Source organism: Colletotrichum truncatum, assembly GCF_014235925.2.
Source record: "Colletotrichum truncatum strain CMES1059 chromosome Unknown Contig_0002, whole genome shotgun sequence".
In the NCBI taxonomy this organism is placed as follows: Eukaryota; Fungi; Ascomycota; class Sordariomycetes; order Glomerellales; family Glomerellaceae; genus Colletotrichum; species Colletotrichum truncatum.
In genome coordinates this window covers 2,344,507-2,466,402 of record NW_027222399.1, presented here as the reverse complement: position 1 = coordinate 2,466,402, position 121,896 = coordinate 2,344,507, and the positions used below count along the sequence as shown (strand labels likewise).

The window sequence follows — 121,896 nt, the reverse complement described above, 5'->3', positions numbered from 1 at the left end:
GCAGAGCAAAAGAGATGGTTGAATGCACTTCGGTTTTTGGATAGCTCAGGAAATACTAGTAATCGAATGGCATAAGTACCATGTGCCTTGAGAGCATACAGAATCCACAGGCCCTTCGTGGGACAACAACACTATTGGTTAAATTAGTGTTTAAAGGCAGTGATGAACATCCCCCCTGCAGTTCTGATTGGAGGAGCAAGGATTGCTGCGGGCCTTTCAGAATGCGGTAAGGCGCTCAACGCACCTGAACAGGTCCCACAGTTACCGCCCTTCAACTCCCAACGCCTATCTAGTATTTCACATCACATCGTCTCGTGATCTGAGCAAGTCTTTGCTAATTTGAAATTTATAGCTTAGAGTCTTGTTATATGAAGGAAACCGGGCTTCGAGAGAGAAAATTGCTAAAGGTTCAGCTTTTTAAACTATCAAGAAACCACCCGAACACCTAGCTCAACCTACACCTCTTCGTGGCTTCTTCAACTACATACATCCAAACCAATTCAAGAACAGGTGTAATTACACACGAACAAAACTAATAATATGCAAAATAAAGGGAAGACTGGATATCATTCCGTCGGCGATGCTGTACCGGTTATAGTTGCGCCAGTGTCTCCCCCAGTTTCTTTGTGCAAAAAGTACCGAAATACTCATTCAGCGCATCCACAGTACCACTACCTTCCACCAGCTTGACAACCACTCCAACATATCCATCAGGACGCACAACAACAATACCGCCCTTCTCTTCGTCCAAACCCATCTTGGCATGTGCAGCAGCCTTCGCATCAAGGACACGGCGGTCCCATCTGTCATCTGCATACACGTGTTCACGATATCGTCCTAGCACCTCTGGAACGTCGCGGGAGATCTCAATGCTGCTCCTGTTGACCGCAAAAATGGTACAAATAGTAAAAAATAAGCTGTGGGGGTTGTGCTTTTCATGGTGTGAAACACTTTTCACGTCATCTCTGAGATATGCAGCGTAAAATGACCGCTTGCTGTTGAGATGGCTCGCGAAATCTCTGAGGGCCACTCTTGTGGCTGAAGGCTTCCCGGCAAAAACAAAGATGCGGAACGAGCCGTTCAGGGGAATCTCTTGCTCCAAGTGAACAACATTGGCATCGACAACCCTTGTTACGTCAGCATTAATGAAGAGTCGCCCTGTGCGAAGTTTTGTTCCTTCCGGGTGTATCAGAGGCGATTTAGCTGGGTGTGCCTCGGACCAATTCAAAGCATTGGCTTTGTACGCTACACCATAGCCGCTCGTAAATTCACACGACTCCTTGAACGTCCGAATGAACTCGTTTTCTAGGTCCTTCTCGGTGTTCTTTTCAGAAGCTGCCTCGACCTCGCTTGCGGCTGGTGGTCTTTTTGAAAATAGTGCGGCATATTTGTTGTCGAAGTTGAGCAGCGTCTCAGCGACGTCTCTACGCTCAGCCTCGTATGTTTCAAGGATGTCACGATGTGCGAAGCCAGCCTCTACAGCATGAATCTTCCAAGCTAAGTTTTGGGCGTCGAGAAACGCTGTGTTCATGCCCTGACCAGCTTTGGGCTATGTTTCGTAAGTGAGCGAGATATTCCCAAAGGAGTTTTTATGAATCGACTTACGCTGTGGGTGTGGCATGCGTCCCCTCCTAGGAACACGCGATGGTCCAAAGTATAACGATCCGAAATCCCTTGTCCAATAGGGTAGACTGAGTACCACTCCACTCTCTCCCATTCAATGCTGTATGGCTGAAGAATCCGCTTTGCAGATTCCTGAACTTCTTCTTCCGTTGCCGTCTTCCGGGGATTCCAATCGGGGTCTGTCGAAGACGCTATCTGGATGTACAAGCGGACCATATTATCCTCTCGCGGAATAACCATAATAGATCCATGCTTGCTGTGGATAGTGCATTTCATCTGATTTACGGTCAGTAAGTTCACCTCTTTATATTGTAGCTGTGTACTTGCCTTGATATCCGGGAAATCAGTCTTGACTACGCCGTCCATAACGCCCCACACATGGGAGATGGGGTCCTTGTGCTTGATGCCAATCTGCAGTTGATTCCTAATGAATGAACGAGCGCCTTCGCCACCGAAAAGATACTTGGCGCGCAAAGTCTCCTGGGCAGTTCCATCTACGTGCTCTAGGCAGACTTCTACAGGGTACTCGGGGTTCTCGGCTTCATCCGAGGTGAATCCGGTGATGGTCCAAGGACGTTGGATTTGGACACCGTTCTTATTGAGATCGGAGATGAAAACTCGCTCGATGTGGCCTTGATGCAAGAGAGTCGTAAAGGGGTACCTAGCATCAATGAAACTGGGGCAGCTAGCCCAGGTTCCGGTCCTGGCAATCCCGTTGCCGTCCTGGAGGGGGTCCCAAAATGCTACTTCGTAGACTCTGGCTGGCTTATGAGCCATAATGGCTGACTTAAGTCCCATGTTACGAAGCAAGTCCAACGACCGTGGCTGGATGCCGTCTGCTCTTCCGGTTGGCGTTGGCTCAGCTCGGTTATCAATGTGTTTGATCCTGTAACCCCATCTAGCCAGGCAGGTGGACAGCATGAGTCCCACAGGCCCAGCTCCGACAATGACTACAACCATGGTCAGTAAACTGGAGGTAAGGAGATATGGTAAAGATCTTACCAATGTCATAAACTGATGAGCCCGACTGGCGATCAGGTTGCGTCTCCATTTTGTGCTTCAAACAGTTATGGGCTCCAGTCACAGTCCAGGGATGGTCAGTGAATAGCGAAACACAGCGCAGAGAAGTTGTGGTGGCCTCGGAACTCTGACACTGCGCAAGTGGACAGGAACAATGTCAAAAGGCGTGACAGAGAAAAAAAACCATAGAGGTGGTTATGGGAGTAAGCTACTGAGCCAGACGCAGCAGGTTATATACGATAACCGACTAGCTGGCAAATTTCTAATTTGGTACACAGCTGGGATGTAATGGACAGCGGGGAGATCTGGAACCAGTGCGACTGATTCGAGGGGACGAGATACCTCGCTGTTGCTCGCCCGGCAAACACTATCGGTAAGCAGGACGGGGACGGCAAGACAGGCCGGGAACTCCAGTGCCCCACACTAAGGCAGTCCAGGTGCATATTTTGTGCTGTGTGAAGGACATGCCGTTCACTTGATCCGTAGATATGGATACTGTAGGGGCACGTCATGGGGAAAGAGGCGGGGTGGCTCTTTGGGGGTAATGAGATTTGCTGTGTCTCTGTTGCTTTGGCTTGGTGCTAATCCCTGCCCAAAGGCAGCACGAACGGGACTCGGGAAGTCGAGTCGGCAAGTCGGTCGTGGGGCCGTGCCTTTGTGATCAGGTACGTAGTACTTTTCTCTTCGTTCAAACAGTGAGAGGTGCCGTATTCATAGCCGGGGGAAGCAACTTTACAATTGGTCAGGATATAATAGTGGGTATCTTCGTGGAGTTCTTAGAAGTTGGAGAAGGGCAAGTGCGGGGAATGTGCTGCACCCCGAAATGATGAGAATTATTGTACATTATTGAGGACGGACACGAGTGATGGGTTTCCGGTCACTGACATTGGTAGGGGGCTGACTGGTCACCAGAAAGCCCAGCGTTCATGACATGGCTTGTCACCACTTACATAAGCAGTCAGTTTTTCCGATAGCACGTGACTGGTGTACCCAGGCTCTACAGGACAACCAATATTACGTAGTCTTCCGTAGTCATCAGGGGTTGTGGCGTCGCATTCCAAGAGGTGCGGATCAGCCACCACCCCCTTTGGCACAGTTTCCTCTTGCTACCCAGCCAGGCCATATGAGACGGAGCCGCACAGAAACCTGACAACAATTATCTCGGAATTTTCAACCTTCACCATGCACTAAGCCAGAGTAAAGCACACTCTCCCACGCATGCCGTCACTACCGCTTTACGCTGTGCTGGCCGACGCAAATCCCTTTTCAGGTTACTTACCCTCCAGTGGCACGCTTTTTTTTTTTGTCGTACCCTTATTGAGCCCAAGGTATCCTGGCGTGGCGCTAAGATTGTAGAATATTGTGCACTGGGCCTGGAAGGTCCCCAATAACGCTAGCCACCTCGCCTACACGGGATTTACCCGGCATGATGTCCACTCTGATCAGAAATACGAAGGCTAGCTGTCAGGACCGCACCGTCTGGCTTCCGGAGCACACGGGCCTTAGCAAAGACAGGTAGCTGTCCTCAAAGCGTCATATCTCTTATTCAAACGGCTGGTGCTCGGTCGTCGGCATGGTCATACAGAGTCCGAGTCCGTCAGGCAATCCATCTTTGTTCCAGTTTCCTCATTAGTCGAGTCTTGTTCTTTCTGACATATTGGGGTTTTTCCCGTGTTGGTTGGTTGGTTAAGTGACTGGCCCAGCCTAATCCCCAAGTTCTTTTATTCGATTCCTTCACGTCAGTCGAGGATCAGTGCTTCGGGGCATTTTACCGGAAACAAAGTGAGGCATGCCATCCAAACATGGAAAGAAACACTCAAGAAAGCCCCTGCTTCTTTGTGGAAGAACCTTCAATTCATCACATGTATTTCCAAGTAGCAAAGAGGAAGGCAGGTGGCTTGATGTGCCTTACCAACCAACAGGTAAGATATCGTCCTGTTTGGGCAACCTGAAGACAGAAGCGAGTCCCTCAAGGAAGTCCGCACCAGCTGTTTCTCCTTCGACACTTCCTCTCCTATGCCTTGTGACAAATTTATTCTGGCTCCCCTGATTGTCCTTTCTTTTCAGCATCTCCGGATTCATCATTGTTTATCCTTTTCCTCCACAGAAAGTGGAGGCATGGGAGCTGGCATCACTGAATACCAATCAAGTCTCTTTAATCTGGAGTATGACATCTTGTCTTGTTTCATTTCGTCGCCTAGATTTCCTTCTTGAAACATCTCCTTTTATTGCCAGGCCCTGCTCGTAAGACCCAACATACTTCCACGCAAGATGCGAAGCCGCCTAAGCCTCCATACTTGGGTTGAATCCACGCCAACTGTATTTGAACGCGGGCAAAATGACCGGCGACAAAACCTCACGTGCATGGCAAGTCTCCGTGTCCAAGACACGTTGTGTAGGAATGGTTATGATGAAGAAAGTAAGTTGGTTATCGCTTGTCCCGAGAAGGTTACAATTACAACAACTGAACGACTCCGCAGAGTGCCGCAACGTTCTTGTCAGATATTGTGCGCACATTCCCCGCAACTATCAATATTGTGACGGTGTCCAGCTAGTAAGTGCATGCCTTTTACTTTGGATCATGCCTACATATAGATATATGTTTGATGCCTTACGGCTGACATGCTCCTGTAGGTCTTCTTGATTCTGCGTGAGCATCTTGGAGACGAAAACCTAGATCTTGCTGGTGGTGTGCTCTATGAGTTAATCGAAATAGACTGTCACCATTCAGATGATCCAGGTGCCGAGTTTCAACGATGGAAACACGACCATCTCAATCGACATGTAAGTGAATAAGCCAGAAATATGCGAACTTAGGACTGACCGTTCTTGTCCAGTCCAATTTCGAATTACCTCATATACCTCACATGTCTACAATTACTACATCAGTGCGACCGACACTCAGTCTCATACAGTGGCGACAAAACCATACAAACCGTTATCCTACTAGATTATCGGATCACCATCTCACGCTTCGGACCAGCTCAAACGAACCAAGTTGTGTACGCAGTCGCAAAGCCTGGATGATCGATCATACTATGTACGTTTCTACACGTGAGGGTGGTACATGCGCTTTTCGCAGTCCAAACCCCAAAGAGATGCATGAAATGCAATGGGATATCGGAGTCGGCCAGGTAGGAAGATTCCTCAAGGAGGAAGTCGTTCCGATCGCATCGTCAGCTCAGAGTGCGGGTCCAAGTACTCATAACGACATTGTGGACACCAACGTGAGCCAATCCAGGGCTCTGAAGATTGGAAAATCAGGTGCTTTACGCATTTTCAGAAGGCCTGTCGCTCTGAAGACGCCTAGTTTCGAAAGACGGTCGTCAGCTACCAGACATTGTAGCTTATTTGCTGACACACTGGATCTCAACGCCATCCTATCAAGTCAGGACTCTGCCGATCACGAGCCTGTTCCACTACCCAACGGCTGCATATCACCGCACGCCATTTTTGCCAGGAAATTCTCTTTAATATCCGACAGTGTGCCCTTACCACCGTCATTATCTCACAAACTTATGCCCACGGCTGACATAAAAGCGAAGAAGTTGTTGATTGAAGCTGCAGAGAAAGGTCTCATGGGCCCATCCTAGGAGTTTCGTGGCCCATTCACACCTCAGCTTGGGTTCGATGGCGGTCTGGATTATCGCTACACTTTCTTAGACCCTTCCACTGCAACCATCCGTGCAAACAGCAGGCTGATCTCCCACGGACCTACGGGCACCCGCCATCAAGTCGATGTCGATCCCCGTACTTCAGCAAGAAGCCCGAAACTCCAAGTAAGTAGCGATTGGTTTGGCTTGAATACCCGTAAGCCAGCACACAGTTCACAAAACCTCAGTGTCCATGCTATATGTGCTGGTGTTGGAAGGCTTCCGAAAACTACGCACGCCTCGGCTAAGAGCGGAGAGCAGCGTCGTCTTCGGCCCAACAGCAACTGGTTTGGGCTTGATGGCTCTGCGGAAAATGAAAATGGCCTTAGACCATCTGAGGCGGATCGTGTGTGCTCCCAGAGTGTATTGCACAGCCAATGCGGGGTTGCCACTAAGGTCAGCGGATCGCAAGCGCCAACAAATTTACGGTCGAAATTTCATGCCACTAGGTCTCCTAGGCATGGTTTGAAGAAAAAGCAGGATTTCATCGGCAATTCCAGCGCTGGTAGCAAGCTTGGTGTTCCCAGCTGTCGATGGGCGGTTGCAAAGCATCCAAGGATACACCCTGCCAGCATCTTCGAATTCCAGACCCACAGGCTAAGGCTTGATCCATCGCTCGGCCTACTTCGCAGCCCAATTCAATCGACAAAAGCCGCTGACTCGGGCCAACTTCACTCTTGTAGCCCTCTAAGTGATGACGAAGTCCTGAAATCTGCTACTGAAGGCATGTTCGGGAAAGCCAGAGAGCTGACTATCACGAAGCAGAAGCCCACCCTTTGTGATATCAGGCGGCCGTCCTGGTCAAGCAAGATGGCTTCAAACGATCAGTCGGAAAAGATGCCTCACTCTCTTGTATCCTCTGGATCAAGGTCAACCTTGAAATCAGAGAGCAGAAAGTCAAGTATTTTCTCCCTACATCCTGAGTATCTTCCAAGGGGTCTGGGTGCTCACCATACAAAAATCTAGCGCGACATCAGCCATCATTTTCGGAATTTTACGCATATGTACCAAGCGACCATTCTGTGTCAGGTCTCATTCTTGATGGTCCAAAAGTAGGCGTCGATGGTGTTCCGAGGTCGCCGGCGTCATGCAACAATTTTCAAGAGCCGATGACACACGGCAGCCAAGCAAAAACTCAATCAAACGCCAGTTTGAAAGAGGCCATTGAGGCACATCTTCCCGGCAGATTTGTTCATACCAACTTGCAATCCGACGATCACCATTGTAGGTTCATATGGATTGATATAATTGCTATGGCTAAACAAAGCTAGACGACAGACCTACACAGACAGGTGGCGGTTCAGCACGTGTTGAGGAACAGTTAAGATGGGAGGATAGTGTTAGAATGCAACAACGTGACAAAGAAGTATTTGATGGTACGTATCAAGTGAAGAGAATAAGGAAGGTGCCTTGCTCCCCTTCCCTACCATTCACTCGCTCCTTCCGGAATAGGCGGACTTTGGCTCATTCACTCGCCCAAGGCCGAGGTGCTTTCCACAGAGCGCCGAGCCCTATAGAGATCCAAACAAGAGATCCTGTCAACCTTGACACTGTATTTCCACAGCGAGGTAAGTAAACAAATGCGCTCGCCAGCTAGGAAGCGAAAAGCGTGAAAGGGGGAGCAAACCGAATCACCCTTTCTTTACAGCATCCCATTTCGCATTGCAAGGCAGGCACTAAAAGCGATTTGTTTGTCTTAGACCCAACGTCTTATCAAGCGCGAGTCGACGCTTGGGTTTCAGAGCTACGAGCGAACCAATTCGAGGATCCTGAACTCGCCGGCCCATTTCCTCGGCCGTTAATACAGACACCGCTTTCCTCACCTGAACAGCTCAACCAAACCGAGGAGCCTAACTTCGGCCAAGCTTCATTTCGAATGAGAATCGCCAATTTCATCGAAACCGAAAAAGCTAATGAGCGCCCATCCGTGTCTTCTCTTACCAACCAGCAACGTGACGCGCGGGACATAAATACGACGGTCTCAACAGCGTCGTCTACCGATCTTCCTATAATGAGCCAAGGTTCGGAAAAGCAGGACGGGAAGTGCCTTGTGATGATGCCCTCTGCTATGCAGGGCACATTCATTCCCGTGTCGCCCAAGAAGCGCCGGCCACCGTCGCCTCTGAAACATAAACCTAACAAATCTGTTCAGATCAATCTGAATCTCACAGAAAACCAGGTAGAAAGACTTACAGACGTGTAAGCACGGACATACAAACGATAAGTTTAATCGAGCTAAAGTTGATAGGTTTGCTGTTCATGGCCAGTCGCCTTCCTGCCGAGACCTGGCCGACAGAACTATCAGAACTGGAGCACCCGCCCGAAACCACGACCCAGTCACTTCGCAGACTCATAGAAGCATCGATCAGCGGAGAATTCCTTCCTACGCTAATGAAAGCCGGATGGCCCGTCAGGTGGCCCAAAAGGGTCACGAAACAGATTCTACGACTTTCTCAGAGCTAATGCCCCGATCAACCAATAAAACACAGGACTCATCGAATATTGCAGAGCGTCGTAGGCAAGCCACACCAACCCCGGTTCACCTAGGGAATCATCAGCAGTACGGTGCCCTTGTCGAAAACGCCAGGGGCATGGCTTTCAATGCACCCATGACACCAAAGAACATTTCTCCAGCAGCTATGGATCAAGCAGACTGTTCCTCTTTGTATTCTCAAACCAACGACCATCCAAAAGCCTTGCAGATTCAGCAGAGCAACATGTCGCAACACATTAAGGATGTTTTGCAATCATATGGCGGCTGGAAGGACTCGGATGCCCCTACCTTGGCACCTGAAATGGCCGGTGCTGGAAGAAGCACTCAAGAGCAATCCCCATCGGAGAGCAGACTGGGTGTTCTCAAACAACCAACAACAGATGCGAGGCAAATGTATTCCCCACTTGGGCCTTACTTTGCATATTACGATCTACCTGCACAGAAGATCGCCGGTAAAACCCTCATTGGTGAGCAAGGATGGCTTGAAAGACCGAACAAAACCCCAGACAGCAAAAGGGACAATTCCCCAAAAAAACCCAGTCTCCTCGACAGCCTCAAGAAAATTGCCAAGGATATGGTGAGAAACTCCTGCATCATGTACTACCTCAGAAAGCAGCTAACACTCTGGTAACCAGACTGAGGGCAAGCCACACCGTAGAATGCGAGATATTGAGAGAGAAGGAAAGGTGCAAAGGATCACCATTTCTCTGGATCCTCGTGAACAGAGTCTTGTTTACTGCGAGCTCGAGTTTCATATCAGTAACGCACTTCACAACTACATCACCAATGAACTGAACCATGGCCGCCTTAACCCCGATAAACTCAAGAAGATCTCGGACGGGTGGAATCAGAAGGGCCGACCCAGGGTAGTTGGCTTCCGCTACGATCTTGAGACGCAACTTGATCTTGTCCGTCTACACATTGACGAATTTCATTTTTTCGGTCGCCGCCAAGGCAATCCATTGGAGATTGAAGGTCTCCTTCATGCTATGAAGGTTAACGCTCGGTCCATGCGTATTCGCACTTTCTGTCAGCCCGACTCCGTCATTGCCAAGCAGCTCGTGGATTCGCAGTCTCTCTGCAACACTATTGGGTGCTCCACGTCCGAGCAGATAGCAATTGCTGAGATAGCACAATTCTTCAAGGTGATTGTAGAAAGAGAGCAGGCTGTTCAGGATAAATCAGCCCGCGACGATACAACGAAGACTCTTGGCCAGGGAAGTCGGCAATGGAAACCGTCGAGGGACTTGAGCGAGCAGGATGATCCTTACGGCGGACTGCGTCTGATACCTGACGAATATGATATTAACACGGAAACGCTTCGGCACGGCAACTGAGAACTTATTATCATATGCGCGATCAGCGACGAAGCGGGTTTCCGTTACTGGGGAAAAGAAAGGAAGGGGCCCGGGGGGCGGCGCGAAAATTGAGTCGATTGATGCGACAGGAAGAGAAGCACGCAGAGGCGAATCATCTGGTCGATGGAATCCGTCATATAACACGGAAGAAGGTCAGTTAGAGCTCAGAGAGGCGTTTGTTCGGGTGAGCCAACATTTCTGGACCCCGGAAGCCATGAAGCAATGCCTCATTGAACGAGGTTGACTCTGATACGAGCTACTGAAGTATTAACGAAGCAGATATGTAAGTATGGGTTGAAAAGGAGTTATGGCTGCAAGACAAACGTTTTTACTATTATAAGTTTGAACATCGATTGATGCAACGATGTGAATGTGTAACGAATAACTAAGATACCAAGTGACAACGAGTAATTTGCGAGCACAGCCAAGAGAAGAAAGTTCCTGTAAAATTATAACAAAATGCTCCTGTCTGGTCGACTGATAATTCGAAGGGACTTTATTCATGAGTCTCTTAGTTGACAAACTCAGTCTCTCTGTATGGAGTTTATTCTTCTCTCTTCAACCTCCCTAAGCATCGTCTATTATCCAAGGCGTTATGCTGATAATTTACGTCTCCATCCTCAAAGCGACTACCACGGGAATTTCCTCTGCCATGATTGCGTTCGTGATATTTGCCGGTGTCGTAATGTGGCAGGTCGCTTTCCTTTCCCCACCGTCGCTCCCACGCTTCCTGCTGTGTTTTGTCTTGTTCACGGACAGCTTCAAGCCGCCTTTCTAAAACATTTGCTCCAAGTCCCCCAACAAGGGCACCCACAGCTGTGGATATTACACGCCTTTTCTCGGAGTCTCGCAGTGATATAGTTTGGTAGGTTCCGTTACTCATTTCTTTACGAGTGCGTGAGCGTACGGCCACATCTGAGACTTCGCGTGCAGCCAGGCCACCAACAACGGCGCCTAGTAGGCCGACACCAATGCCTGAGGACGATGGAGTAAAGGTGTGGTCAATGGCATGGCGCGTTTTCCCAAGAGGACTGCGGGAGCGTGAACGCGACCGTGATCGGGTGACAACAAAACCATGTTGAGGGATAGAGCGTGGACGGTTGCACAGCGGCGCTGACAGCCTCAGGGCGTTTGCGCCACGAACGGCTAGGGGTAAATCAGATTCGTCGTATTGGACGGCTGTAGTGGCGCTTCTATGGATTGCCTCTGAGATATAAGGCCTGTTGGTCGATATAGAATTACGAGAATAGGCTCGAAGGCCTCCGCCGCCGCCGTCGTCACTTGTATAATGGCTATGCGAAGGGGGTCTTGAACCTGGGTCGCCGCGCTGGGGTCTTGTCCCGTTGACGCAGTTATTTCGGGCTTCTCGCTCATAGTGCCCAGACATGTCTAAACTGGGGAGGATTTGAAGGAAGGCTGGTGAAAGGTGATGGAGTGGTTGGGAGACAATTGAAGTGAAGAGACTCCGTGATATGGTAGTCAAGCAAGCCGATCGACTGAGGACAGTGAGCTGATCTCATACGAGGCTTGGTGAAACCAATGAGGACGCGATGAAGAATATTTCCCTTCGGCAGATAAAATAGAGATAAGGAGTTGGAGGAGGGGAGCAGAGAGACAGCCAAGCAATTTGATACAGTGACAGAAGTTCTGGCCGTTTTTGCTGACGTAGGGCGGAACAAGCTTGCATTCTAGCCAAAATCTTGTGTTTATTGCTGCAAGATTCTTACCTGGAGCCTGACTCTGGGGCTCAGCTGGCTCAATGCCAGAATGAAGATTACAGAAAGACAAGCGTGCTAGAACGCCTGGACTGTAGTACTTCCCACTAATGGGTAGCATGAGAAATCGCCCAAAAGGCAATCTCAGTTCCACGCAAGTAAGACTTTAGGTGGCCTCGAGTTGATCTGAAGAAGCCTTATGGTTCAAAGGAGGCGAGTTGCCAGACGCACGGTGAGGTCACCATGGACAAAGCAGAGCTCGCTCGCGCTGCCTCGTCACATGCCTCGTATTTCAATACCCTGGAAGCCAAGTTACACACTCTTTATACCATCAAAAACGACGGAGGGAGAGGTATTTGAGGCACAGCCCTCAGATTGTCATTGCTTGGATTTTTCTGATTCGTAAGATTCGTGCGGGGTAACACCTTCCCACCAAACTGCAATTCTGCCAGCTCTAGGGACCTGCCCCTCACCAGAGAGGGCTGTACGACGGGAAAATGATGTACGGGATCGAGGCAATGGTTGGAAGCTCAAGAACAACGCAGTGCACATGGAATACCGTGTAAACTCATGCCAAGGAAAACTCATTTCGGGGCTAATTATCGTGTATGTAACGATACACTTGTTCTATAGTCGAAAGCCGACCGTTGGCAGTTCATCTGCTAGCGGTAGTGTAGGTAAGAGCAATAAGCACTAGCAAAGTGCACGATTGCAAGAATTTACATTTCCCAAGTTGAGCCTCATGAAGCCACGTTGTGCATTACTTGGTTGCTTGTCTGCACCTTGGGAGAACAAAATCCATAACCCGTACGGGAAGCATCTCAAACTGCGGCCCCTTCAATCGCTTCTGATTCCAAGAGCGTAGCTCAAGAAAAGATTTTGTCACTGGTCAACATCCGCATTGTCGGTGTGACACTGAAATTTAGTGTGCGGCGACAGATTCGTAGGCTTTTGACGAGCCATTTTGAACACATGGCCTTTCGATATATCTTAGCATAGAGAGGCGGTTACGACACTGACCTCTTCGTGCATATCTCATGTTTGTTTGGCTACGTTTTGAGCATACCCTGACGAACTGAAACGTCCAAAGCACATCCATGTTTTCCTTAGTTTCCCACTTCGTGTCCATCACCATTTTGAGGTCCCGTCCCGGCCCCACAGCGGGAACATAGAGCCGGGTCCGGCATTTGTGCCAGGGTCCACAACTTCACTACATCTTATCGTGTCTTTTAGCCCATCACAGACCACTCCATCGCCGTGACTTTGATCTTTACTGTCCAGCAAATAGACTACAGTGAACAGCACTGGCATGCCAAGTTCTGATAAGAACAGAAACTGGATGATGCTAGTCTACGTCTCAGTGCCTCGCCCATTCATGGATGAGGGTTGATAACTCTCTTATCTACGCCTTCAATTTTATTTTCAAATGCATCAAATTGAAAGTTAAATCAATCCGCATAGACCCATTCATGCATCGTTCTCTCAGTTATTCTGTGTCGTTAAAATGAGGCATAGTGAGTTTAATTAAGCAGTGTGAGCAACACTGACCTCAAAGGTTTAGAGTTTCTAGTACGATTATGGCAGATGCATCAGTCAAAACCAGTCATGGCATGCCTTGATGTCTTTCAGTAGAACCAAAGACTACTGTCTCCTACAAACTGGTGCTCAATCGCAATAATTCATCTGCCAGCCGTCGAATATAGAACTCTCTAGCATCCTGAGGAAGACTACTAAAGTTGTTACTGATGCGTGCAACGTCTTGACGTCCCCTTTCGTATGCAGCCAAGTCACGGTTGCCGTAGATATCTTTCCCTGCTGCATAACCTTTTTCTAGGTTGCGGAAGAAGATGTTAACGGCGACACTCATGTCCGACAAAGGGGCGGCAGTATGCATCCAGAGAGGTGGAAGGAAGAGAATATCGCCTGGTTGCAAAATAGCCTCGTGTCGTTGAATGTTTTGCAATGAGCCCGATTCGAGTGAAGCGAATACATCGATGCTAGAGCTGGATGCCCCTGGGGCGAACGCCAAATGAGACACATCTGACGGATGGAATAATATGAGCCGTTTCGATCCCCTAATCTGCACGTAGACATTGGCCATGACCTAAGTGGGAAATGAATGGTCAGTAAAAGTCGCTTCCTACACGAAACGAGAATAGGATAACGTACATCGTAATGCAACCACATGTTCACAGGGCCAGAGATGCGCAAGACAGAGCTGAAGGCGTTGTCATTAACGTAGCCGAGTTGGGAAGGCAAGACAAAATCTTCAGTCAATGATGGATAGTCATGCTTCAATTGGGTCGGGAGGTTTGACGGTTCATCTTTAGACAAGGCCCTTAGATATAGCCGCTTCCCCTCTTGAACCTCCTTGATGAAGTCGCCGAATCTTTTGGTGACATAACGAAAATTTTTGGTGTTAAAATCCATACTCTCCGTCAAAGATTCGTGTACTGAGATCTGATTCAAATTTCCATTAGTATCAAATGATATGAATGTGAAAAGGGAAAGGCTAAGTAAAAAGGAAAAAGAAGAACAGAAAAGATACTGAGGAAGGTAGATAATACGAACCTCTCGATCTGCGCCCACCCTGTCGACAAGATATTCAGGAGACCACGTGGATGTGCAAGGTCCAATCCCGGAGTCTTCAATGATGATAGGTTTGCCCATATCCAAGATCGAACGAAACTGCTCTTTGGATACCGCCTTAATACGCGGGACGAGCTCAGGTGCAATAGCTGCAGACTTTTCTGTTCTAGCTTCGGTATCGGTCGTTGCAATCTCAACCGTTTCCAAATACTTCACCGGTGCATTTTCAGGGTGTGAAATTCGTGCCACACACTGCCCGGATAATTGGTCTGCGTCGAGAGCGAAGCTGTAACTTCCTGGCGCCCAGCAGGTTCCCATTGAGAAGCAGGTAGCGCCTCCACCAACAATGGCAAATTCTCCGTCGTTGTGGGAAACAACAGAGGATCCGATTAGAAAGGGACGCACCACTTCAGAACCGACTCTGCCGTCGATCTTTGCCACGACCTCAAATTTGGCATGCGTCGCTTTAAGAACAAGAATATCATATGTTGCGGGCAATTGCACGTCTTTGACGACCCCACCAAGAAGGAGCGTGTAACCATTGGAATGTGTAACCGTAGAACCAAATCTAGACAGCAGATCTGTCTCGTATTGGTCAACCTGTTTGTTTACGCACTCGAACGATATCCAGGGCTGCTATTCCTGTTAGTATGTGCCCAAATATCAAGTCTTGTATCTTACCTCGGAATCAGCGATCTCCAATGTCCATGCGTACGTGCTGTTGTTTACGATTCCGTCTTCCAGTAAACCTCCAGCAAGAAGGCCTCTGAAGGGTGCAACTCTGCCATTTAGTGTACAAGTAAAGATGGCACCATAAAGCGAAGGTGGGGCAGATCGCACTTTGCATTTTGTCCAGCCTTTGGCAGGGTTGTAGAGGAAATAGTCCGCAGACGTCTGGAAGTGATTGAGTCGGCCTCCAGAGAGCAAAGCAAGTGACGAGTTTCCTAGACGAGTCACCGAATGCCTGAAAAGAGACACAGGAAGGTCATGTACGCGCTCCCAGGTATTGAAGGCCTTTCTGTACAACCAACAATCTTTAAAAGCTGTCGACGGAGATGCACGCCCTCCAACGAGTAGGACCCCGGCGCTTCCCAGATCTGTAAGTGTATGACAAACTCTTCCTGATGGTCCCTTGAGAGATGGGCTGACAAGTGGGCGCTGGCACTGATCAGATAACTGGTACAGATCCTCGGAACTGAGCCTTCCGTTTGGCCCTTGTCCTAAGCCATGTGAGATAAAAGTCCGTCCGTCGGGATTCTCCACATGCATGGCAGCGCCGAATCGTCGATGTCCCTTGCCGGACTTGTACTCGGAAAAGGTCATGGAAGTTTGGCACGGAGGAATATTGAACCCTTTGACATTCCGAGAGAGATGCCTGTCGCCCTCTTGGCTTAGGGTAGCTGCATGTATAACAAAGTAGTGGCTGGCAAAGAGGGCGAATTCTTCCCATTCGTCAAAGGGTTCAACGGCATCTAGAGCCTGTCTCTCGGCAGCTTTCATAAACAGGTCGTCGGCCCAAGTCTCCCAGAGAGTCCAACTCTCGACTTCGGTCCAGCCCAATGTCTTAAAGCGAGCTTCCTGGGTGGCCACACATGGGTAGCGATGGACGGATTTTAGCGGTGTGTTTAATTTGTTAAAGTGCTTGAGCATTGTGTTGGCGAATGGGTGATTAGGCCCATCTGGTAGAATCTGTTCCAACAAGCAAAATTCGGCTGAGTCCAATATCAGTAAAGAACCTTCAAGGGGGCTAGTAAACTAAGTTGATACCATTCTGGAGAGCACCTGCCCATTTGATGACACCATCGGCACCATCAGTGTCCATGTATGTGATAGACACCTCGGCCACAAAGAAGAACTCGGTATTGGATATATCGAATAATTCAGATAGGCATTTTTCGAGCGTCGAGAGTTGTCGGAGATCGCAGCCTATCTGGCAGTACTTTCGACTCCTGAGGACTAGAGGAGAGTCATCGTTAACCTCCCAAGTCCCCAGGATGCTTTGCAACTCCGGGGTCTCGAGAACGATGCGACGCTTTTTCTGAATGAGATCAGGGTAATCCACATCAATGAAAGCGACGTTACGGCATGCCCCCGGGTATCGCACTTCACACTGCCATGGCAAAACGTCGCTGGCAAGGACTGAATGAGCCATAATCGCCTAGGACTGGTTAGGGACAGAGTGAACTTACCTTCCACAGCCCAGATTGACAACAACTTTCTTCAGGTTTGAAGGCTTTTCGAGAAACCGGCGGACCAGAGTGTCAATGACCTTGAGTCGAAGATGATAGCCTCTGTTGATGAGAGGAGCCCTTCGCTGGAATTTCTTGACGAAAAATCGAAAGTAATGAGGCTCATCAGGGTAGTAAAGGCGTTCCTGAATGAATTAATGATATATTCCATGACACATCAGCAAGTTGACCAGAGACTGGTAAAAAAATACTTACAACGCTTCGTTTTGAGACGATGGAACTGCTGTTTGTCTATTGAGTAAGAGTTTCAGCCATGAAAAAAAAAAAAATTGACAGGTTTGAACAGGTTACAGGGTGGGCAGCTGTTGAGGGTTGACAAGATCACAGATCAGACTTACTGCCATGATGAGATCGTCCAGAGCCTGGGCCCTACGGGTGCTTTGAGTCGAAGGGGCCATTTTGGATGGTTAGCAGAGTGAGTTATGGGTTGACGATGTTGTGGGCGGGTAGACAGTATTATTAGTTTGCCGCGAATAATGTGTACTGGTGATTTTCCCCACTCGACGAAACCAAACGTAGTTTAATGTTAACTTAAGAAGCACACGGGCTGAAGGGGTCCTCTCCAAAGCCCTGATATGCAAGAGATTGTCTTCAAACGCTGAAACTGGGCAATACCATCTCTAGTTTTTTTTTTCTTTTTTTTTTTTTTTTAATATTTTGTAAACATAAATTTGACAATATACTTTGCTTGTGTATGATCTTATAAAGTCGATGTAGATATACTTCTCTTGCTGTTGTTATGGTCGATATTGTAAAGAGAAATCATGGCTTACAGTGAATTCATATTGTGTGTGCGTGAGTGAGTGTTGGTTGGGTACAGGCAGAGTTTTAGCTGTCTCTTATCAGATAAGGAGACACATCATGCTGGCGCATTTGGATCCGCCAGCACACACGCACACACACACAAGCTCGGTGGTCACTGAGGTGCACTTCCATTGGTCCTCTTGTGCGATCTCAAGCCAAACACAGCCACACGTGCCACGAACATTTGGGACCAGTTAGAGGGCTACCTGCGCTACCTTACCTTACCTCAGGACTAGAGAGTGCTGGGGCCATCCGACGGATTACATAGCTTCCCCGCTGCCCCCACTGGATTGGGATTGGGGGCCGCCCGAGTCCCACGCCTCCAATGTCCGGGCTGCTCCCACAAGCTTGAGATGCCCATTACACCTTGCTGTTACCGTCCTTACCTTACCTTACCTTCTACACCTTGCCCTACACCAACTTTACCTAACGATTATCTCCCCCGCCTTGCGCTTCAGATCGTATTGCGCCACACCATACTTCGTTATACTTGAGTTCAACTCCTCCAGCGATCATTGGGGGGCTTATTCGAGCTTCAGAAAGTCGATATCGTCCGACACCTACTCCGACCGACTTGGACGACTTCGCCCGGCCCCCAGCTGCCTGTCACCTCCAGCCGGACGAAAGAGAGCCTGTTCAGCGTCTTTTACTCACCCATCAACATAGCTTGCCCACCAGACTCGGCAGGTCGCCTCGCCTTTCCTCGCCACTATACTCTGATCTTTATCGTCGGCACCTTCCGATCCCCGAAAGAAGACATCTCTGTCAACTGTGTTGTTGGCCTGTACGCGACATTCTCGCGCCTGCCTCAGACTTTGACTGAGCCATAAAACCTCTCTCTTGGACTCAGTTGGTAGTGGCAGTGGGCCGAAACAAACAGTGGCAGATACCTCACGCCTGTTCAATACCACTCCTGAGCGCCTGGCCCTCCTTTAACGCCGGCGCTGCCCCGGCGATAGTGAACCTCTGTCGTTCATCACACCGAAGCGCAAACAGGTCTAAGCCTTGCTTGCACTATGGCTAACGCGTCTCTCAACTTTATTACCTTTAACCAAGACCATAGCTGTCTTGCTGTCGGTATGCCTCCCATGCAACTTGCGCTCCCAAACTTGTTGCCGCCTTAATTCTAGCAACAGCTTGTAGCTAACTGACCATTCGTCTGGTTGAACAGGTACTTCCAAAGGGTTTCGAATTTACCATACCGATCCATTTTCAAAGATCTTCAGCAGCGATGATGGCAATATTGCCATCATTGAGATGTTGTTCTCAACCTCTCTGGTTGCGTTGATACTCTCCCCACGACATCTGATAATACAGAATACGAAGGTAACCCATTCCTAGCTATTGATTGTGTGTGTGGTTGTGCTTCTCCTATACTGACCGTGACCAGAGATCTTCTGTCATCTGCGAACTTACCTTCCCTTCTGCCGTTCTTGCGGTGCGTCTGAACCGCAAGCGACTTGCGGTCGTACTTGAGTCAGAAATATACTTATACGACATTTCCAACATGAGTCTTCTCTTCACGATTCCTACCTCACCGAACCCAGGTGCTATATGCGCCTTATCGCCGTCCTCGGAGAACTGCTACATAGCATACCCGCTACCGAAGCCTCGTGAAGATACTGGAGACAAGAGACCAGCACATGCACCTCCCCTCTCAACTTACGTGGCTCCCACGTCAGGAGAGGTTCTGGTGTTTGATACCATCACGTTAAAGGCTGTTAACGTTATTGAAGCTCATCGGTCGCCACTGTGCAGCATCTCGCTTAACAGTGAGGGCACGCTATTAGCCACAGCCAGTGAGACCGGCACTATCATCCGTGTCTTTTCAGTCCCCGGAGGGCAAAAGCTGTATCAGTTCCGCCGAGGCACTTATCCCTCAACAATCTACAGCATGTCATTCAACCTTAGCTCCACATTGCTATGTGTGTCTTCAACCTCCGACACGGTTCATATTTTCCGTCTTGGTGCCCCTCCTCCAGGAAACAACTCTGCTTCTGCCGCCATGGAGTCTCCTGCTTCTCCAAGGCAGGATCGATGGTCTCGATCACGTAGTTACGATAGTGCCAATGAATCGCCTGTTGGTAGCGTGGCTGGCTCCCCAAGGAGCGACTTGGCCGAGCCCGCCGGACCAAGCAATGGCGGCAACACTCAGCAAGTGAGCAGACGGCAAAGTGGATCATTCAGTAGCATACTGCGGCGATCGTCACAGATAATGGGTCGCAGTGTGGCGGGTGTTGTTGGCTCTTATTTGCCCCAGACAGTGACAGAAATGTGGGAGCCGCTACGCGACTTTGCCTATATCAAGATCCCGAAATCATCAATTTCACCAACTGCATCAAATCGAAGTGGCAGCCACGTGAGCGGATCACAACTCCCCAACGGCCCTCTACGGAGCGTAGTGGCCATGAGCAGCAGTAGCCCGCAAGTGATGGTTGTTACCAGTGACGGAGGCTTCTATGTGTACAATATTGACATGGAGCATGGTGGAGAGGGCTACCTTGTCAAGCAGTTTTCGTAAGTCATCAGACCTTTTACCTCTCTGTCATGACAAATCACAAGGTTTAGTCAGTAAACTGACCTGTTTCTTTGGACAGTGTACTAGACGGCGATGACAAGCTAGATGCATCATCCTACGGAACATGATGCATCTTTCTTGATTTAAAATTCTGATCATGAGGGGCAAGCATGTTTGTGCGATGAAGTCGTCGCATTTTGCTTTTAACTTTTGTGGGGATGGAAGAAGAAAGCTGCATCCGGAGGCGTTTGGCTACCATTGTATCTTCTTCCTGGGGGCGACTAGGGGTTTACAGGACCTTGCAATCTTGACCTAAGACGAAACATACCCTTCCGGCTCGCGGGAGCTATTAATTTGAACCTAATCGTAACGAATGGATTGCATCATCCCAGAACCAAAAAATGCGCTTTGTCGACGAGTGATTTCAAGATAAGAGGCGTCCTGAACAACACGGACAGCAGAAGAGTAACGCGGCCATTGTTTTGTATTATCAGAGTAAGCTTTGCAACCTTAGACAGGCTAGCCGTCGTCAGCAGGTTGTTGGTTTCATCATTCATTGCCATCAGCCATGGCCTACCTTTCGTATCATCTTCAACGATCGTGTAACAGACCAAGCATCGAAAGACACCAGATAATCTGCATTCGACCAGAAGATCCATGCGCCTTTTCGTTCATAAGCCCAACATCCAACCAGATAAAATTGAAATCGAAAACCAAATGGGGAAAAAGGATAAAAAAAAAAAGCTACTAATAACGCCATTCCATTACCAAGAGTGCTGCGCGAGCTGTGTCCCATCATGACTGTATCCCCGTTGAGCCTTGCGACACGACAGATGCACCAATAGTCCCTGTCTTGCTGTCCTCATTCCTGTTAGAGACCAAGACCCAAAGAGGAGGAAGAAAAGGAAGGAAGAAAAGAAAAAGAAATAAAAGGAACGAGTGCCTGACGGTCGGCGCGGACAAATTATCGAGCGTATGGTCTGTTCATCAAGGCAATCTCTCTGGCAATCTCTCCCCATTCTAATTCCCGCTTGATACCTGCGGAGCCATGCTTCTTCGTCTGGTTTAACTCTTCCCACTTGAGGAGTTCGTAGGCGAAGCGCAGATGAGGTTGGATAATAACATTGAGTCTGCGAGCACGGACAAAGCAGTATGCTCGTGGAAAAGATAAATTTAAGGATCGCATCACTTCAGCAATGCAAATAGTGGCGCTGCGTGACACGCCGACTCGGCAGTGCACCAACGTGGCCGTTCCGTTGCGCCGGCCACGGTCTGGGGGTAACAGTCAGTAAGATTCCGCTGACACTCTTTTTACTGGCACAAACTCACCGATGAATTCAAGGCACTTCTCAAACTCATCTGTCAGAGGGTCGATGCCGTTATCTTGGACACCTTGAACAACGCATACGTTTTCCGTGCCCCATTCCTCCAGCTCGCCATCCCTCCACATCGACATCTCGCCTACGCTGAGGATCTGTCCAATTCCAAGGGCTCTCAACAGATCAGGATTGTTGGCGTGTCCGAGGTTTCCGAGGTACATGTAGTCCAGAACTCGGCTAGGAAAAGAGCCATCAAGGCCCGGTAGCCATGCGGGTTCTTTGATTAAGGCTGTGACTTCACGAAGGCCTTTGCCGGCATGCAAAGGCGACTCATGTAGTAGTCGAGCCTCAATACATGTCAGCAGGGCTACATCTGTTGGATATGCGAAAAAGTTGCGCTGCTTCACAGTATGCAAATGAAGCCAAGCATCGGCGATGCCCCGTCCTGTGCTGTAGCTGTAGTAGGCGATTCCGAGCATCGTAGACTCGGTGTACCCGTCCGCACAATGAATAAGCAGTTTCCTGGGGCGCAGGTTTACAGAGTCCTGCTCCAAATGTTCATCTATGTCTAAGTCACCGTCGATATCCAAGTTCGACTTGTCGAGGGTGGGCAGAGTGCCATGAGCCAGATGATAAATCCATTTGCAAGTTTCCAAGATTCCGTCAGCTTCGGCTTGTGACCATGTTGGCGGTAAGATGCTCCCAGATGACGGAAAGTCGATGTACGGCCGCTGGGTAGGCTCAATTCTAGACTCGGCCAGAGCACGCAGTGTTGCTGGGTTGAGGCGACCGACGTCACTGCACTCAATAAGCACATCGTACTGGTCTTCTTCTTCAGAGGTTGGATCTGGTGTTGGACCCAACCAAACATTATGAGATATTTCTGAAGCCTTGGTCATGTTATACATCTCTTTCCGTTCTTGATGAAAGAAGTCGAGGATATTGCCTGTAAGCTTGCCTTCAGAGTCGATAGCAACAATTTCCTTGTAGTTAATCTCGAACTCTTGGAAGGACGAGACACATAGGAACGTGTTGTATTCTGGGAGAGTATGACCCTGAGTCTCGTGTTTTTGCCGCCACCGTAATTGAGCTGTGGCAATATCAAGGCCGAGCCTTCGAACAACAGTATCATCCTCTCCATACACAATGATATCAGATATCATAGCCGCTTTCGCAGCCTGTATCTGAAAGTTTCTCACGCAGAAGCCATCACGTGGGTCGACGTCAAGAAACTCGGGTGACGCATTCAGTTGCATGAACTCATGGGGAGCAATGGCGCCTTTAAGGCGCGAAACCGTCACATCACCGTCCGCCTTGACGAGTGTGACTCCGCGAACGCATGTCGGCGTTTTCCTCAATGACCGGTGACGAGCGATGAAGAAAGCTTGCTGGATATGGTTGTGGGGGTGGAGCCCGTGGAACCAAGGGAAGACTTGATTCGGGTCCGGTAATGGCTGACGGGAAATATAGTCCACAGCAGCAGCCACGTTGGCGGGGCTGATATTGTAGCAAGTTAATGGACCGTGTTCATACCGTCCAAATTTGTCGGGAGGATAGAGAAATGATGACTGCTGGATTTGTTCATCATCTCGGGGAGGAGATGGCGGGGGTGTATTGGGCTCCTCTGCTGGAACTGGTCCCGGAGGACAGACTGGGAGATGTTTGTTTGGTACGGGAACTTGGGCAGTGCCGATAGGCTCCAACGAGATGGACGACACGGAGCCTACAGTCGACGATGGGCGATGAGGGGGAATTGGCCTCGGAAGTGCTATTGTGGCCATTTTCAAAGGAGGAGGCCTCGTCTGCGACCAACTAGAAGTCCCGATTGACGTACGGTGTGTTGGACAATGGAGTCAATGTCGGAATGAGGGTATTCGGCTAAGAAGGAAGAGTTGATACGAGTGTCGTTCTCGGCGGTCGGGGCTAATACTGGAAGCTGACGGTGCAACCGAGCCAATGTGAAGCGGCTTAGAAGTACAGAGACCGTCCTTGTTTAAGGCCTTCTACCGCGGTCGGTGCTTCCTAAAATACATGGGATGTTAGAAGTGAGGTTGGAATTGTGCGAAGATGAGAGTAAGGAACTATAGCAACAGCATATTGCAAGAGAGAAGGGTGTTGGCTACAGTAGTCTAAGGCCAGGTATGGAGTACGCACTTCAGAAGACTGAATCGGCGTGTTGGCTGGGGATAACGGATGATCCCTATTACACATGCCCAGGAGCAATAGCAGTAAGACCAGCCCGATCGGTGATAAGCGGCGGGGAAGGGGGGCTGCGTAGCTGAGTTATCTTGCAGCAACGATGATAACGTCGTGGTAGAGACGGTAAAGGTGGAGAATGTGGTAAATAAGAGGACGGCGACTCAAAAACACCTTAAGCGACTGATAACAGTACGACAGACGGCAACAAGTAAGGGTTGAAATGTAAGGGGACTGATGGAGAAGATTGTAAAAAGGGAGAGAAACGGGTATGATACAGATGAAAGGGTAGAAAAAGGTTCCGTTGAGAAACGCAGAACTGAGAATGCGAAGAGTCGAGAGGGGAGATGGACAGTGGTACTGCACGCGCACAGTACGATAGCTCGGTGCTAAGGTACAATCAATTCGACATGGATGCAAGGCGACCACCACCCCAAGATTGAGACTAGACCAAGCCTAAGCCTGCCTAGACGTGGAGAGGAGTGAGAAACACGGATAGGAAGGCAGGGGAGAGAGGAGGGAAAACAAGGGAGGGGGGCAGGGTGGGCGGCAATTTGGGCTGGAGCACGGCCATAGTACTGGTTGCAGTACAGTGTTGGTAGCATCTAGCCGTCTCTCATTGCAAGACCATGCGTACCGTATGGGACATTTGCTGTTAAGTTAATTTGTCGCCAGCAGGTAGACTAAATGGCACAGCACGCCACTGGAGACCTGGGGTTGCCCGTCTCTAGTGCCGATCTGGTCTGGGCCCCTTCATAGGTTTCCCAGCCCCTTCCAGCTAAGATGCTTTGGAAAGGAGCGTTTTTCTATGACCTACCCATACACTACTACGTAAGTGACCAGTAACGTAAACAACTGGCGTTGGCAATAACAATGAAGACGACCATACCGGGGGATTCGGGCATGCGCTTGAATGCACGCAATCCGATGCTTCTCAGAGCCAAGAGATTGCCTAAGACAGTTTGGCATTGGAACACAACAGGTCACCTCATCCCCGTCGGAGAGTATTGTGTGTGTGCGGCGCATTCATTTACAGTCTACTGCCTCTCGTGATCACCAGGATGAGGCAGGGCAGTACCAAGTGTCGCGAGATCAGCCAAGATAACGACACCATAGTGGACCAACACCAGCTAGGATAAGACAGAAGACCAGAGGGGAACCCTTGACCCAGGGGGCAAATTGGGCGGGCACCGGGGGAGACGGGGAGCAGCATGAAGGGGTGGTGTCACCTCGCTATCGAAGTGGAGACGAGGCGCTGGCGCTAGCGTACAGGTGATGCATCCAGTGACCTGTTGCGCGATTGGCCAGTTGGCTGGGTCACAACTGGGGTCTAGTGGCAGGAGTAAGGTAAAGGGAAGAATGAGATGATGTATGGGCAGAAACGACCAACATTCTGTTAGATACCAATAAGGAAAACCTTTGCCTTGTTGGCTAGCGATTATTAAACTGAGATGGGGGAGTATGGTATGTGATGGCATGTGTATGGCTCAGGAGGGGCTCCAAGTGGAATATCCTTACCTAAGCCCATCCCTGCTTCTCTGTTGGCCATGAAACAAGATGAGTGACAGCAAAGATTAGTGCGTGCATTTGCATCTGAGTCTGCAGCTTCGTCCGTGAACTGTGTGTCTGTCTCTGCTTATGCCTATCTCCTGCCGCCATTGAGGGGATGTCATTCACGGCGCAATGGCATAAAACAACAGACCTCTGTTAGGCCATGGGCAACCACCCATTCTACTAATACATTCATTCCGCCGCGTCGCCTAGAGCCTTTGCAATGAGTGTAGTTGCATTCTCAGCCCGGAATTCACCAGCAAGACTTAAGTTAGCTTCACTCTGCCCAGTCATTTGTCTAGTCGCCCATTTCAAAAGCGGGCCACCTGCCGTTGGGACATGATGTTATTGTCGGTGCACGCCTCGACTCCGCCAAGGTAAAATAAAGTGATTTGATGCCTGTCTCTTCTGCATTTTGCAATACAAATCTACCCTCAGCAATTACACAGTTTGGACTCTCCCGGCCGTCACTAGGGTCCAATCAGGGATCCTAGTTTATACATCTCGGTTCTTGATATTTTCCGACAGCATGCCCTCCAAGCCTACTAGGTCTTCCTCCCGATTGCCTAGGGCGGATATGCCATTTGCTAGCATGGGTGCATGTACAACGCCTTACGACAACTCCCTGTGAAAACCCCATCGACAACTATCTCTCATAGGCCGTTTCCACACCTGTCATTAACCTTCAATCGGCTCTGGGGTTCTGAGTTTCATCATTCGTTGTTCGCCAGCCATCACTAATTTGCTTAAAGTCGCAAAATGCACGCCCTGGATTGAATAGAATGCGTGAATTACTGATGTAACTAAGATTTCCAGCGATGAAAATTGTGTATCGCATATTCCCCAAGCTTTCCTACCGGCAAAATTGAGGGAATGAAGCGGTAACCAGGGTCGCACATGTCTTATTTCCCCTTCCCAAACGAGACACAGACAGGACGAGATGCTTTCTTCTTGCTGTGTTGCACGTATTACCCATATCCTTACTTCGAACATGTTCCATGCTCACCATTTCTCTTCGATAATTGAATGATAGCTACTGAGTAACGAATTGGAAGGAACCCAGGATATCGGACATCGTCACAGGACCTCTGTTGTAACAGTAGAGTAGTGCAAGAGAAACCAGCCCTATGACGACTGGCCTTGGACACCAGAACGTGGTAGCGGCGGGGGCGGGGTTATTACAGCACCTTAGTTTGCACCAATGACCCCACATGCTCCGGTTTAAACACTACTGGACAATATAGCACACACGTTAAGCAGCATTGTAAATAGTGGGGTAAAAGAAACTGGTGTCGGTCGCTACTGCAATACGATTAAATGGCTATACGTGAAAAGTTACTAAAGCATACTCAAATGTAAAAGAAAAGATATATAAGAGACTGAAATACCTGCTAATGATATCAGGTGTAGAATCATTGTTGAGATCGGACAACGACTTGTAGTTCAGCAGAAAGTCAGTCATTCACCCGACTGAGTGAAGACAATCCATAGCTTCCGGTGGGGAGTCTCCGCTTAACTCACTAACCAAGCTTCCCTTCACAACGACTGTGCCTCCTGTGGCTCATGCGTCGGAACAATTATACATGCTAGTAGGTCTTATCACAAAATGGCACCTAGTATACGTCATCGTTAGGAATGACAAGTGCTCAGTACCCATCCATCGGCCTCCCCCATGAAGCTGGCTTAGTGAGGCACATGCTTTTGACTTTCCCCTTACCTAAGGCATCTACGCCCAGGTTAACCCTCTGTCCCTTCCTCCTGCTTCCCTACGTCGCCACCTTTCACTTCTCTAGCTACCATAGCAAACGGAACCTGCAGTAGAACGCTAGTCTCTGCTGGGAAACTTATGGCAAGATGCTCAGCGTCGATGCCCTTCGTCCTTCACGTTAGACTTTTGCAACAAGTTGCCGAGTTTTCTTACGTTTCGAAGATTTCTCCTGCCTCCGTAACCTTTCCATATTTTGGCATCGGCTGTCAACCGAACCAACGTTCACGGATAGGTAACTACGTAATTGCGGCTTCAATTATTATTGCTGTCCTCCTACCATTTGACTGGGCTAACGTCGCATCTGTGCCTCGATAGCTTCTTATCCTATTCCCTCGACAACCGCCACACTTCCTTCTCTGACTTGGGTTCCCTACTGGCAACTGCCTTAACAATGCCAAATTTAACAACACCCTTGCGGCAAGTCGAAAGCCGCTCGTAATATTCGATTGGTCTCTTCGAGTGTGGTTTGAACGCTCACAAATTCCCCTTTTCACGGTCACTTAGGTGGACGACCTCTTATTACGCTGCGCTCGGAGATCGAGCCTTCCTGTGAAATCAGTACACCGAAACCTCAAGACAGGTTAAGAGTTCTCGAGATGTCTTCTCCACCGACGGTTCATACATATGGTTCCAAGTGTCGCCTGACACCGGTTGCACAGCCGCTTCCAGCCAGAACTTACGATGGCATTCCCCCTATCACAGCACAGTTCTTTTACTCCTCCGTCATACCCATAGATGACCCATTATCAACTGGTACCATAGCTGGCGCATCTGATACGCGAACCACCCGTGGCCAGACGCGACCCTTCTCGCTAGGCGACAACAATGCTCTTGAGAAAGCATGGCTCAGCTTCTTATCTGACGACGACAGCAAATCTCATGAGCAGCTCATACAGCAAGGTACTTTGAGTTCTCCCATCGAGAAAGCCAATGCGAACAAGCTGGCCCTGCTAGTGCGTCATCTAGCCGCAAAACATAGCCAGAAGCATGGAGGCATGCTTCAGCTATCCTCAGCGGAGGGGTACGCCTCAAGTAACCTTAACACTCCAATCGCAGTCTGTTGCCCCGACCTCTTCATAGATGTGTCTACTGAACTACAAAATACTTTCTGCGCTCTTGTCAGAAAGCACCAGCCTTTGTTAGGCCAGGATAATGTTGTGCAAGAGGTGATGATGGAAATGAGACGTCGGGGATCTGCTGATGCTACGTCTGAGGAGGTCCGACCAAGATCCGGTGAAAATACATCGATGCGCCCTCGAGCAGACTCAGCGCGCTCATGGCAAATGGGTATCGTTGGTTCTTTTAGCCCTCGCCGAGAAGCCGCTACCGAATTTAGTCAGCCCCATAAAGAGAGTGTACTCTCTGTTGTTGAGGCAAAGATGAGAGAAAGGTCTGATTCTCAACCCAGTGAGCAGACGTCACGGCCCTCAACCCCTGGCACTGGTATCTCTTTGCGACCACCCACTGTGGATGATGGTATTTCAGGAAAACCTTTTCTTAGAGCAGGAATCCGCCAACGGCCGCAGGACGGTTATACTACATCTTTCCCTCCAATTGATGTTCCAAGTATCAACAATGCAGAAGAGCATGGAGCGCGACGCCCGATCAAAGAGCAAGAGACTGTGGGGATTAGAACAAGAGCAAATACTATGCAAGCTGCCACTGCAAGTGACGCGAGCTACAGGAGAGAGGCCATCGATGTCGTCGTTGGCGTTTCCAGGTTGCATATGGTGTCCATTCCAGCTCTGCAGATGAAACCCATTTACTGGTCGCCTGTAAATGACATAGCTGTGGTGCTCCGTGCCACATGGTTCTACAGGTTTGTCCTGACCTGTAAAGCGAGCTTGTGATGCAGTATTCTAACGAGAGCATCAGGGATACAATGCTTCCGATCCCCCCATCAGTAGCGAATCAGCTAGAAGCTGGATACCGGGAGCTAAGACCGTATACCGAAACCTGGAGTGACGAGCTGCGTTGTGCAATCGATGTCGGCCCTCTCGGTGAGGAAAAAGTATCACATCGACTGTGGCCAGAAGACATGGCCCACTCCAGTGGCGGTGACAAGCAGATTATCTCTGATCCGCGAATCTCAACGGATCCCTTCTGTGCCGCGAGCTGTTTCTGTGGGGAGGCTGCTGCTGAAGGATCGGTCGACTCGACACCAAAGGTTGGGACAGCAACTCAGCACCGAAGCTATGCAAACTATCATGTCATATATAAAGATGCTTCTCGAGCCTTTCTATTGAAACCCAGCTTAAAGCCCTCCTCATATTACGGAAGGAGGCCAGTCGCGAAGATCATGAAAGGTATGAATATCGGTATCCCTGTTGTTCGCGGCTTCGATCGTCAAGCGTGGGAACATATACATGATAAAAAGAGTAGCCAGGCTACAGTGCATCAGCCTGCCTCATCTGCTAGCGATCCTCCGGAAGTCGTTAGACAGGGCGTTTGCGCAGCCTGTAAAGAGGAAAAGGAGCGAGGACAGGTTACCGATCTCGTTTTAGTTATTCATGGCATCGGGCAGAAGTTTGCCGAACGAGTTGAAAGTTTCCACTTTACGCACGCTATCACTGCGTTTCGTCGAGAAGTGAATTTGGAGTTGAGGAAACCCGAAGTCAAAGGAGTTTTGAGGGAGGACCAGAACGGAATCATGGTGCTCCCAATCAATTGGCGCCATACGCTATCGTTCGAAGATGGTGGGCCAATGACAGAAAATGACAAGGCTACACATGTGCCAGATGGTTTCAGCCTCAAAGACATTGAGCCCTCGAGTATCCCAGCAGTAAGGAGCATGATCTCGGATGTCATGTTTGACATCCCCTTCTACTTGTCTCATCACAAGAGGAAGATGATTGAGGCGCTCGTCACGGAGGCCAACCGGGTCTATCGACTTTGGTGTCGTAATAACCCCGGCTTTACTGAGAAGGGACGTGTTCACCTGATTGGACACTCATTAGGCAGTGCCATGGCCATCGAAATACTTTCTCGGCAACCCACACGCGTGCCGAGGTTGGATTTGTCGACGAGACTGCCGCAGGCCGGATTTTTCGAGTTTGACACCAACAATCTCTTCCTCGTTGGAAGTCCTGCCGGATTCTTCCTGCTTCTCGAAAGAGGCATGCTCGAACCTCGTCGAGGCAGGGTGAAACCCGGCGCTGATCCTGGCGAAATAAATTCGCCCGACGTAACGGGCGAGGTTGGTCGATTTGGCTGCGTTGCTGTAGACAACATTTATAACGTGCTTGCCAAAGAAGACCCCATCGCATACTTGCTCAATGGCACTATAGACCCAGTGTATGCAGCAAGTTTAAGAGTTGCTCATGTACCTTCCAGCGCCAGTTCCATCTTCAAATTTGTTGGAAACGCTGTGCGAAGTTTCATACCGGGGACCATCTCAACCTCAGCAGCCACTGCACCTACTTCCATGCCAAAACCCTCAGTCACGCGACTGCCTTCACAGCTTGAGTTGGAAGTACACGACTTTACGCGAGAGGAAATCGCCGAGAGGAAGGCATACTTGTTAAATGATAATGGCCAGATCGACTACTACTTGAAATCGAGCGGAGGCCCTCTAGAGATACAGTACCTCAACATGTTGGGCGCTCACACGTGCTACTGGACTAGCCAAGACTTTATTCGCATGTTGTGCATTGAAGTGGGGAGGAAGCCAGGGAGGAAAAATACGATTCCAGCTATGAGGGCCCAGAAGATGGCAAAAAGGGTAGTCGTAAGTGGGGATTTGTAATAGATGGGACAAGGCTATTCATTAATAGATGTTGGTGTAAGATTGTTTGCCTCATGAAGCCATGACTTGGTGAGGAAAAGATCGCTCTGTAGTCAGCAAGTATTTTATGCAACCAGAAGTCAGTTTCACATTAGATACATATTTAGTATACATAGGCACTCATTTATTTCGTCAGGCAGAGCCTGATGCTTCTTATTCACTGGCCCCCCTTCTTCCAACCAGACTTTTCCTGTTGGCTTGTTCCAATGAGATATCAAAAACCATCATCTAGCTCCATTAAGTCCTGGTCGAGATCATGGTCCATGCCATATTCGTCTCCCCCATCAACGCCGTAACCCTGCAAGTCATCGACTTTAGAATTTTCGAGCTGTTGGATTCTTTCCAAATCCATTTTCTCTTTGTGCTTCATCAGGTCCTCGTAGCTCCATGTGCTCACACCTTCTTGATCCTTAGCCCTGAACGGCTGCGCCATCTGTTTGAGGAAACGACGTGCGCTACTGACAGCCATGTCTGTACTAAGGTTTGTGTCGGCATCAAGCAGGCCCTGGTTGATCCACTTGGGCAGTTGCGCTCGCTTTTTCTGAAATCTGCGGTCAGCAAGCACCATAATTCCGTAATCGTCTTTGCCTCTCAGGACGCGACCCAGGCATTGGGCGGCGTGTCGCATGGCATCGAACGAGAGGAAATCGTTCTCTCGTATGCGATATGTCTCTCGAAGAAACTCCAGCCTTGCCTTAAGAATCCGAGATTCAGTATACTGGAATGGCACGCCTATACATAAGACAGTCCTGCCGTATTGATGATCAAAATCGATGCCCTCTGAAACCTTTCCCCGAGCGACGCAAAGGAGTACAGCGCCGCGACCGTTGCAGCAGGCCGTTCGATATGTTTCCAGCGCCAAGGAAGTTTCTTGTGCGTCAGGAGTCTCCACAAGAATGAGCTTGTACTTCCAGACCTCTTCGAGTATGTTCATTCCTTGCCACATGCTGATGATCGATTCCATGTAAAGGTACGACGGAAAGAAAACCACCATGCCATCAGGGGTTATTTTGGCGAATTCTGTGAGGAGTGTGCCGTAGTTGCGGACTACACTGGGCTCGTTTCTGACCTGAAAACTTGTTGATACGGAAGCTTGATCACTTCCACGAGTTACAATCATGGGTAAGAAGGATCTTCTTGCTAATGTCATGCTGTATGACTCCTGCACCACGGTCGAGAAACCGAGCATTTTAGGATACATTTCTAGGGGGGAAATGGTACCCGACGTAATGATGACAGAGCTGAATCTGTCAAAAACTGGTCGAATTGCGATAGCAGCATCGAGGCAAGTGAAGTGAATGACCGGGTTAGGCACCTCTGCCGTTTCCGACTCAAAGGGCTCCAGAATGAGGAGAAACCCTTTCTCATATGTTGCCACAAGGGTTGCAAAAGTGGCTACCTCTTGGAGAGGCTGGTAGTCTTCAATATTGGTAAGCTCAAGTGTTCTTACCAGAGACGTTAATCTTTCGGCGCAGAATCGTAGGGGTTTCTTCTCAATGAAAGTGTACTCTCTGAGATGCGCAAGGAAAGACGGAGGTGTCTCAGATATTGTGTGCCTGACTTTCATTCGCGTCTGGCAAATGGTTAACAATAAGAATTTGTGCCCCAACAAGTCCAACCAACCTTCAGGTACTCGATAAACCTCTTGAGAAAGGAAACGAAGTGCTCGGCTCTTCTGATATTGCCCGGTACGGCCTCCTTCAGCAAATCATCCGGCAAAGCTATGTAACGGTAAGCAGGTTATCCATTAAGAAAATGAAGCTGTAAATGCTGCCTACCTGGGTTTGCCATGAATGCATCCTCTTGTCTTGCTTCATCGGCATCCCGCAATCCCTCAACAAGTTTTTGATACTCATTCTGAAGCTGCTCCTGATCGGTATCTCTCATTTCCGCAATCTTCCGCTCCAGGTTCTGTGCACCCCTTGTTGCCTTTCGTAAAGAATCCTCCGTGATATCGGTGCTTAGTGACTCAATGCAGACATTGTCAATGTTGTGAGCTTCATCAAAGACGACGATGCAATCTTTTGACAATTCTTTCGAAACCCTTTCGGCGATCTTGGGATCAAGCAGATAGTGATAGGAGTAGATGATGACGTTGCAAAATTGCATCTGGCTCAACTTAGCTGTATGAACTAAAGGCACGTTTAGTTGTGGTGAGCTGTTACCATGCGTCTTGCAGTAAAATAAGGGCACTGTTTGTGTTGTTCGCCATAGCGCAAAAGGCCGTCAAAGGTCCAAACTCCATTAGGGATCAGATTGTGCGGCTCCAGAAGATCCAGGTTCTACGAAATTTGGTGATGAGACCAGGCAGCATTTGGTACATGGGGCACTTACATCATGGTAAACGCACACATCGACGTTCTCACCTCGGTCTTTCTTCTCTTTGATGAAACCTGCTGTGAGGCTTCGACAACGAGCATCGACGATGGCGCCGCTTTTTTCTTGCTTTACTGAAGGGTGAAGGCATAAGTTCTTTCGACTAGTCAACCCAAGACCTCTGAACTCTTCTTCCTCGCCGAGCTCTTGAGCTCTGTATTGCATAAGAGCCTTCAACTCTGCAAGGGCTTTCTCAATCTCCGACATAGTACCTAGAAAAAGTTAAATGAGATCCCATACTTTACTATTTTAGACAATGCAGACGTACGCGAGCAGTAGATCAATTTGCGATGTTCCGGGTTGTGCTGTTGATAGGCCACAATAAGAGACAGCAATGATACTGTTTTCCCTGTTCCTGAAGGCATCTCTAAGACACAATGCCCACCCGCATCCAAAGTTTCTATGAAATTTGAAATTAAGCGTCAGCACCGGATACTGTACATGGGAGGGTAATTGCGCGGGCTAACTTTTCAGATCACACATGTAGCTGCGGCCAACAGATGGTCAGTATTTTGCCAGTCCAAGTAGCCGCATACTGAGGACTCACGCATATTGCTCGGGGTATATCCTGGGATACGGGAAAAGAATGGGAAGATCACTAAGAACCAGGTGTAAGCTGTAGCAGAGAAAGATTGCAGACAAACGGCAGAAGCTTACTCGATGAAGAACTTCATTTTGAGATGAGAATGCGTGGCTAGAACTAGCTAGGCCACTGATGGAGTAGTTCAAGTGGATAAAAAGAGGTGCAAGGCGAGAGAAGAGTATAGTCGATTAGGTTGCAAGATGGAGGTACGGCCGAGGGGATTGCGGAAGCTGCAATCTTGAGTTACCGACTGTTTAGACGTGGTTGAGTAAGAGTTCCGTCGATAAACAAAGAAAAGAAATAGTGCGTAAACACTGCAAACTAATGGAGTGGACGTTTTGACGCAGGTGGGTGAGACAGGTGTATTTTTGTCCTCGCCAGTCTTGCTTGTGGCAACTCGCGATGATCCTGAACGCTGATGAGTCGTGCAGTGCCGTGCCTAAAACTCGGACTCCGTGACGTGAGGTAGCACAGGGGAGCCCAGTGAGTTCTACAGGTACCAAATGGTCGCGATATCACGTGATTTTCAAACTGTGGTATGAGTATCACGTGATTATTTCTAATACGGAAGGCGGTGAATTTCAACATCATTATGCTCTAGGCAGTTGTGGAACAATCTGAAGCTGACCAAAAGCGATTCCAAACTTGGTCCAGCCGTTGATTGAATTGTCTTGAGCTGCCATGCGGCTGGAGGTCAAAGAAAACTGACTAACTTTCTTCATTTCTTCTCACTTAACTAGTTTAATGCATTCGATTTTAAATATCCATTAATAGCACTTGTAGTTGCCTCTGCCAGCCTGGCTTCCCGTGGCCTGGGTCTATGGAAGTGGAAGGTTTGACTATCCCCAGACCATAAGTTAACAAATGCTTAAAAGCTTTGAAGCACCCCGGTTCTCAACAAGCCACAAGCTGTGAGATCGTATAGGGCAGATTTGCGGTTTCAGTATCCCTAAGGTGGACATTTGGATATGGTCATCACTGTTTTTCGTTTCATTGGGGGCATGCCGATTGGGTCAGAGATAGCAATGTCAAGGCGTTCACGACACAGATTTTTGTAAACATCTATCCATTGGCAATGCGCAGGGCCCAACATTTACCAGGAGACGTGGCACTTCGAGAGCTGATGACGAGCCGCGAATCAGAGCGATTTCACAATGAACACTTTGCGTCGTATACAAAGCTGTATGAGCATGCTGTTCATCTTACGAACGAGTTACAAAGCAACCAATACACCCATCCTCTCTTCCTCTGCGGCGGAGTATCTTGGTAACCCTGCGATTCTGATGCCCCTTTTGATTTTGTTCGTGTTGTAGGAGACAGTACAAGGATCGGATTTCGCCTGGGGCTGTAGCATGCCTATTGTGAGTAATCCTGGAAAGGTGCATTGAAAACGACTACAACAACCGAAGCCTAAAGGAGACTCAGACAGAGATCCCTTCGACTCATAAGAAGTGTAACAGGCGCGCTTAATGCGTAAACAGGAACAAGCACGTAAGGCTTCAGACTACTTCCGGGGTTCATGCCTGGCACAGGTCAACATGACCATGAGTCTACTGCAAAGGCTGCCTTTGATCCGACCAAGGCAAGTTTTCCAGCTGAAGACAGACCTCTATTAAAAAAAAAAAAAAAAAAAAAAAAAAAGGTCCGAGATAACTATCGCTCGCCTACATCGTCCATTGGATTGACGGCGCATGATTGGGCTTAGGACTTTACCACAGGGTATGCGAGGCACAAATCCGCTCGGGGGCAATTAGGAGCTGGTGACGGCAGACGCAGGCGAGGATTGGCTGATTGCGCTTCACTGCGCACCGCAGCGCAGTGATGAGCAAACAGGCGAGTGCTATCCGCAGACGAGTGCAGGCGCACTCTTGATCTAGTCATTCTCTAGTCAGCACTTAATCAGATGGTGTGAGTGCCTCTGGCATTAATTGGTGGTGGGTGAGCGCGCGCGCATACGGAAGTGGCCCAGAGCATATCCATGTCATCTGGGAAGGTGTGAAGGTATAAATAAATAGTATTAGTCTGCCTACGGAATGATCGAGTTCCGACTGAATGTGGACACCTTGGGTCGGACAGAATGCGAATACTAGGGACAACAAGGTGAAGCACAGTACTTTTAAACCAGACCAAAGTACCTTTTCTAACATCCACCATGGCGCAGGTTACGCCCGACTGCGCTTTCGCTTCGCAGTATCCTTGCACCGGCTTCCAGGGAGCCGAACCGAATACAGGGATACACATTGCCTGTCTTGCCTGTCTGTGTCCCACCTTGCAGTAGTGTACCGTCAGCGGTAACTAGAGCGTGACTAGACAGGCACTGAAGTCTTTTTCCTTTTTAGGAGAGGGGTGGCAGGCCATTGTGTATCACGGGGCCAGCCTTGACTGGACTTGAGCGCGTTCACAGGATTTAACCTACTCGCCTCTCCATGCTGTCTTAAAACAATGTAAGAGAAGGAGAGCAATGTGGGCAGCCAGCGGGCACTAGCAAAGCCATAATAAACGTCCTTGCCTCAGACGGGAGTCGTTGAAGGAATGAGAATTATGCATGTAACGTCTGATTCGGGTCTGGTCTGGCGGCATATACCTAGGCTCAAGTATGACGAACTGCTGCATAAGGACTGGTCGGGTTTGGCTCGCAGATATACGTACACGATTCAGCATTATTTCGGAGAAGGTGAAAGTTGCGGGCTGAAGGAGGAGGGGAAAGGTCAACGGCAGGTTGTTTTCCCTCCACTACCTGTGCAACTTTGCAGTAAGGGTCCTGACCCGGGTTCAGGGATGATCGCATGCCCCAACAACCCTCTGGTGCCTGGACCAAACCCGTAGCCACTTGCTGAGTGACATTTCGACTCTTGTCTTGGTTCTAAAGAAAGAGGCAGTCCAGACTCGCCGGGGAAACCGGTGCCAAACAATGAACAGGCACAACAGGGCAGGAAACAAAGTAGACCCATAACCTTGGGTTGGTGGTAAAACGTACAGAGTGAGAGACGGCTCAAACACGAGAAACGATTCACCCCCCGCAAGTATAACTAATAGCGCTATATCCCCACCGCAGGCCATACCTTGTGCAGGGTTGTGTATCTACATTAGATCTTTTGTGCACTCGAAAACACCCGCTGGTAGGGGCATGTCCTATTTCATATTGGGTGATGTCAACTCATCCGCAAGGGCAGACGCATGCCTCTACCCGTCCTTCTAGGGTGTAAGCTTTCCAGCCTCCAGGAACCGTCTCCGCTGTGCCACCATCATGCGGCGGTTCTTCCCAATGGCCTTGAACGGGAAGACTTTACATTTATGGGAATCTCACCAAAAACGAGCACAATCTCAGCATACCTGAGATACACTCCTTAAAAGATGTCCATGCACGACCTTCCAAATACCCTCACTAATCTTAACCCTGATCCATCGTCAGCAGCTCATGACCCACAGTAGCAAAATTAACAGCGCGGCCTATCAACGCTGAACTACTTTCATTGGTACCATAAGGCTCACCCTGTCCGAATAAACCCATTGATACGATGTTTGACAAGAGCATCTCGTAGTAGTCTGTCTGATCACAACCACCATATACAGGTATTTCTAACTCTCCCCTTTCCGGCCCAGCACAAAGGCCCGGATGAGTGACGATAGCGGCGTCGGTTTCTTAGTGAGACATGGGATTCGCAACCTCCAGAGCGCCACAACGATCTGTCTCAGAGTTTAAAGTGCGGCTTGTCACTTGCAGGCTTCGGAGAGCAGAGTGTCTGCTTGATGCGACGACTATTGGGGCAAGCCAGGTACTTCACTAGCCAGGCTATTAGAGAACTCTCCCTAATGCTGCTTCGTCCCACAATTTGGGCAACGTGCAAGGGCAGCTGAAGCTCAGTCCTAGAACCAGGGAATAATGGCTACTTGGCACTAGCTGGTCCTGGTCTGTGCCAGTGCAACACCAGTGCCAATGCCAGCCAACGCTAGAAGATGGGTGGGCATAATGGCCACTGGGAGAGATGGTAAAAAAGAAAAAGAAAAAAAAATTGAAGATCCCTGGCGAACTGGTCCGCATGTCGGGGCAATTGTGCCTCACCTATTGAGTTGCCTTGCTTTGCCAACAGCGAGGTAAGGCGCTGGAGCCACTTGCAGCACAGCGCAGGTCACTGATTGCCCTGCAGCTCGTGTACAAAGTGACAAAGTGCTGATGAAGGGAAGGAAGTACGTACCCTGACCGACAGTATCCATCGCGGTCGATGTGGCTCAATCGATCGATAGAGGCCCATTTAAAGCACGGATACCGTCCAGTCTAGGTGTCTCCCTGGTAAGTCTTTAATTAAACGGTTGGCTGTCGTTCTTTCCACTACCAACAAGCTTGCCGTTGTCTTGTCACAGTGCTTCTGTCACAACCATTCATTATTGCTCTTACCATCGCCGGGCCCATCCCATCCATTTCATTCTATCTTACCCTATTCCATCCTACTAGCCTGTCATCCGTGTCCATTATCATCCGTTGTTGGTAACCTGCCTCCGTTTTCCGTCCCCAAACCCCTGCACAAATGATGCCAGTTAATGGCCTAGGGCTCACTTAGAGCAAGGACTCTACGCTTAACATCCTAGTCTAGTTTCTGGGCAAGTCCCTCTTTCATTCCCAAATTGCTGGACTGGCCATTCAAGGCCCGCGAAACCAACAGATGAATGTGCGTCGGCTGCGTTGGTGCAAGCATTTATCGTACCACGAGCTGTTTTTGCATTCTCCCAAGTTGGCTAGAGCCACCACCAACAGACACGCCCGGCGAGCCAGGGGTAAGTGGATAAAGGACAAGGAAGATGGGGACAGGAGAAGAGAGCGCTGGACCTGCCCTGACTGGCATTGGGCACTGATCTCTTGCCCCTTCAGAGTTTTCTTCTCGTTGTGACTCCTCCTGGCCCTTAACTCAACCCCATGAAGTCACGGATAGTGAACTTCAATTGAGAATAGTCGCCCTTGCTCCCCAAGTAGGTGCTATTTGTAGTTGTAGTGCTGCTGCAAATGCCTCGCCATACATACGTCGGCTCTCTGGGTCCTTTCTGTCGTCTTCTCTTTCATATACACCCTCTTCTTCCTTTCCACCCACCTTGTCCACATCCCTCCACGTCTCGCGGCCCCCAATGACACCCTTCCCAGGCTGTTTGAATCCTTCACAGGACGGTCCAACCATCACCAACACGCTCCAACACTAGGTACCCTAACTCGAGCCTTTGCAATTCCATGCCTTGCTCCACCACTTTGTCCTTCTGTTCCCTGCCTGCCCCCATATTCCTGCTGTCTTTCGCCTTCGCTTGCCTTACATGACCACTATGCATTGCTTGTTGTATCAGTATCTGCTTCTGTCGCTCAGTTCGCGCGTCTCTCTCACTATCTCTGCCTCACTCCCCATTCATTCTCTACTTCCCTCTTGTATGCACCTCCTCTTCTCCATTCCAGAAATACACTAGACACTACCTCTCTCGCCCCCAGGTGTCTGTTGTGCTATTCGTATCTTGTATCATATACGTGCTATACTAACACACATACATATATCGACCTTACCGTCCTTGCGACCTTGAGCTGCAACTGGGCCGCTTTCTCTACAAGCATGGCCAGGCAGAAGTAGTTAGAGATCCTGCCTTGAACCTCTATAAAATTCCCCGAGTCTACTTCCCCAGTCTGCCTCGGATGATTTAACAAGAACAGTCTGTCGGCCTTGCTTTATCGTTTCTCCCTCTCCCTCTCTCAGTCTACCAGCCACCCTGCAGCTGACGATCGAAGCAACTTCTCTTCTTCCAACCAGTTTACCCACTCATCTCGTGTCCCCTACAAACACCAACCAACTGGGTCTGCTTTTTTGTATTCCACATACAGATACTGTACCTAACTCCCCTTGGCCTCCTCATTCTCTCTTGCCCTGCACTCTAGGTACACACGCACGCTCGCGCCCGTCTCCCCACACACTCCCTACCCTGCCGCTCCTTACCATAATAAGGTAAGGTACACACGTCTGGTCTCCCCCTTGTCATCGCTCTCCTGCTACTTTGTCTTGCCCCTCTCAGATTCAGGCACGTTTTTTATAAGTGTCTGGCTGCCCATCTTACCTCCTGCCCTTCAGCCTTCCTGGGCAAGGTTGCCAATCAGATACACACTCCCCGATCTATCCTATCCACACACTCCTCCCACTCACACGCATCCTTCCAAGTCCCAACTCGGCACCCTCCACCCCCTCTAGGGCCTAACTGCGTCCTGTTCCGTACGCCCTGTTGGTATATAAATCGAACTTTTGCGTCCAACAAAGTCCGGGGGGAGAAGGGCAAATCGATCAAAATTAACAAAAGGTTGTGGCCTCGCCAGTCATGGACCTCACACCACCATCATTAACAAGGTCGCCGGCGTCTTCAACTCACACCTATTGTCCGTCGGAGCGGTCTTCTCTGGATTATCCATCTCCAGATCTCTCAGCCCAGCAGTACAAGCTTGCCTCCCTATACGCCGCTGGCCAGCTGTGTTCTCTGGGCCAGGCAGCCGAGGCTGATACGTCTCTGCCGCCTCTGGATTCCACTGCAACCACTGAGTGGACCACACCCGACGTCATGGCACCAGCATCTTCATCTTTGTCCATCCCGAATGTTCTGTCATCGGAATATGATCCTTTTTCAGAATATGACCCCCCTGTGGTGGCCTCGTACGGATCCGAGACTTATCCTCCGCCGCCCTCGCACTCTTCTTCAGTTGGAAACCCGCCGCATTCGCTGGCAGATGCCACCGGTCGTTCGCCTGCACCATCATCTACAAGAAGCTCATTTTCGTATACCCATGGCGGCCATTCTGCAGCCCATTTAGGTACGAGGATCAAAATGGAGAACGTCAATGACTATGGTTCAGGAGTTGATGTTTCTCATTACCCCTCGCCACGCTCGATGCAAGCTCCATATATGACGGAGCCGGGCCATTACGCAAGCCCACATCAGAGTTACTTGTCAGACAGTCACTCGCCGGCCTGGTCAAAATCCGAGCTTGATGCTGATGCTTACTATCAAAACCAGCCGACGGGGGAGTCCAGCCCGCCTTACCACAATAGCTCAAAACGTGTGGATCAACTAAAACACAGCCGACCGAAGAGGGCGTCACGTCGTATGACAACAGCAGCGGATGCCAATTACCAGTGTGAGGTCAAGGGGTGCGGCAAACTGTTCAGTCGCAGTTACAACTACAAGGCCCATTTGGAGACCCACGACGAGAAGAGAGAGTATCCCTTCCCCTGTCCAGTGGCCGACTGCAACAAGAAGTTTGTAAGAAAGACAGATTTACAACGACACAACCAGAGCGTGCACATGAAGGAAAGGAACCATAAATGCGATTACTGCAGTCGCCTCTTTGCTCGCAAGGACACGCTTCGAAGGTAAGTCACGAAAGGAGACCTCGGAGCCGCTGGCACCAAGAGAAGCGCGGGCTGACCCTAGAGCCAGACATATGGAAGACGGCTGTTCTAAGCGGTTTGATGTTGGAACTTGTGACCTACGTATCGACGGCTATGAAGGTGTGGGCGCGATCAATCGCAGTGTAGGAGGATCCGCCCATCCCTTGGTACCAGCACACGGTACTCTTCCGCCGATTACGATGCCTATGGATACCAGTAATGGCTTACTACACCCGGCGTCTTCGGCAAACAGGAGCAGAAGCGTCATGTCCGGCACGAGCGATGGTGGTCAAAGCGACAGCTGGCCACGATAAAGCGTTCAAGGCAAGGGCGATGACGTAAGTTACAAGAGACACGGTCAAAACAGGCAAGCATGGTTTCTCAAAACAATCACATTTGTATTATCAAACGGGAGGATTTAGGAGATTTCTTTTGGGTAGCGCAACACCATCTTTCTTTTGGGTAGATACCTGGGCAATGGCGTTGGAACCACCAGGTCTGGTCAGGGCAATGAAATGGTCTAGATGAGTCATTATATCTGATGAGCCCTGATGATGTCTTGCAGAAATTCTGTCTACATAAGAATCCATGCTGGAACTTTTCCTGCAGCAGTGCTACATGGGTCGCCGGTTTGCCATTCATCTGCAAGTCTGTTAGTGAACAAGGAAGAAGACATGTCCAAAACGACGCAGCTGGGATACACTGCATACTCATTTGATGGCTTAGAGCCTAGGCAGACAGCCCGATAGGGCTGCCAATTGAATTCAGGTTTCGCCATCATCATTGGGTCGGGAAGCAGCTACGCGATTGGCAGCGCAAGCGCCAGGAAATAAGCAGATGGGGAGATGCTGCATTACAACTCCACGAAGCGTGCATCTCAGCCGTACGGCTATGGTAGGGTCGAAAATGCCTATGACGGGCTATCTTAGGTGAGCGGGGGAAATGCTGTAGAACAGCAATGACAGATGTGGGATGTCGTGATTGCGGAGTGCATTTGAGCATATGGGTTCTGCTATACGACCGTGTAACTCACTACTAACTACTATGCGTATTGAGAATTGCAACGGCAAGGAGGAGCAAGATGTGACAGACTGCTGCCTTGAGTCTGCGGCCGCCCCACCAACCACCATCCGTAGTCATCGTAGACAGGCCAATTAAATTCCATCATTGGGCACCTTGCTTTACTTGGTCGAGGTAGGACCATTGGTTGGTTTGTTGGTTGGTTGGTTAGTTCGTTGTTGGAAGGTATGCAATTGCTTGGCTGGCGGGAGTACCAAATTAGTACTTTGGGAAGAGGGGTGGGTGTACGGACATTGACCCCAATATTGTAATGCTCCATTTTGCGTGCTGTTTTAGCCTTCATTTACCAGGATAAGGCAGGTTGTCTTGTCCTGGTGTGCTGGCAAACAATAAAGGTTTTGTGGGCAAAGGACTCAATCTACGCCCTGCTGATAAAGCGTAAGACCATGACGGTACTTCTGCGATGGCGACTGCAGTGTCAATGAGGGAGCCCCTTCGCCACTGTCACTGAGGCCCGCCACGTCTCACCTCACCTCAGAGGTGCCCATGTAATAATATAAGAAGGCTGGAATAACAATGGCCAGGACCCCGTCCATCGTGGGGTGGTCTCAAAAAAAATGTGCTGGGCTCATGATACACTCAAGGCAGACTAAGGCATGCTCCAGTAACACTGAAGACAAATGCTCCACTCCATTACACCAACTTAGCCTAAGCTTGAACAAGTAAAACATAAACCCGAGGATTAGCACAAGTACCATTCCAGAAGGTATTCTAAGCTTTACCATCTAATCGTGATTTGTTCTATCCTGTGGCTCGTCTTATGTCTTGCATCCCTCCTTCGGTCCATTCTCGGTCGTCACAAACGAGTCTTCATCAGTAAGTCAAATCACGGCCCCCAACTACGCCAGCATCCCACTTCTTGATGCCTTTCTCTATTTTAGCGTCTAACCCCCTTTTCATTTGGCACAGCATAATCTACCTGTGGTAATCGCACGCAAAAGGTCGCCGCCATCTTTTGAAGTCTGTTGGCCAGGATAAGAAGAATTACGGGGCTCTTCATCCATCCTAGACGATCTCGACTGCTAGTAGCAACGGATGAGATTACGACCCTAACTCTCCCTCTCACGCCGGGCGTGCCTTGACAGTTACCATCCCTTGGCCTATTCCAACATTCTTTGGCCATGCTGCCTGGTAGGGCTGGCGTGCAACTGCATGCATCCACACCGTGATGTCGGGTTGGGGCACGGACGCCCGCCGTGTCACTCTCCACCCATACAGCCTATCAGGTACGTATGCAGATATGATACTCGTCGTACCAGTTTTTACAGTGGTCTAGTTCTTCCATTTGCACCGCCTTCTTGAATTTCTAACTATGTCCCGGAATCGCATACGATGCCCTTGCACCCACTGAAAATTGCAAAAAATTGAAAATACCTAACCCCATGGATCGGACCTGTCTAGGACGTCCTCATCAAGCAAAGGACCATGCCCATCCATAATTAACTGCCCTTGAACGGGCGTACACATGAGGCATTTCGAATTCTAGACGTTTGCACACATGTGCGCCTTCTCGAACTTAGAGTAACCGGACTTTCGTCTCAATCGATATCGAGTTACTTCTGTTCTGCGTTTGTCGGGCAATCATACCTCACCTGCATACAACAAGCCTGCTTGGCTGACAACGATCCGTGCCCGAAATCCACGACATATGCTTAGGCCAAATGATTCAGTGAGATGGTAGTGGCAGGTCAGGGGTTTTGAAGTGGCTAAGAGATTGATGTTAGTTACGGATGCCCGGCACCGAATTCAGGCTTAGATTCACTGGAGCGCCCAGCACATCAACAGCTCCAGAGAGAGGATGCCATCAGTCAGTATCCGGAAAACTCAATTCTATTACTTTTCAAGCCGCGAAGCCACTCTATCAATCCCATACAAAGAATACAATTATCAGCCAAGAGCGTTTCTAGCAAATCCCTTCCCTAGAATGACAATAAGACACACGAGTGGTACAACATGCTGTCTACTCGGTATGAGGAGAGACATGATGCGTCGGCAGAGCTGTCAAGACATCGAACGCACCCGTGCCAATCCTGCCCAAGCGGCCCATGACAATACGACTACTTGGTGTCCTGAGGTCGTCCCAGTCGCCATCAAGTACGGCGTCCTTCAAGAAAGAGAGAGTCGTCTCAAAACTCATCTTGGTGAAGGGGCTGACGTTTCCGCGCAAGCCATTACGGTTGAAGGGTGTGAAATCACCGTTGCGCGTCATATAATCGGCGATGAGATTCAAGTGTCTGTTGTCGACGCTGATGCCGTGGCCTCCGAAGACACCCCCTAATTCGGAAACAATGTTGTTCCGGCATGCCTCGACACCATACACATCCAGGACAGCTGCAATATCGTTGGTTGCAATCTTGTTTGGGTTGATGAAGTCACCATATTTTTGCATTGCCTTGAGGTTTGCACCCGATGTGTAGATTGCCGGCACCGAAATATCGTTGCCTGTAACGGGGTCCGTCGTCTTATGATCGGCCGTAAAGGTGCAAGAACCAACACCAGGAATCTGCTGAATGACCGACTTCTTGACTGCTGCTTGCACAATGTTGAGCATCAACACCTTGGGGGTATCAGCCTCAAACTCGAGTGTAAACTCGCACCATTCTCCGGCTTCATCGCTGCGGAACCGGGTAACACGGAGGTACCGTTGTTTCACACGCTCTGCTCTCCATCCACCTTCGCTTTCCGAATCATCATCATCTTCCTCGTCATCCGAGTTCTCCTTCCTGGCATCCGGTGGCGGGCTGCCCTCAAACCCTTCATCTTCGTCGACAGATGTCTCGCGCTCCATTTGTCGCTGAATGGCGTCGTCTTCGTCGTCATTAGGACCGTAGGAAACAGCTTCTTCCCGGTTCGCCTTTTGTTTGGCGTTTGTTGCGTCACCATCGCCATCATCATCGTCGTCGTCGTTATCGTCCCCACCACCTCTTGTCTCTCCGTTGCCTGTTGCCATTTCCACTACGCCAGCCTTAGCGCCAACATCCGGTGTGGCCGAGCTGGATTGACTGCGACGTTTCTTGATCTCCTTGACCATCATCTTCAGAAGATGATCCAAGAATCTCTTTTCGACGGTGTCCATCACATCGGACGTGTCAATTGCGTACGTCTTGGTGTATTCCTCGGCAGGGAAAAAGTTAAGGCGTACATCATAAAGCTTAGCCAAAGCGCCATCCTTGCCTTTTCCAACGCGCTCGTTAACAGTAGCTGTGTCCAGCACGTCAGCCAAGGGCAGAACACTAATGGATTTAGCAAAGATCTCTCCTTCAGTGGCGGAGAGTTCTTCGTGAAGGAAGAGAGTCATCGACGGTGTGGAAATGAATCGACTGGCCGTCATGAGAATTTCACGGAGACGAGGAATACCAAGTGTGACGTTTTTGGCCGAGTGCCCAGCCAAATGGAAGGTATTCAGTGTCATCTGCGTCGAAGGTTCACCCACACTCTGACCAGCGACGATGCCAACACCTTCGCCAGCCTCGACCAGTGACCTCATGTACTTAGCGGCAAGGACAAGTTCTGCCGTTTTCTTGCTAACAGCGGGTGCATTGATCAAACCCGACGGCGCGTTCGTCTTGTCTCGAACCAGGCCATCCTTGTTGTCCTTGATGTACTTTGTCATCTGCTCGTAGAATTTTTCTGATGTTGCGAATGCTACTCTTGCTGGATTGACAAGAGAAATAATTGGGTCCTTAGGGGCGTCGCTATTCAGCTTAGCATGCTTAATAGCACTCTTCATGTGCTTAAGAATTTCGTCTTTGCTGCCGGCGAATTTGTCCTTGAAGTCGTTGCTGAAGCCAAGCTGAGCGGTCTCGGAACTGATGTTGCGGAGGACGAATCCAAAATCTGACAAGTACTTCTGTTTGGTCGGATCCAACCCATCTTCACCGTAGAGAAACTGTACCAACGTGCCATCTGCATCACGAACCGTAGAATCATATGATACCGTTAGTCCCTCCATGCCCTTGATGATACATCGCTGCAAGTAGCCTGAACGGGAAGTTTTTACAGCGGTGTCGATGAGACCCTCGCGACCAGCCATATGATGGAAGTAGTACTCCTGGGGCCGGATGCCAGTCAAGAAACGCTGAACAATATAGCCACCAGCACGAACGTCCGTCTCGAAAGGCCGGAAGCAGGGCAGAGATTTTCCACTGACCATAAGTGGAACTCTCCTGCCCTCAAGGACCTGTTGTCCCAAGTTGCACGAAATGAGATTGGCATTGACCTGTCCACCTTTGGCGCCAGATGTCGTCATCGACTGCATCTGGTTCTTGGGGAATTGCTTGACCAAACCAATTGGCAAGCAGGCAGCTGTGACCAAACTTGAAACTTTTGCAGAGCTCTGGTTCATAAGCATATCAAGACCTTCTTGCTTGCTGTCGTCACGCATAACCTCCTCCAAGCGAGTAAGAAGCTCAGAATCTGTGCTGTTGGGTGTCTTTTCCTCAAGTGACACGTACTTAGCCGCAACCTCGAGGCCGATGTCCTTGGCTGCCTTGAGGGTTTCCCGTCTAGATTTCTCGCCTTCTGGAGTGAGTCTAAGATCATCCATACCACAAGTAAACGCCCGCATATTCAGGTACCTTGTGAGCAGTCGGCCCATACCACTCAAGAGCTTGCCTGCGACTGCGGGGCCGTATATCTCATGAATGGCATGAATCAAACCACCAGAGCTGGGACCAAGGTGCGCCTTGTCGAGAATACCGGACAAGAACTGCCCATCCTGGAATAAGACGGTTCCCTCTTCCGAGAACTTTCCCCATTGCTCGCCCTTGACTTGACTCTTACCAGTCATCCAGAGACCTTCGCCATTGAGGGGTTTGATGTTCTTTAAAATTGTAGTGACAACTTGCTTGCCTGTCCATCTTGGTACTGGTTTGATGATGGCCGGGGGGATGAGTTCGATTCGTTCGCCAAGAATATGGCCACTCTCTGGGCGCAAGGCAGAGTAAATAAGTTGTTGATAGGCATCGCGGTCGAAGAAGGTGTCCTTGTTACACAGCGCCACTGAAACTGAAAGATGGTCTTGAATCAAACCGCGAAGGGGCTTGCCGGCCGTTCCTGACAAGTACTGGTGGTCCGTGTCGGCGATCTGAAGAGCCTCGGCTCTGGCTACCTCATTTTGTGGGAAATGCATGTTCATCTCGTCTCCATCAAAGTCTGCATTGTACGTGTTGCAGTTGGCGTAGTGCATTCGAATCGTTTTCTCCCCAGGCAGCACACGGACCCGGTGGCCCATGATGGACGGCTTGTGCAAAGTTGGCTGACGGTTCATCAAAACCACATCGCCATTCGTCAGGTGTCGGTAGACCTTCTTGCTCTTCATGCCACTCATCTGATTGTTAGTCGGCGCAAGAAGTTGGTTGGCAAGTGATACACGATCATCAACAGATTTGGACCGCAGGTTAACAATCTGTCCATTCTCATACTCGATAGCCGCTGCACCGGGCCACTTGTCAACACCGTTGATAACGGCTTGCTGCATGTCTCTGAAGTTGTGACTTGTGACCGGCTCAGGATAGGTAAGCTTGCGAGCGAAGACAGGCGGCACACCAATCTCGTTGGTTTCAATGTTGGGGTCGGGGGAGATGACGCTTCGAGCCGCGAAGTTGACTCGCTTGCCCATCATGTTCTTTCTGAAAAGACCCTCCTTCTTTTCTAGCTTTTGCTTAATGCCGTCTTCGTTTCTCTTGGCGGCTGCGCCCTGCACTGGGTTCTTGCTCTTGTCAATCAAGGAGTTGACAGATTCTTGCAACTCGGTCCAGATTTGATGCAAATCGTTGATATCCCGCATTCTGCCGTACTGATCTGTACCCCCAACATTCTGATGTATTCTCGCAATGTTGCCGCAGTTCCGTAAGATCATTTTGTACAAAGAATTTTGCTGGGCTTCGGAGATTTGAGAGTCGCCTGTACGAGCTTCAGGGCGGAACTTGTTGGGAGGTACAAGAATAGTTCGGAGGAAGAACATGTCAGCTGTAACTTTAGCCGCCCTCTTAGTCATTGGTTTCGAGTTATAGACCAACGACATAATATCCTGCTCCTTCTCGAAGAGTTCTCTCAGGCGAGCCCGAACTTCCATCGCGCTGATGTATCGCTGTTGCCCTGGGGCAACCGTAACAGCATCCACACGGGATTGTTCTTCTTTGTCCGTTGGGTCACGCTCGTCGCTGCTGACGTCGCGCATTTCCACGTCGTTCTCTTCAGATGAAGCCATGTCAACGTCTGCAACGCCTTCGTCGGCGTGATTGGGGCTGCGCTTGGCCTTTGACTTCGGCAAGCGGGCCGAAGTAGCCATCGAATCCTTAAGATGCAAATTCCTTTGGGCCATATGGGCAAGGTCCCTTTCGCTGAGCGCCTTCTCAAAAATCTTAACGAAGCGATCCTTTCGGTAAGCAGGAGAGATACCGCCACAATTGTCGCATTTCCGAGGTTTGGTGATTTGCGTCATAAAATCTTTGATGAGCTCTCTCCGCATTTCAATCGATCCTTCGTGCTTGCCCTTCCGAACTTCACCAATGCTGAGCTTGTGAGCCTTAAGACTCTGGCGAACAAAGGCCTCGCGTGCACCAACGACATTGTCAACAGCAGACGTGCCTTCTTCCTCGGCCTCACTCTCGTAGTCGGTGGGTACTCCTGGCATCGCAAGTCCCTTGAGCTCCTCGCCGATGGCGTCAACTAAGTGGGCTTCGTGTAGAAGACCATGTTGTAATAGTCGCAATTTACAGGAGTAGCGGTTGATTTCGCGATGACGCATGCGAAAACCTTTGCAGTAGACACATTGAGATCTCAAAAGCCGGAGGACTTGGTCGAGAAAAATTGGGTGGTATACGGGCACAGGAAGCTCGATGTGGCCGGCGTGGCCAGGGCATGACGACTGATTCAGATTGCATGTCGCGCAGCTATAATGTAATTCATGAGTAAATTGAGACCGACAAAACTTGACCGAGATGGAACACATACAGAGCGTCGCCCCAGGAACCGAGGGCAGGATCATAGAGACCACCAGGAACGGGGTTAAGGAGGTTATCGAAAGTACTGTCGTTCTCAATTCGCTTGACAGAGATGGCTCTGATTTCTTCCTCGGTGAGGAAAGTAAACTCGACCGTCTCTACGGACGACGAGATGGGCTGTGAAATATTCATGGTGCTGGCGAAGCTTCAGCAATAAGCCAGACACCAATCTGAGTCCGTACAGAAGGCGAGGCCGAAAGAAGCAAATTTTCCATCCAACGTCCTGGCCGGAACAAACACCATTCGGTCGCAAAATCAACAAGCCCGGTGGGACAGATCAAGAGCGTCCGGCGGTGGCAGACAGAGGGGAACTTTTTTTTAGCGGTGGGTGGCGGCAAAAAAAGACCCGCATTCGGTGGATACTTTTCTGTCGGGTGCTACTAGTAGATTGACGGCAACACCATGTATTGTTCAATCTCTGAACTACCTTACATAAGGACCTATTGTGGTGCCTACCGAAGTGCACGCTCCTTCAGGTATCCACAAACACTGCAGCTTGGTGGTTGACAACGCAGTCCTCACGTCTACCTCTTGTCCCAGGCTATCTATCCACTACCACCCCTCAGCAATACATCAATTTGGCAATCAATGTTTGGCAATATTCGAATACATCACGCAACTCTTTTGGTAAATATTTCTGTTCGGAGCCCGTGCTGTTTAGAAACCGGCGTCCGCCCCCGGAACACCTTTTGACCTTGACGAAGGCTTCTCATCGTCGAGATCCATTTTTTCGCAACAACGAATAGGGAACTTCTTTCCCCATATACCCAATCACGATGGACCGACATTCAGACATGACGGGTCTAGGGCCTCGCCATGACCCAAATTCTCGAGTTCACAAGCCCGAATCAGCTGCTGATAAAATGGCCGCCTTGAAAGCAAGAGTCGCTGCAGCGATTGGAGGAAGTAAAGCGAAAGGAGGACTCAATGTCGGGCTACACCCTGCGCTCGAAGGTCTTGGTCAAGCCAAGCCTCCGGGCTGGACGAGCGATGGTAAACCGCCTCAACATCGGCCCCAGGTCGACTCCAATTCGTCCTCTGCCTCTGGTGCCAGAACGTCAGTCATGTCAGGGCGCGGTCAAGATAGCACACGATTGAACCCATATCTTAGCGAGCAACAGGCAACACAACAGGCAGGATCACGGCAGCGACAGTCTCGGCCACTGAATTTTCACCCCCGGGGCAAATTCATTCAACAAGCCAATGCACTGCGACGACAGGCTGCGTTGGAGGAAATGAAGAAAAGAATTGCGGCGCAAACAAGGAAGGCGGGCATCGATGAAGAAATGGACATGGAAAAAAACCTTGTGGTTGAAGCACCTCCAGAGATCGAGTGGTTCGATGAGGGGCTGGTTGATGGAAATTATGACAATATCAACGATGAAACTCGCCTGAAAATTGCGGCAGAGGATACCATTATCACCGAATATATTCAACACCCCGTTGCACTAGAGCCACCGCAGGAACGGAACATGCCGGCACCGAAAGCCATGTATCTGACTTCGAAAGAGCAGGCAAAACTTCGAAGGCAGAGGAGAATGGCCGAATTGAAGGAGCAGCAAGCAAAGATTAGGCTCGGACTTGTACCGGCTCCGCCTCCCAAGGTTAAGAAGAGCAACATGATGCGTGTCTACGCGGACTCGGCAGTCAAGGATCCAACGGCTGTGGAAAACCTTGTCAACCGTCAGATCGCGGAACGGCAACAAAAACACCTTGAAGCAAATGAGGATCGCAAGCTTACCAAAGAGGAGAAACACGAGAAACTGATTGCCAATCAGGAGAAGGACGCTGCCAAGGGAATCCATATCCTGGTGTTCAAGATCGACAGTCTTGCAAACGGACAGCACAGGTTCAAAATTGGAAAGAACGCCGAACAATACTCGCTCACTGGCATCTGTATCATGCATCCAAAAATGAATCTCGTCATTGTTGAAGGGGGCGAGCACAGCATCCGGAAGTACAAGCAGCTCATGCTCAACCGCATTAACTGGACCGAGAATTCACCGTCACGCGAAGGCACCATACAGCAAGAAGGTCGGGAGTGGCTGCTAGCAGAGAACGAGAAGGGTGACTTGAAGGACATGTCACAGAATGAGTGTAGGTTGGTTTTTGAGGGTGAAGAAAAGACAAGGGGTTTCCGCAAATGGGGAAGCAAGGTGTGTGAGTCCGATGCCGAGGCCAAGGATGTGTTGTCAAGGGCGAAGATGGACAACTTATGGGCACTTGCGAAGAATATGTAGAACATCCGGCTCCAGAGCAGCAAGTGTACATACCACAGCCGTTCTAAATAACAGGACGGCCAATATCAAGCCAACTAATAATGTAAATTGTTCACAATACGTTACGGATGACTACGTAACCACTAACACAATGAGGTTGTCAGGTGGCCCAGACTTAGCGTCTTTGAATATGACTCATACGATGATACATTTTACAATCTTTACCAGGCTAGTCGGCTGAGGTGACAAATGCAACCAACAGTACAATTCAGAGATCCCGAAAGACAATCAAGATTGCCCTGTTCAAATATTGCTCTCTGCTGTCGAGGAAATTTGAGCGCCAGCTTATGGGAAACCAAACGAAGGCTGCATACGTGGTGTGGTGAAATAGCTTGATCCGGATAGATGCACAAATTCTCCAACGTAAAAACAACATCATAGTCAACCAAACAATGAGGAAGAGGTAATGGATTTCACGACATAGAAACATAGAGAAAGAGACAGACTTCAAAAACGAAGGCGATAGCTTGAATGGCAATGGCGAGTTGTCACTCGTTCCGATAGCCGTCCCTAAATGTGCGCCCCATGTCGTTACTGTCACAATAACGCGTGGCGCAGACGCGCGCCATAAAATCGTCGCGGGGTCCTCTGTATTTCGGGGAGCAGTTGCGTCCCAGCACTCGAGCGCCCGGGGTGACAATCATGCCGCTTTGCTTTGTTCTCGTTTTATTTGTATTATACTTGCGACGCGGGCGTGGCATTCATTTCACAAAAGACGTCATTCGGGCACAACAAGGTAGATCATGAAGTTTATGGCATTCCATGCAGCCATCCTTTGCTGCTGTTTAATGTACAACCCTTGCGTTGTTTGTCAAACGCATTCGTAACGCCAGATTACCCCCAAAAACCAAAGACGGTCCCTTCGTCAAGCATTCCCAAACGCGAGTCATGAACCACCCATGAAAAGAGAAAATCGAAAGACAGGCTTAGTTGCGCTCACCGCGCAGGCGACGGGCAAGCTGGATGTCCTTGGACTGGATGGTGACACGCTTGGCGTGGATAGCGCAGAGGTTGGTGTCCTCGAAGAGAGAGACAAGGTACGACTCAACGGACTCCTGGAGAGCGCCGATGGCAGAGGACTGGAAGCGGAGGTCGGACTTGAAGTCCTGAGCAATCTCACGAACCTGGAGCACATTCGCGTTAGAACAGGTGGAAGCCATGCATTGGCGGGGCGGTGCTTACCAGACGCTGGAAGGGGAGCTTGCGGATCAGAAGCTCAGTCGACTTCTGGTAGCGACGGATCTCACGGAGAGCGACGGTACCGGGCTTGTAGCGGTGAGGCTTCTTGACACCTCCAGTGGAGGGGGCGCTCTTGCGGGCGGCCTTGGAAGCAAGCTGCTTACGAGGGGCCTTGCCACCAGTGGACTTACGAGCGGCTGTGGGAGCTTGTTAGATAAAATCGCGATGGCAGTACTGGATAGAATACTTACTCTGCTTAGTGCGAGCCATTGTATCTAATGAAATGTGATGAAAGTCGATGGGGTTGTTGGTTAAATGCTTTGTTGTTGGTTTGATTGAAGGCGGTGGATAGTTGTGAGTGGATGGGGGAAAGAAGTTCTGGAGTGGGTGGAGGGCGGAGGGAAATAAATAGGAAGGGAACTGGGCTGGGTGCAGAGGGGAGTGATTGTGTGCCAAAACGAAAGTGGCCTGTGCGGGCGTTCGAAAAATCCCTTTTTTGCAGGCGCGATTACTTTGAAAAAGGTAGGCGCAGTGGGCAGGTTATTGCGCTTTGTTGTCAGTGTATAGAAGTATGATTTTTGATTGGTTGGAAATCTGGCAGTATCTGTGACGCCACCCCGTCTTTCCAGGTCCCACGTTCCTAGGACCCGGCAGGTGCACTACGTATCTCAGACTAGCGATCCACCGGAGGCACTCTAGCGTCCCGCAAGGCACTTGCTTCCCCACTGAAGCTTCCTGCCTTCCCTGTCTGTGGGAAATGCGGGATGCGGCAGGCACGCCTCGCCTTACCTGACGCGGTGGCAGTGGGCGCGACATGGGATTGACCACTTCAACGCGGTTGAGTGTTTTACTGCCAATAATCCTCTCTGTTTTGAGCTGGTGCATTGTCACCAGTATCTCACTTATCATTAAGATCGAGGCTTTGCTTCAATTTGATCAACACCGTGGCTTAGGTATACCAAGGAGTAAATACATTGTGTCGTCTCAAATGCTCCCGGGTCTTGTTCCGTTGATTAAAAGCACACATAACGGGCACGTCTTTGCGATGCATCAAGAAACATTTCGCTCTGTATGGTACAGTCTGTGTTTCTCAAGAAGAAAAAATCTGCATGCGACAGACGCGTCACCAGTTTAAAGCTGTTAATGCGCGTTTTGACTACGCGATTGAAGACGGTGGACTCGGGGCTGGGTGCTATGTGAGACCTGACTTCTCCGAATCCATGACGACTACGATGGATCCGGGTGCAGAATTCTGGACCCTACTGCAACAGTAAACCTCAAAGCGAAAAGCGATCATCTATTGTACACATAAGGCTGCACAGTTGATGGGAACTCCCTCGTCAAATACCGTACATACCTGTCGGTGGATTTGTGGCAAGTCGAGGGAGCATAGCGGCAGCGGTGGAAAATAGAGCAAATGCCGCCTATGACCCATAATCATAGGCAGCTTGCGTCCGATTAATATTTGTCATCCACATTCAATAAGCGAGGTTCCTCTTCTATCTTGACGTAGGCAGAGTCAAAAGCATACTCGCAAAATGTAGTAAAGATACTACTGGTTTCTGATATTTAAGCCTGGCAAAAGTCGATCTTTGCCCTTCCGTTATGTGCAAGGTCATCGTCAGAAACGGCAACCGGTATGAGAGTCTGCTGCAAATTGGCTGTTTGTAGTATACGTCGTCAAAGACCTCCCCTTCCAGTAATCCCGGAATGCTTCAGGCATCGCACCAGTTCGGTTCCCAGGTCTTTCACCCAAACTATCCGAGCATGATGAGACGCTAGCTGGTTTGGTCCGGTACATGACATATGGTTAATTGGCCCTGCGCAGGGCAAACCAGACGGAATGGCGGGTGATGGTTGGCTGCATAATTTGTCTCCTTCTGTTTCAGTGGTCTGTGCCCCAAAAATGGCAGTTGTTGTTTTTTTTCGGGTCTCGTGTCGCGCTTTGCAGACAATACGTACCCGCTTTTCTGGCTGATCCCGATTCTCACCAGGCCCACGAACTGTTGATATAAATGCCGTCCCCCTCCTGCGCGTCCTTTGACGTGTTTCTTCATTATTCAGCCCCACGTTATCACACGCACACAATCTCACGCGCCTCCTATCCAGTCTCTTCAGGATTCTCGTAATCAGCCTTACACTTTAAGACCCCTAACTTTACCACCACAATGACTGGACGTACGTACCAATTTTCTATTCTTGACACTCCGCAATTTGTTCTGAGGTTGCATCCAAACTTGTGTATTAACTTCAACCTATAGGCGGCAAGGGCGGCAAGGGCCTCGGCAAGGGCGGTGCCAAGCGTCATCGCAAGATTCTTCGTGACAACATTCAGGGTATTACCAAGCCTGCTATCCGTCGTCTCGCTCGTCGTGGCGGTGTCAAGCGTATTTCTGCTAGTAAGTAGCCCTCCAGGTTTATTTAAACCGCAGCATGCTGACCTGCCTTGTTCAGTGATCTACGAGGAGACTCGTGGTGTTCTTAAGTCCTTCCTTGAGGGCGTTATCCGCGATGCCGTCACCTACACTGAGCACGCCAAGCGCAAGACCGTTACTTCTCTGGATGTTGTCTACGCGTTGAAGCGCCAAGGCCGCACCCTCTACGGTTTCGGTGGTTAAGCGTGTTTGTTCTTGCATGTCTGTTACGAATCTTTCTTGGGCCATGACGCGATCCACCTCACGGCGCGGTGGCACAAACGGACTTTGGAGTGGAGTGTTTTGTCACGAATGACTATGGGTTTGGCTGGTTTTTGGTGTTCTACTGTACCATACGGGAAACAAAGGGGTTCTACATGGATGGGTTGATTGGCTTGAGACGTAATCAATCCCTCGCCGAAGCACGTTCTGATCATTTTGCTACGTTTACGTTCCTCATCTGTGACACTACATGTGATGCACACAGCGTCTCTCATGTTTCGCTGTGTTGTGGGGCAGGCTACCATTAGGTGCGTGGTGGATTGTTTGCGTGCTTTACGATTAATGTTTCTATGCCATTGGGGCAACTAATGGTAGCGCCATGACACTTTGAGCATCGTTTTGGCCTGCACGGCATGTCGATACATATATTTCCGCTGTCAGCAAGAATCTGTGCAAGCCACTATCCGGATATGTACTATCGAATGCAATCTGCATAGATAGTTCCATGTGACTTTATAATGAAAATTATTATAACATTTTCACCAAGTGTCTACCCCATTTTTCTCCATGAAGCATCCATTTGTCACACAGCCCGGTCATGTGACCTGTTGCCAAATAAAGGCCTCTGCTCCGGTAGTCTCTCGACGCCAGCCTTGTCGCCCTGATTGCGCCTAACCTCCGTTGGTCTCCGCTACGCAGCTGCGACTGTCAGGCAGACTTGCACTGTCTCTTTTCCTCCCATTTAACTTGCGCTTGTTCGACTGTGGTATCGTATCCTGCATGTTGACTCTCGTATTGATGTATCGCCTTGATATCTGTAAATCCACTGTGTTTTAATTACATAGGGAATTCCAGACTGTGAATATGGTTATGCAGTCTCCCGATAATACCCCTCCCAGTACATCTTTCTCTGTCGAGGCGTACACGTGTCTCTGATTCCTTTGCGGCCTTGGTTATGTGCGAGTCAATGTAAAACAGCATAATGGGAATGCACAAAAGGTGAAATACAGACCTGGGTGATCGAGAAGCTAGAGGTAGCATACGAAAGCATAAAACCAAGCTCATCTAGACAGGCGTTCTAATAAATTGTTGTTGGGTTTGTTAGTTGCTAGTAATCCACGCTGAGGACCACACCTGGAATTAATATCACATAGGTGGCCTCAGGCTAATAACCTCGTTGGCATCGTATGACAACCTCAAACCATGCCCAGAAAACGAGGACAGGTGCAACACTACCTAGTGATGTCTAGGAAGAAACGTCTTGGTGGCCTTTAGGAACTGCGAGCAGGGCGAGGCACTGCGTGGCCACTTACACGGAAACCGCAGATATATCAGCAGAACCACACAAGCCATCCGCAATATGATTACCAAGGGATACTCCGAGCGCAAACCCAAGAAGTGATTCACGCTCCAAGTTGCTGTAGTTTGGGCTAGTCGCACCAATATCAAAGTTACTCCCATGTGCTGGACCGCTCTTTCTTACGTCTACAGCTTATCCACTGAGACACCCTGTAATCAATGCTTTTCGCAGACGTTGTGAAGATCAACAGTGCCAAAACCTCGTATAGTATCTCTGAGATATTGTATACGCGTCGACAGGAGATAATATCGCACGCTCTGCTCGTGGTAATTCACATCGTCGTGAAAAGAAAAGGTCCTTGTGACACTCTTCCGAGGAAGGGGACGTTAAAAGTACAAGCAGGGTGCGAGAGCCTCCCATGGTTCGATGCTCTTGCCCAGAGTGTGTATATAGATTCGCAAAAGCCATAGCAGTGGACAAATGGACTGAAGCCAAGCATACGTAACTCGGGAAAAGAACCAAGAAGCCACAAAGTGACAATTCGTCATATTGTCATGGGTGTAATAGTCTGCTACTCGGCTCAAGAATGGACCTTTATCCATGTTATACTTTGCACAAGGGCGCTGAATACTTGCATATCATACTGAGATGTCTCATCGTTGCTCTAAATGACAACATTCCGGCTGGAGAGGCTGCGGAAGAAAATCCCAATAAGCTCACGTAAGATACAATAGAAGATCCATAAAGGAAGACCTAAATAACAAAAGGCAATCGACGTCTGAGTAAAATCTTTCCCGGTAGAGAGGTTGTGAGCAAAATCGACCATCGTCGCTGTTCCGTATAAAATGTGACAAGAAGAGGATATCCCAGGGCTGTAGGCATGATGCTCAAAATGCTTAGCTACGACGTTAGTACGATAAATAATCCTACAGTGAATTCGTCGTCTGCCGTGTGAATCTTCAAGCTTTTCAATCTTGACCCTGGAGTCCATGTTGATGACACTAAACAAAGTACGGCAGTAGGCGAGAGTAGGAATGTTTGGATGGAAAGTGAGATATCCCATCGCAGATCAGGTCGAGATGAGCGAGCTGGGGCTCAATGGAAATCCAACTGTCCAGATGACACCAGTGCCGAAATGAATTGCGTGCTCTAAGAAATGTAAATCTCACAAGTTGAAACGTCTCTATCAATGATCCTCGAGTGACAGAAATGCAGTTTTATCTAGCCTACCTGGTCGATTGTCTGTCATCGCCATGTACTGGTCGCTTGCGTTTTGCCATGTACTGGTCGCTTGCGTTTTGCCATCGACCACTTATCCGCCAGCTTTCCTTGGGCGACAGTGTCTACGACTGTCTAATATGGAGAACCACGAACGTGATAACATGACCATAGGAAAGAGGGGTATCGCCAGGCCTGTGACATCAATCGCTTCGTTACAACAAGGGATTCTCTAAGAATAATCATGAAACCTGGTCCAATGCGCTCGACAGACGGAAAGCCTGGTCCCACAGCAAGTAGTTGTGGCCAAACTGTCAGATACTCGATTGCGAAGTCCATGGCCACCGCATCTACGAGCGGGGTAACCGCAATTCTAGCCGCACTAGTGAACCGAAGTTACAATGCCTGGTTCGATGGTGGCCTCGTAGTCTAAAAAGGTAACCCAGATATCAGAGCATTTCTCTCCCGCCACGTCACATGTGATATCCTCCCTACCCAGCAGAATGTTGTAAGTATTTCACGAGTAACTGGAATCAAGTGTAAGGATAGCTCAGCCACGACACATATGCAACGTGTATGCGTAAAGAAGATGCATCATGGTCCATAAAGATAGGCATGGTGATTACCGTTTGGCTACAACCGATGATGAGCCACGTAAATACATATATGGTGGCGAACAAAAGCAGTTCTTCCAACCCTGTCGCAGCCTCAATCTACACTAACCCACAAACCCGTCAACCCGTATACTGGCTGCCTTGTTGCTTCATGAGCATGTGCGAATAAGCTCAAAAATTGGAACAGAGGAAGGGGTGACCCAAATGGGAGCTAAGCCACAACGGTGCCAGTGGCGTTACTCGCAACGTATGGTAAAATCCAGGGTTCTGGAGGGGGCAGGGCCAAGGATGAGGATGGGGGTAATTATCTAATTGTCCAACAGCAGAGGCTCGAAACTACAGTATTATCCAGTAGGGGATGATATCTGTCAAAGTCAAACCCAAGTGAAAGGTGAGAAAATGAGGCTAGATATAATGCAGGCGCTTTGGGAAAAAAACAAATCCAAATCCGAGTTAGAAGTTATACATGAGTACCGCAGTATTAATCACCTGCCTTTAAAGAAGCATCTAAACTCGCAGAGGGGGGTTAATAGCCTACATTGTTGTACACCAACAACCCAGGAACATAAATCATCCACAAACTATCCATGAGGTTCTACACCATGTGTGAAAAGTCGGCATTGCAAGGGTGGTAGAGGTTGCAGTCCCACTAACCGAGGGTAGTCCACTAATTTTAGATCGCCACGGAATAGGGTCCCGGCCATCTGGGCTAAGTGATCGACATGGAGATCTGACATTTGTTTGTGTGTGTGTGCTCAAAACAGGTGGACGCTGGGAATATCCACTAAATTCCGGCCTGACGCAGGGTCGGGTTCTGCTTTCCTCCGTCTTCTTTCTACTTCCCCCACATGCTCTTTGTTCTCGCCACTTGACTTAAGCCATGCCTTGTACCACTTTTCCCACACCTTGCATCTGGCACTCGTCAAATAGTCCAAGCGGCTTGAGGGGCTTTCCTCTGTTTGGGGATGCCTTTGACAATAGAGACTAAATTTTCATACATCGAAAATACCTACAGCTGCCGTTCTCAGTTGAATGCTAGGATACTTTTACCAAAAAACTAGGATATCGCGCATCAGCAATCGCAGCACACATATGGACGGCTATGATTAGACCACTTGGAGTGTAACAGTGCGTATTCTTTAGGCAGAACTAAGTTACGGAGCTAGATGAGCGTTACGGTCAGATCCAATACTGATAGAAAATCAAGCATTAATTGAATGATGCATCGCGCTCATAAGAATTAAGCTATGCAAGGCGAACTAATGGATCCATAGCGTACAAGGCGATCTACGCCACACCAATGGAGTTCAAGCATAGTAGGTATTCCAATTGATGTGCATTCGTGTTGGAAAATGCCGATTCCAGCCTGGAAACGGAATACCCTTTACGGTATGACTAACTTAGATGACATGGCTATCGTCCGAAGGGAAAAGGCCCTTGAATGACTGGTCTTGAATACGAATAATCTATCCAAGGTCGGAACGCGGAGCAAAACGGTCAACTCGTCCCCGAAACACAGAAACTCCGCGAAAGCTACAACCCGGAGCTACCGATGCCGCGGCTTCTGGAGTCAAAATATTTGGGTGGGGTGGGAGAGGGGGAGGGGGAAGAAACGGGACCGAGCACGTCTCCGTCAGGTTCAGTGGTTTATTTGTAAGCGCCGCAAATGACTTGGCTTCTGCCGTTGAGCTGGTTGTGGCACTCTTTTGGTGGCTTGGTTCCAGCGTCCGGAGAGGCCCGGGGTGCGGGAGCTTGGTCAAACGAATAAGACAGGAGTTTGTGGCTGAGTCACACACTGTCAGCAGGCGTGGTCTTCCAGCTGGCTGATGCGTATGTGCGTTGAGGCCATGCAAGCAGCGTGCTATAATATCACACCTGTGTACTTCATTATCCCACACTACTACGTATGCTAAACAAAAAAGAACAACAAGAACATGGGAGGGGGCAGAAGTGGGACATGGTTCCAGAAAAATTTCAACATTGCATTTCCACGACACCATACAGGGCAAACTCAGAAGGGATGGGGAAGCCGAAGACCAGACCAGACCAGGAAAAATCAGACCTCCAACTTGCAGAGCCCCCCTGCTCTTGGCTGTGAGAGGCGGCATCGAGAATTTCCCCCCCTCCCATCTCCCTCGATTTTATCCCGTCCGCTGTCACTCTCTCGTCAGATTCTGACACCTGCAGCACCTAGCGTCTTATTGTATGCAGCATGGATCAAATGGATTTGGGGTATCGGCACCGTTGGGATCCGTAGTGTCGTTTCCCGATCACTGGCGCATCGGCATTAGTACTTGCAACACATCGGATTGTTAATCTTTCATCCCCCCTTTCTTTTCCCAAATATTTACACCCGCGGACATAGCAAGTAGGCCCCCACACAGGGTTCTCTGCATTTGTACGTACCAGCGGAATGCAGCGGAATGTGTCTACCGCAGCCCCAGCCGCATGGATCTGGACTGATGCATTTCAGACATTCAATTTGTCACTCTCTACTTTAGCTGCCGCCCGAGCTCAGCCACTTGCGGATTGTAGTACATCAGATAGCGAGCACGTGTGCAGGCCGCTTGCACAAGCAAACCCCGATTACCATTCTTAATTAGATGAGTAACTGGAAGCTGAATAAACATTCGGCTTCTCCTCCCAAGTTAGTCATTATTGGCTGGTCAGAACGTTGCCCAAGGTTGCAAGAGCACCAGCTGCCCACTCATGTTTGCGGTTCTACAGGTATCTTACTAACTGTATGAGCTAACACCTATATGTAAGGATACCTGAACTCAAGGATTTGCAAGGCACGGCGACACAACTGGCCGAAGATGGGCAGTGTGCTTTTTTTTTTTCTTTTCCGACTTAGTTCCGCTGGAACCGAAGATTTCCCGCTGATAACCGCAGGTGCAAAGTTACACGATGGAAAGTCTTTAAAGTCTTGGAAGGTTTTTTCTCCCCTATTTAGTAATTTAGTTATTTCAGTATGCTAGAATACTTTTCCCATTAAGTTCAGATACCGTCAATAACATATTACAACTGAATACACAAATAAGCAGCTTAGTAACGCTCTAATTTGAAGATAACACCGATCAGTGCTATATAGCTTGAACAGGCGACCAAGGAGGCGATCCACATCTCGGCCGGAGGTGTATCGGTCGAGAGCGGTCCAGGTCCGCATCGGCTCAGATTTGCAAAGCAGCATATCCATTAACCATCCACTAGGCAGGTATGTCGTATTCAGGAACGAGTCATGTGAAGGGGGTAATACGATAGTTTGCCAAACGGCACCACCGTCGAAGCTGATGCCGTGACATCAGCCAGTTGACGCAGGCGGATGAACAGTCATCAGGCACTCTATCAGAAGCATTTGGCAGTGAAAACCTTAGGAGCATGCTCAGGTGATTCATGCCTCTTCTTCATGGGCCCCTCCAGCTTTCTTGACAGGTCCTGGGAGGAGCATGCCAAGATAAAGCAAGACCAGTCATCAGCCCTGTCGACCAACACATAAACATACTCAGCTTGGGAAAGACTGACTCTCATGGTTACGCACGAGCACTAGTTCGGCCTTACAGTATCCATACTAGGGACAATTGAGCATTGATGGGGAAGGCTGAAGGAAGCAGGAGAGTGGGTCATCCATCCGAGGAAACTTGCCTCATGTCGTACACTCGGTCAGGGTCCGTTAGAAGCAGCGACAAGCCACACTCATGAGTCGGTCACCCGACTGGGGACTGTGGCTCAACACCCCAGATCCTTGATCGTACGACAACAAACAATACCCTCCGCAGTATACCCCAGTGCACTGCACAGACACTTCAACATCGGCACGTGCCCCTAGTAGTAAACAAATCGGAGGCATACATCCCTTGGCTGCCTCAACTGAATACAAACCTCGGAGAATACGTAGATGCGCACTGGCTGTGTAATTGTGCGAAACAGAGTCATAACAAGAGTTGGTGGCCGATATGATAGGACTATGGCAAAGGTGGCAACAGGAAGACATTGACCTGAGGGCACCAGCCACACTACGCTAAACTCAACAAATCTCAGCAACACACGCCACAAAGCACCATGTCGACGGCTACTGGTGTACCTTTTTTTTAATTTTTTTTTCCCGTTGAACACTGATACCACATAAGGCGCGCCAAGCTTACCTTATCTGCGGCGACGCCCTTGACTGGTGGACACGCCGAAGAGCTGCCATCCATTATGCTTCCATAAAAAGACAATACGCATGCAGTGTGTCCGTTTGTACGAATAGCGTGCGCCGGCACGTAATCCATGCTCATGGTTGTTCTACGGTCGAAGGGGGGAAAAGGCAGCCACAGAGACTGATCTTGGAGGGAAAATTTTTTTTTCCTCTCCAAGTCAGTCCCCGCCAAGCATTATCGGATGCTGCTCACAGCCGTCGGGTTTCGGCATATTTTCTATCACTCTATCCTTTCTACTCCATTTTCTCAGATAGTAAACCAATGACGGAAGTCACATGGAGGTCAATATCAGACACTGCCAAATCTAATACTTGTCCATGAGTCAATCGTTGGAGGCCTGCGCAGAGACGGAACCAGAACAGCTGCCGGGTGATTACATAATGTACGGACAAGATTCTCCAAGCCCCTGACATCATATCCACCTGTTGCATATTACTAACACAGAATACATGCCCTATACGTAGTTTGTCACTGTCTGCCGAGGTTCGGGAAGGTGTCCAACGCCCATGACGGACTTGGCAAGTCCTAGACAGACATCAGAACCCTGAAATGGGCTGGTGAGAGCCGATCGAGAATCCAGGCACAGGGAAAGGGCCATTCTGTAAGGGACCTTGGCCGTGGTGCGGCATGCCACGAGGCCGTGTGCAGCTGGCTGAGCGGTCGTTATTGGCCCTGCGTCTGTACACTGCATTCAAAGTGGGAAGTCGTCTGTTTTGATGGGTTGATGGGTTGCTTCGGCTTGGACGACGACGAGGGTGGTCTGGCCATTACGGTATTGTGGCTGAGCCCCTCTTTCCGTGGCCAGGCCTCGTTCTTCGTACAAAGCAGCGCAAAGCAGATAGGGTAGGCCTACTGGGCTGTCTGCAAGTGGAGCACGGATATCGCTGTCACTGAGCATGCTCACTCAGTGCGATCAATACCTGCTGGGCTGAGCTGCCTGCCTACCCAACTTAGCTACCTTGGCGGAGGAACGTTACAATGAAAGCAGTTGTGCCTTCACTGGTGCAGCACATCAACACAACAAACAGCGCAATATAGTTCAGTTCAGCTCGTTTTCGGCCTACTCTCGCTTTCTCACTGCTAAACCAAGTATCTATGTACCTCGGACTCTTACACATGCTTGCTCCCCACTGACCCAAGGCAGTCTAGACCCAAGATCCAATGCCTTCACCAGTGTGCCCCTAGACAAGCGAACAGGAAAAGAGCGACTGGCATCGCGAGCATGGCAGCGATCTTCCCCCTCCCTGTACTCGTCTACTGCCCCTCTTCACAGCACCCTCTTCAGCTACGCAGCGTCAGATACCCAGCTAGACAGGGATACGCTAGGGGAAGAAGGAGGGTTGAAAAGAAAAAAGAAGAAAAGGGAATGCGGATGGTGCGCGCTGCGGCTGGGCTAGGTGGCCCCTGTATCCAGGAGCATTGGCAGTACTGTAGGATATTCAACCTGCTGTACCACGCCTTGATCAAGCTGCTGTCATCGGGTCACAGCGGACATGCGATATGCTCCAACGAGTGCATCACACCCTAAGAGAACGGACGGGTGGGCCCACCCCTCACCCATTCCACCATCAGTGCACCATGGCATTTACGTCACTCCACATCGCAGCCACGGGATTATCGATGCCCTTCCGTCGCCGAAATGGAGTCATCTACGTCTTGATCGCTGGATGAAGCACCATCTTCTGAACCACTCGCAGATTTTTGGAGGTCATATCGACGACATCCATGGCTAAATTCAGCAATTTAGTTGGCTTTTACTGTCAAGCGAACAGTCTCCGCGCTATTTCCTAAAATGATCTGGTACGACCAGCGATTTGCATGGATACTTCCGTATCCTGCCTCTCGACCTGGTAGTATTTTCGCATCATTTCATCCCAATTATGTAGAGGTGGAGGATTATGCTCGGCCTCTCGTGCTCACTCACTCATCATCACCAAATTTGCGTACTAAGAACCCGATCACCTACTTATACAGTTCACGACTGATCCAATGCCAATCAAGCGGGGCTGAGAAACTTATAGAGCTTTCGCGAAAGCACCATGGCTTGATCTCAGTATATTTGAAAACCCCAATTACTCATTGTGAATACATTACCTCTCCGAATCCCGCGAGGACCGTGACTTGTTCCGGTCCCACGTCAGCTGCCAGCATCGCCGTCGGCACGGCTATACGGTTTTCTCTCTCTAGCAGTAGTTACTTTCCTGTCAACGATGCCGTGAGTCAATCAGAATGGACAGGTTCAACGCGGGCCCCCCGAGCAGCGCCGTAGGACCATTTTTGCTTCTGTTCCCATGAGCTCGACAAGAACATGATACGAGGTCAACATCGAAGAGAGAAAGGCCAGGAGAAAGGCTAGTAAACTTGTAGTGTTTCCCATTCTAGATGCCCATTCCATCATTCGTTGACATCGACCACCTGTTATTAAACACTACACATCCTTACACATTCTGCGTGCTTGGCAAATCAGAAAGTCAAAAACCGGTTGGACCGTCCTCGGTCTTGGGTGTTCCCCCGATTTCCAACCCATACTAAACGTAGTGTTGGTCATCATCCTTTCGATCCGCAAATGGAGGGAGGGAAGGGTGGGAAAAATTGTGTCCCTCCCTCAGCATCTTCTGCATCATTCACACCCCCGGTCCCGAACCTGGACCCCCTTGTACCCCTGCTCCTCTGGAGGTGCTTCCTTTCTGGGCACCAAGGTAAAGCCTCGGGTCCTCTAGCCGGTACCTCCGCTCCGCTTTCCAAGCACTGCGGTAAGTGCGAAATGGTACGTACCTTGCCTCGACCCGTCTTCTAAGCCCGCCGCACTGGCATGCATGTCCCTGTCTCTGAACAAGGTACGTACCTGGGCCCTACTTCAGAGCAGCATGGGCCTGCCAGCCCACTCTCAAGCCCATACGTAGGCCCTACAGGTAACAACCTGCACATTTGGTCTTCCATATAAGCCGCCTGCCCTCCACGGTTTGCCACATCTTCATTCCCCTTCACCAAATCCACATCATCCTTCTTATTGACACATCATGCTGTTAACCCAACCTGCTACTGTGCAACCTCTCCAACAACATCACTTCCACCGCAATCATCCACAACAACCCTTGCCCCAACCTCAGCGATTCTACCCGCACTCTCTCGACTTCGACTTCGACACAACCTTGGACGACTCAGCGCACAATATTTCGAGTATATCTTCCTCGCCTCTTTCGACGCAGTCGCTTCCATCTCACAACTACTCTTTGGCTGCCCAGTCTACCACATTTCCCAATTTTGATTCTTCTCATCTGGCAGTACCCAGAAGAGTGGCGCCTGCTACTACAACTTTCGACGACTCGTCTTTGAATCTCAATTTTAACCAGCTTCCACAAGATCTCATGCAGCCAGACGCCTGGGTTATCGGAAACCATTATATTCCCAAGCCGGTTGGTCGGTTCTCTCATCAACGGGAATCCTCATTGTCATCTTTGGGGTCCGCTGGTCCTGCTTCGCCCTTCAACCCTAACACGTCCAACCCGCACATCGCAGTCACTGATTCAGCAACCGACGCCTTTCAAGAGATGCAATCTCACGACAGCAATTCATTCTACCAGCTTGCCAAGGCAATGCCATCCCATGACAACATGTATCCAAATTACAACGGCCTCGCCACCCTCCCGACAGACATAAGTGGATATGCCTCAGCGCTCAACGTACAGAGGCCGAGATCCGACCGGAGCGGCCTTCTCCCAGCCCCAGAATTGTCTGTTGCAGGCAGTAGGTCTCATCCAGCATCCGTGGCAAGTTCAGTTGCCGGTGACTCACCCGCTACACCATCTGTTGGCGAGCACGAGGATGACAGGAGGCGCAAAGCTGGTAAGGAACATTCCTCTGAATTCGATCGGTTTGTAAGCATGGGCTCACCACAAATCTTTAATTCAGCTTTCAGCAATGTTCCAAAGTTAGACCGTACAATTACGGACATTTACAACGACGAGCTATACAGCCCCAACTTCACCATCACTTCGGCATCACCAGCTCAAGGTCAAATGGCTGTCTCACCCAGTAATGACGTCTTTGCTCAGAGATTACATGCTGCCAACAACCAGCATTTGAGTGCAGCTCAATCGCCTGCGTCTAGCGTGTCCCGAGATCGATCACCCTTTCGCCAAGGTTCGCCACTGGCCCCCGTTGCTAGTCATGACTTTGGTGCTGGTTTGCCCGCCTCCAGGCTTCGATTTAACTCAGCACATCACATGAGGGAGCAAAAAAAGGCTGAGCAAGACGCCCAGATTATGAGACAACAAATGTCAATGAAGTCTGAGCCGGAGACTCCTAAGACAATATCGCCCAAAGACGCTATGCTCGAATTCCACGATGCTGATGGAGATAACTCGTTCCCCCTCTTTCCTTCCCAGGACCCTGCTGATTTTGACGATATTGCGAAGGCAGTCGTCTCGCAAGAGCAAAGCAATGGTTTTAATAGACCATCCTTACAAAATGGAGCCGCATTCCCCTACCTACCTACACAGCTTTCGAGCGGTGTTCAGATACCACAGCAATATCCGTTCATTGCACATGCACGTCAATCACAAGAACAAATTCCCCGTCTCAGCTCTGTCGAGTCCAGTTCCGGCATGTCAGAAGGAACACCAAGTTCCAACAGTGCTCCCATGACAAAGCCGGCTGGCGCTGCAGCGGATGGAGGAACTTACACCTGCACATATCACGGATGTACATTGCGATTTGAGACGCCTGCCCTTTTGCAAAAACACAAGCGCGAAGGCCACCGACAAATTCAGGGTATTGGTGGCCCAAGACGAGGCGAATCGAGCGTGACCTCCCCCAACAGTCTGCTCAACAGTCAAGCAGGCCCTCACCGATGCGACAGGATCAACCCCAGCACTGGAAAGCCTTGCCATACGATCTTTTCGCGTCCTTACGATCTCACTCGACATGAGGACACCATTCACAATGCGCGGAAGCAAAAGGTTCGGTGCAATTTATGCACTGAAGAGAAAACTTTCAGTCGTGCGGACGCGCTTACGCGACACTATCGTGTATGTCACCCTGATGTCGAATTTCCTGGCAAGCACCGGCGCCGTGGAAATAACGCTTAGGATTCTCCGCAATGAACCAGGAAGCAGGTGCTAAGAACTTGCAAACGTTCTACGAGTATGCTGCAAGCGGCTTTGGTTGGGTGGAGGAAACACCGCGATGATCATGACGTCGAATATCAGCATCGCAATCTGAGTCGGCAACATCTCCTAGCAAAGTGGCTGCACAAGAGAGCGTCACAAGAATGGAAGACTCAAGGCGTTGATCATTATCGGTGACCAATCGTATGTCGAGCATATGTCTTGGTGCTGATCAGGCCGTTCAGAGAAGCCAATTGACTGGGAAGAGTGGGACATGGGTGGGATTTCAGGGTCCTTGTCAGTGCAGTAGGGGTCGTGCGGCATGACATCATCATGGTCCGTGCTGCACGACCCTGACGATCCAGGTGGACCACAATGACATCATTCATTCCGCCCAAGCCTGCGGCCATCCATGCGAATATTGTCAGTCAACCAATCCCAACTCCGCCCGGCGACATCATGATGAGCCTTGGCACGGTCATTCTTCCCCGCCTATGAACAACTGTCTCATGGCAAGACGAAATGGTGAAGAGATGGACTACAAGGTTATCGACCAAACAGCCACAGCACGATCTGCGGGTATTCTGGTTTTATTCCTCTCATCGTTTCCCCACCCCCTCTGGTCATCTTGTATGTTTCCGCGGTTGTCGGAACAATCTATCCGATTCAGCGACGGATCACCCGGTCCCGATTTACGAAGCGTTTGACTTGGCCAACTTTGACTGTAAGATCCAGTATGGCACCCCAAGCACATTTTGGGAATTATTCCGAGCGAGGACTCGTCATGTATTGTAATTAGCGTTTGTCTCATTATGCCTTTTTACTTTCCTTTTTCCTACTTCACCGTGTAGTTGACACGGTTGTAAATTACGTTGTATTCAAACAGCTGCATGGACTAGATAAAATAGGAAACATGGGACAGGAGCACAGGCGGCTGTGCAGCACTGGATGACTTTATGATGAAAGATGATATTAAGCTGTATAGAATAGTTAATTAACGCACGATTCACTGAATTAAACGTGTTTTGGCTGAGCTGGTGGTGTATCAACTCGTTGAGCGCTCTCAGCCATGTGGGTTCAGTAGTAATGTAGAAGGGTACAGTGGTACATTTTGACTTTAGACATCTTGATTGGTTTCTTCTTCTCACGAGTTTTCGCACAGGTACGTGCACCTTAGAAAGGACAGCAGCGTCGTTTACGTTTACATGCTAAACCAGGTCTAACGCCTGTTTGGCGCTAGAGGAGACCACAATCGCGATGCTCAGATAACGTCATAAAGCGGAGTGTTGCGGATCCTATAGCTTGAGGCATGCTGTCATTGCCTGGAAGTTGCGGAACAGAATTACAAGAAGACGGGTGCGAGAAAGCGGGGGGGAAGCCCTCATTCACATCAACAAATGCATCATACGGCTTTCGGATTGCTTCCGATGGAGGTCATCACCACATCATGGATAACCACACCATGCAGTATACTTCTCGCTATCTTGCTAAGGTGTTCGCTCCATTTGACCTAACAGGACTGACAGGAATGAGCTGGCTTTAGTCCACCTCCATCTACGAACCCAGAGGTCTACTTTTCCAATTTCGTCACGTTTTCCTCGGCGCTGGGAGCATCTGCGGCTTCTTCACCCAGTACAGCGACTCGAGCAGTCTGATATAGGGGTGTAATGCCGGTCCATTTCTGGAACTAAATCAAATGTCACGTCAGCCATACGCGTTTTCCAACGACATCGCCTTTTTTGCATCCTTACCTGATACCATCCCTGGGCTGCGAGCACTTCCAACCCTGGAATGGTCGACCATCCAGCATCCTCAGCAAGTTGCATCAAGGGAGTATGACGAGGTTGGTAAGCCATCTCAAGGAGGACACGCTTCACCTCTGTATCGCCCTTCTGGCGTAATACCGCCACAAGTATTTCTCGGATCGATGGATCAATAGGCTTGTCCGCGGGAATCGTGCTTACAACGACGACGGGAGAAGAGGACAATGCATGTACCTCAGCACTATTTAGTGATTCGATACGAAACTCGGGAGGGAACGACGCCTTCAGGGCTTCTAAGCTGCTAATGTTACGTGCTAATGCGTAAATAGGTCCGAAGCCTAAAGAATGCAAAGCATAGATAGCAGCTCGAGTCGTGCCCCCCGACCCAATAACCATGGCGGCGCATTGACCACCGGGAAGGGAGCGAGAGGTGGACCCAACCGACTGGAGAGAGTGAACTATGCCAGCCCAATCCGTGTTGTCGCCTAGAAGCTTGGTTTTCGTCCCATCACTGCCAGGCAATGGGATGATAGTGTTGACAGCGCCTATGACACGAGCAGCTTCGGAAACCTCGTCGATCTCCTCCATGATGTCAAGCTTCAGCGGAATCGTTACCGATGCCCCACCGAAGTCGGGAGCGCGAACAATACCACGCAAATCTGCTGCGGTATCTGTCTCTTTGAGGGAGTACTTGTGCGGCAGACCAACCAGGCCAAAAAGAGAATTGTGTAATGCAGGAGACCTTGACGCCGAGATGGGCTTGCCAAAAAGGTAAAAAGACTGAGGGTTAATGCCACCGAGCAGTGACAGCGCCTGGCGAATTTCCGCCGCTGACATTTGTCCCGGAGCTGCCTTGAAGGGCAAATCGGGATGAGAAACTGGGGTGAGGCAACCATTGAGGACGCGACTTAGCTTGCCTGCTGCCCCCATATTCAGCGCAATAATGGGAGTGCTATGAGATGCGAGCATCTCGGACTTGAATCGGGCTAGGTCGTAATTATCTTCAATCCGCTGGGCAACACCAACTAGCTTAATCACGTCTCCCCACTGTAGAGCCTTGTTATAGAACGGGATCCATGAACCATTGCTCCAAGAAAGGGCGCCTTGGGGATCATGATGCGAAGCAATGATGCGTGATCGTCCCTTATTATCCACAACGTCTCGAATAACCCGCTCTGGAAGCGTCATTTCAACGTCGATGAATTCAACTCCCATACGAATAGCCTTTCGGTAGAGTTGAAGCCCTTGGTCATAAGCATCATCTGGGAATTTCCCTCCCTGGGCGCGTGTTCGCAAAGTAAATATGATTGGGACATCGGCAACAGATCTAAGAAGTGCCACTTGATGAGCCACAAACTCTTGTGAGTAATCTTGCAGCAAGTCCACGCGAAGCTCGACTGCGTCTGATCCAACAACGACGGCTGGTATGAGGGACAGGGCCGATGCAACTTGTGGCACGGTCAATGAGACAAAGAAACTTAGATCGTTTGACAGCGCTCTTGCCACCTGAGTGCTATCACCGCACAATGCTGTCACGAAGCGGCGGAAGTCCAGTGGCGGCTCCCGAGAAGCCACGGTGCCGGGCGGGTGAGGACTGAAATATTCGAAGTTGCTGCATTCCTCAAAGAATGGTTTCCTGCGGTAATAAACATCTTCGATGTCTTCCCTGTATGCAGGTCTCGTCTTGTCTTGAAGAAGATAGTCCACAACTTCTTTGGTGTTCCGATGCACCAGTAAAACACTGCCACGGTTCTGGCGGTGGGCGATGAGAAGTTTGCGAGCTTCCGGGGTTTCAACAATGCCACCACCGCACGAGAAGATGTAGCCATGCCCCTGCTTCTCCATAACGTCGCGTAAAAGATCCACTTCGTCTTTTCTGAAGCCCTCCCAGCCCCTCGGACCCCTGATCATCTCGGGGATCGTGATGCCAGCTCGGCGCTCCAGCTCTGCGTCTAAGTCGATGAAGGGCCGGTTCAAGGCATCAGCCATCCACTTGCCGGCAGTCGTCTTGCCCGCTCCACGCATGCCAATAATGAAGACCGATTTGTCTTTATGCTCTTTAGTGCAGGGTACTGCCGGTGCTGCCTTCGGGTGCTGGTCGACACCATCTAGTTCAACGTTAAAAAACTGGGACAAGGTGTCCCACCAACCGGGCCAGGTCTTGCCGGTACATTCCCTTTCAAGTATCGTAACCGGGTGTGGCGATACGGTTGACAAGACGCTGAAACTCATGGCAACGCGGTGATCATCGTAGCAGAACACCCCCTCGGTCGGCTGTTGGAGCTCCTGGAAGGAACATCCAGTAACAATGATTCCGTCCTCGAATTCATCGGTTTCAACGCCGAACTTGGCCAACTGCTCCCGCATGGCGCCAATGCGATTGCATTCCTTGACGCGCTGATTGGCGATGCCGCTGATCTTAGTCGTCCCGGAAGCCACTGCAGCAAGCACGGATGCAGTGAGGAAGGCATCTGTCATAGGCTCCATATCAACGTGCTCAATAGCTTTTAGGCTGCCGACGGGAGGGCCAGTAACTGTAGTAGAGGTGCCTGTCTGCTCAACCATACAACCCATAGGCCGCAGCACATCAACGGCAAATCGAGAGTCACCCTGAAGCGACTCTGAACCAATGTTGGGCACGGTACAAGTTGTTCCTGTGATGGCTGCAACAGCCAGTGGATAGGTTGCGGAGCTGGCATCGCTCTCGACGACATACTCAGCCGGGTTTTGGTAAACAGACTTGGGAATATAGTAGGTGTTTGGTTCCTCATTCGATCTGATCACGTCGACACCAAAGGTATGCATCATAGATATGGTCATGTCGATATAAGGCTGTGAAATGGGCTTTCCACCAACAAGGCGCAGCGTCACAGGATTTTTGGCGTACGGGGCAGCCATGAGAATAGAAGAGACGTATTGGGATGAGATCGTCGCCGCCAGTTCGATGGTGCCGCCCTCAAATCCGCCCGCAGCATCCACCTGCAAGGGAAGGCTCTTCTCCTGGCCGAGGTACTTGATGCCCAGGCCGTTGGCTCTCAAGGCATCAACAAGAGCTCCTATGGGGCGGACCTTCATGCGGGCGTTTCCGGTCAACACCGTAGACGAGACGCCAGACGGAGCACACAAACCCACGACTGTGGTCAAGAAGCGGGATGCAGTGCCAGCATTACCCAGATACAAGGCATCATTGCTGGCGCTGAGCTTACCGCCCTTACCCTCCACCGCTAGAACCTCGCCGGCTTCTTCCCAGGCATAGGTCGCACCACCTAGCTTGGAAATAGCCGACAGCATGTACTCAGTATCGTCAGAGTGCAGCAGGTTCTTAATCCGGCAGGTCCCTTGACCAAGGGCAGCAAGAACAAGCGCTCTGTTCGAGATGCTTTTGGAGCCAGGGGGTGTCACCGTGGTTTTGTGAGCTTTAGGCACGCCAGGGAAAACTTGTGTAGCGGCTGAAAGAACAACTCTGATTGCACGATCCTCAACCACGCTGGCTTTTGGTTCATAGGTTTTTCCAATGGCTGAGAGGAGCACAATCTTTTTCTTTGCCCCATCATTCTTCTTGTCGACCGCCATTTTCTCCAGTAGTACATCAACGGGACACTTCTTGCCAGCGGTCAACTTGACCACCCGCTTGTCATGTAGGGTGGTAGGCAACTCGAAGCTAGCAATGCATTTGACAAGACGGGCCACTGCGCCAGGACGAAGAACACCAAGGAATCGAGCCAATTCAGCCTCTTTAACCATGCCTATGGCAACCGCTTCACCATGGAGTAGCTGGGGGGTCAGAAGAGCCTCAATTGCATGACCAATTGAATGGCCAAAGTTGAGCAAGTTCCGAAGCCCACCCTCTCTTTCATCGCTGGACACTACTTGTGCCTTGACACGGGCAGAGCCCAACACGATGCCTTTGAGGATATCGCGTATGGGCTCAAGCCTCTGAGACGGGTCTCCGTCAGACTTGACAGCAGCTAAAATGGCAGATGCATTGGTCTCCAGTGCAGCGAATTCGTCCTCGTCCCAAATTGCGGCCGTCTTGATAACCTCGGCCATGCCGTTGATAAACTCTCGAGCCGGAAGTGTATTAAGGAACGTCAAGTCAATGTAGATTCGAATTGGCTGCCAGAAAGCTCCAATGAGGTTCTTCCCCATGGGGGTATCGATGGCCGTTTTGCCGCCAATGGATGAGTCAACCATGGAGAGTAATGTTGTTGGTACTTGAACGAAACGAATGCCTCGCATGAAAGTCGCAGCAACATAGCCAATCATATCGCCAATGACTCCGCCGCCAAGGGCAATGATAACTGTATCCCGCGTACATTTTTGCGACAACATCCAGTCCTCAATGGCTGCTTTCGTCTGGCGACTCTTGGAAACCTCGCCAGGCGGGATGGCGTAGGTGAGCAAGCGCGTTGTCGCCGGGGCAGCGCTGTTGAACACGTTTTGAAAAGGGGGGACATAAATGTCGTAGAGGTTCGTGTCCGTTATGAGAACATAGGTAGATGTATGCAGGTTCTCGAGCAAGTCGTGAGCCACGAAATCGAGCCAGATGCCATGGTCGACAATGATGTCGTCTTTGCCTAAGATGGTTATCCTTGTAGGGCCTGGACCGGACCCAGGGCCATTGATCAATCCCATGATCAGGAGATAGTGTATATGTATCTAAACGAAGGTTTGACGCATCGGGTTCGTGATTGTCGAGACTGCAGAAAGGGTCAGTAATGTGAATTGATAGAGTCAGTGGTAGATTTTCTAAATGACATTGGAGGGGGGAGGGGCAATTTCGAGATCTTGCGCCTATATCGGAGACCCAGAATGTATGACTCCTGTTTGTGTCGAACCAATTAGGCGCACCCTATCCCCGGCTTACACCGTAACTTACCCTAACCTACTCCACAAAGCGAGTTCAGAAAAGAGCTTAGTAAGAAATTTAAGATAGTATAAATAAAATAGTTATGAAGGTCCAATACTATATATTTTAAGTTTTAAATTTTATATATTTTAGGATATTAAAAAAACATTACGGAGGTGCCTCCCAAAAGTTTTGACTAGCCCTCTGCCCCCCCCCCTGCCGCCACCCCTGCCACCACCCAGCGACGCCTTTCCTAATTAGGAAGCCACACCCACAACTTGCTTTTCCTTCCTACTACCCACTTCGTCACCATAATACAACAATAACAATACTTTAATAACGAATTTCGATCTTACGATAGCTCCAAATACTAATACAGTTTAATAAACCGTTATACTAACTTTAAGAAGTCCCTACGGAGGTAAGACTACGAGGGAAATCTTATAATTAATAAGGCTTTTAATACAAATAATTAATTGAATTTATTTATATACGCTCGACTAAGGCTTTAAGCCTAATTAACCTACCCTCGTTATACTTCCTAAATACGTATAAGATAAACCTCGATCTAGCTATCTTAAAAAGTAAATAGAAGTTATAAAAAAAGTAGTTATTACTAAAGTATATTATAATAGATATAAGCGTAAGAAGAACTATACTAATATAGCTAGTAAACTTAGTAAGGAAGGTATCGAGATATCCTATATAATAGTCTAGAGAATTCTTTATTAAGCTAGGTTTCGGAAGACGAAACTAACTCGGAAGCCAGGTCTTATAAAGAAGATAAAAGCTAAACAGCTTAAATAGTACCGCGACCGCTAATACTAAACCCTTAATAATTAGAAGAAGATAATCTAGTTTAATAAAACCTTAGTTATTCTACTTTATTATTATAAAGGCTACCGTCTATAACGGTAGCCTTACAAGGCTTATATATAATTCTATATTTATCCCTAGTAGAAAGGCTTTTCTAAATTCATATTCTAAGGCTATTTTTCCTATAATAAGAAGGGCCTATCTTACTACTAAGTACTAAAAAGTTTAAAAAAGAAAAAGGCTACTAATAAAGAGATTACTACCCTTAATACCTAACTTAAGCCTATTAAGCATATAGAATAAAAGCTTAACTAACTATTCTATATTAGGCTATAAGGCAAGCCAGGCCTAAAGCCTTAGTAGTAGTAGAATAAGACGAATAGTAAGCTTTTATATAAAGGTAAAAGCAAGATTAATTAGTATCGATACTATAAAGAGATTCTATTTCTAAAGCTATTCCTATTCACTTAAGAGGCTAGTAGTAAAGCTATTATATAAAAAGATAAAACCTCTACTTATAACTACTAGTTTATATATAAGACATATAGCCTTAATAATATTAAAAAGCTTTTATAGTATAATAATAGCCTTAATCTTAACCTAATAAAGCCTTATTAGCCTGAGATAAAGCAATTTATAACTAGAAAAGGGGCCTTAAAAAGCTAGGTAGAGGCTATATAGGCGTAGGAGAAATATTAATAGCAACTAAGCTAGGAATAGATCTAGAAGTAGATTAAGCGAATTCCGAAGCATATAAAACAGATTATCGCTTTAGAAAGCAATAATAAATACAAAGAAGGCTATCAAGCTAGCAGATTTCGTTAATAAATTCCAGAATCTCTTCTTCGTTAATATAGCGACTAGTAGTAGCAGGGGACCCCCTGCCACTACCCCTGACGATATCCCTAACGTGGCTGTCTTAGCATTACTAGCCTGGTTAAAACTTTTAGGAGGTACCTCCGTAAATACTAATATAAAAGACTTAATATATAAGATTTAATTATAATAAAAGCTATTAATATATATAGAATAGAATACTAAGTAAGACTTAGTCTATTTTAGTAAAGTAAGAAATATAAAAGCTAGCTTCTATTTAGAGTATATTAAAATATAATATTATTATAAATATTATAAAAAAACGTAAATTATAATAAAATTAAGTTATTATTATTTTATAATTAAGTCTAAGTATTATTAATTATTATTACTAAATAAGAAATAAAATTATACTATATATTTATATTAAAGGTAGTTTTATATATTTATAAGTTTTTAGCTTTATTATACTATATTTTTTTTTTAGATTTAATAAAGTATATATTTTATTTAGGTACTTTAAGAATAAAAAATCTTTATAAGCTAGTAACTAGTAAGTAACTAACTATAGCTATACTTATAATTCTTTTTTATTTAAGGCTATTTTTAATAATTAAAGTAAGATATCTTAATTTCTTATAATATATAAGTATTAAATAAAGTTTTTTATAACTTTTTTTATATAAAAAAGAAAAGAATATATATAATATAAACTTTTTAATTAAGTAAATATATAACGTACATGATAAGCGAGTGAGACAGACAAGCGAGTGAGACAGTAAACCGCGACCGTCGCACCTTGACGCGACCGGCACCTTTTCCTCTACAATAAATCATGGAATCAGCTAGTATTGAAAGAAGGTTACAAATTGCCCTTCAAGCAATGAGAAATGACCCAAAACTTAGTGCTCGGGCCGCAGGTGCACTCTATACAGTCAGTCACGCAACATTAAGCCGGCGACTAAAGGGAATAGTCTCACGACGCGACAGCATGCCTAATTCACGGAATTTATCAGATTTAGAAGAGAAGACAATAGTTGAGTATATTCTCGACCTAGATGCGCGATCATTTCCTCCCCGGCTGAGTGGTGTGGAAGAAATGGCCAATCGACTTCTCGCAGAGCGCGACGCGCCTCCAGTTGGGAAGCGCTGGGCTTCTAATTTCGTCAAGCGACAACCACAGCTTAGGACGCGTTTCTTTCGCAAGTATGACTATAAGAGAGCTCAATGCGAAGATCCAGAGGTGATTCGTGGCTGGTTTTCGCTTGTGAAGAATACAATTGCGAAGTATGGTATTGCTGATGCTGATATCTACAACTTTGATGAGACCGGCTTTATGATGGGCGTTATTGCTTCTGGAATGGTTGTTACAAGTGCTGAAAGGCGTTCAAATACGAAGATGACACAGCCTGGCAATAGGGAATGGGTTACAGTTATCCAGGCTATTAATTCCCAAGGGGAGAGCATCCCGCCATACATCATCGTTGCAGGCCAGTATCACCTCTCAAGCTGGTATACAGAAACCTCTCTTCCGGGCGATTGGGCTATTGCAACGTCTGAAAATGGATGGACAACAAACGAGAGAGGTATTGACTGGATCAGACACTTCGACATTTATACAAAACCACGTACGTCTGGGAAATATCGCCTCCTCGTTGTTGATAGTCATGAAAGTCACCACTCCGCAGCCTTCGAGCTCTTTTGTCAAGAAAACAACATTATTACACTGTGCATGCCGGCTCACTCGTCTCATCTACTTCAACCCTTAGATGTTGGTTGTTTTCAGCCGTTAAAGAATGCCTACGGTCGGCAAATTGAGAATAAGATGCGGCGAGGCACAACCCATATCTCGAAGGAAGATTTCTTTGCAGCATTTCACGAAGCTTTTAAGCAGTCTTTTACGAGGAAAAATATCCAGGGAGGTTTCCGAGGAGCTGGACTTGTCCCTTTGAATGCAGAAAGTGTTCTCTCAAAGCTGGATGTAAAGTTCCGAACGCCAACGCCTGAGGAGGGGGTCCCTCAGACACCAGACCCTTGGATCTCTAGGACGCCGAGCAACCCAAGCGAAGCAAGATCACAGTCTACTTTTATTAAGAGTCGAATCTCACGCTACCGAAGCAGCTCTCCAGCATCAATTTATAGTGCTGTGAGTAAGCTAGCCAGAGGGACAGAAGGACTAGGGCATCGGGTAGCATTACTAGAGTCAGAGGTTCAAATCCTTCGAGAGGAGAATGCAATATTAAGTCGGCGTCGAAGGGCTAAGAAAACACGTCTACAGAAAGGAGGAAGTCTTACTATATCTACTGGAGAGGATATACAGTCGCAAAGAGAGGCAGACACGCAACTACAAGAGGAAACGCGACGGAGTAGTGGTCGCAAAGTGAGGTCTGAGACGACTCATCGTCGGTGTGGCGTATGCGGGAATACAGGCCACAACGCGAGAACATGTCAATTTATTGAGGAAACATCCGAAGAACAGGAATCCGAGTAGTATTAATCAATCTAAGATTTCTTGTTATAGATTTCGATATTATTGTCGCGAAGGTCTGGTTTACTGTCTCACTCGCTTGTCTGTCTCACTCGCTTATCATGTACGTTATAAGATAATTATTTTATTATATTATATTAATATTAGGTTTTATTTAACTTTTAATTACTTATTTCTTAGAGTATATATTATATTATATTAAGTATTAATTATAGACTTATAATTATAGTATTTTTATAGATTATATTTAGTAGGTTATTTTTTAAAGTTAATAAAATAATAGATTTTTTTTATTTTATCTAATAAATACTAGTAAAATATATATTTTAAAGCTAGTTATTTTTAATATAAATACTAAATAAAGAAAATAAGACTTATTATTACTTTATAGTTTTAATAACTATAAATAAATAATATTATATAATATATTAAATTTTCTAAATAGATTTAATTATATTATTAAACTTTTAATTATTATAAGAATATTAAAAATATTAATAAATACTAAAGTTAGCTTATACTAATTATTAATAATTTATAACTTTCTTAATAATAATATAATAGAAACTTTTAAAAATAATGAAAAGTAAGTATTATTTATAATAGGCTTTTACTTATAATTTAATAGGTTTAGTTTAATAATAATTAAGTTACTAATATAAGTTATAAGTATTTTTAATATTTAATTTTACTTTATAACTTATTTTAAAAACTAATATTTATAAATATAAGTTTAAAAATAATAATAATACTTTTATAAGAGATACTTATATATTTATATACTTTAAAAATATACTATATACTTATATAAGTAAGTAAAACTAGTTAATTTACTAGAATTATAATTTATAAAAGTAAATCCTAAGTTATAATAGTAAATTAACTAAGTATTAAATAAGAAATTAAAAGGGTTACTATAACATAAAAATATTTTTTTAATTAATATAGAATCTTATAACTTATACTTTTATAATAATAAGTAAGTTTATAATAATAATAAAACTCTTTTTATAAAAGATATATCTTATAAATTAACTATATTTATATTACTTATTATATCTCTTAACTATATTTCTATTAAAACTTATTACTTTATAATTATTAGATTTATTAAGTATTTTTTTTTACTTATTTATCTTATTTTTTTAATATAAATATTTATAAAACTATTTAAAATTAATATTTATAATCTTTAGTTACTACTTATTATCTTTACTATTATAAATAATATATATAATTACTCTAGTTATACTTTTTAGAACTATTATAATTATTAATTAAATATATTAATTAACTTTAGATTTTTTAAATACTAATTTAAAGATATAAATTATTAATATTATACTTTATTTTTTTTAATATTAAAAGTTAATACTTACCTTCTTATTTACTATTATAATAAACTAAAAGCTTAGTTATTATTAGTATTTTATATAAAGCTAATTAGTTTTATTATTAGTTATTACGGCTAGCTAATAATAGTAAGGTTTTATTAATAAAAGTTAAGGCTACTAAACTAATAATAGGTTAGATAGTATTCTACTAGTAGGTTATACTAATAGATCGGGGTTTAGGGTAAGGTAATTAAGCTTATACTAAGTAATAAGGTAGTAATATTATAAACTATAAGCTAAGCTAAAAGTTATCTAAGATAAATTATAACTTAATTATTAAAAAACTATCTAAAAGGCTTTAAGTAGATACTTAAGTCCTAATCTATATATAAATCCTAAAGTAAGTATTCTAAGGGGCTTTAGTAAGTACTTACCTTACTTATTATAAGTACTTACTAATTCCTTATATAATAATATAGAAGTAAGTATTAATAACTTATATAAAGGTTCTTTTATTTTAAAAGTTACTTATTATTTCCTATATCTTCTATATATATTTAATAGTATAGCTACTAGCTTAAGTAGGTTTATTAACTTTTTATTAAGTATAATAAGTAGGTTATTATAAGAATAATAATAGCTAGTTATAAGGATAACTAATTAACTATTATAAGGTACTTAAAAAGAGAGAATAAAAGGTTATAAATAGTAAGGTAAATAGGTAGTTATATTAAAGTATAATATAATTACTTAATTATTCCTAAATATAAAAGGGAAAAAGTAGGGTTTTTATAATAAGGCAGTACTATAAGGCATTATAGAATACTAAGAGCGCTATAGTATGCTATCTACGCGTAGGATACTATACTAGGAAGGTTAGTATATATATTTTACCTAGCGGGGTATAAGACTTAGATAAAAGATAGGTTTTAGCTTTAAGTTCTTAACCTAGAGGGTTAAGAATTAGTCTTTAAAGAAAATATAACGTTTATTACTATTATAGTTATTCCTAGCTAAAAACCCTAAAATAGTATTAATAGTAGATAATTATACTTCCTTATTAAGTAAATTAGACTTTCCCTATTAGTTAGTTAAGGTTATAATATAAGGTTTAACTAGTTATACTTATTAAGGTTTTACTTTTTATAGTTAAAGTTTAATTAATAAGGTTTTAACTAGTTATACTTATTATACTTTATTAGTTATATAATAGTTAGAAATACTTAGATATTTCTTAGGTCTATACGTATAAAATATATATTACTATAGTCCTTATATTATAATAGATTTAACTATAATAACTATTTAATATTATAAATAGTATATTAAACTATTAATTACTCTTTAAGTTTTTTTATAATCGTAATACTAGCTTTATAATTAATATATTAGCTACTACTTAATTTTAATAAGAAAGTAATAAAATTAGCTAGGAAATATTCTTAAGATATATATTAAAAAAGCCATTAAAACTATTATTTAAAATAACCTTCTTTAAAATAATACTTTCTTCTTAATTTTTAATAATAATAAATATAAGAGATAGTTAGTAGATAAAGGCTTAATTAAGGAAGGCTTAGAGATTATAAGTAAGTCTAATTATATTATTATACTTTAGCTTAAAGGTCTTTAAGCTAGACTACTATCCTTAGTCTTTTCGTAAGGAGGTATATACCTTTATTTATCTTTTATTAGCTAAGTAGTTAGTATTACTAACTAACTCTTTATAATTACCTCCTTCTCTTAAAAGCTTAGTCTTTAAGGCTACTTAATTATATAACTTACTTAGCCTTACTTATAAAGCTAATATAATAAGCGTTAGTATTATAACTTTATACTATTATAACTCTTTTTATTATATACTATTAAAATATTTAATACTTTTTATATTATCTACTTTATATAGTATATTATATATTACCTTATTTATTAGTCTTTCCTTATATATTTACTTTATACTTTCCTTCTTAAAAGTAATAGTTTTTTATACTTTTTATAATATATTATATAGTAAATAAAATTTTAGCTTACTACTTAAGGGTTATTATACTTAAGGTCTCCTTTTTATATAAGTATTTATTCTTCCTTTTTAACTATTATACTTTTTATCTTATCTCCTTTTCTTTACTAATATAGACTTATTTTTATCTTATATAATTCTTATTTTACTTCTCTTTTTATTAATATAATATTAAAAACTTATCTTATCTTATACTTTATTTTCTTTTATTTATCTAGTAACCTTTTATTATAATATCTTATATTATATAGATTATTAATATCTTAAATAAGTTTATTTTCCTTATAAATAAGATATTTAAGGGTTTTATTAATAATAGCTTATTATACTTTAGCTATCTAAGTATTTTTAATTTAAATAAAAAATATTTTATATATTATATTAGTAAGTATAAAGTAAAGTATATTTATTATAAAGTATAAAAGAAAAAATATTATAAAGTAAGGTATTTTTCTTTATTAGTTTTTATTTTAATTATTACTAAGTATATTAATATTTCTAAATTCTTTTAAAATAAAAAGTATAGTAATAGTATTATAAAATATAATAGTTTATTACTATTTTAAAGATATTAATAGTAAGCTATCTAAGTTATAATATTAATATATTTCTTAAAAGCTTAAAGTTATATTATATTATTAAACTTATATTAATAACCTTATCTATAATCTTACTACTAGTTTTATTTATTATAAGAAGAATAAAGTATCTTAAACTTTTAAAAGTTAAGCTTTATTAAGGAATATTTAAATCTTTCTATCTTAGTAAGTATAAGGTTTTTAATTATTTACTAAATATTATTTTTATTTAATTAAATTTATATAAATAAGAATTTTAATTAATGATAATAAAATCCTTTAATAGTTATCTTATTAATAAAGGCTTATTAACTAAGATACTTATAAAAGCTATTATTAAGCTAAGTATTAAAAGTATTACTAAAGATAAGAGTAAAGGTAAAGTATTAATATTTACTTACTAATATAACCTTTTATTTAATAATAAAGAAAGTATAGTTAATAAAAGTATTTTTTAAGTCTAAGGTAATTAAGAATAAAGCTAATTAGCCTCCTTCTAATATACTTCTTATTAAAAGCTATTTTATTATTATAGCTTTTATAAGTAATATTACTATTAGTAAACCTTTAGTAGATATTTACTTCTATAAGACTTATTAAATAACTTACCTTATTATTATTAAACCTTTAATAGATATTTATCTTTATAAAACTTATTAAAATACTTATCTTAATACTACTAAGTATCTAGTAAGTATTTATCTCTAAAACTTAAAGAATAAATTATAATATAACTAATAAGTAGTTAAATACTAGTAATATTTAAAAGACTAGTTAAGTTAATACTTTTTCTATACTTATATAAACTTAATTTATAATAAGTTTTTTATTAATACTTTTATTAATAGTTTACTATTAAGTTACTTAATCCCTAAGCTTTAAAAAGTTATTTCTCTTATTCTTTTTTTACTTTTTAATCTATCTTACTAAGTAGTCAGTAGTTAGTAGTTAATCCCCCTTATTAGTTTATCTTATTACTTAGTTAGTAAGTAATAGCTTACTTTTCTTATTAGTTTCTAATTCTTTAACTTTATTAAAAGTAATCTTAGTAAGATTAGTTTTTAAGTTTTTAATAACCTTTAGCTAGCCCCTTATTAAGGAGGTTTATTTTTAAGTAGTTAAAGTTATAATATTAATGCTACTTCTTTTAATAAAAACTTTCGTTTTAATACTATTTTAGCTAGCTTTAAAATAATAGTAAAGGAAGCTAAGCTTATAACGACTTCTTACTTTCTTATAACTTATTAATAGTTAAGCTAGACTTTAAAGTTATAATAAGCTATTAGTAAAAGCTATTTTAAGATTTTATATTTTATTTTTCTATTTTTTTAATTTATATAACTAGTTTATAAGTATTTAGTAAAGTTTTCTTTAATATTAAGTTTATTTTATAACTTTTTATAAATAGTTATAATAATATTTTTTAAATATTATAAAGGTTTTTAAATATTATATTTTATAAGCTATTCTATTTATTTAATAAGGTAGTATAATCTTATACTTATCCTTTATTTAGCTATAATCTCTTCTACTTCTTATTTATCTAGGTTATCTTCTATATCTAATAGCCTTATTATTTAATATATAATTATTTATTATTTATCTTATAATTTTAATAATACTATAAGAAATATATTATATATATATTAATACTATTAAAGTAAATATATATAATATACTTATTATCTTACTTTCTTAGTAATATAAACGTAAATAAACTATAGTATAACCTTTTTATTTTTAAATAAAACTTTTTATTAAAAGCTTAATTACCTCCTTATATTTATATATTTATAGCTTATATCTTATATTATAATATTTTACTTATAATTTTATAGCTTTTCTTAGTATTCTTAGGCCTTAAGCTATAATCTTACTATATAATTAATTCTTTCTTAAATACCTTGAACTATAACTTTATTTATTAATAAGATATATTCTATATATTTAAGGTTATAACTATATAAAGCCTTTATTAAGGAGTATCTTATAATATTATAATAGCTATTATTATATATAAACTTAGCCTTAAGTATTATAGTTACTTATCTTTAAAATATATTTTTAATATAGATTTATAAATACTTCTTTATAATTTAGTATATCTTCTTTATCTACCTATTTATTTATAAGTAATATATTATTAATATTCTATATTTAATAGTATATTCCCTTGTAATTCCTCTTAGAATTAGCTAGTTAAAAGTTTATCTTTATTACTTATAATATCTTCTAAGGTATTAAATTAATATTTTATATATTTATAAAAGATTATACTAGTCTAGTAGTTATAAAGTATTTTATTATAAAGCTTAATATACTAAATTTAGTTTTATAATATATAATAACTAAGATTATATTATATTTATTATTATAATTATATATACTTAGTAGTAATCTTATAATAAAGTCTAAGCTAATTTCTCTAAATAGTTAAGAAAGTAATAATAATAGTTATAACTTTTTATATAGTTTATAATCTTAATATTTTAACTTTTTAATATAATTAATAGCTTAATATATATTTTTTAATATTATTAATAAGGTTTGGTTAATAAAACTTTTATAAGATAAGTTTTATAGTCTTATTTAAGCCTATATATCTTACTTTAAGGTTATTATAATAATATTAAAAAATCTCTTATCTTAAGGATTTTATATATAGAATTACTAATCTTCTTTTAAAAAATAATATACTTTTAGTATTAATAAAGTAACCTTTTCTATCTCTAACTAGTCTTTAAGCTTTTACTAACTAGATCTAATAGTATTTATCTTTAGCTTATAATCTACTAATAAATCTTTCTAGTTCCTTAGATAGCTATTAAAGTAATATTATTTTATTCTTTATAAGCTTTTTTATAATAAGATATAGAATATACTACCTAGTAATAGTAATCCTAGTTTATTTTAAGTCTCCTTACTTAGTAGTCTTTTATACTATAGTCTCTTATTAAGTATTATCTAATTCTATCTTTATATATTAGCTTTAAGTTATTATAAGTATAGTATATATAATATTATCTTTATATTATAAAGTATACCTTAGACTAGGGATTAAAATATTCCTATCCTTAGAACTATTATTTTTATTAAGACTTATTTAACTAATTTATATAGTATTAATAAATTTATTAATTACTTTATTATATTTATAGTTATAGCTTTTATATCTTCTTATATATACGTATATATTTCGAGGGTATATATTTTATCCTTAACTATTAGGTTTTATATTAGTTACTTATAGTTAATTAATACTAATATCGGTTACCTATATATATATTACTTATTTAGTAGTTACTATATCTTAATTCCCTAACCTAGATATCCTAGCCTATGCTAATTACTTAAAATAAGAATAAAAGCTAAATAATTATAAGAGATAGTAAGTAGCTAAAGGCTTAATTAGGGAAGGCTTAGGAATCGTAAGTAGGTTTAATTATATTACTATACTTTAGCTTAAAGGTTTTGAAGCTAGACTACTATCCTTAGTCTTCTCGTAAGGAAGTATATACCTCTACTTGTCTTCTATTAGCCGAGTAGTTAGCGCTACTAACTAACTCCTTATAATAAAAGATCTAGTTTAATAAAGATAAAGTAACTATTTATATAGTTACTAATTAAAGCTAGAAAAGATATCTTACTTATAAATACTATCTTTATTATTAATAAATAATAATATAAATATAGCTTAACATATTTAAAAAACAAATATTTTTAACTAATAAAATTATTATATTATAAAGAGCTATTAGTAATATTAACTACTTATAATATTTTATAATTCTTTTACTTCTATTCTTAATAGAAGTAAATAGTTTAAGCTTAGATATCTATATTAAGAAACTAAGAAGGAGTAGTTATTAAAGAAGGATAATTTATTAATTAAACTTATTATTTTATTTTATTTTAAGTTAATAGTAAAAGAATAAAAGAAATAATATAATATTCTACTACTATATCTAGCTTTAGCTATAAATACTTTATAAGTATATATTTTAGTAGGTTTAGATTTAGAATAATATAAATTATTAAGTTTCTTAATTTATAAAAGTAAGATTTAGTCTCTAAAGTATAAAAAACCTACCTTTTATAAAGATATTATAATTACCTTATTCTTAACTTATAACTTATTAAATAATATATATAGAAGGTATAATATAGTCTATAAGTAAAAAAGTTATATAGGTAAATTAGTTACTTTTTAAGACTTATATAATAATATATAAAATAACTAACTATAATACTTTAAATTAGATAATAATATATAAGATAAAACTAACTATAATACCTTAAATTAATTAAAACTATATAAAATCCTCTTCTTTATATATTAATTTAACTTTCTAATATTTATAAGTATTATAGCTAGGCTTTTTAAAATACTATATCGTTGCGTACGTATTTCTAATCTCCTTATATAACTACTATTTTAACTTATTTCTACTTTTAACTACTTTATTATATCTATTTAAGACTTTTAATTATTTACTTATTTAATTATTAATAATCCTTTTTATTATACTTATTTTCTTTTTATATACTAATAATAGGTAAGGTAGTTATCTACTTCTTAAAGTTTAGTTAAGTTATTTTATATTAAGGTTTATTTATATACTATTATTATTATCCCTTTCTTTAACTACTATATACTTTAAGGAATTAATATTAGGAAGCTATTTTAATATTATATAGTATAATTACTAATATAATTAGATTATAAAGTAATTTTAATTAAGTTGTTTAGTATTTTTAAAACCTAAGCTAGTAATAAGTTAGTTAAAGATATAAGTAGTAATAATATATAAAGCTTAATATTTACTTATAAAACTATATAATTAAGGTTATATAGTATAAAGCTAAATACTTTAAAACCTACTTAAATATTTACTTTTATTATTATAATATTATATACTTTATAAAAGGCTAAAAGAAAGTCTTCTTTTATAATATATATAATATATATTTATATTAGATTTCTAGTTTTATTACTATATACTTATTTTAAAAGACTAAAATACTAAATATTAAGAAGCTAAAGCTTATATAATAAGTAAGTAAGTATATAAAATATAATAATCTTATACTTTTTATAATATAGCTTAAAATTAATAAAATAATAGCTTTTATAGCTATTAAGGATAAGGAGGTAGTAAATTCCTTTTATATAACTTCTTATATAAAAATTAAAATACTTTATTTATTTTAAGCTTTTTTTATTTATTATCTAACTATTTTCTATAAATATAATTACCTAATTAGATAGAAGGGGGTTATTATATATTTAAAAGTTAAAATAGACTTTACTTATAAAGATAATATATAATAAAATAATATAGCTATATAACTTAATACCTTAGATTATTATAACCTATTCTTAATTCCTGTATTAAGCTACTTTTAGCTTACTATATTAGTTTAAGGTTATAATAACTATTTTAAAAGAGATTTTACTTATTATAAATCTAGACTTATTAAAGTTATAGATATTATTCTTATATATTCTCTATTTTATAATTACGTTTTATATAAAAGAAAACTATACGCGATACGCGTCTAGATCTTTATAAAAAACCTTTTAATAATTAATTCTTTAATTAAAATATATTTAGAGTTTAGGTTATTATTATATATAGTTTAAAGCTTAGTTTATTCTAACGCGTTATACGCTATAGTTATTAAAAAGCTAATTAGCTATTTCTTAAATACTATTTAAGTATAATAAAAATAATTATATATTTAGATTAATAATATATTATATAATACTTTTTTTTTTATATAAGATTAATTTTTTTTTAAATAGTTAGATATTACCTTTTATAGTTTAGCTATAAGATTATTCTTAAAAGGTTATTTAAGATACTTTATAAATAGATATAGCCTTTTATATACTTAATTTTAAGTTAGATTAAAGTATATTTAGTATAAGAACTAAACTACTTTTATTTACTTATTATACTATAGTTATTAGTAGAGAAAATAAGAATAAAGATTATTATTATAAAAGTATTAAAAAAGTAACTTATTTACTTATATAACTTATTTACTTATAGATTATATTAATTATAAATATAAGAGTTAAGTAGTAAACTTACTAATAGTATATAAGTAGAAAAGCTTGAAAAAGTTAAAAAAAATATATTTTTATTAAAGAGTTAAGACTTTATACTATTTATTAATTACTAATAGTTACCCTTAAGTAATAACTAATATATTTATAACAAGAAATATACTACTAAGAGTATATTATATAATATTAATAATAATAAGATAAAGATATAATAAACTATATAGTAGTAATTATAATATTATAAGTAATAAAGTAAGTATAGAATAAATATAAGCTATTTATAATAATTAAAGATAGAAATAGTAATTCTTTATAAGCTATTATATAATAATATATTAATTAATTATTAACTAAGCTTTTTAAATACTATAAATAGATTAAGCTAAGATAGAAAGAATAATATATTATAAAAGTATATATAAAGTAAATTAAGTATACTTATTTATTAATATAATAAACTTATTAATAAATAAGTAAAATAAAATAAATAAAATACTAATTAATTACTATTATAGTCTTTTAATAATTATACTATTATGTATTTAAGTATAAGTATACTAAGTATTAAGGATAGTAAGTTAGATTAATAGAGTTTATTCTTCTACTTTATAATATTTATAATAAATAATAAGTAGGAAATATAGAATTAATATAAAGTACTTATAAGATATAGTATATAAAGTAAAAAGAATATCAAACCTTAAGAAGTAAAGCGGTATTAAATTATTATAGAAATACTTAAAGCTATAAAAGTATTATAAATTTTAAATTAAAGATACCTTATACTAAGAACATATAAATCTAGATTAGATAGTATAATATTAATATAATATACTTTTAAGTATTATAATATATATAAAGATTATTATAATAACTATATAGTATATAGTAGCTATATAGTAAATATAAGTCTACTTTTATTATTATAAAAAATAAAGATGTTAAAAGTATAATATTCTAAAAATAAATATTATAATTATAAATAAGTTAATACTACTAATATAAGTTATATACTATATACTAATTATGTTTTAAAGAAAGCTAATATAATAAAGCTAAGGTAAAGAAATTTTAAACTTAGAAAATAAGTAAGCTTAGAGATAAGACTAGTTATTCTTATATTAATTTATAAGACTAGATATTATCTTTATAAAAAACTATATTAGAAAAGGGTATTATTCTCGAAGTATATACTTAAAAAAAGATGATTTTAAATCTAGATTTATACTTATAATTTAATTTAATTAATAATATACTAAGTAAGAAACTTTAACTATTAATAATATATAAATTAGTTATAATATTAAAAGTATTTAATAAAAAATAAATAAAACTAAGCTATATATACTAAGTAATATTCTTTTTATTAAGTTAAATAACTCTTAAAGAAAGGTATCTAAGTTATTAATAAAAGCTATTAGTTTAAAATAATAATAATAAGATACTTCCTACTTAATACTTTATAAGTAAAGAAGATATTTATTAGTAATACTTTTATTTATATTATTATAAATATATTATAATAAAAGTAAACTTTTAGTATTAGATTAGTAGTAATTATATAGAATCTTATAAGATAATATTAAGATATCTATTTATAAGAATAATAGTAGCTAGTTATAAGGATAACTAATTTACTAGTATAACGTACTTAAGAAGAGATAATAAGAAGCTATAAATAGTAGGGTAAATAGGTAGTTATATTAAAGTATAGTATAATTACTTAATTATTCTAACTATAGAGGGGAAAAAGTAGGGTATTAATAGTTAATAAGTCGGACTTTCTCTATTAGTTAATTAAGGTTATAATATAAGGTTTAACTAGTTATGCCTATTAAGATTTAACTAAAGCTTAATTAATAGGGTTTTATATAAGAATACTTAAAGGGTAATTAATAGTTTAATATACTATTTATAATATTAAATAGTTATTATACTTAAATCCGTTATAATATAAGGATTATAGTATATATATTTTATACGCACGGACCTAAGAAATATCTAAGCGTATCTAACCGTTATATAACTAATAAAGTATAACGGGCATAACTAGTTAAAACCTTATTAATTAAACTTTAACGGGCATAACTAGTTAAACCTTATACTATAACCTTAATTAACTAATAGGGAAAGTCCGGTTTACCTAATAGGGAAGTCCGATTTCTTTACTATTAATACCCTACTTTTTCCTTTATAATAGTTAGAATAATTAAGCAATTACAATACTTCAATATAACCACCTATTTACCCTACTATTTACAACCTCTTATTATCTCTTCTTAAGTACCTTATAATAGTAAATTAGTTATCTTTATAACTAGATACTATTATTCTTATAGGTTATGAGCCTAGGTGGTTTATTTACTTAAGAAGAATTCTTTTACCTTATAATTAAATATTTACTTCTTATTATTACTAACGGTAATATAAGATTTAAATATTTAGTTAAAAGACTTTCTATATTATAAAGTACTATATTATAAAAGTCTATTTAATCTAACGGATTAATTTACTTAATCTAACGGATTAATAAAAATCTCCTAGTATATCCTATATACTAAGCTAAAGGCGAGATATATAATATTAGAAGAATTTATTCTTATAAATTAGGTCTTTACTTAGTTTATAAAGGTAAATTATATCTTAAAAATCTTTTTAAGATAAATATATAACTATCGGTTATCTAAGCTATAATAGCTAGCGGAAAATCCCTTACTATGCCTAAGCTTAGAGGCAGTATTAATTATACTACCTAGTCTATAAGAATAAATGCTTATCTTATAACCGAAGGCCTCGAACACGCTATATTAAAAAGGGAATTGATAGGGACGCATCACGAATTGATAGGGACGCATCATCCTTAGGGACGCATCACATTCTAAGGTTGTGATTGGCTAGAAATTTTGGTGACCCACAGGTATAAGTCGGCGAAGGCGGTAAGGCCAGCGTTGCTAACGCCCTACCTTTTCACAGCCATAAGAGGCCTGCCTCCGTTTCATAGACATAAAGCCGGCCCGCCCTACTAGCCTATATTTCTTAGCTATTCCTCCTATTTAAGATTTGCAAAACTATCTAAACGACCGCTTTTGCAAATCTTAAATAGTAGGTCTTTTTCTTCCCTTCTAAGGAGGAATTAGGTTTTATCAAACTAAACTAAAACGGCTTTTATAAATCTTAATTAATTTCTACTTCTATTTCCTCTTATATAATAATAAAGAATACCCCCCCTACCTTTAACGTTTAAGACTCTTATTACTACTACTAAGTAGTTCCTATTAACTCTTCGTTCTACGGATGCTTGCTTATAATCTTTTTCTATTCGAACGAAGGCTAGTTGATCGGCTAGTACTAAGAGTAGTTACTTAGCTTTATGTCTGCTACTAGGAAGAGGTTAGCGCCTGGCTACTGGCTGTCTCTTATGTAAGCCTTGCTAAGGTAATCTTATTACGGCTTCCTAGTAGTCTGCTATACTTACGCCTTGCTGCTAATTAGCTAGGTTATTAACTTTATAGTTAGCTATATAATTATCTAGCTAGCTAGCTGCTTAATTAGGTACTATCCCTTAATAATAGGGATGATAAGACTAGCTATATTAAGTTCTTAGGTCTGCTACGGAGGTTTCCTACAATCTTCGGATTAAGGATCCGTCGATATAGATCCTAGGAAGAAGACTCCCGCAGCCGCCATCGTGGGTAAACCTTATCCTTTATAAACTATACCCTATCTATAAGTTTAGAGTAGATCTTATAATAGCATAGGATACTATACTCTATAAAGACAGTATAGTCCTTTATATAGTCTCTAAGAGGCGTTAGAAATAGATTTCTACCTATTAGTAAAGCCTTCTTTGCTAGACGGTATTGCTTCGTAATCAAACCAAGACACTACGATAAGAGTATTATTCGAAGCTCCCTAAGGTACTTAGATCTATTCCTTATAAACTCACGGCTTATAAGGATCTTATCCTATATATAAGCTTGCTTAAAGCAAACCTCTTAATCCTTAAGCATATCCTACATTATATTAACTAAGTAATATAGGTAGCTAAGTCTATTAAGAAGATAGCCTTTAATATTGTTATTACTTAATTCCGTCCCTAAGGTTATACGGATGCCGAAGTTTCGGTACTAGCGAATAGAATAACATGCCTACTACTCCCTTAGTAGTAGATATATTCTATATAGGTAGTTTAGAATAGGCTATTAGTCTTTAAACTCTTTGCAAAGGTTTGCCTATGCTTTCCTAAAAGCATCCTCTATCTTAGCAAATAAAACTAACTTCTATATTATAAGAACCCCCCGGTAGCTATATAGCATAGCCCTATCTACTAAAGTATAGATATAAGCATAGTCCTTATTACTAAGTTTAGTATTTAGTTATAAAGCTAGATCGTCTTCTTTAAACCTACTACTACTAGAATAGCTTTAAAGCTACTTCTACTTAGCTTTAAGCATAACGTTTAAGTTAATATAGTAAATATAAAGCTATTATTATATATTCGGAAAGTATTTATTAAAAGCTACCTTTATCTATCTATTATAGTTAGTAATAATAATATCTAGTTAGCAAATAAAGTTCTAATTAATAAGTTATAAGATACTTTGCGATAAGAACTAGAACCCTTCTAGTCTTTTATTATTAATAAGACTAAATACTATATTAAATACCGATCTAAGATATATTTGCCTTATAGCTTAAAAAAGTAGAAGCTTAAAGCGATTAGTATTATAAGTATTATTAAAGCTAATAACCTTAGGGAATTGCTTCTATATCCGGAGAAAGTATAAAAATATCTAGACAAGCCTAACAAGCCGATTCGGCTTATCATCCGCCTACTTCATAATATAAGGGATCTCCTGCTTATCAAAAAGCTTAATTAGAGCTATAGTTAGTATATACCTATTAAGCTTTTCGCGATTAATTTAGGCTCTAGCGTTATAGATATCCTACTAAGTAAAAATAGATTTAGGAAACTACTCCTAAATAATAATACTTACGTCGTATGCCTAAATACTAACCTACTAACTAATAGTCTTAACTATATCCTTAATAAGCTTAGTTAACCTCTTATAGGATAGGTATATAGATAATGCTAAGCTAGGGATATAATTATACTAGCTATATATTAGGTTAGAATGCTAACGTAAAAGCTATTTCCCTTCCTTTATTACTTTAGTAATAATTTGCTATTAGTAATTATACTTCCGAGATACGTAGGCTTAGATACTAATACCTCTACCTTGCTTTAGTAGCCTAAATCGATCGTAACAAAGTATATAGCGAATTATATATCCTTTACGATAGTATCTATTATACTTTGCAATCCTAAATCTATGCTTTTTTGCAAATTTATTAACTCGGTCGAGGAGGGTTTTAATTATTACTTCTAGTTTACTAGGGATCGGTAGGTTTAGAATAGTTTCGGGGGTAGGTGATTTCGACCTTTCGCTTATAGTAAGGAATAAAATACTTAGAGAAGATAGTATCGCTATTACTTCTAGGCTTTGTCGGGGAGGTGAATAAGGTGGAGGAGGAGGAGACTCGCCGATTGAGGATATGTCTGAAGGGTATGGTAAGTAGCCTTAAGCTTTACGATATCGACGAACGCGTTCACATTATTAGAGGAAAGCACGCGTAAGACGTCGGTTTATCCTAACAACCTCTTAAATAAGGCTTAGAATAGTAAAAAACTTATCTAAAATAGGTTATAAAGGTTAATTTTTAAGTTATAATACTAATTAGCTTTCTTTTAGTTAACGTTTAAGTAAAATTATATACTATATATATATTATCCTTTTTAAAAAGGAATATAGAAGATATAATTTATCTCCCTAAGGGTTATAGCTTATATCGGAATCTTGCTATAATTATTTAGGTAGAATCTTAGAGATTAGGTTAGGTTAACCTTTACGATTGCTAGCCTTATAGAATTAACTAATAATAGTATTACTACTAACTAAGATAGCATAGCGTTAGCGCTTACGAGAAGGCAATTAATTATATATACTAGAGCTACTAGGTCGGCGACGCGATTAGGGCTTTAATTAACTTATAGAGGTAGATATCTTGACGTTATAAAGGAGAATAAATTAAATATGTCTAATACGCTTTCGTAGTTATAAAGGGATATGCTAAGAAGATAAGAAAGATACTTTATTAGATGATGGCAGAATTCGGATGTACTAATAATAAAATTTTAAGCTAATCACAACCTTAGAATGTAATGCGTCCCTAAGGATGATGCGTCCCTATTAATTCGTGATGCGTCCCTATCAATTCCCCTATATAAATATAGAAGAAATACTAGCTTAACTAGTCTCCTAAGTATTATTAAAAGCTAATTACTTATTAATTATAATATAAGCTATTTTATAAGTCTTATAAGGATTAATAATTACTAAATACTTAATAAAAGTAAGATAAGTAGTTTAATAAAGGTAAATATTTAATAAAAGCTTACTAGTAATAATAATACTTATAAAAGCTATAGTAATATAATAGTTTTAATAAGAGGCGTTTTAGAAGGAAGCTAATTAGCGTTATCTTTAACTACTTTAGACTTAAGAATACTTTTATTAACTAAACCGTCCTTATTATAAAAAGAAAGCTTATATTAATAAATAAGTAATAATACCTTACCCTTACCCTTACCTTTATTCTTAATAATATTCTTTATACCTAGTTTAATTATACCTTTTCTAAGTATTTTCATTAATAAATCTTTATTAATAGAGTAACTAGTAGTAATTATAATAATATAGTTAGGAATAAGATTATTAATATACTATATAAGTTTAGTATTAGTATAAGAATAATAGTAGCTAGTTATAAAGATAACTAATTTACTATTATAAGGTACTTAAGAAGAGATAATAAGAGGTTGTAAATAGTAGGGTAAATAGGTAGTTATATTAAAGTATTGTAATTGCTTTTTTTTTTTTCTAACTATAGAAGAGGAAAAAGTAAGGTATTAATAGTAAAGAAATCGGACTTCCCCATTAGGTAAATCGGACTTTCCCTATTAATTAATTAAGGTTATAGTACAAGGTTTAACTAGTTATGCCTATTAAAGTTTAATAAATAGGGTTTTAATCTAGTTATACCCGTTATACTTTATTAGCTATAACGGTTAGATACGCTTAGATATTTCTTAGGTCCGTGCGTATAAAATATATATTACTATAATCCTTATATTATAACGGATTTAAGTATAATAACTATTTAATATTATAAATAGTATATTAAACTATTAATTACCCTTTAAGTATTCTTATATATTTATTATTAATAGACGGAATTTATTAAATCTAGTATCTATAGCTTATATAAAATACTAGTTTTTACTTATCTTTTAGTTTAATATATATATCTTTTACTTTAAGGTTTATAATATATCTTATTACTTAGAGTTTATTTAATAGATTACTAACTAGTATAGTAAATATATACTTTTTAGAATATATTTATTTAGTCTCTTATAAAAATAAGTAAAATTAGTATATTTACTTTATTAATAGATTACTATATTTCTTTAATATATTTAGTTTTAGTAATATATTATTATAGTATATAAATCTATTACTTACTTAGTAATTAGGTTAGTTTATATAAAAGCTTTTTTCTTTTAATTTAAGTCTAATATATTCTTCTTCTTTTAAGATAAGAAATTCTTTTATTATAAACTTAGAAGTATTATTCTAATATTTATAACTAATCTAGTATCTTTATATTAGCTTTAACCTTTAAGAGTATATATACTCTTATTATATAAAAAGTAAATACCTTTATATTATTCTCTATAGTATTTTAAAAATTATTATTTATTTGTAATATAAGTTAAGTCATATTATTATATATTAATAATAATAATAATAATAATATCTTAGTTCTTTATAAATATAGAATATTAGAAGTAGCTATACTCTTAATTAGGGAAGCCTTGGGAATTATATATAAGTCTAGTTATATTATTATACTTTAGCTTAAAGGTCTTTAAGCTAGATTACTATTCTTAATCCTTCTTTAAGGAGGTATATAGCTTAGTTATCTTTTATTAGCTAAGTAGTTTATACTACTAACTAACTACTTATACTAAACTCTTAGGTAAGGATTATATTACTAATTTATTTTAAATAGTTAGCTCTTATTAAAAGCTAATGTTCTTTTTTAAAGAGTTATTTTAGTTAATAAAAGGAAATATAACCTAATACATATAGCTTAGTTTTATTTCTCTTTTATTAAATACTTCTAAAATTATAACTAGTAACTTTATAACAATAAACTAGAATTTAATAACTAATTAATTATTATTTAGACTAACTTATAAATATAAGATAATATTTATATAAAGCTCTATTTAATATATATTTATAAAATAAAAGCTTTATTTATAGCTTTTAAATTAGTATTTAGTAGATAGTTAATATTAATACTTTTATTTTATCTTTAGTTATAGTCTTTAAAAAGATACTTTATTATTTAATACCCCTATATTCTATATATATTATAGTAGTTATATTTTCTCTTTTTAATATTATATTATCTAGTTTAATCTTATTTCTTCTTAATATAAAATCTTTTTAATATATTTTATTTTTCTCTTTTAAAGGTTTAAGCACCTCCCCTTAAATATAGATTTAGAGATATTTATTAAGTATTTTCCCTTTTATAAAGTCTCTTTTTCTAAGTAATTTATAAAACTTATATATTACTACTTTTTAGAGTTTTTTATTCTTTTTATTTTATTATATCTTATATATACTTTATATTAATCCTCTATTTTTCTTATTTCTATTAGATATATAATAAAAAGAAAAAGAATAAGTTTTATATATTTAGCTTACTTACTTTAATATTTATTATACTTATAATTAATTAGATAGTTACTTAACTATTTAATAACTATACCTATAATTAGTTTTTATTTCTAGTTTAATTACTAAAACTTCTTTTATTTACTTAATAATAAGCTTATATATTATTAGTAAAGATATAATACGATATTATTTTAAAGCCTTATAAAGTATTAAGAGTATTATAACTATATTATATAAGAAAGGTTATAAAATATATTCTTTATAGTAGAGTTTAAAACCTAGGTAAAGATAGCCTTTAGCTTTTAAGTTTTTAACTTTTAAAGTTAAGAATTAGCTATAAGCAAAAATATAATTTTTATAACTATTATAACTATTCCTAGTTAAAAACCTTAAAATAATTCTAATTCTTCTCTTAATAACTATTAATAGTTATAATAATAAGATTAAGTAATATAGATAAATAAATATATACCTTTCCTAACTTAATAAACTACTTAGAAGAATTAGTAAGTTAAGAAGATACTAACTATACTTAGCTAAGAGAGGTTAAATATACTATCTTTCTAAGGTAAATTACTTAGCTTAAGATATTATTATCTTAAATATTATATTATAATAATTAAATATTATATTATAATAATTAACTAATATAACTTTAGTAGATATTAATAATATAACTAAAGAAAAGCCTTACTTCTAGTAAAGACAGAGATAATAAGGTTAAGAATATTAAAGTATTTATATTAATAACTAGCTATTAAAAGTATATTAAATAGTTTAAGATCTAGAATAAGCTTATAAGAAAGCTTTTAAAAAACATACAACTAATATTTAAAAGATTATTTTAATACTATATTAAATAAACTCCAGCTATTAAGTAGAATAGTACCTATATATAGATACTTTAGATAAGGCATACTAATTTAATACTTAAGAATATTTATATTTTACTACCTAAATAAAAATACTAGATGATAATATTTAGTCTTTAAAAATCTTATATAATAAAGTATTTAGTTACTATAATATAATAAACTAATTGAAAGTCTTAAGACTTTTAAATTTATTTATATAGTTTTAGAAATAAATTTACCTCTTTTATAGGAAAGAAAATACTTTATAATTATTGATAGTTAGTTAGTAGTACTTCTTATATTACTAGTAGTAGATAAGTAAGGTATATACATCCCTTTAAGAGGAGAAAGAATAATAATTTAGCTTAGAAAATCTTTAAGCTAGATATAGTAATATAACTTAAATTATTTATAATACCTAAACCTTCTATAGTTAAGCTTTTAGCTACTTATGATATCTTATTATTCTTTAGTTTTAAAACTTATTTTAAGTAATTAGTATAAGCTAGAATATCTAGGTTAGGGGAATAAGATATAGTAGTTACTATATAAATACTTTATATATAAGTAACTAATATTAGTATTAATAAATTATAAGTAATTAATATAAAATCTAATCGTTAAGGCTATAGTATATATATAAATATATAGAAGCTATAACTATAAATATAATAAAGAGACTAATAAACTTATTAGTAATATATAAATAGAAAAGCTTTAAAGAAGTTAAGAAGATATATTAATATTCTTAATATAGAATTATATTATATACCTTTTCATAGTTATTAATAGTTACTAGTAAATAAAATATAAGACTTATTAAAATATGTATTATTATATATATAATAATAACTAATAGAATAGTAATAAGAATAATATAAATATATAGAAAAGTTATTATAATCTTTTATTAATTACTATTAGTACTTATTAAAACTAAAAGAATATAAAAAACTAATTTATTATATTTAAAAGATTATAAGCAAAAAAAAAAATTATAAATAAAAGAATATACTTATTAAAGTACTATTTCTTAATAATATATACTATATAAGAGTTAACTAAGTTATTTTTAGTATTGAAAATATATTAAATAAGTTATTATTAATATAAAAAGAAAGATTACTATAAGAAGTTATATAAAGTAAGTAATATTATAAAAATAATAGTAACTAGTTATAAGGATAACTAATTAACTATTATAAGATACTTAAGAAGAGAGAATAATAGGTTATAAATAGTAAGGTAAATAAGTAGTTATATTAAAGTATAGTATGATTGCTTAATTATTCTAACTATAGAGAGGAAAAAGTAGGGTATTAATAGTAAATAAATCAGACTTTCCCTATTAGTTAATTAAGGTTATAGTATAAAGTTTAGCTAGTTATGCCTGTTATACTTTATTAGCTATATAACGGTTAAATACGCTTAGATATTTCTTAGGTCTATACGTATAAAATATATATTACTATAGTCCTTATATTATAACGGATTTAACTATAATAACTATTTAATATTATAAATAGTATATTAAACTATTAATTACCCTTTAAGTATTCTTATAGATATATATTAATTTATAAATAATATATAGATTTAGTACTAAATAAAAAATATAATTATTAATAAATAGATTAAATACTATAGTTAGAAAACTAAATACTAATATTATTATTAATAAATTAAATTACTATTTACTAAAGTATAAGTATACTAAATATTAAGGAAATTAAGTTAAATATTAAAACCTTTTTTTTAAACTTCCTACTATATATCTAAAAAGAACTAGAAAGGTAGAGATTTTATATAAAATACTTATAAACTATAGTATATAAAGTAAGAAGAATATAAAACCTTAAAAAGTAATAAGGTATTAAAGTATTATAAAATACTTAGAAAAGAGACTTTATAAAAAAGAATATACTTTATAAATATCCTTATACTTATAATTAAGGGGGAGTACTTAAAGGTATAGAAAAAGACTAAAAAGCTTATATTAAAGAAAAGTTTATATTAAATTAAAATGAATTTAAGCTAGATAATAAAGTATTAGTATATAATAAGTTTAAAAATTATAACATACATAAGAAATAAAGATATTAAGTAATATAGGATTCTAGGAATTAATACTATAATTAAAATTAAAATAATCTTATTAATATTAATCATATACTAACTATTAGCTAATAAATTAGTAATAAAGCTAAGATTTAAAAGTAATTAATAGACTATTTTTCAGTATTTTTAAAAGTATAAAAGTAAGATATTAAATATTATTATTAATATATAATAGTATAATTAAATTATAACGTAAAAATAGAGATACTAATATAAAAACTTATAAAAAGTAATATAAAGATATTTATATTATATATAATTAGAGAATATACTTCTAAAGAATAAGACTAATATAAAAGTATTAAATTTATATTAAATAAAATAATATTAACTTTAAAACTATACTTTATATATAGAATATTTAATAAATTAATAATTCAAGAATTCTTAATAATATAAAAATATAGAATATATAATAAATTTAATAAAAGGAAAAAGGTTTATATAAACTAATCTAGTTATTAAATAAATACTAACTAAATAAACTATAATAATATATAATTAGTATTAAAGCTATTAAAAGGATATAACTATTTATTTATAAAGTAAGGGTATTAATTAATAGAATACTATACTTATTTAAAGAATTATAAAGAATAAAATAAGATTAATTAAAAAACAAATACCTAATACTTCTAATTAATAGACTATTAAATAAACCTTAGGGAGTAAATTAAAAAATAAATATTAATAGAAAAGGTAAATATAGTTTTATTACTTAGTTTTATAATTAATCTAATAAGATTCTAAGCTATATTAGTAAAATACTTATTTAAGCTTTAAGATATATAATAGATAATAGATAGAAATAGTATTATAATATACTTAAAAGAAAGTATTATATAAAAGGTATATAAAGTTTCTTAAAACTTTTAAAAAAGAATTATATATAGATTCTAGAATATAAATTCTATATATAAAGGATAAAGTTTCTTTAGTATTTAAATATATTAAAAAGTATTTATATAAACTTATATAAAGTATAGGTTATTTTAAAAAAAGTATTTAGTAAACTACTATAAATATAAATCTTTTTAAGAGGTTATAACTTCTATAAGAAGTTAATTTAAAAGTATTTTTATATTATTATACTAGTAATAGCTTTTTAAAAAATAATAATATAAGAAAGAAGATAAGTAGCTTTAAATAATCAAAGGAAGCTTAGAAAATTTTTTAAAAACGTGAAAAATACTTTCTAGTTAAAAACTATTCTCCAATGTTAAGACTAATTAAATAATCCTTAAATAAAAGCTAATACTTTAATAAACATAGTTCTTAATAATATACTATAGCTTATAAAAAGCAATAATAACTAATTTTATATTTCTCTTAAACTCTTTTAAATATAAAGTAATATTAAGGTATTACATAATAAGAACTTTTCTTATTATTAAGAACTTAATATACTTAATAAGATATCTTAAAAAACTTACTAAATAAATTCAATATATTAATAAACTATTAAGCTTTTAAAAGAGTTATTATTATACTAGTAAAAGGCTTTTATAGTAAGCTTTCTAAGTTAATTTATAAATTATCTATTTTTAATATGAATCTTTAATATAAACCTAAGGCTATAAATTAGTAAGTATTTTATTTAAGAGAATATATTATATTAGAAGAGATATAAAATATAATAAAATTCTTATTATATCTATAAAGAATTTAAGCTTTTTTATTAAACTTTTAATAACTATAAAAATAAGAATTTCTATATTTAGAAAGTAATAAAGAATAAAACTTTTTAATAAATTTTTATAAATTAGTTAAATAAGTTATAATAAGAATTATATGTTTAGAAATAAAAGTATTTTAATTTTTAGTTTAGAATATATTTTATAATATAAGGATAGTATTTTAAAAATTATATTTATAGTAACTTAAAGATTATATATAGAAAGATTAAAAGTTTAACCTGATAAAAGACTATAATATAAGATATATTAAGTAAGAAAGCTTAAAATAAACTAAAGTTATTATTATTTAGTATTATATTTTAGCTTCTATTTAAAAAAGTCTTATAAGAAATAAAATAAGACTATTTAAATAGTTCTTTAAGATATTAGAAAGCCTTATTAATAGACTATAAGTTAAAAATAAATATTACTAAGCCTAGATAGTAAAGACTTTGAAATTACTTATAAATAAAAAAGTTTAACTTATTAGTATTAAGGGTATATTATTCTTTAAATAAAGATTTATAATTAGTAATATAAAACTCTATAAATAATAGATTTTATAGTTATATTATAATAACCTTAGAGTAGAATATATTAGCTTTTACAAGATTATAAATTTATCTCTTAGAAGCTTTACTAACTAACCCTTTAAACTAAAATTAAAAGCTATATATTAGGTAACTTATTATACTAAGAAGCTAGAATACTAAAATATAAGCTATATAACTAGTTATAACTATTATTATTCGCTTTATAATTACTAAGAGAAGTAAATTTAGATTTTATTCTAAGATTATTATATAGTATATAAAATAATAATAAAAATAATATAACTTTAATTATTATATATTATATAACTTTATTTAATATATTTATTTCTTTAGTAAATTACTTTATAGCTATTAAATTTATATAAATATTATATAAGTATATATAGTATAATAAAATTACTAAAAGGATAATTAATAAATTAATATACTATTTATAGTAATAAATAGCTATTATACCTAAGTCCTTTATAATATAATAATTATAGTTATATATATATATATATATATATATATATATAAACTAAGAGATGTCTAAATGTATTAAAATATTATATAACTAGTAAAGTATATTAAGCATAACTAGTTAAAATCTTTAGAAGTAAACTTTAACTTTATAAGTTAAACCTTATATTATAAACTTAAATAACTAATAAGAAAAGGTTAATTTACTTAGTAAAGAAGCCTTATCTATATACTATTATTATTCTACTTTAATCTTTATATAATTATAATTAAGTAACCTAGTTATACTTTAAAATATTTATCTACTTAGCTTACTATTTATAACCTCTTATAGTGTTTTCTTAAGAATCTTATAATAGTAACTTAGTTATCCTTATAACTATTAACTTTTATTTTAATAATTATTAATTTAGTATTTTAAATACTATTATAAATAAATAAGATAATTTTTAATTAGCTAACTTTAAAAGGAATTCTTACGAGAATTTAATATTAAGTATAAACTCTAAGTAATAAATTCCTAATAAATAAGTAAGTAAGTAGAGAAGATATTTTATATTATAAATAAGTATCTAGAAGTTATATTATATTTTAATTTAATAACAAGTAAATACTATTTTAAAACTAAAGTTACTATATATTTAATAATTATAACATTATAAGATACTTTTTAATAAACGCTTTATATAACTATAATCTAAGATATATCAAATATATATATTAATAAATAAGGTTTTAGTCTAAGTTATCTAAAAAAGAATTAAATATATAATAAGATTAAGACTTAAAGCTTAAAAATATTAATAGAAAGTTAAAAAGCTATAAGTAAACTATTATAATATAAGATATAAGTTATAAACATATAAATATAAAGAAAGAATTAGACTTTTAATAAAGTACTTTTATTTTAAAGTTTTAAAGTTTATATTATAGTCTATCTATACTAGTATTACTCTTAGTAGATTACTAATAATATAACTTATTTAGATTACTTTATCTTATTTACTTATCCTTTTATTATATAAGTAATCTATAAGTATTTAAGAGAATTTTCTTTAGTATTAAGTTAATTTTTTTATACTTTATAAATACTTATTTAAGTTAGTATATAGTCTATATACTAATATATATTTAAATACTTTATACTTCCTATCCTATATATAAGTTACCTTACTTATAATATACTCTTTATGTTTAATATTTATATAAAAAATAGTTATTTTTATATTCTTTATATATTATAAAGGTTCTTAATTCTTCTCCTCTCTAAACTATTCTACTTACTTAATAGGAAAATATAAGTCTATAGTTATCTTTTATTTATATATAATCTCTTTTATTTTCCTTTTTTTTACGTTAGTCTCTATATTTATAATCTTAATATCTAGTATATAGTTATTTATTATCTAATTTTTAGTTTTAAAAATATCTTATAAAGTATAAATGTAAAAGTATATATTAATACTATTTAGGTTACTAAATATAATATACTTTCTAGCTTATTTTCTAAGTAAATATAAAACATACTAACTTACTTTCTTTTATTATATTTATTAATATTACTATAAGAATAGTTATGACTCTTTTTACTAAGATTACTTTAATTCTAAGTATAGTAATAAAAGAATTTTTAAAAGCCTTAGTATTAAGTTAGGAAGTAAGTAGTAAAGCTATATTATTAATAGGAAGAGTAGCTAAAGGTAATATTATAAGTAAATAATATCTTTATAAAAGTATTTCTCTAATAAATAGAGTAATATTCTTATCTAATAAGTAGTAATTAAGGGAGTTATTAATAGCCTTATTTACTAACTATTTATTATAAAGAAGGGAAGGATTAGTATAATTAAATTTACCTTCCTAAGAGTTATTAATATTATAGCTTTTTACTATTTTAATAACTTTATAATAAGAATAAAAATTATTTTAAAAAAATTTAAAAAAGGTTGTTAAGGTTATATATTACTTAGTTATATATATTATAAACTAAACTATTCTTTAAAAGTATATTCTAAATTTATAGGAATTTATAAAGAATAAAGTAGCTTGCCTATTTAGCTAATAGACTAAAAGATCTAACAATCCTAGTACTACGTACTAGGATTAAGCTATATAACCGTATTTAAGAGATAGCCTAGGCAAGGCACGCCTAGCGTCGCCTCTCGTTAGCTAACCTATTATAGGATTAAAGTTAGTAATAAGCTATTATAAATCTAATTATTATTAGTATTAAGTTTATAATACTTTAAGTATTATTTAAATAACTAAGGTAATTACTTATAATAAAAAAAAATAATATTAATCGTATTATAAATACTTAAGATAAAACCTTTTTGAAAAGAAGCTAGCTAAAGGTTCTTAAAACTTAAGAATTAGGTGTCTTTAGAAATTAGAAGGCTAAGAAAGAAAAAAAAAGTAAATTATTATTTACTAAAGTAATAAGATAAGCTAATAAGAGGAGCTATATAGTAGCTATTAGCTATATAATAAGATATTATAGGAATATATAAGAGATAATTAATAGTTTAATATATTATTTATAATATTAAATAGTTATTATAGTTAAATCCGTTATAATATAACGATTATAATAATATATATTATATATATATATAGATCTAAGAAATATCTAAGTATATCTAACTATTATATAACTAACAAAGTATAATAAGTATAACTAGTTAAACCTTATACTATAACCTTAATTAACTAATAAGAAAAGTCTAGTTTACCTAATAAGGAAGTCTATTTTATTTACTATTAATACCTTACTTTTTCCTCTTTATAATTAGAAAAATTAAGTAATTATACTATACTTTAATATAGCTACCTATTTACCCTACTATTTATAACCTCTTATTATCTCTTATTAAGTACTTTATAATAGTAAATTAGTTATCCTTATAACTAGCTTTTATTATTCTTATACTTTACTAGTAGTAATACTACTATTAGTTAATTATATAAGGTTAGTAATCGTAAAGATTAACCTAACTTAATCTCTAAGATTCTATTAAAGTAATTATAAAAAGATTTTAATATAAGCTATAACCTTTAAGAAGATAAACTCTATCTTCTATATTCCTTTCTAAAAGGGATAAAGTATATATAGTATATAATTCTACCTAAACGTTAATTAAAAGAAAGCTTATTTAATTATAACTTAAAAATAACCTTTATAACTTATTTTAAATTAGTTTTTTTATATTTTAAACCTTATTTAAGAGGTTATTAAAATAAACTAACGTCTTATATATACTTTCTTCTAATAATATAAATACGTTTATTAATATTATAAGGCTTAGGGATACTTACTATACTTTTTAGATAAATCCTTAATTAGTAAGTCTCCTCTACCTTATTTACCTCCTTAATAAAACTTAGACATAATAGTAATACTATATTCCTTAAGTATTATATTTTATATTATAAGTAAAAGGTTAAAGTTACTTACTTCTAAGATTATTATAAACCTACTAATCCTTAGTAAACTAAAAGTAGTAGTTAAAAGCCTCCTTAATTAAGTAAATATAGTTATAAAGAAGTATAGATTTTAGATTATAAAGCATAATAAGTACTATTATAAAAAGTATATAATTTACTATATACTTTATTATAATTAGTTTAAGCTATTAAAGCTAAGTAAAAGTATTAATATTTAAGATTATTAATCTTAAAGTATAATTATAAATAGTAAATTATTATTAAAAAAGTAAAGGAAAAGAAATAGCTTTTATATAAGTATTTAAACTTAATATATAGCTAGTATAACTATATCCTTAGCTTAGAATTATCTATATACTTATATTATAGAAAGTTAACTAAGCTTATTAAGGATATAATTAAAAATATTAGTTAGTAAGTTAGTATTTAGGTATATAATATAAAGATTTTTATTTAGGGGTAGTTTCTTAAATCTATATTTACTTAGTAAGATATTTATAATATTAAAACTTAAGTTAATTATAAAAAGCTTAATAAGTATATACTAACTATAGCTTTAATTAAGCTTTTTAATAAGTAAGAGATCTTTTATATTATAAAGTAAGTAGATAATAAGCTAAATTAGCTTATTAGACTTATATAGATATTTCTATACTCTTTTTAAATATAGAAATAATTCCTTAAAGTTATTAGCTTTAATAATACTTATAATACTAATTACTTTAAGCTTTTACTTTCTAAGTAATAAGGTAAATATATTATAAATTAATATTTAATATAGTATTTAATCTAATTAATAATAAGAAACTAAAAAGGTTATAGCTTTTATAATAAAGTATTTTATAACTTATTAATTAAAACTTTATCTAGTAACTAAATATTATTATTATTAATTATAATAAATAAATAAAAGTAAATTTTAATAAATACTTCCTAAATATATAATAATAGCTTTATATTTACTATATTAACTTAAACGTTATACTTAAAGCTAAATCAAAATAAGCAAAAAGCTATTTTAATAGTAATAGGTTTAAAAAAGATAATCTAGCTTTATAACTAGTTACTAAGCTTAGTAATAAGGATTATACTTATATCTACATTTTAATAGATAAAGTTATACCTTATAGCTATTAAGGGGTTTTTATAATATAGTAGTTAGTTATAACGATAGGGGTAGCCTGCCTACTCGACCAATAGACTAAAAGATCTAACAGTTTAAGCACTCTATGCTTGACTAGGCTACACAACCATATTTAAGGGATAGCCCGGGCAGGGCACGCCGTAGGCGTCGCCTCTCGTTTGCTAACCCCTTACAAATTTAAAGTTATTATTAAAATCCTATAGTTATAAAAAATAACCCCTAGATAGATTAAGGAATAAGCTTAATTACTAATAATAATCTAACCCCTAAATATTATTTAATAAAGTCTATTTATAAATTATTAGTAGTATAAAGAGTAAAACTAGCTTTCTTCCTTAGAATAAAAGATATATATACTAAGATACTAATTATAATAATAATAAATAAGATTATAAAAAACCTATTATTAGAGATACTTATAAAATATAGAATCTATAGTAAACTCTTTGTATTAAAATTTAAGACTAGACTATTAGAATATAGTAGATATAACAATAAAATTAACCTAAAAGAAGGATAAAAACCTACCTTTAGTAGTAAATACTCTTAATAAATAGCTAAATAAAAACTTATCTAAAGAATTTATTTAACCTTTAATTATATTAGTTAGATATCCTATATTTTTTATATTAAAGAAAAGTAGTAAGAAGTAACTATATCTAGACTTTTAATAGTTAAGTATTATTATTATTAAAAACTATTACTTCTTACTATTAATTTTAGAAGTATAAGATTTACTTTATAAGATTTAATAATTTACTACCTTAAAGAGCTTATAACCTTATTTAAGTAACTAAGGGAGACAAATAGAAAATAGCTTTTAAAATAGGATAAGGGTAATTTAAAACTCTTGTTATACTACTTTAACTTATTAATATACTTATTATTTTTTAAAATTATAATTAATTTATATAACTTTAGTTATATCTAGATAAGTTTATTAATATTTACTTTATTATTATATTAATATTCTTAAAAAATACTTAAGGAATATAAAGAATATATCTATTAGATACTTAAGGTATTAGAAATAATTAAGTTACTTATAAAACCTAATAAAAGTCTTATTTATAAATAAAAAGTTAAAATTCTAAGATTTATTCTTATACTTAAAATAAATTAAGATATTAAAAGATATAGTTAAAGCTATAAAGAATTTATTAAAAGTAGAAACCCTTAAAGATATCCTAGCTTTTTTCATATTTTGTATTCTTACTAGTATTTCTTTAAAAACTATTCTAAAATAATATTACTTTTTTATAAAACTTACTTAAAAAGAAACTTTAGAAGAATAAATAGATAATTAATTAAAGGCTTTTTAAGAAGTAAAAATCTATATAAGTCTAGAACCTATTATTATAATTCTAAGCCTTAGGAAGCTTTTTAAGCTAGAAACTAACTCTTTAAGTTAGCTTAGATAATATAATAATAATAATATCTTATACCCTTATACCTTTTACTTTTATAAGCTTTTGAAACTAAAACTTAACTACTAGATTTATAATAAAGAACTTATAGTAATTATTAAAGCTTTTAAGGAATAGAGATTATAACTTTTAAGAATTTAGTATTAAGTTAAAGATTATATTAATTATAAGAATTTAGTTTACTATATAATATTATTAAAACTTAATAAAAGATAGGTTAAATAGTTAGAATTTCTCTTTAAATTTAACTTTAAACTCTTTTATTATAAAGAATTCGAGAATAATAAGAATACTTAAGAGGTAATTAATAGTTTAATATACTATTTATAATATTAAATAGTTAGTATACTTAAATCTATTATAATATAAGGATTATAAAAATATATATTTTTTATATATAGACCTAAAAATATCTAAGTATATCTAACCGTTACATAACTAATAAAGTATAATATTTATAACTAGTTTAAATTATATTAACTAAATATTAACGTTAAAAGTTAAATCTTAATAAGTATAACTAGTTAAACATTATACTATAACCTTAATTAACTAATAGAGAAAGTCTAATTTATCTATTATTAATACCCTACTTTCTCTCTCTATACTTAGAATAATTAAGTAATCATACTATACTTTAGTATAACTACCTATATACCCTACTATTTATAGCCTATTATTATCTCTCCTTAAGTATCTTATAATAATAAATTAGTTATCCTTATAACTAGCTACTATTATTCTTATAATAGTTAGAATAAATATATATATAAATTACTAAACTTACTTATTAATACTATTTATATAACTATATATAAAGGTAGTTATTTAGTTTTAATTATTTATTAATTATATTACTAGAAATTAATTAATTATAATACCTCTTAAGAAGTTAAAAGATATATACTTATTAGTAACTATACTAGCTTATATTATAGCTTTTAAAGCTAAATAAGCTAAAAAGTATAAAGTATTAGAAGTTAATAATAAAGAGAGGGAAGGGAAGATAATAGAGAATAAGATATATCTTTTCTCTAGGTTTTAAACCTAAACCTAAGCCTAAGCCTTATAAGTTTTAGTTCTCTTACTATTTTATAAATAAAAGTAATAACTTTCTTAATTTAGTAGTAAAAAAAAGAAAAGGCTTATTAAAATAGTTATAAAGTAATATTACCTATACTATTTTTATTTAATCTTATATTTCTAACTTTATCTTTATAACTAAGAAGAGAAAAAATAAAGTTATAAAGGCTAAAAAAAATAAGAAGAAGTAAAGCTATAACTACTAAGAGAGGAGTTTGATATTTAATATACTTATAATATACTAAGTAAGGTTTTCCTTAATAACTATTATAAAAATAATAACATAATATATAAAAGAGAAAAATACTTACTATCTTCTTATTTATATAATAGTACTATTTACTTATTATTTCTCTACTTTAAAAGTAATTAAAAGTATATCTTGGAAATGTATATTTAATATTAATCTTTTTACTTTTCTATTTCTAATATAATAGTTATTTAAGATTTAACTTACGTTAGTATAACTTTTCAATCCCTTTTAAGTAAGGAAAAGGAAGCTTAGGAGAAACTTAAGGTTAAGAGTAATAATATAATAATAAAGGAGTTAATCCCTCTTACTAATATAATTCCTTTAAGTTCTAATTATAAAATAATTATATACCTAGTTATTATTAATAATAATATTACTAAAGTAATAGGCTTATTTATTTAATAATAAGATTATTTATAAAATAATACTTTATTATTAGTAATCTTATTAATATTATTACTTTTAAACTTATTTTATATATATTATTTTATGTCCTTAATAACTATATAACTATTCTCTATACTAGCTTATAAATAATAAGTTATTTACTTTTATTTTTATAATAGGGGGCTTATCCCCTTAATATTAAATCTTCTTATTTAAGCTTTTATAAAAGTAACTTTATACTTCTTAGTTGTAAGTTATTTATAATTACTTTCTTAAGCTAGCCTTTAGGTTACTATCTCTCTTAGTAATAATTTATTTACTTCTTATAATTATTTTTATATCTAGTATAGATAGATAACTTTTATTTATATAATTTATAGACTTAAACATATCTTAACATAATTAAACTTTACTTATATAAATCTTTTTATAAAACTATTAACTAGTATATTATTTATAAGTATATATATTCTTTTAATAATTATATCTTATATTATCATTTTAATTATATATTTTATATATCTATATATTCTAGTTTTATTTATAAATATATTTTTATTTATAATAAATTATATAATCTTTTTATTATTATATTTATTTTCTAAATACTTATAAAGTATATCTTTAAATAGCTTTTTAAGTATTTTTATCTCTTTTACTATATATATATAGCTTATAAGCTTTATTTTTAGAATTGATATTATAACTATTCTTTATTAAAATTACGTTCTATTAAACTAGCTGTTTAAAAGAAAGATAATATATCTTAAAGATAACTACTTTATTTCTTAATTATTTTTTAAATAAAGTATTACTTATTATAAGAAGACTTTATTTACTTTTTTTAAATAAATAAGTAAGTATTTTATTCTATATAAATAATAAACTATTTAATCTTATATAATAATATATTACAAAATAGACTTATGAAATAATATAATAATTATGAAATTATAAAAGCTATATATAGTTATATTATAACTAGTATATATAGTATTAAACTATATTTTCTTAAAATTCCTTTTAATTTATATTTATAATATTTTTAAGTTTAGTTTAAATAATATTATTAATAATAATTAATTCCTAAAACGAGATTTATAAATATAAGCCTTTATACTACTTTTTAATATATTTATTATAAATATAGTAGATTTATTATTATTTTAATATTTTTAGTTTTAATACTAAGGTATTATTCTATATTTTCTTTACTTTATAATTTATATATTATTTTAAGTTTAGATATTAAGTTTTTACTTACCTTTTTATTAGATATATATTATAAAATACGTATATTTTTAATATAGTATAATAGAATTACCTTCTTATCCTTAGAGCTAAATAAGTACTTATCTCTATTTAGTAATCTTATTCTAAGATATTATAAAGTCTTTAAGATCTTTTTAAACTAAAGTAAGGGAATATCTTATAAGCTATATAAAGTATAATTAATTCTATATACATTCTTAGTTATTTAAATCTATTTAGAAGTATATATATAATAACGTCTTCCCCTAGGTTATATTTAATATTAACGGCTATATAATAATATAAAGTTATTTAATCTTAAAACTAAATTAAGGAGTAATTATAATGACTTTTTAAAATATTTATATAACTAGAGTTATTTTTATATATATTTAATAAGATTTACTTCTTATAAGTTACTTCTTATATAAAATCTAGCTTTATATTAGTATAAATAGTTATTTTAATTAAGTCTATATATAAACCCTTATTTAAGTAGTAATCTTATATAGGTTTCTAAGTAATTAATTACCTTCTAAATACGTTTCTATATAAGTTTAAATATCTTTATAGAAGTAGTATTATAGAATATAGATTATACTAGTTTTAGTAAATAACTAAGTTTATTATATAATTTTAAGAGTATAATAAAGTAACTTATTTAATATTTAATTTTAATAAGATTAGTAAGTAAGCATACTTAATATAGTAATTAAAACTTTAGAAGATATAATAAAAGTTTTACATTTATAGTTTTATTATAATACTTTTATTAATTAATTATATTTATAAAAGCTTCTTTATTCTCCTAAATATTAGTAAATATTATATATTCTATATTTAATATAATTATAATATAATCTTACTTAGTAGAAGCTTTTAATAATAATATAATATTTTAATCCCTAGTCTTAGATATTAATCCTCTAGAGTTAGGTATACTTTCTAGCTTTAAGATTAAGTTTAGTATTAATTAATACTTTCTAACCTTTTTCTAGTTTATTCTTTTATTATTATAATATCTTATATTACTTCTTAATTAAGTTCTTAGATAGTTAGTAGTAATTAAGTAATATAGGTTAATATCTACTTTATTAAATCTATAACTCTAAGTATTTTAAAAATTAAGTTAAGGAATAACTTTATCACTTAAATTTCTTTTACTACTTAAGTAACTATTAATATTTTAGTCTTAATACTAATATTATCTAATAAATAGAGATAGCTTTTATTAAATGTTATATTTTATATAATAGGTACTTAATTTAGTAAGGTATTAAGATTTTATATAGATTATAATATTTAATATATATTTTATTAAGTAATTTAATATACTCTTATAATTCTATTTTAAATACTTATTTATAAATTCTCTTTTATAATTAATTATAAATAAGTATACTTTATAATTATAAATATAAGTCTATTCTTAATATAAAAAAAGACTTTATATATAGTTTAAAATAAGCTTTAATATTTATTTATAAAATATTAATAAAACTATTTATTCCTAATTTAGTATAAATGTTTTTAGTTATTCCTCTTTTATAAGCTAATATTATAAACGTAAATTATAGCTTTTGTTACTTCTACTTTAAAGTTAATTAGTAAGCTAGTTATAAAACATATCTTAATTAACTTTATAATAATTTCCTAACTAGTTTATTCTTTTATATTTACTAGCTTTTTTATATATAAAAATAAAAGCTTAATTTTAATCCCTTTTATATCATTATTATTTAGAAAACTATTTCTTTATAAATTCTAATTACTATATACTGTATATTTAATATTATTTTATTTATATAAGAAACATTTCTACTATTTTATTTACTTTTTAAATAAAGTTAGAGTCTTTAGAATTTATAAGAAGGTTTAATTTAAAAGTAGAGATATAAAGAAATATTCTAAGTATTTATTTTAATTACTAATACTATAAGAATAATCGAAGCTAGTTATAAGGATAACTATTTTACTATTATTAGGTACTTAGGAAGAGATAATAAGAGGTTGTAAATAGTAGGCTAAATAGGTAGTTATATTAAAGTATAGTATAATTACTTAATTTTTCTAACTATAGAGAGGGAAAAGGAGGGTATAAATAGTAAATAAATTACATATCCTTATTTAGGTAAACTAGACTTCCTTATTAGTTAATTAAGGTTATAGTATAAGGTTTAACTAGCTATACCTATTAAGATTTAACTTTTTATAGTTAAAGTTTTAATTAACAGGCTTTAATTAGTTATACTTATTATACTTTATTAGTTATATAACGGTTAGATATGCTTAGTTATTTCTTAGGTCTATACGTATAAAGTATATATTATTATAATCCTTATATTATAACGGATTTAACTATAATAACTATTTTATACTATAAATAGTATATTAAACTATTAATTACCCTTTAAGTATTCTTATAAATACTTATTTATTATTATTAAACTATACTAAGTAGTTAAATAAACTTTATATAACCTAGTAATATTATTCTACTATTATTTATTTTAAACTTTATTTTAAAACTTTTATTCTAATATAAGTTACTATATAGTATATATATTTAGTTATCTTTAGTATTTTAATTTTTACTTCCTAGATAGTCTTAATTAATTACTTAAATACTTTTAGACTAAGATATCTAGAGAATTAGTACTAAAGTATAGCTTTATTTAACTTTATTTATATTTTTTATATAATTACTTCTTATAACTTTATACTTTATACTTAAATAATAAGATATTAATATTACTTATAAAGACTTTATTATAATATAAGGAGTAAAGTTTATATTTAAGGAAGACTAAGTTACTTTTTAAAGGAGTTATTTATTTATAGTACTCTTTTAATTAGTTTTAAAATTAAGTATATAGTTTGATCTTAATTATTTTATACTTATTTTATATAGCTTTACTTTAGAGATAATATTAATATAGAAAATCTTAAATATAATAAACTTCTTTTAAAGTTAGGTTTTTAATATTTAATTCTTTTAACTTATTTAGGATATTCTTAAATACCCTCTTTCCCTTTCTTAAAATTAAGAATAATATTATACTTAATTTATTTTCTTATTATAAATAACTTTTATATAAAAATAAGCTTTAAGAAGTTAAAGTTATTTATAAAATAAGTTATATAATAATTATTTATTATTATATTATTTAAATCTAAGTATAAACCTAGTAATAAGGTTAAGAAGATCTAAGGATTAGGTTTTCTCTTTCTATAGTTTTATAAAAGTAAAGGATTAATATTAATTATATAAGTTAATTTAGAGTAGTTTAGCTAGTCTTTACTATTCTACTTACTACTTATTATTTCTAATTATCTTTTAATATAATAATTATTTATATAAAACTATCTCTTTCTTATTAAAGTAGTTTAAAAGTTATTTTAAAGCTTAGAATTAAGTTAGTTTTTAATTAAGGTTATTTCTTTTCTTATAAAAAATATATATCTAACTATTATTCTCTTTTTAACTATTAGTTTTACCTTTATATATCTTATTATAAGCTATTTATAAGTTTTATAATATAGATATAGCTTACTTTCTCTTTATTTATTTAGACTAGTTTTACTTAGTTTATTATTTACTATCTTTTCTCTAAAAGAAGACCTTAATATAATATAGATTTTAATAGTTTTATTTTAAGTTTTATAAAGGTTATTTTTAAAGAGTAGGTTTATTAGAAATTCTCTATATTTACTTAGATTATAAATTTTCTTCCTAAAGTATTTTATATTATAATTTCTATAAGTTTTAAAATTACTTAAGTTAATATAAATCTTAATCTTATTATTTTAAAGAATATTTTTATATGTAAACTTCTTTATACGTTAGGTATTTAGTATTATACATTATATAACTTAGCTTTATACTAACCTATAAACTAAATAATTAGAGAAGTATTATACTTACTTTTAATCTTATAATATTTTATACTTATTATATAATTGTAATTATATTTATTTTATTTAGTATATACCTATATTTAAAATAATAATAAATTTAGAATATTTACTTTATTTTTTTAAGGAGTATTATATAATTTAGGTTTAAAAATACTTAGTTAATTATAATAAAAACTTAATAATAATAAGTTTATATATTTTCTCTGATTTTATAAATCTTATTTATTATATTATTAATACTTTAGCTAAATAATATACTTATTAAAGGTTCTTAATATTTACTTTATTACTAAGTTTAGATTAATTAGTTATTCTTTAATAATATTTAAGAACAGTATTATTCCTATTATTTATTTTAAAGCTTTATAATATTATCTAAGTCTTAAGTTACTTCTTATAATCCCTTATAATAATAGTTATATTTTTTAATAAAGATTCTAAGTATAAGGAGTTCTTCTAGCTTTAGAAGTTTATTATAACCTTCTCTATTTAGATTAATCTATTTCTAAATATCTTTTACTTTAGCTAAGTATTAAAGTATATTATATTATTATAACTGGTTTTATTTACTTATAAGCTTAGTTATTATATCTAAGGATACTTTTAATAAGTATTCTAACATTATAGTTAATTCCTTAGTTAGGCTAGATAAAAGTTTTTTTTCTTACTTTATATAGTAATTAAAGCTTATTTTAACTAAAAGCTAGGCTTATGTTTATAATAAAGCAAAGTATTAAATATAACTATATATTTAGAATAGTAGATTAAGTAGCTTATCTTTTCCTAATTATATTATATAATATTACTATTCCTAATTATATATTATAAATAAAAAATTAAAAATAATCTAGTTATTTATTTTAATATTATCTTTAAAAGTAATAAGTAGGTTATATATTAGCAAGGCTATATGCTTTATTATAAAGATATTATAAAAATAGTCTATGCTTTAATTTATACTCTATACTTATATTTAATTTTTATTTAATACTTATTAAGTAAAATAATAATAAAAGCTAAATTTACTTAAAATATAAATATTTACTATTCTTAAGGTAATAATAATTAGTTTTAAGGATTTAATATAAGGAATTCTATTAATTATATACTCTAGGATTCTTAGTAATAAGTTTTAAAACTATTTCTTAATACCTATTCATTAATATTAATATAATAAACTATATTAATATATAATAAATTATATTAGAATATAATTATTAAATAGTACTAAATAGCTAATAGCTATTTAGTAATTAATAATGTATTATAATATACATAGTTAACTAAAGATATTTTTTATTATTTTTAAAATAAATTTTCTAATTTCTATTTAAAATATAAAATAATAACTATTCCTTTATATAGAAATAATTCTAAGATACCTAGAATTTATCTCCTATATATATTAACTTAGCTTTATAGCTTAGTTATCTTAGTTATATAGGTATATTAAAGTATTATTTTAAAACTAAGATTCTTAAAAGAAAGAAAAGAAAGCCTATTAAAAAGAATAAGTAAAGTAAGATTAATAAAACCTTCCTTATTTATATTATTAATAAAGTTTATTATATTTTCTATATTAATATTAAATAGTTTTAGTTTTCTTTTAAATTTTAAATTTTCTTCTCTTAGAATTATCTCTATTATTATTAATAAGATCTTATAAAGGTATTATAATTATACTACTCTTAATTAAATTTTATTATAAGTAACTATTTTATATTATTACTTACAAGCTTTTAACTAATTCTTTATATATTATAAATTAGAGATTAATAAGGGGATATAAAAGACTTAATATATAGATATATATCTTAGGGGGGTATAAGAATACTATCTTTTAATTAACTAGAAAGTTATTAAACTTATAAGTATAACTTAGAAAGTATAGTAAGGCTAGCTTTTTTGATATCTTACTTTTTTATAACTATAAGAAAGGGTTACTTCTCTTTTATAGTTATAAAACTAGCCTCCCCCTGCTAGCTTATATTTATAATTATAAAGAAAGCCTCCTACCTTTATTTTTATAGCTTTTTCTTTCAAGATTTATAAAACTAAACTAAATATAAAGAGTTAGTTAGCAACGCTAACTACTTAGCTAATAGATAACAAGTAAAGTATATACCTCCCTATAAGAAGACGAAGGATAGTAGTTTAGCTTAAATACCTTTAAGCTAAAGTATAGTAATATAATTAGACCTACTTATAATTCCTAAGCCTTCCCTAATCAAGCCTTTAGCTACTTACTATCTCTTATAATTCTTTAGCTTCTATCCTTGTTTTAAATAATTAGCATAGGCTAAGATATCTAGGTTAAGGAATTACGATATAATAACTACTAAATAAATACTATATATATAGGTAACTAATATTAGTATTAATAAACTATAAGTAATTAATATAAAACCTAATAGTTAAGGATATATATATATATATATATATAGGAGTTATAATTAGAAGTATAATAAAGTAATTAATAAACTTATTAATAACGTGTAAATAGAAAAGCTTTAAAAAAAATAAAGAAAATATACTCATATCCTTAATATAAGGCTAAGATTATATACCTTTTAGTAATTACTAACGATTACTTTTAAATATAATACTAGACTTATTAAAGTAAGTATTACTATATATATAATAATAGCTAATAGATTAGTAATAAAAGTAATATAAATAATAGTATATTATATAAAAGCGTTAGTAATAATAAGATAAATATATAGAAAAGCTATTATAATTACTTACTAATAATTACTAATACTTACTAAGACTAAAGGAATATAAAAATCTACCTAGCTATAGCTATAAGATTATAAACTATAAAGTAATTATAAAATAAATATAAAACTAGATTATAATAATTAAAAATAAGAATAATATTTATTTAAAAAATATTACTTAATAGTATATTAACTAAGTATTAATTAAGTTATTATTAGTATTATAAATAGATTAGAAAAACTATTATTAAGGTAAGGAAGAAGACTTATTATAAAAACTTATATAGGATAAATTTACTATATTTATTTACTAATAATATATAAATCTATTATTAAATAAATAAAAGAAATATTAATAATTAGACTAAATAAGATAGTTAGAAGATTAATTACTAATATAATTCTTTAATAATTAGATTACTATCTACTAAAGTATAAGTATATTAAATATTAAAGAAAATAAGTTAGATATATAAACTCTTTTCTTTTATCTCCTATTATATATTAAGTAAGAATTAGAAAGATAAAATATTAATATAAAGTATTTATAAGATATAGTATATAAGGTAAAATAAATATAAAACTTTAGAAAGTAAAAAGGTATTAAACCTTTATAAAATACTTAGAAAAAGAAACCTTATAAAGGGGAATATACCTTATAAATATCCTTATACTTATATTCGAAAGAGAATACTTAAAACTATAAAAGAAGGTTGTAAAGCTTATACTAAAGGTATTATATTAAAGAAGGGTAAGTCTAAACTAGATAATATTATGATAATAAGGGATAAACCTAAATATTATAATATATAAAAGATAAAGGTATTAAGTAATAGAATATTTTAAAAATTAAGATTATAACTAGAGGTAAGGTAGTATTACTAGCTTAAACTATATACTAAACGCTAGCTAATAAGTTATAAATAAGGCTATTATTTAGGAAGTATAAGTTAAGGAAATATTAAATTTAGGAAATAAGTAAGCTAGGAGATAAAACTAATTACTTTTATACTACTTATAAAACTAAATATTATCCTTATAAGGAAGACTATATAAAGTAAAGCTATTATTTTATAAGTAAATACTAAAAAAAAAGGTTATTATAAATATAGATTTATATTTATAAGTTAACTTAATTAATAATAAACTAGCTAAGAAACTTTAGTTAATACTAATAAATATAGTTATCCTAATTCTAAGAGTATTTAATAAAAGAAAGATAAAACTAAGCTATATATACTAAGTAATATTTTTCTTTATTAATTTAAATAATTACTTAAGGAAAATATATTAATTATTAATAAAAGCTAACTATTTAAAAGAAACTAGTAATATACTTCTTACTTAATACTTTATAAAGTAAGAAGGTATTATTATTAATATTATTGTAAATATATAGTAATATAACTAAATCGTTATTATAAAACTAATAGTATTTATATAAAAACTTATAGAAAATAATATAAAAGTATTTATCTTATATATAATAAGGATATATACTTTTAAAAGATAAGATTAATATAAAGGTAGTAGGCTAGCTATAGATAGTATAATATTACCTTTAAAACTATAACTAAAATATAAAGTATTTAATAAATAAATATTAAAAAGTTTTTTATATTAAAAGGAGTAAAATATATAATAAACTTAGTTAAAAGGAAAAAACCTTTATATAGGCTAATCTATTTACTTAATAAGTAATAACTAAATAAGTTATAATAGTATATTATTAAAATAAAGCTATTAAGAGAATATAACTATTTACTAGTAAGGTAAAGGTATTAATATTATTTATTTTAAAAAAGATAAAATATTATATTTATATATAGATTATAAAGGATTAAATAAAGTTATTTTAAAAAATAGATATTTATTACTTTTAATTAGTAAGCTATTAAATAGACTTTAGAAAGTAAAATAGATTATAAGAATTAATATAAAAGATATATATTATTATATATAAATTAAGCTAAAAGATAAATAGAAGATAATATTCTATATAAAATATAAATACTTTAATTATATAATTATATTATTTAGACTTATAAATACTTCTATAATGTTTTAAGCTTATATTTATTAAATACTTACTAAACTTTTAAATATATACTATATTATATATATAAATAACGTTATAATTTACTTAAAAATAAGAAAGTAATATATAAAAGATATATATTAAGTATTTTAATAACTTTAAAAAAGAAGGTTATATATAAAATCATAAAAATATAAGTTTTATATATAGAAGATAAAGTTCCTTAAGTATATAATTATATTAGAAAGTATTTTAATAGACTTATATAAAGTATAAACTATTATAGAATAGGAATCCCTAGTAAACTATTATAAAATATAAGTCTTCCTAGGATTTTATAACTTTTATAAGAAATTTATTCCTAAATACTTTATATTATTATATTAATTATTTAGCCTTCCTTTATAGTAACGATATAGGAAAGAAGATAAATAAGTTTAAATAGCTAAAGAAGCCTAAAATACTTTCTAAAAACTTAAAAACGCTTTCTACTTAGTAACTATTCTCTAATACTAGGATCTATTAAGAAATACTTAAATAAAGACTAATACTTTTATAAAAGTAATCTCTAATATTATATTATAGTTATAAATAGTTAATAGTAACTAATTATATACTTTCTTGAAAGCTTTCTAATATAGAATAGTAATAAGGTATAGGATAATAAAAGCTATTTACTATTATTAAAAGCTTAAAATACTAAGTATATTACTTCTAAGGGTTATTAATAAAGTTTAGTATATTAATAAATTACTAAGCCTTAAAAAGGATTATTATAGCCTTAGTATAAGACTTTTATAGAAAACTTACTTAATAAGTATATAAATTATTTATTTTCGATTTTAATCTTAAATACTAACTTAAGGTTATAAACCTAGTAAATAGTCTATTTAGGAGACTAGACTATATAGGGGGAGAGACAAAGTATAATAATATCCTCCCTATACTTATAAAGAAATTAAGCCTTATTACTAAACTCTTAGTAAGTATAAAAGTAAGAATTACTATATTTAAAAGAATAATAAAGGTAGTAAGAGTATTTATTAATATTATATAAATTAGTTAAATAAGTCTTAGTAAAAATAATAGTTTTAAAAATAAGAATCCTTTATTCCCTAGTCTAAGGTATACTTTATAATATAAAGATAATATTATATAATATAGTCTATAAGTAAATAAGTTATATAAATAAATAGGTTACTTTTTAATATTTTTATAATCCTAATCTTTTTTCCTATTTTCTCTACTAATAACTATAGTATAAAAAGTAAATAAAAGTAGTCTAGTTCTTATACTAAATACGCTTCGATCTAACCTAAATTTAAGTATACGAAAGGCTATATCTATCTATAAAGTATTTTAAATAACCCTCTAAGAACGATACTATAGCT

At 38.1% G+C, this 121,896-nt stretch overlaps 17 protein-coding genes across 17 annotated transcripts; 9 read left to right on the top strand and 8 right to left on the bottom strand.

The window, feature by feature from the left end:
* Positions 1-592: 592 nt before the first annotated feature.
* Positions 593-2,674, bottom strand: CTRU02_203590 (Phenol 2-monooxygenase 1; the record flags this gene model as incomplete). Its single annotated transcript, XM_036722167.1, has 4 exons — positions 593-1,549; positions 1,606-1,899; positions 1,951-2,573; positions 2,626-2,674. The coding sequence occupies 4 exons, from the start codon at positions 2,672-2,674 to the stop codon at positions 593-595; spliced, it is 1,923 nt and encodes a 640-aa protein (XP_036585773.1).
* Positions 2,675-4,914: 2,240 nt separating this feature from the next.
* Positions 4,915-6,236, top strand: CTRU02_203589 (uncharacterized protein; the record flags this gene model as incomplete). Its single annotated transcript, XM_036722166.1, has 4 exons — positions 4,915-5,062; positions 5,124-5,197; positions 5,278-5,427; positions 5,481-6,236. 4 exons carry the CDS (start codon positions 4,915-4,917, stop codon positions 6,234-6,236), a joined length of 1,128 nt encoding a protein of 375 aa, XP_036585772.1.
* A 145-nt stretch (positions 6,237-6,381) lies between these two features.
* Positions 6,382-10,127, top strand: CTRU02_203588 (uncharacterized protein; the record flags this gene model as incomplete). The annotated part of the gene is made up of 8 exons (XM_036722165.2): positions 6,382-6,422; positions 6,485-7,197; positions 7,263-7,520; positions 7,568-7,672; positions 7,778-7,864; positions 7,997-8,495; positions 8,545-9,367; positions 9,426-10,127. 8 exons carry the CDS (start codon positions 6,382-6,384, stop codon positions 10,125-10,127), a joined length of 3,228 nt encoding a protein of 1,075 aa, XP_036585771.2.
* Positions 10,128-10,692: 565 nt separating this feature from the next.
* CTRU02_203587 (uncharacterized protein) lies at positions 10,693-11,535 on the bottom strand (the record flags this gene model as incomplete). Its single annotated transcript, XM_036722164.1, has 1 exon — positions 10,693-11,535. One exon carries the CDS (start codon positions 11,533-11,535, stop codon positions 10,693-10,695), a length of 843 nt encoding a protein of 280 aa, XP_036585770.1.
* Positions 11,536-13,514: 1,979 nt separating this feature from the next.
* On the bottom strand, positions 13,515-17,099 carry CTRU02_203586 (leucine carboxyl methyltransferase 2; the record flags this gene model as incomplete). The annotated part of the gene is made up of 8 exons (XM_070204232.1): positions 13,515-13,967; positions 14,033-14,323; positions 14,435-15,088; positions 15,134-16,164; positions 16,220-16,581; positions 16,642-16,826; positions 16,897-16,932; positions 17,040-17,099. The coding sequence occupies 8 exons, from the start codon at positions 17,097-17,099 to the stop codon at positions 13,515-13,517; spliced, it is 3,072 nt and encodes a 1,023-aa protein (XP_070061995.1).
* A 1,422-nt stretch (positions 17,100-18,521) lies between these two features.
* CTRU02_203585 (Autophagy-related protein 18) lies at positions 18,522-20,151 on the top strand (the record flags this gene model as incomplete). The annotated part of the gene is made up of 4 exons (XM_036722162.1): positions 18,522-18,582; positions 18,677-18,831; positions 18,896-20,022; positions 20,103-20,151. 4 exons carry the CDS (start codon positions 18,522-18,524, stop codon positions 20,149-20,151), a joined length of 1,392 nt encoding a protein of 463 aa, XP_036585768.1.
* An 836-nt stretch (positions 20,152-20,987) lies between these two features.
* On the bottom strand, positions 20,988-23,123 carry CTRU02_203584 (dual specificity phosphatase; the record flags this gene model as incomplete). Its single annotated transcript, XM_036722161.1, has 2 exons — positions 20,988-21,295; positions 21,353-23,123. The coding sequence occupies 2 exons, from the start codon at positions 23,121-23,123 to the stop codon at positions 20,988-20,990; spliced, it is 2,079 nt and encodes a 692-aa protein (XP_036585767.1).
* Positions 23,124-27,453: 4,330 nt separating this feature from the next.
* CTRU02_203583 (DDHD domain-containing protein) lies at positions 27,454-30,602 on the top strand (the record flags this gene model as incomplete). Its single annotated transcript, XM_036722160.1, has 2 exons — positions 27,454-28,676; positions 28,733-30,602. The coding sequence occupies 2 exons, from the start codon at positions 27,454-27,456 to the stop codon at positions 30,600-30,602; spliced, it is 3,093 nt and encodes a 1,030-aa protein (XP_036585766.1).
* A 253-nt stretch (positions 30,603-30,855) lies between these two features.
* CTRU02_203582 (DNA repair helicase rad15) lies at positions 30,856-32,809 on the bottom strand (the record flags this gene model as incomplete). The annotated part of the gene is made up of 4 exons (XM_036722159.2): positions 30,856-32,214; positions 32,265-32,362; positions 32,420-32,750; positions 32,807-32,809. 4 exons carry the CDS (start codon positions 32,807-32,809, stop codon positions 30,856-30,858), a joined length of 1,791 nt encoding a protein of 596 aa, XP_036585765.2.
* A 7,127-nt stretch (positions 32,810-39,936) lies between these two features.
* Positions 39,937-41,314, top strand: CTRU02_203581 (epithelial zinc-finger EZF protein; the record flags this gene model as incomplete). The annotated part of the gene is made up of 2 exons (XM_036722158.1): positions 39,937-40,982; positions 41,050-41,314. The coding sequence occupies 2 exons, from the start codon at positions 39,937-39,939 to the stop codon at positions 41,312-41,314; spliced, it is 1,311 nt and encodes a 436-aa protein (XP_036585764.1).
* A 2,726-nt stretch (positions 41,315-44,040) lies between these two features.
* CTRU02_203580 (RNA polymerase Rpb1) lies at positions 44,041-49,219 on the bottom strand (the record flags this gene model as incomplete). Its single annotated transcript, XM_036722157.1, has 2 exons — positions 44,041-48,976; positions 49,038-49,219. 2 exons carry the CDS (start codon positions 49,217-49,219, stop codon positions 44,041-44,043), a joined length of 5,118 nt encoding a protein of 1,705 aa, XP_036585763.1.
* Positions 49,220-49,863: 644 nt separating this feature from the next.
* CTRU02_203579 (u4 u6 small nuclear ribonucleoprotein prp3) lies at positions 49,864-51,327 on the top strand (the record flags this gene model as incomplete). The annotated part of the gene is made up of 1 exon (XM_036722156.1): positions 49,864-51,327. The coding sequence occupies one exon, from the start codon at positions 49,864-49,866 to the stop codon at positions 51,325-51,327; it is 1,464 nt and encodes a 487-aa protein (XP_036585762.1).
* Positions 51,328-52,292: 965 nt separating this feature from the next.
* On the bottom strand, positions 52,293-52,815 carry CTRU02_203578 (histone H3; the record flags this gene model as incomplete). The annotated part of the gene is made up of 3 exons (XM_036722155.1): positions 52,293-52,490; positions 52,549-52,742; positions 52,797-52,815. The coding sequence occupies 3 exons, from the start codon at positions 52,813-52,815 to the stop codon at positions 52,293-52,295; spliced, it is 411 nt and encodes a 136-aa protein (XP_036585761.1).
* Positions 52,816-54,713: 1,898 nt separating this feature from the next.
* Positions 54,714-55,163, top strand: CTRU02_203577 (histone H4.1; the record flags this gene model as incomplete). Its single annotated transcript, XM_036722154.1, has 3 exons — positions 54,714-54,723; positions 54,807-54,944; positions 55,000-55,163. 3 exons carry the CDS (start codon positions 54,714-54,716, stop codon positions 55,161-55,163), a joined length of 312 nt encoding a protein of 103 aa, XP_036585760.1.
* Positions 55,164-65,532: 10,369 nt separating this feature from the next.
* On the top strand, positions 65,533-67,602 carry CTRU02_203576 (uncharacterized protein; the record flags this gene model as incomplete). Its single annotated transcript, XM_036722153.1, has 2 exons — positions 65,533-66,358; positions 66,425-67,602. The coding sequence occupies 2 exons, from the start codon at positions 65,533-65,535 to the stop codon at positions 67,600-67,602; spliced, it is 2,004 nt and encodes a 667-aa protein (XP_036585759.1).
* A 1,588-nt stretch (positions 67,603-69,190) lies between these two features.
* Positions 69,191-74,018, bottom strand: CTRU02_203575 (pentafunctional arom polypeptide; the record flags this gene model as incomplete). The annotated part of the gene is made up of 2 exons (XM_036722152.1): positions 69,191-69,307; positions 69,372-74,018. 2 exons carry the CDS (start codon positions 74,016-74,018, stop codon positions 69,191-69,193), a joined length of 4,764 nt encoding a protein of 1,587 aa, XP_036585758.1.
* A 2,681-nt stretch (positions 74,019-76,699) lies between these two features.
* CTRU02_203574 (transposase) lies at positions 76,700-78,355 on the top strand (the record flags this gene model as incomplete). Its single annotated transcript, XM_070204231.1, has 1 exon — positions 76,700-78,355. The coding sequence occupies one exon, from the start codon at positions 76,700-76,702 to the stop codon at positions 78,353-78,355; it is 1,656 nt and encodes a 551-aa protein (XP_070061994.1).
* Positions 78,356-121,896: the final 43,541 nt, after the last annotated feature.